We start from the raw sequence: 144179 nt of genomic DNA, 5'->3' as shown, positions 1-144179 counted from the left end.
TGTATCAATTAAAACTTCTGACTAGGCCAGGCGCGGTGATTCACACCTGTAATCCCAGCAATTTGGGAGGCTGAGGTGGGCGGATCATGAGGTCAGGAGTTCAAGACCAGACAGGCCAACATGGTGAAACCCCATCTCTACTAAAAATACAAAAATTAGCCAGGCATGGTGGTGTGCACCTGTAATCCCAGCTACTCGGGAGGCTGAGGCAGGAGAATCGCTTGAACCCGGGAGGCAGTAGTTGCAGTGAGCCGAGATCATGCCGTTGCACTCCAGCCCGGGCAATAGAGTGAGACTGTGTCAAAACAAAAACAAAAACAAAAACAAAAACAAAAACAAAACTTCTTGTTTCTTTGTTAATTAAGAACTAGAATACAATTTTTGACATATGTACATTTTATATATTCATGAGTCATGCTTTTACCCATTTGGAAGTTATACTTTGAGATAAGTGTGTTAAAAAACACTGTTGGGAGAGTGAACTATTCTTTATGGAACTAGAATGGTGGCTACATGTCCACCATTTGCCCAAACTCATAGAACGTACAACACCAAGAGTCAACCCTAATGTGAACTATGGAGTCTGGGAGATATAATGTTTCAGTGTTGATTCATGGATATAACAAATGGATCACTCCAGTGGGGGATATTGATAATGGGAAAGCTAAGCATGCTTAGGTACCAAGGTTGTGTGGAAAATCCTGTGCCTTCTGCTTGATTTTACTGTAAACCTAAAATTGCTCTGGAAAAATAATTAATTAAAAGCAAAATAAAACATAATACCTTAAGGTGTGCTTTAATTTTTTTCCATTGTTTATTTCCTTAGAGGTCTCATTCCATTGTGTTATATATAATATATGTTCAATACATACTTGATGAATAGCCTATCGAATTTTGGTTAATAATGAATCCAAATAAACATTTGTTTTTGAGTAATCAGAATATAACCTATGTCTTTAGTGAAAACTAATGTTTTGGTTAGGTTTTTTTCATTAAGTAATTAATGATATTTGGCTCACCACATAAGTTGATTAAAATGTGTAAGTGAAGTGTATGTTTACTTATATCAGATGACAATAAATAATTTGTATTATTAATAAAAAATGTAAAGCACACAAATAAGCCATAACCTCAATTAAAAAGTCAAACAACGCTCTTAAAGCTCCACATTATCAGGTGGCATTACTCAATCAGAGGTATCTTTATAAACTCAAAACCTGTAATTTGGCCTGCAATAGCACTTGAAATGAATTTAATTCCCTGATGTCAACATAAACAATTTCAAAGTGAAGTTTTCTACGTATGTAGAAAGTTATATATGGAAGTTCTTAAGTTACCTGACAGAAACAAACCCATGTTGTAGACAAAAAGTCAGTGGGATTTAAGAAGAAAAAGAAAAAAAAAAAAAAGAGAGAGAGTGACTACATGAGGGATAATGAGTTATCTCAAGCTTTAAAATTAACATATAATCTGCAGCAAATAAATATACTTGTGAAACAGCTTTATCCAAAAGAAAATCCGTCTTGTGTAAATTTTCAGCAGTAACATATGAAAAGGATAATACATCATTCCTGGTAGGCTTTATCTAAAGAACAAAAAGCTGTTTTAACACTCAAAAATCAATCAGTGCAATTCACCAAATTAACAGAATAAAAAAGATAAGCCATATGATTATCCTAATAGATGCATAAAAAGCAATTGACAAAATTCAATACTGATACCTAAGAAGAATTTTGTGTAGAGTAAGATTAGAGGGGAACTTCTTCAATCTGATAAAGGGAACCTATGAAAAACCTGCAGTTAACAGCATACTTAATGACAAAATATCGACCTCTTTCCCAATGAGATCAGAAACAAATCAATGATTACCATTATCACTACTTCTATTCAACATCATACTAGAAGTTCGTTTATGTAAAAGCATCTTAAACTATCTAAAAACAGCTACCAGGCCTAATAAATGGACTAAACAGGGTCACTAGAGATAAAGTTAATATGCAAAAATCAACTGTATTTTTACATACTAGCAGAAAACAGAAAAAAAAGGTAAAATTTTAAAATCTATTTATGATAGCATTAGAAAACAAGTTATTTAGACTTTCTAAATTTATGAGTGTTTCGGAGAATTTTGTCTTAGTGATCTACATGTATGGTGTACTTTGGGCAGTATATTTTATACATGGTCTACTTAAATCTTCAGAACAACAACTAGATGATGTTTTTTCTACAGTACTTGTTAAAACGACACAGCTAGAAAGAGACAGAGATAGGGTTTAACTCTGTGTTGAGAAAGTGACTCTAAGTCCATCCTGTTCCTATTACACAAACCTTGGGAAAAATTACAAAGTATTATATTAGTCCATTAATATTTTAGTGAATTATTTTCCCATAGGTATCAGTAGGCTTAAAGTGGCTTTGGTAAAAGCTACTTTATATCAAAGTACTTTTATTCATTACAAATAAATGTTGTTATAGGCTAAGAGAGACTGATTCAGAAAAAGAGAAAAACAATTTTTTGTAAAAATGAAAATGGTAGCAATTACTATAAAATTGCAGACAAATACTGGGGTAAAAAGATATAGATCTCCAATACACTTCATTTTTAAATTTTTTAAAAATATTAAAAATGCCCAGTCACATGGAATTAAAATGGAATCTTAAAAAAATACATATGTAAAAAACAACTATTGCTCCCTTGGCAGTTTCACCTACTACTTTGGTGAATTTCTGAAAGGACTCACACAACTCAACACAAAGTCATACTCATGGCTGAGATTTATTACAGCAAAAAGTTCAGGGCAAGAACAGCAGGAAAAAGCTACACATAGATAAGTCATATAGTGGCTTTCTTGTCCTCCCTCTGCATGGATTGCACAGACAGATCTTTCTCCTCAGTTGTGAATTGCAGGAAGAAGTGAGAGATGCCCTTGCCCAGTAAAAGCTTTTAAAGGTAGCTGGTCACATAGCTACCACATGACCCGCCATAGTGCAGACCCCAAAACAGGTACATATCATGAATCTTCATATTTACTCTCAATGTGCTGACGTTTACTCTCAATGTGCTTCTTCATCTTGACCCACTGTTTCTACATATATAGAATAATATCACTACACAGTAACTATGTGAACATTCCAGTAGTTTAGTTTCAGGACTTGGCCAAGGATCATCACCATGGCTCCAGTGATAATTAAGAACTGAATGAAATAGATGGCTACATTAATTGTTTCCCTGCTATTGCATAAGATCATTAATAAGAATGTTGGTAGGACTTTTGCCTGGAATTCTGTTAAATGCCTTTCTTGAAAGAGAAGAAAGTTCAGCAAAGGACAGATCAGGCTAACAGACCAGCCTGTTCAAGATTCTAAGTTTATGAAGCAACATTTAATGTGGTTTTACTGATTCAGCAACATGACAAGCAGTAATGAGACTTCTAAGGAAAATAAACGTGTCTCTGCTAGAGGTGAAGATACAGAGAGGAAAGACTGGGTCATGAATAGAGTACAGCAAACAAGGTTGAGTTCCTGGTTTGGTTTGTTTTTCTTCCTAGTTATCAGCTAGCTAGCCAGATAGATTGACAGGTAAATAAACAGACCATGTTGGTGACCTTGTGAACTTATGAAAGTAAATGTGTGTCTTATAAGAACTAAAATAGTTTATCACTATATTTGATGTATTCTTTTATATCTTACACCAGTTCAATATACACAACATATACTTGGTAAATTGATGCATTCTTAAAAATGGATATATTAATATGCATATTTTTTCAAAAATTAGTTTGTTTCTGTATTTATAAAAATGTAAACAGCTCTTAAAATTTTTATTTATTACCAAGAAGGACATTCATTATATGGTCCATACATATGCATTCATTTTGTGCTCTAGGGAATGCTATGATCAAAACACCACCATTTGGGAAAAAGGAAAAAGTTCCACTGCAGATTTTAGTTAATGAGCAACAGCTGCAGACAACAGTCTGCAACTGCATCCAAGCAAAGAGTGAAGTAGCAGAAAGGACTCTGACTACAAGAAAAATTTGCCACTAAAAACAAAGCTAAGATAAAAACATAGAATGTTATATTTAACATAACTAATTACATTCTTAAAGGATGCATGTATACACATGGTATTTACTTAGAAGTATATATGAATTTAGCACTAGAGAAGTATAATCAATCCAAGCTATTTGCTCGAATTAAATTGATTTTATTCATTAGTGATGGTCTAGTGAGAGATGATATTATTTCATATTAAATGTAGGCACATATATAAGAAAAATAGCTCTTATTTTAAATAGTTAATATACTATACTGAATAAAGATAATATAAAATAAAAAGGAAACAAAATAAAGGTAACCAATAAAATAACTTTTAAAAAGTCCTTTATGAAGAATATAAATATATTGAGATAAGAACTATAAATAACTTGGAATAGATTGATTGGAACCAATCATATCACATAAAGAAAATGGGGCTGGGCGTGGTGGCTTACACTTGTAATCCCAACATTTTGGGAGGCTGAGGAGTGCACATTGCTTCCATCCAGGAGTTTGAAACAAGCCTGGGCCACATAACAAGACCTCCTCTCTATTTTTAAAAATAAGAAATATTTTTTTTAAAAAGACATGAATCAAAAATTAATTAATTTGTGTGATAAGTATTTATTCACTGATTAATATAAGGGCCTATGCTAGATTCTGTGAAGAATGAAAGGATATCATAGTTTCTGTTCTCAGAGAGCTTTCACTACATTATGTGAATAAGAGAGATGTATGTAATTGTAATATATGATACAATATAACAATACAAGAGAGATTAACAAAGTCCCATGAGTTTTTGAAAAGAAAAGGAGTAGTTTTTAGAGATAAGAGGGAAAGTTTTATGAAGGCGATGGCATTAAAGCAGGGTTTTAAAGGGTTAATAAAGCCATTCATTTCACAGATATGTATGGAATGTCAATCTTTCACTGGATGACTAAACTTGATTTTCTGTAGTCTATGCGTTCATGATCTATAAGCAAATGATTAAACAACTTGTTCAAAGCCATCAAACAACTGAATGATAAAAAAAAAAAAAAAGATCTGAGCCTAGGCAGTTTTGCCTCCAGAGTGCCACTTTAATCACCCCCTAATAAAAGCTATAACAGTTGAGAGAGAACAATTTTTTTTTTTTTTTTTTTTTTTTTTGAGACGGAGTCTCACTCTCACCCAGGCTGGAAAGCAGTGGCGCCATCTCGGCTCACAGCAATCTCCGCCTCCCAGGTTCACGCCATTCTCCTGCCTCAGCCTCCCGAGTAGCTGGGACCACAGGCACCCGCCACCACCCCCAGCTATTTTTTTTTTTTTTTTTGTATTTTTAGTAGAGATGGGGTTTCACCGTGTTAGCCAGGATGGTCTCGATCTCCTGACCTCGTGATCCGCCCGCCTCGGCCTCCCAAAGTGCTGGGATTACAGGCGTGAGCCACCGCGCCCAGCCACAGAACATCTATTATTCCTACAGAAAGTAAAAAGAAAAAAAAATTATCGGAGACTATTTTAAATATAATATGAAATAAAAAGTTAATGTATGATTAGAGATAAAATGATAACAAAATCATATCAATAATCTATTAAAATTTAGAAATGGACATCAGGATACACAAAAATGGTATGCAACTTTTGTCTTTCCTTTTCTTTTTTTGCACCAGGGTCAAATCTAGAGGGACAATATATATATTTATGGATTATACTTTTTCATTTAAAATGAAAACGGTTGAGTGGAATGAGAGAAAATATTTATATTTGTTATTTAAATTACCTGTTTTATTAAAAACAAGAATGCCAACGAGAAAATTGGTTCAATACAAATGTTAATATTCAAGGGCATTTCGAAAATAGAAATGAAGAGGCAGCTTTCTGATTTTGAGTGTGGGAATATATTTCTTGACTGCATCATCTTATGGATCTATCTCATGTGGCTTTTGCCATGTTTGCATGAAGACAAGATTGTGGGACCAGAGAGAATTCTGAGGATACACCAATATTGAAAGGTTGAGCAGTTGGTGGGGCTCAGCAACAGATTATGAAAACTGACAGACCAGAGGTACCAACAACTCCAGGATAATATTTACAAAAAGGAAAGTGAAGGGTGAAAAAGACTGCACACAAGTTTAGTAAGTAGGGAACAGAAACATATTTGACTTCTAGTTTAGGTCGTTATTGATACCTTTGGTGAAAGCACATTTGGTGAAGAGTAAAGTTGAATGCATTTTTGAAAATTATCTATTACTGCACAGCAAACTACCCTAAAACTTAGTAGTCATTTTATTTTTCCTGTTATCTTATGGGTCAGGAGTTCAAAAAGGGCTCAACTGTGTGATTGTCTCTGATCCATCCAAAGGGACATCCGCAGGGTCAGGAGGATCCATTTCTAAGAGGACTTCTTCACTTCTTCACTCATATGTCTGGTGCTTTGGTTATCCTTGCTCTCGCTTTCTCTCTCTCTCTCTCGCTTTCTCTCTCTCTCTCTCTTCCCCCACCCCAAGCCCCCACCACATAGCTCTGCATCTTCTAGCACCTTTTCACAACATGACAATCCCAGAGTAATTACATTTCTATGCTTCTTACACAGAGGCTGGGTACAAAAAGGCAGAAAGCAGATGTTGCTGGGCCAATTACATCCTATGTGTGAAACTGGCACAGAATCATTTTTGTCATATTCTATTTGTCAAAGCTGTTAAAAACTGTCTATGTTCTAGGATGTCATAAAATAGACTGCACTGCTGGGTGGAGGAGGTTGCAAGAACACGTTGCAGAAAAGCATATAGGATGTTGAGGCCATCTTTGGGAAATACAATCGGTCACAGTAGGATTAAAGAAATTCTAAGGGGAGAGAAGGCTATTAAGAATGGTAAGGAGAGTTCAGTATGTTTAATAAACATTGAGTTGTTAGTAGTTGCAACAGAGGATATTGGTAAGGGAGTAGTAGGGAATTAGATAGAGCTGATATCTTAATCCTAGAGCTTTGAAGACCACCTGTGAAGATAGGTTTAATTAAAAAGACCAGTCAATTTCAGTAGTGGAATGACATGATCAGAAATTATCTTATCATTGTTGATATTTTTTCTAATGTTTAGACTATTCACTTGAGTTAATGAAAGCAGTATGAAGAGACTAGTAGGTGGAGGCTAATAGGAGGATATTGTGGTAATTCACATGAAGGGGTAGTTTGAAATGGCATTGAAGCAATAGGAATAGACAAGAGCAAACATTCAAAGAATGCTTCAGACGTAGAGAACAGAAGTGCCATCAACATTGTAAGAAAGGGCCATAAAAAATTCAAAGAAATCTTTCTGGCTGTAGGCAGGGCTTGAAGAGATTATTATGTCTTTTCCTTAATTGTCTCCTGGAAAGATATTTTAGAAGTTTTTCAAAAGGTTTCATTTGGGTTTACGTAATCCACATTATAATTGTTGAATGCCTGCATTTCCAAGAGGCTTCAGAAGAAGGTCACAATTGCAGATGTGAGATCATATTGTTCTGGAGAAAGATCTATGTGTACTCAAGGCAGAGAAGGCCAGGTCTCCCTGTAGGATTTTCTTCAGATCTACTGATTGACTCTGGTGAGGATGAAAGGGAAGTTGTATGCATAATATAAATATTTAAGTACAGTATTTATGTAACTATGTGTTATTTATTATTTTATTTCCTCCACTAGTTGGTTTTCAAGTATATGTCTTATATTTTTCTATATTTCAATTTATGTCAACCTTGCTGGTCTTAACAACAAAATCCCAGTCTTATATAAAATTTATAATATATTTTTACTAGTGGTTAGCAGGGTGCTTGGCACATAGTAAATACCCAATACTTTTTGTTAAATAAGTAAGCGAATAAGTGACTGTTCAAGTAATTTTAAGTCCTCAGTATCTTCTAAGAAAGTTCCGCTTCAATCTCTGTGTTAATATGAACACCAATTATACAGACCTATTTGGATCCCTTATCTAATAATGCAGGAAATGGTATCAAGAGAAGTATATATGGAAGGATCATTATAATCATAACATCAACTTTCTGGTCCCCAGAATATTCTACTTACCTTTATCACCTCCTATGGCTAGATAAAGAAAAAAACAAAACAAAACCCCAAACAACAGAAATCTCTAACTGCTACTTTAAAATTGGCACTCCTCTTAGGGTAATAAATTTCCAATTTGTTCCTTTGGTACTGTTTACATTTATAACATCCTATGTATTAAAATTTTTTTTTGTTTGTTTCAAACTTATATTAGTTGTTTCAGGAGTGAGGGATGAGTGGTGATGATGGAGAGTCCTTTTGAGATTATCATGATGTAGCCTTATTTCAATTCTGTTCCCTTTATTTTAAAGCTTTTCAAAAGTAAAGATGCTAAAAGGGATACAGCCCTTTTATGAAGTATGGCAGCAGTTTCTCCAAAATCTGGCATCAAATAGAATGCTACTTCATTTCCTTTCAATGACCCAGGCATATTTTTCTAGCTTCTGTCCAGCAACCCCAAAATGTATAGAGGTCCTTGCAAAAGTCTTTAGTCCATGAAAATTCTACTGTAGTCTTTACATTAAACAGTGGGAGTTGTAGGATGTAGAAATTAACTTTGTTTTCTCCCACTGGTCATTGAAACCCACTCTATAGGGATAGGTCAGGTCTCATAGTTTCTCTGGGATCTTTTGAATATAAAAGTCCTCTAGTCACATTTCTTCATTCTGGTTTTTGAAATATCCATTCTTGGGTAATAGTAACCATGAGTTCTGTGGAAACCCGATTGATATTGCCTTTGGAAAACTATGACAATAAGTGAAATCGGACATTTTATCTTGCTTCTGATTTCCAAGCTGTCCTTGGCCATTCTTGGGCATAGGCCAACCTGACTTAGTGAAAGATTTAGATTATAGTTTAAGTTGAAAGCAAAAATGGTAATAGTCTCCTCCTAAAACTAACTCCCTCCTTGCTCAGGGACTGAAAATCACCTTTGTAAGATTAAGAAAAGACCAGAAGAATAAGATCATGGAAGGGACCCAAACTCTGCTAAAATGTTTCTGTAGTTTCTATAATCCTTTACTGCTCAGGAGTCATGTCGCCAAAGGTCACAAGATTTGTGACTTCCTTAATTGCTTCTATTGATAACAACCTTATTATAACACCTAAGATTTTTTAAAAAATATTTTTCAGACTGACCCAACTCAGGCCCATGACTCATGACTGAATTGGTCCTGTGGCCTTACGCAGAGGCTGACTCAGCACATAAGGATTGTTTTCCACGCCCCTATGATTTCATCTCCAACAAATCAGCAGCATTCATTGCCTAGCCTTCTACCCACAAAATTGTTCATAAAAACCCTGAGCTCAAAGCCTTTGAGAAGACTGATTTGAGTAAAATGCCTGATTCTCCCGTGTGGCCAGTCTCGTATCAATTAAACTCTCTACTACAATGCCGTGGTGTCAGTGCATTTTGTCTGTGAAGTGGGCAGAAAGAACCTGTTGGCAATTACATTATCAGTAGCCATCTCTCATCTGTCCTTCCAATAGGCAATACTTCAACCCTGGTAAGTCAATTAGGGTTTCTCATTCATTTGCAGAGCTCCTGGTGGCCTGAGCTGAGAGTCTTTCTGTGGCTCCTTTAACTCAGTGGCCCACTTCATTCTCAGAAACATTTTTCCTGAACCTGTGTGTTCCCTGCTTCAATTTGTACTGGCTAATTTCTAGACCCATTAAATAACTGTCAATCTTGACTCCATCATAATTACCATCTAGAAATGTCATTTGGCTCTCAACTTTTGTCGTATCTCCTGCTTCCTAGATTCTGGGAAGTTTATGCTTTGGGTGGCAAATATCCATCTGAGAAAAAAAAATACCTGAAACTTCTTTAAATTTTTTACTCCATAATACTTGCATGCCATGCATATATAAAGACATAATTAATATTCTGTCATACTGGATTGTGAATCAGGCTAGATACAGTGGTTTTCACTGACAGATTTGAAAAAACAGCTGCAATATTTGCTACCTAGCTATTTGATTTTTTAAAAAGTTTGCTGTGAGGTATGTGTGTGTGTGTCTGTGCACATTTGTGTGTTTGTGTGTGTGTTTGAGGTGTGTGTGACTGATTGAATTTTGGAAGTTTTTATGATCTTCCTTTTTCTCTACATAGTACTCTGAATATTTTTTATTACATGCCTTGGCGTAGATAACTTTTTCCTTACTGTGCTAGACACTTAGTGGCTTTTTCATTTGGAAACTCATATTCTGGAAAATTTTCCTCAGTCTTTAAACATTTATTTTCCTCTCTAATTCCCCCTTTCTTTCTCTTTCTGGATGTGCTCTTGGACAGGTATACAATCCTCAAAATTGATACCTTATTTTCTTATTTATTACCTATTTTGTTTACTTGATACCCTAGCGAGCCTTTCTTCTCAGAGTGCCTGAGACTGGCAATATTAGTATCATCTGCAAACTTGTTGGCAATGTACAGTTTCAGGTCCCACTCCAGAAATGCTGAATCAGAATTTGCCTCTAATCAAATTCTCCAAGTGATTCTATTCACAATGCAATCTGAGAAGCACATCTCTAGAATTACTGTGCACTTGTGCTTCAGTCATTATGTTGAAATTTTAAATTTCTACTGTCGTACTTTTAATGGCCCTATGATCCTTTTTTTGGTCTCTGAATATTACTTTTTATAATAGCATTCTCTTCTTGTTTTATGAATAACATCTTTTATCTCTCTGATGATATAATTACACCATTTGAAGTTTTTTCCCCTACACATGTACATGATCTGTATTTTTCTAAACTGTTTTAGTCTTTTTATTTGTTTTGGTCTTAGTCATTCCTGTTAGAGTTGTTTTTTTAATACCTGATAATTTTGGCTGCTCATTTTAAAGTGAGACACTAGAAAGATGAGTGGTATCTTCATGTATGGTTTGTGTTTGTTGAACTGGAGATAAGGTGAGTACATGACCTTGTCTTATCTATCAATACAGAAAGGTTTCTTTCTCTTATATGAATCATTTTTTACAAAACTTATAAGCCTCAATATTATCAGCATCCTGGTGAATTAGGGGAAGACAGCTGAGAGTTGATAACCATTCAGAATTCAAAATTTACTTAAGCCTGTTTGTATTCAGTAAATCTAAATACCCATATTGTCTGAGTAGTATCCTTAAGCTCAAAGACTATTGCATCAACACATATAAATATTACCTATTAGCATTGGATTGGATACAGAAAATGTGGTACATATTCAAAATGGAATACTACACAGCCATAAAAAAGAATAAACTCATGTCCTTTGCAGCAACAAGGGTGCATCTGGAGGCCATGATTCTAAGTGAATTAATGTGAAAACCAAGTATCACATGTTCTGTCTCATAAGTGGGAGCTAAACATTGAGTACACACGAAAACTAAAAGTGGCAATGGACACTGGGGACAGGAAGAAAGATGTGGGGCATGGACTGAATAACAACCTATTAGATATTATGCTCACTACCTGGGCGATGGGACCATCTTTATCCCAAACCTCAGTAGCACACAATATACACATATAACAAACCTGCACATGTGCCCTTTGAATCTAAAACAAAAATTGAAATTATTATTTTTTCATTTTTATTATGATTATATTTTGCTCTTGTTGCCCAGGCTGAAGTACAATAGCAGGATCTCAACTCACTGCAAATTCCATCTCCCAGGATCAAGGAATTCTCCTTCTTCAGCCTCCCAAGTAGCTGAGATTACAGGTGCCTGCCACCTTGCCCGGCCTTTTTAAAAAAATATATTTTTAGCAGAGACAGCGTTTGACTACGTTAGCCAGGCTGGTCTCGAACTCCTGACCTCAGGTGATCCGCCCACCTCGGCCTCCCAAAGGGCTGGGATTACAGGCGTGAGCCACCACACCAAACCAAACTTTTTTTTTTGAAAAACTGACTCTCCCATCTGTTGGCATAGAGAAACGATAGAAAATGCTGGCTCTGCTGGCTGGTATGTGGGATCCGGCAGGATTTGCCTCATGTAAAAATTTTTCTGGGTTTAGCATCATCTTATATCCTCACCTTGAAATGTATTATCTGCCATCAATTCTAAAATCTTTCTGAAGTTTTCAGAGGACAAAGCTTGCTTCTTATTAGTTTTGCTTCTGAGATACTTAATGTCCAGCTTTCTTTGTTTTTTTGAGATGGAGTCTTGCTCTGTCGCCCAGGCTGGAGTGCAGTGGCTGAATCTCAGCTCACTGCAAGCTCCGCCTCCCGGGTTCACGCCATTCTCCTGCCTCAGCCTCCCGAGTAGCGGTGCTACTACTGTAAGGCGCCCGCCACAGCGCCCGGCTAATTTTTTGTATTTTTAGTAGAGACGGGGTTTCACCGTGTTAGCCAGGATGGTCTCGATCTCCTGACCCCGTGATCTGCCCGCCTCGGCCTCCCAAAGTGCTGGGATTACAGGCGTGAGCCACCGCGCCCGGCCACGTTCAGCCTTCCTAAATCTAATAAAGCAGTTTCTATCCATATCTCAGCTTTCCAAATTCAAAACTTTTCTTGATGTGTCTTGTATCTGGTATCTTTTCTCTTCCCATTTTTGACCTTGGGAATTTATATTTTCCTCTCCATCTACTGTCATTTTAGTGGAGTGTGTGATGAAATAAGATTTTTAAAATTGTGTGTTCTTTTTACCAGGATGTCTATGTTATCTCACTTTATCTTTACAGCAATCCCTCAATGAGTTAAGAAGAGAGTTTCAGAAAGATAACATGCCTGGCCAATGTATTAACAAGAAATAAAAATAAAAATAAAAATAAAAACCTACTAAAGAATGTGTACTTCTAACAATATTTTCTGACATTGAGTTCCCTGGTGTTTCTACTATTATGTATTGTAAGGCTGAGTCACCAAGCTATAGCCTATATTCCAAAAATGTCACACTGGGTGTTTTCTTCAATAAAGTTTTTGTTGAAACACAGTCATGCTTATTTGTGTACTATTAGCGACTGTTTCCACACTGTGATGGCAAAAGTTGGTAAATTTTTTTTTTTTAACAGTCTTGCTCTGTCACGCAGGCTAGAGTGCAGTGTGATCTCGGCTTACTGCAGCCTTCACCTCTCAGGCTCAAGTGATTCTCCTGCCTCAGCCTCATGAGTAGCTGCGATTGCAGGTGTGTGCCACCACCTCAACTAATTTTTGTAATTTTAGTAGAGATGGGGTTTCATCATGTTGGCCACGCTGGTCTCGAACTCCTGGCCTCAAGTGACCCACCCACCTTGTCCTCCCAAAGTGCTGTGATTATAGACATGAGCCACCGCACCTGGCCAAATGACCATTTTTCAAAGAGACTACATACAATGCCTAAAGTATTTTCTCACCTGTTCAGAAAAAGTTTGCCAGTCTCTACTTTAAATACTTTCATGGTGGCTACTTCGAATCACCCAATTCTACTAACCCTGTCCTCATCTTTGCACATAGTTCCACCTCTGGAACATGTAAATCTCTTTATCTTACTGTACTGTACCTTTGTTTATGGTGAGTGTGTGTGATTTAACCAGGTTTTAAAAGAATTGTGTAAGTCCTATCATCTCTGACTTTTTATATTCCCCAACTTACTCAGAGGCAATTTTTTTCACTTTGTAATTCATTTTGGTTCATAAAAATATTTATAACTATCTAGGCACCTGGTAGATTTTGGGGAAAGAATATTTGGACCCTGTCTTTATTTACTTAGTCTAAAATTGTGAGTACAATTGGTGACTTTAGAATTTCACTGCAAGGTATATGAACACATCTGGATTTGGTCAGAGAGCACCACATGTCTTTGTTATATAGAAGCATCTGCTATGTCTTTTTATCTTATTAGATCCTAATGTTGGTAACACTGATCTGGTTAAACGTGGAAATTTCAACATATTCTTAGGTTCTATCTCATTAATCTGACAACTCATGTATGTGGATGTTTTCCTATTGCCACCAAACAAGTAAATCTGGACGAGTAATCTGTTGTCACAAATAGGCAATTCTCCAGGATGAATATAGCTACTTTAATATTTTTATTACGTTTTAAATTCATGTCTCCATAATATTTTAAATTTAAGACATGGCTATGATACGGAATTTTTATGTGTATAGGCCAAACCACAAAAATCATAATATTCAGCATGATGGAATTTATTTACTGTTTGCCATCAAAGACATATTCTTTGGAGATAAACTAGCACATGATAAAACTTCACATTCTAAGCTAAAAAATAAAAAGTGAAAATAAGCCAGCAATTTAAGAATACAAGTGAAAAGAATTACCAAAATCATTGAAATAATTCTGTTTGGTAGAACGTTACCAGAAAGATATTTAAGCAGATTTGGAAGGAATAGGCAGATGGTACTATATATGGCATTACATAATTCAAAGATAGGATGATAGAGTCCAAAAATGCCTGAACCTGACATCAAAGAACCTGAATTTCATTCTCTTCTCTGCGTTAATTGCTCTGTGACATTTGCTGTATTCTAGGCATCAACTTCATCATGAAAAGCTAGAACACAAAAATACAGAAACTAGTGGTTGAATGTGGTTTTTTTTATAGCTCATTCAAATTTTAATACTCCACAATACAACTAGAATTTACTGATAGTTATCTTACATACAATGTATTAATAATTTTGCAAGTTTAGTGCACAAAGAAAACTCTTACTTCATAATCTAGTTTAAATATGAGTGAGAAAATTTTTTTTTAGTCTAAAAATATCTGATCAGATTTTGCCTTGTTCTGAACACCCTGAACATTAGTAAATCTACCAGGATATTTTGCCTATGATTATGCTCCACTGAAATAAAATTGTATCTTCTAAAACCTCTCCTGAAAATTCAGATATGCCAGACATTATGCATATTCTGCTGATCTTTGCATACCCGCACCCTGTAGAGTAACAAGCCTAAGCAGCATTTAAATACTTAACACTTTTATACTAAGTCTAAGAAGAAATATTGAAATACAACTTTAAAAAATGAAGCTCACCAAAACATACCAGGACCACCATGTGAATTATTAGCACTTTGTTAAGATAATTGTACATATTGTAATAAAGGTTCTGCAATAACTGCCTATTACAAAGAAAACTAAATTTGGGAAATAGATAACATTTGGCAAGGGGATGATAGATTAAAAAACAATTACTAACTCACAAAAAGGAGGTAAGATGTTTATGACATCTTCAAGAGAATATCCTAGTATTTTCTCTTTTACTTACACACTGCTTAAAGGGAACTAGAGAAAAGTAACTCTGATGGCAGGCTAATGTAACACAGCCCTAGAAATATTTTCAGTTTCATCACGTCTCAAAGGGAATTTTCAGCAGAGCACAATCCTTACATTTAAACTCCCAAGAAGAATAAAGAACATTTCCTAGGTGAAGTGAAATTAATGAGTCAGAAAACCCAGGAAGCAGCTACGACAAGTTCCCTTTCGAACACAGACCTAAGGGAATGGCTCTGTGATTCTGAGATGCCAAGTAAATATAGTAAACTGAATATATTGAACCTAACTAGTAAACCAAACCTCCTTGTCTGAGACAATGGAGTTCCGATGGGCAGCATATTATTAAATGTCACACGTGTGTAGTAAAGTACATTGAAAATCAGTTTAAATTGTTATGGAAAGATATTTTTACAAAATTTTGGAGTTATACATTGTTCTTCTCAGATACTTAATTCATCCTAAATACCTGATTCTCAGCATTAAGCATTGATTTCCAAAAAAAAAAAAAAAATACAAATGGGTTGACTATTTTTGTGGGTTTAATTGTGTCCACCAAATGGTATGTTGAAGTTGTAAATGTGACCCCCACACCTATACATTTGGCTATATTTAAAAATAGGATCTTTAGAGGTGTGATTATGTTAAGATGAAGTCATAATCAATTAGGGTGGTTCCTAACGCAATGATTGTTGCCCTCAGAAAAAGAGAAAACAGATAGACACGGACTCACAGGTAGGATGCTGTGTAAAGACAGAGGAAGAGATGGGAGTTACATGCAAGCTAAGAAATGGCAAGGATTGCCAGCCACTACCAGAAGCTAGGAAGAGGCAAAGAAAGATTTTACCCAGACTCTCCCAGGAAACATAGTCTTCCTGACACCTTGATATCAGACTTCTGGCCTCCAAACTGTGAGAGTATAAATTTCTATTGTTTTAAGCCCCCTACTTGATAGTATTTTGTTATGGTGGCCCTAGGAACCTAATATACATATGAAGATGCAGTTAGGAAAATTCACATTATCAAACCTGTTTTCCACATAACAATATGTTTGATTAATAATGACTACCTTTACTGCAAAGAAAATAAGGTGACGTATTTGAGGAGATCAAATCTTGAGAGTGAGTTCTTCAATCTCATTTTTTTTTTCCTACAACATAAACAGTTGGTTTCTATAGAGAATATGTAAAACTAAACTGCAAATAATCAGCTGGTGTTTTTTTTTTTTCTTTTTTTTGGTCTAATAGGCAAGCAGATTGATTGGTCTTATTTTAAGTCCAGGCCTTCTTGCCTGGAATATGCCTGGGTTTCATAGGTGAATCTATTTAGGAATTTCTTTCACATTGTTTTTGTCTGCCTTCTGGAAGACATGAGTATAAAATATTTCTGATTTCATGTGGGTACTAAAATTCATTATACGAAGAACCATAAGGAAATTTGGGGTTGGGAAAAGTTTTGCTGGCAGCAAGTTTAATACAAGTATTATGTTAGTCACACTTGATTGCCTGTATATATAGCTAGATGCATTTAAATATCGATGTTCTGCAAATTTGAGATACTGAAATCCTGCTGGAAATCATTACCAAAACTAGGATGAGTGATACAGGCAGTATATAGTGAATGCATAAGAATAAATATGAATAAAATAGTAGAGCTGCTTGGTAGTCAAGCATCTGGAGCTCTGTTATTTGTGGTGCCTTTAAACAACTGGGATTTTAAGACTGAAATTGGAATGAGGTTACTGGTTTTTAAAGCTTTGATATTTCCAGGCTATTGTGAAAGCTCCTGAACCTTCGAATGACACAATGCAAAGAACAATTGCCTAGATAATTTTACTTAGCAAAGTAAACCCCACATAATTTACTGCATGGAGGGTGGGAGAGAATTAACATTTGCTAAATAATTATGGTCAATATAATTGACTGATTAGTCACCAAATATAAGGACTACAATTTTCATGACACACATATTTTCTCCTCTAATTTAATCTCTGTAAGAACATAATGAGATATTTATTCAAACCCCTTACAGATGAAGAAGTGAGGCTGAAGACTGTCCCCAGTGCCTAAGATATAGTAGGGGTACAAGGAATGTTTCTGAAAGGAGGAAATGCTGAAAAGAAGGAAGTAAATAAAGGAAAGAGGAAAAAAGAAAGGAGAAAGGAAAGAAAAGAAGATAGGGAAAGAGGAAGCAAGGTAGGTTTACTGTTAGTAATTCTCAATATAGTATTTCTACACATTAAAGTTACAAGATTTACAGTTAGGCAACTTCCCAAATTCTTATTCTTTTCACTCGAACACATTTGTTCCTTTGGTACTGTTTACATTTATAACATCCTACCAGTCTCTATCCTTCTTATATGCTGAGAAAGAGATCCTCTCCTTTTTTTAGGTATCAGATAAATACTAAGATAATGAATGTTGGCATCTGCCTTTGGCTATTTATATTTTATTCCCCAATTCTGCAGCTATTTTTATATCCAAAAATGTAGCACGGAAATAGAAGGAAAATTGCTGAAGGAACTCAATAATATAAATGACAGAACTAACACAAAGGATAGTAGGTAAACAGAATTAATCTGTTACAAGCTTTACATGAGGTAATACAATGTCACATCTCAGTAGAGCATGAAAAATTAAGGAAGTATATTTTAATCCTTAGAGAAACTATTTTAAAAGATAATGCAAAGAGGTATATTTGAAAAAATAATAGAGAAATTAAAATAAAATAATACAAAAACATTCAGTTAATGAAAAGACACAGAAAGAAAGCCAAATCCAAGATTATATGGGATCAGTTTAAAAAATTAAGGATCATACTGGTATTTTAAATTATGCTTATTTACATTATATTAAATGTAAATTGATTTAGCACCCAAATTAAAAAAAGACTTATTCCAGCCTGGGTGACAGAGTGAGCTACTGTCTCAAAAAAAAAATTAACATATTTTCTATAAGATGAATTTTAAACATAAATACAATTTCAGTTTAAAGTAAAAATAAGGAAAGAGATATACTAAGGAAATATTAAGAATGAAAATGTTGACATACCTATGTAAACATTAGACAATATAAACATTATAAAATTTAAAAAAGAAATTCAAAATAGAAAATTTATCATTCCTCTTCTAGAGGAAGAAAACAGATTACCAATATCAGGAATGAAGGAGGATATATAACTGCAGTTCCTATTGTCTTAGAATAAAGAATGGCTTAAGTAGTTTTATGTCAATGAATTTGACCACTAAAATTATATAAACAAATTATTTTTAAAACCAACTTAAAAAGATATTATAGTTGGCATAGGCTTATGTATACAAAACACACACACACACACACACACACACACACACACACACACACAAATATTGAATTATCAAAAACCTTCCCCAAAAGAAAATGCTAAGCTCAGGTGGTTTTACTAGTGAATTCTAACATTAAAAAAAAGAAAAAAAAAAAAAACTAGACATAATATCCAATCATGTATTTTTTTTGGAATATACAGATATAGGGGAGGCAAATAATTTTCCTTATACTCAGTTCTTAGCTGAAGCAGACCCCTCTAACAAAAGAAAGATTAATAAGAGAAAAACAAATATGAGTGTAACACATATATCTCATGTATACATGGAAGACAGCCAGAGAATGAGTAATTTTGAAAGAGATGACTTTGAATTAATGCTTATATAGCATCTTCAATAAAGAACAGTGCATTTTTTGAGAAATGACAAGGAGAAGGAAAAGGACTTTGGATCTCTAAGGCATGGCAAATTGTGGGAAGGCAAATAAATAGTAGATAAAGTAGTATTAGTAAAGTTCGTCATGTAGATTCCTCTGGCGTCACCTCCAGGGTGATAAGCTTCTAAAGTTGTCTTCAGGTTCAATTTTTGTTCTTAGGAGAGAAGGCTGGAGGGACACCTTTGTCTTTGTAAATTTGTGTTCTGCTTTTAGTCAGTTAGGGGAGACCAGAGAGCTTTGCTTGTAATCTGCTTCTTCTCAATTGCCTTCAGCTTAAAATAACCCTCATACCAAGATGGCACAATGTGAGGTGGCATATTCTGGTCTGCACAGGAAAAAGGAATACATCCTAACTTGTCTTTTATGACTGGCATAAGCTGGAACAAGCATAAACTTGATAAGACATTACAAGAAATTAAAAATTTAGACAAAATTCTCTAACAGATCTAAACATTCTTAAGAAATATTAATAACTACATGCAATAAATGCAATAGTATACCAAGGGTAGCTCAGCATTAGAAGGTAGAGTTTGCAACAATTCTAAAACAATGCAAAATTTGTTTAACACTGAAAACCATTCGAAGTAAATCAGACATTTATATAATAAAAGTGAAGAACACATGATCAACTCAAAAGAGGCAAAAAAAAAAATGAATTTGACAAAATCCAGTACTCAAGATTAAAAAAGAAAAAATAAAGATGAAAGAGGAAAAGGCCTAAGAAACTACGTAGAGCGAAGGAAGTTTGAAGTTCAATAAAGGGAATTAAAGAAGTATACCTAACAGAAGTAACTATTAGTGAAATACTGAACACACCCCACTAATGTCTGGAATAAAGTTAAGATGTTTGCACTCAATAATTCTGTTCAGCATTGAACTTGGTCATTCTATCTAGTGTAACTGAGCAAGAAAAAGAAATTAAAGGCTGAAAGTTTATTTAAGAAGAAATAAAATTTTGCTATTTACAAATGACAGGATTGATCATACAATAAATCCTAAGGAATATATAAAACAACTACTTGGGTCAATAAATTAATTTAGTATATCACAGGAAAAATCAATTTTATTTCTCATTACTAGGAGCAAATAAATAAAAAGTAAAATTAATGTTATTCATTATAGCTTCAAAAACAATCTAAAATTAATGAGATGTTCAAAATCTCCACACTGTGTAAATCATCAAAATAAAATAAAAAAGAAATAAATTAATGGAGAGATACTATATTTTTTGATCAGAATATTAAATATTGTTAAAACATCAATTTTCCCAAATCAACCTATATATTCAAGATAATCTCAATCACAATCATAGCAAGATTTTGTAACAAAATTAAAAGGTTGATTTAAATATTTGTGTGAAAGCGCAAAAAATTTAGAGTAGATAAAAAACCTGGAACAAATTAATAAAAATGGAGCACTTATAATGTATGACTTTGCTTCATAATTAGAGAAGCAATGATAAAGAAAATGTTACATTGGCTTTAAGAGAGTAAAATTGATGAATTAAACAAAACTATGATTCTGAAATACACCAACATATATGTGGATATTTGATTGTTAGCAAAGGCATTCAGTCCACTGAATTATGAAAGAAAATTACTTTTAATAAATAGTGCTGGAACATCTGAATAACCATATGTAAAAAAGAAAAGGAAAGAAAACCTTGACCCTATCACGTACCACACACAAAATTAGTTGGAGATAAAAGTCAAAACAATAGAGATTCTAAGAGACAACACAGGAGAATATTTTTGCTACCTTGTTAATAAGACACAGAAACCAATAACTAAAAAGCTGATAAAATTGACTTTGTCAAAATGAAAAACTTCTCATCTAAAGATATTAATAACAGACAAGGCAAAGATTTGGAGAGAATATTGTTCAGTCATATCTCATGAGAAACTTGAATCTAGAATATAAACTATTCCTACAATTTGGAAAAAAATAAGAAAAAGACAAAAGACTTGAACAAATACTGCATAAAGAAAGATATAAAAAATGGTCACTAACAAATAAAGAAGTTCTCAATATTATTAGTTTTCAGGGAAATTTAAATTAAAATTACATGGCGCCACTGCACATACACTAGAAAGATTAAAATCAGGATTTCCATGATTACTGGTGATAGTATAAAATAATACAACCACTATGGGAAATGGTAGCTTCTTATAAAGTTAAATATTTATCTGATTATGACCCAATAATTACATTCATAGATACTTACACAGGAAAATACAAATTTGTTCACAAAAAACTTATATAAGGCCAGATGTGGGGGCTTACACCTGTAATCCCAGCAATTTGGGGCTGAGGTGGGAGGATCACTTGAGTCTAGGATTCAAGACCAGCCTGGGCATTATAGACAGACTCTGTCTCTCAAAAAAAGAAAAAAAAAAAAAAGCTGGGGATGGTAATACATGCATGTGGTCCCAGCTACCCTACTTGGGAAGCTGAGGTGGGAGGATTGCTTGAGACTAGGAGGCTCAGGCTGCAGCGAACCATGATTGTGCCACTGCACTCCAGCCTGGGCTACAGAGTAGAATCCTGTCTTAAAAAAAAAAAAAAAAAAAAAAAAAAAAAACTTATATAAAATTCATGGCAGCTTAATTCACATTAAGCAGCAAATATAAATGCCTATAAACAGTAGATAGAATAAACAAAAAAATAGTATATTCATCCTATGAAACACTATTCAGGAATAAAAAGAACAATGTACAATAAAACAGGAAAAAACTGCTAAAACACCCTAGTTCTAGAGAAGACATTAAAGCAAAAAAAGGAAGCAAGTATAGAAAAAGGTGGTTCTCTTCCCAAAGTGGAAAGCAAATTCATCAATGACATGAAGAATGCTTCCAGATGATAGGGAATAGGAGGCTATTCAAGATCTCTGGCAGTGGAGGAAGTCTCTTTAAGAAAATAGTTTAAACAATTTGTTAAATTTTTTGTCTTATTTCATTTCTGTAACAGTAGATATCTGGCTGTCCTTTTTATAATGCAGAGTGAGAACTTTCCCTACAGTGTTTGATCAATGTTGTCCAGGTTCCATTGCCAAGAATGTGTTGTCCAAAATGCCTGTTTAGTTTTTAAAAATGGAACTCCACCCTTTGCTTGGTTTTATGTATGTATGGAATGTTATGATGAAATATAGTAGTAACAGTGGTCAGACATGGAAATGGTGGGGAGACAAAAATATACAGGTGAAATAAAACTTAGTATTTTAATACAGTAAAAAAAAAATAATGTACTCATATGTACAATTACATCAGTGAACCTCACAGTCAATATGTTGAATGAAAGAAAATAGTCATAAAAGAACACGTTATTTGATCTCATTTATATAATATTCTAATATAGGCAAAACTAATCTATGATGGGAAATCAGAAGAGTAATTACTTTTAGGAGGAAATGAGTCACAAAATTTATAAGGCATCTTTCTGAGTGATAGAACTATTCTGTATTTTGGCAGGGATGTGGGCTACAGAGGTGCAATTTACCTCTGAATTCTAAAATTCTAACTCAAAAATTTACTGAATTATAAATTTAAGATTTGTGCATTTCACTGTATGTCAACTTTATCTCATAAAATAAGTTGTATATAAATATTGATTTTTGTTAGCAAGTTTGTTTTTCACAGCGATATGGGTTAGAAAAGCTAACCTTCATCCCTGATGGTAAATGGACAAATGCATTGAGAATAATGGAAGCCAATTTCCTCATTGTTGAGGAGGGAGAAATATAGAAATAGCAATGACTACAATGTACACACTCCTATTGAATCAAAATTAGAACTATCACTATATATCATTATGAAATTATGGATATATAGGAAGGTATAGAAATAACTCTGGATATATACTTACATGTATGTGTATATGTATACATGTTAGTTCTCTCATGTCAGAAGGCTCAGAAGCACACCCACAGTAATGAGCATACTTCGGAATCAGATATTGTTTCATACACACCATTCAACATGAAATAGAACCAAAGCTCCTTGAAGGAGTGCCTGATTCCAGGGCTGGGGAAGGAAAAGTTTTAGATGAGCCTGGATCATCTTATACAAGAAAGTAAGGCAGTAAGATAGTGCACAAAGAATCCAGGGTCATTTCAAAAAGACACTGAAACCGTCGTGAAAGGACTTCCAATGAACAGATCTGGGATAATTTAGGCAATAAAATAAGTAACGAGAGTAATAAATTATAAACTGTTGAGTAAAACAAAAATCAAGACCATACTGATATAAAAATTAATTAATTTATAGAGGGGAAGGGAAAGCTCTTCCTTATAATAGGATGTCACCTAACACATACAGAAAGAACAGTGGAATTTGAAATATGTCAATTGATGCTGAAACTTGTACCAGGAAATTTGATGAGAATCAGAAATCAAAGCATTCTCCCACATTTTTGTTAGTGTGGTAACATCACTATAACTAAAATGGCCAAAGCTAGCATTACCAATATTGGGATGAACTGACACCATGCTCCTGATATGAGTTTTCCTCATAATGTAATTATGATAAGCAACTCCAAGCTAAGGAATATTCTTCCAAAAAGAAAACAAAAGACATTCTTCTAAAAGTTCAGATCAAGGAACAAAAACAAGCTCAAGAATTTCTCCAGATGTAAAAGCACTAAAGACAATGAAATCCTCAGAGTGATCATGGATTGGATCCCAGTAACAAATTCCTGTTACTTTTCCTTTTGAATCTTTTACTCTATATTTTTATTTTCTATTGATACTTTTTGTTTACAGCTATATTTTAGATGACTCCTAGACTTTAAAAAAAATGGCCAATATTGAATATATTGTTCTTTGAATGGCCTTTTTTTTGGTACCTCCTCTGTTTAGCACTGTAACCTCCTCACTCCCAAATAAGTAGTTTTTCAGCCACTGTGTTTGCTAGGTGCCAGCATGATTTCCTGTTTTAACTGATTTAATAGTCACCATACATTGTATAGAAAAAAAAGTCAAGCTATAAACACATTATCGTGATAACCAACAAAATTTGCATATGGAATGTTGTTTAGATAATATATCTATGTTAAGTTTCCTAATTTTGATAACTGTTCTTTAGTTTTATAAGGGTGTCTCACCTTAGGAAACAGATGCAAAAGTATTTGTATCTAAATGTAAGGGTCGTTATGTCTCCAACTTCCTCTTACTCTGAAATTGTTTTTAAAATTCTTATATATACATATTTTGTGTGAAATAAAAGAGAAAAAGAGAAGGAAAACAAATGACGAAATGTAAATCGTTAGTGAATCTAGGCAGGTGTATAGGAATTTCTTGTTTCATGCCTATAACTTCTCCATAATTTTGAAACATCAAATTAGAAAGAAACAAAGAAAGAAAGAAAAAACATAGAAGACTCCCACAAAAGTCTTCTGGTAAGTTTAAGGCTACAACTGGCTGAGGGATGGGGCTGGATCCTCAGGAGAATGGATTTTTATAGAAGAGCTATTTTTTCGTAGAGCAGTTACTTCTGTGCGATCCAGTCAAGGCAGTTTTAAGGAAGCTTATAATGAGAATCCCAAAGCTACCCGGAATTACATTCCTGATAACTACAAATTGACTTTCACTGCAAATAGAGGAAGCTTTCATTCAAAGGGCTGCTCCAAAGCAACTCTTCACACCCAGCTGACGATCCCACAGTCTACCTTCCTAAAATAATTAGACTATTTGCAAGCTTAACTCTGTTATTTGCCCCAAATTATCCATATGTCTATATTATATTCAAAACACTCTGAACCATCAGCTATCCTAAATTTTTTCCTGTTTCAGAAAAAAAGCTGTTTATTTTTCCAAATTCAACTTCCATCTTTCCAAGAACAATTCTTTTCCTGGGCCATCGATCTCATACTGCCAGGCCTCCTCAATAAAGATTGCACTGTTTCATCACCCACAAATTCCTGTTACTCTTCCTTTTGAATCTTTACTCTACGTTTTATTTTCTATTGAGACTTTTTCTATGTATTTACAATTATATTTTAGATGACTTCTATACTTTAAAAAATAGCCAATAAAAAAAGTTTGCTTGAATATATTGTTTCTTTAAATGGCCCCCTTTTTTTTGTACCTCCTCTTTTCAGAATTGTAACCTCCTCACTCCCAAATAAGTAGTTTACAAGTTATTAGGTTTGCTAGGTACCAGCATCACTTCCTGTTTTAATTGATTTCATTGTCACCATTCGTCTTATAGTTTGATGCTGCCAATTAACCTCATTTTAGAGAGGAGAAATTTAAAGAAATTTAAAGGCATTAATTAGTCCAAAGTCATGTGGTTAATTAGTGGAGGAAGTGAGTTTTGAACCAGGGTGTTTGACTCCAGAACATACTGTCTTACTCAGTATGTTCTGTTCTGCAACACTGAATTATTTTATCTGCATTCAAACTGATTTCTTTCCTCGGTGCCAACTTGAGAAAAACTCTCTTGAAGTTGACCTTGGCTTTTCTCAATGTCTTTAGGGCTTGCCATTGTTAAGAAACAGCGTAGCATTGTAGTTTCAAAGCTTAGCCACTAGAGCAGGGAAAAAAAAAAAAAAAAAAGTTTGAATCATAATTGTCCTACTTCCTAGCTGTGTGATTTTATTATTGACCATTCTAAGCCAGGTCTTTTGACTGTATTAAACGGAAGTCAGAGTAAAATCTACTTCATATAGTTTCCTTTAAGAATTAAATTAAATGCGGTCATGCATTAGAGAGCATTTATCACAGTGCTTAACACTGTTAAGTTGGCCACGCCTACGTTTCAATAAATGGTAGCAATGATTCATTAGGAGACTTCCCTTGCTTTCCATACACTAGCTTGGCTCATTTACTTCTTCACTATTTCTTTATGACTCCCATGCCCTTTCTACTCATTTGATCTTCAAAATCATCTTTGGCTCTCTCTCTATATTTTCCTACATTTATTTGTCTAGAAATACCGCTGCGATTATCACGTTATTGTAGGTGACTCTGAATCAGTTTCTTGGTCTCTGAATCCTCTCTAATCTTCAGAATTAATTAACCATTTCCACTAATTCAAATGTTCAAATGTTGCTAGTTAAAAAACAAAACAAAACAAAAACAAACAAACAAAAAAACTTGGCAGCCTCCAAAATGACACACAAATTATCCGATAAATTGTTCTGGTACTCCCCATACCCATCTACCTCTTGGTTCTTTGCCCATCTTCTTACACATCGTTCTGAATTGTCCTTTCATCTACATCCCCATTAAAAAGATCAATGAAAGTATGACCAGTGAAGCATGATGCTAACTTCGGCAGTAGACTGGGCATGTCAAAATTATAGGCAGTAATCAATCTCAGGCACATGTGCGTTAGGAATGTAAGAGGTACAGGGTTTCAGGAAGGCCATTGTAAATATGGAGAATGATTAATTTCCTTTGGGCACATACCCAGTAATGGACTGCTGGGGAAAACAGTAGTTCTGTTTTAAGTTCTTTGAGAAATCTCCAAACAGCTTTCCGTAGTGGCTAGACTAATTTAGTTTCCCATCAACAATGTGTAAGTGTTCCCTTTTCCTCACAAGCTCACCAGCATCTTTTACTGTTTGACCTAATTTTTTTTTTATTTTTATTTTTTTTGAGATGAAGTCTTCCTCACTCTGTTGCCCAGACTGGAGTGCAGTGGCACAATCTCAGCTCACTGCAAGCTCCGCTTTCCGGGTTCAAGTGTTTCTCCTGCCTCAGCCTCCCGAGTAGCTGGGATTACAGTTGTGCACCACCATGCCTGGCTAACATTGGTATTTTTAGTAGCAACCAGCTTTCACTATGTTGGCCAGGCTGGTCTTGAACTCCTGACATCAAGTGATCCACGTGCCTCCCCCTCCCAAAGTGTTGGGTTTACAGGTGTGAGCCACCATGCCCAGTCCATTTGACTTTTTCATAATAGCCATTCTGTCTGGTGTGAGATGGTATCTCATTGTGGTTTTGATTTGCGTTTCTCTGACGATTAGTGATGACTATTTTTTCTTTTGTTTGTTGGCTGCTTGTATGTTTTCTTTTGAGAAGTATCTGTTCATGTCCTTTGCCCATTTTTTAAGGGGCTTATTTGTTTTCTGATTGTTGATTTAAGTTCCTTATAGATTCTGTATATTAAACCTTCGTCAGATGTAGTTTGCTAATATTTTCTTCCATTCTGTAGGCTGTTTGTATAGTCTGTTGATAGTTTCTTATGCTGTGCAGAAGCCATTCACCAAAAAGACACATGCACTTGTATGTTCATCACTGTGTGATTCACAATAGCAAAGACATGGAATCAACTTAGGTGACCATCAGTGGTGGATTGGATAAGAAAATGTGATACATACACATCATGAAATACTATATAGCCATAAAAAAGAACAAAATCTTTTGTAGACATGCTTCTTTGCAGCAACATGGATGTAGCTGGAGGCCATAATTCTGAGTGAATTAACACAAAACCAGAAAACCAAATACTGCATGTTGTCACTTATAAGTGGGAGGTAAACACTGAGCACACATGCACATAAACATGGGAACAATAGCCACTGTGGACTACTGGGGTGGGGGATGGAGAAGGGAGTCCTGTGTTGTAAAACTACCTATTGGGTACTATGCTCACTACCTGGGTGATGACATCCAAACCCCAAACCTCAGCATCATGCAATATACTCATGTAACAAACCAGCACATGTAAGCCATATCTAAAATAAAGTTTGAAAATTAAAAATAAAAAATATAAATTTTAAAAATATGGAAAAGGTATGTACATTATGGTAACAGAGATGCAGGGTGAACATGTGAAGAAGGCAGAGTCAAATGGGCTCGCATAAAGATAGCATCCAAGAGCTCAAACATAACTTGGGAAGAAACGAAATATTTTCTGTAGATCATCAGATAACAATTTGTTCTAATGCTTTTTTATTTTAATTTTTTTTGAGACCTTGTATTCTCTAATCTCTCCTCAATTGACTATATGTCAGATCTTAATCGATTTAGTTTCCTAGAGGGTTGATAATTTTGTCCTGGTAGGTCACTATAGATCTGGGGAAGTACTATATTCTTTCTTCATTCTCACTCTGAGCAGTTTTTCTACCCTGGTTTAGACTTTTTTGTTCTATTTAAGAATGTCGGTGTCTCTAGTAAGGAAGACCCTTTGTTCCTTATTCTGTGGGGCAAAGATCTTTGTATTATTCTGAAGTTTCACATCAAATAAAAAATATAAACATGATCAAATGTCATATACTATGAAATAATACAGAATTAAAGTGAAACTTCCTGCACTCCTCCGAAAACCTATTTTATCTAAAAATACGAGTTGGTCATACTTGAGATTCTGCTTGTTTTTGTTAAACCTATTTTTAATTCAAATATTTTTAAAAATTAAAAGTTCTGGTTTGTGTAACATTGACACATGACCATAAAATGAAAAGGTCAATACCTTTTGAATCACAAAACATTTTTATCTTCAAAATTTGGTAAACATAATTTCAGGTATGATTCGGTATATTACATATAGACATATATATAAAAATATATAATTCTATATACATATATATGGATGAACGGATGGATAAATATGTTTGTAATTGTATCTTCGCATGCGTGTACTTAAACATTACATTTAATTTTAATTGAATTTTAAAAGAAGACAATCTGATAAAAAAGAAAAAGATTTATTAAACTTAAGATATAGGCTTTTCTACCGTAAGTGATATGTATTCATTAAGTATCTTAAGAGTTAAATATGTACACAGACCTATCTGAAAAATCAACTAGAGAATTTTTTTTTTATTGTATGTTTCAAATTAAGATATCATGAAATAAATCCCTGCTATGGAAAATGATATAATAGTAACATACTTTCACTTCACACATACTAATGTTTAGTTGTATTATTAATTCTACCTTGACAAATTTTGAAACAGTATTTTTTACAACACCATAATTTTTATAATTGTTCACTTATAGATCTATATTTTAAAGGTTTCAGCATTTATGGCTATAATAATTTCTATATTATAGCATATTTTGTTTAACTGAATGCCATTAAAATTGATTTTGTCTTTATTTGGTCATTTTTCCGCAAATGAAAGCTCCTAAAACCCGTTATTTTTTTCTCTGCAAACCAAGAATGGTTTTCTCCTGACTCTACACTTGAAATTAATACAAAATTATATATATGTTAGATAATTATATATCTGTATCATATATCCTGTACATATACATGACACAGTTTTTGTATTTCAGAAATCTGTAGAAATTTTCTTCTGGCATTAAGTCTTACTGTGTAGGTATCAGGAGCCTTCTGATTGTTCTTTCTTGTATATTATTCAGTTTTTTTCATCTACATGACTATATACCTCTCTATTTCTAAGATTAAGAAATATTATCAATGTATTACCTTTGCTTATTCTTAAGGATCATGAGGTATGTTTTCAATTAGAAGATATAATATTTACTTCAGAAAATGTATTTGTTATATAATTAAACATATTTGTCATCATCTCTATGTAAACTAGCCATGAAGTTTTATTAACCTTATCTCTTTGAGCAAATTCTCACTTCTCCCATGCTACTCCCAGGCTACCACTTGTGATTTATTTAACTTCGCAAATACAATCATATATACTATCAGGTGAATGGTACCTCTTAGTTGTGCAGCATCGTGGGTTTGATGTACCTATGCCCATAGAAATAGTCATCCTGATAAATATTTGCAGGAACAAACTTTCAGTTCTCTGACACTTACTTTTCCTGAAGGTGATTTATTCATGGAGGTCAAAAGTATATGTTTCTTTCTAGTGCTTTGACTATAATTTTTTTAATCTCTGAAGATGTATATATATTTTTTTCTTTAGCCACTGCTTTGGCTAATTACATGGATTGATTTTTGAATTTGGGAACAACTTTGCATTCCCACATTAAACTGCCCTTGTTTACCCTGTATTTTCAATTATATATGTTGGATTCTATTTGCTAACATTTTGTTGAGGAATTTTGAGAATACTTCATGAAAGAAAACTATTTTTCTACAGTTTTCTTTTTCAGTTATGTATTTATCCAGTTTTGTCTTATAAAACAAGTTGAAAATGTCTAATGTCTCATTTTTCTTAAGACTTTATATATGATTGGTCTTAATTTTTCTATAACTGTATGAAAGATATCACAGTGAAGACACCAGTCCTGAAGTTTCTTTCTTGGAATATTTTTTAGCAGCGAACTTAATTTATTTGATAGATAAAAGACTCTTCTTTTAACTGATAAAAGTATCCACTTTTTCTTGAGCAGAATTTGGCCTTTGCTTTCCAAGTAATTTATGCATTTTATCAAATTTGTCAAATTTTCTGGAATGCAATTCTTTACGATTTTCACTTACATAATTTTTAAAATTTTTTCAATTTTAATTTTTGTGGGTTACACAGTAAGTGCATACATTTATGGAGTACATATGGTGTTTTGATACAGGCATGCAGTGTGAAATAAGCACATTATGGAGAATGGGGTATCCATCCCCTCAAGCATTTATCCATTGAGTTACAAACAATCCACTTACACTCTTGCTTAGCATAATTTTAATGTCAGTAGTGATATTTTATTCTCATTCCTAATAATGTTTGTTTTGCCTTCTCTTTTTTCAGTTTGACTGCAAATGTAAAAGGGTCACTGCTCCTGGCAGAACCTACTTTTTGTTTTATTGATTTGCTCTATTGTTTGTTATTTTCTATTTCATTGATTCTTGCATTTAAGTGTATTTTTTTTCTTATTTGCTTTGCATTTAGGTTTCACTTCTTTTCTAATTTCTCAGTGTGAAAAATTAGATCACTGAGATCTTTCTTGTTTTCTGATATAGAGTTTAATGGTATATTTCCTTCTTGGCACTGTTTTCAGTATGTGCTGTAATTTTTTACATATTTCATTTTTAATATAATTGAATCTAAAATATTTTCTATTTCACTTTTGATTTTCTCTATGACTCACAGGCTATGTAAAAATGTTGTTTAATTTTCAAATATTTGAGGGTTATCAATATATGCTTTTATTACTTCCTATCTTAATTCCATTTTGCTCACAAAAGTACTTTATATGATTTTGATTTCTTATACTTTGTGAAGATTTACTTGACGGACAAGGATATGGCCCGTCTAAACGAATATTCCATTTGTGCTTGGAAAGAATATATTTTCTGCTGTTTGGGGGTGAAATATTCTATCAACGTCAATTAGGTCAAAGCATTTCATAGTATTGTTCAGTCTTCTATATTCTCAGTGATTTTTCTCTTTATCTGTTTTATTAACTGTTGAAAAATTAATGTTGAAATATACAACAGTAATTGAGGGCTTGTAGATTTTTTCTGTCAGTTCTAATAGTTTTGCTGCATGCACTTTGATGTGTGATTGTTACATGCACAGACGTTTATGGTTGTTATATAATACTTAGTAAATTACTTTCTTTATTATTATGCACTACAACTTTGCTCCTTGGTAGAATTCCTTCTTTCAAAGTCTACTTGGTTCAATATTAATATTTTGCAAGGTATATCTTTCCTAATTATTTTACTTTTCACCTGTCTTTGTATTTAAAATGTTTAAAGCACATTTCTTATCATTAGCATACAATTGTTTCTTTATTTTAAAAATATCTTTTGATGATACTGAATACCATTTACATTTGATATAATAATTGATGTAATTTTTATTAAAATGTACTATATTCCTAGTTGTTTGATATTTGTTCCTTTTTCCCTTTGCTCTTTTTTCTTCAATTTTTTTATGATTTGTGATTAATATAAATTTATTAGTGATTCCATTTTATGTCCACTCTTAGCTTATCTGTTGTATCACATTTTCCCTTTTTTTAAAAAATTTTAGTGATTGCTCTGTGCTATCCAATAAACGTATGTAACTTGCCACAGGTTCATTCTGTCTGAAGAAATACCTTGAACATTTCTTATAGTGTAATACATCTTCTCAGCACTTGTTTGTCTGAATAAATTTTAATTTCCACTTTAATGTTTCAAAGATATCTTCTTCACTGGTATACAATTCTGCGTTAACAGGTTTTGCTTATGTGTTTGCTTTTTCCTTTCAACAGTTTAAAGGTGTCACTCCACTGTCTTCTGTCTTGCATAGTTTCTGACAAATTGTCTGTTATAATTTTGATTTGAGTTCATCTGTTTGGTAATGTCTATTGTCTGGCTTCCTTCTCAGCATTGTTTTATAGATCCATACACTGTGGCCAATTTTTATAAGCTTTTCTCTTTGTATTTCAATTTGGTTAATTAAAAATATTTATTCAAGCTTACTAATTTCTTGTTTCTGTTGAATCTACTCATGAGCCTAAGGGTTTTTGCATCTGTGATTCTTTTTTTATTTATTATATTACAATTTGATTCAGTCTAATTGTTTCTATTATTATACAGAAATTTTCAATCTATACATATAGGCTGTCCATCGTTTAACTAAATCCTTTAAAAATATTAACTATAGGAATTATAAAACTTCTCTTTCAATGTAGCCACCATAATATACTCCCTGAGTTTTCTGAATTCTTTGTCTATAGAAAATGATTATTTTACCTTCCTTTATTTGAATTTTATAATTTTTGAAATCAAATACCTTATATAATGTGTAGAAGAACGTAGACTGAAGCAAACAGTATTAACACCTGCAAATACTATTCTATATGCAGTCTGTAAGAGTGTTAAGTCAATCTTGTCAGGATTTGAGCTGAGTTTGGGTTTGTGATTGCTTGTGGTTACCTTCAGTGCAATCAATGTAGGCTTCAAATTTCACTAAAGATTTTCTTGCACCGGGAGCTGGGGAGCTGACAGGTTTGGTTTTTTGTTTGTGGTCCACCTTCAGCTTTTAGCTAGCCCTGAACATCTGTGCCACAAAAGATTCTCTCTTGAAGCTCTGTTCCTTCAAGAGCAATAGATCCATTTACTACATAGTAAGAGTTTAGAAGGTTAGTGGTGAGAGGCTGAAGAGTTCTGTGCGTTATTGTCCAACCACAATCTCAAATGAGCTCCATGTGTCTTGGTCTTAGGAGTAGGGATTTTTAGAATTCTTGCTGCTTTTCCCCAAGGCAGGCTAATCTTGTTTTGTATGTGTGGTGGAACTTCTCTGAAAGAGTTTTCTATTTCTCCCCAATAGGAGAGCTTGAATTGTCTTTCTGGTTGTCTTTCTAGATTCTTTACCCTACCTTTTCCTCAGCAGCAATAACTATTTTTCCCCTGTATATGACATGATTTTATGCCCCTCCCTTAGTTCCATATGAGAGAATACAATGTGCAAGGGGTAGAGTTTCATGCTTTTCCTGAAATACAGACTGGTCCCTCCTGTATCTATCAGGGTTCAAACAGAGAAATAGAACCACGAATACATAAATCCAGATTCATTACAGGAATGTGACCTTAATCCATTGTGGGAGATTTTGTCTTTGCATCAAATGCTGGAGCTGGAAATCTATAGGCCAAGCAGTTGGGAAGGGAAGAGGGATGAAAAGTACAGAGATCAAGAACATGTTGGAATCCCAACCACAGGCCAGAGTCTCAATAGGATAAAATAAAACCCTGTCCGTTTTTGTTGCTCTTGAACTTGATGATTTGAGTGTCCTACAGAAGCTGGGCCATTCTTCCCAAAGCTAATTACACATCTGGCCCAGGGTCAGAGAAGCTGAAGGATCCAGGGAAAAATAAGGAAACTTCCTACTGCAAAGGTAAATTAGCCTAATAATAATGTGGGTGAGCTGCAAAACCACTGCTGACTTTCTTCCTCTCTCTTAATCTCTTAATAATGCCTCCTGCCACCCTCTTTAACTGGAAACAGTAACAGTAATTCAAGGAAATGTAATTTACCCTGGCCGAGGTGATACAATATAAAGCCTCCACATCCTCCTCTATTTCTGCACTTCTCGATCTCCCACCCTACCTTTAGTCTTATTATATGTACTCAGTGTCATTTCTCAGGGTCATAAAGAGTCTGGAAGTAAGTATAAATGGCACTTGTGTCAGGAGATCCCAGGACTTCTATACTGCCATGGTAGCTCACACTGGCTTTGTGATTCTGTAGCTCATATAGGTTTCTCTCTTTATGAGGTTGAGAGTGGTACTGTTTCAAAATTTATACACACTAGGCAGAAGCAGAACATCCAGTCTCCAGATATTGTCTCACTAGTTCCCAAATTCAACTGTTTTGGATATGGTGTGAAATTATTTAAAATATATTTTCTTCTCCTTTTTGTAGGGGCTTCCTGGAGTATCTTTCCTATTGGATACAAGTTTGGGTTTGAAACATTTATCAAAGTGGTATAAGATGTAACCCTGCCTATTTTTAAATAAAGAAAGTATCTTGTCATATATAAGAGGGTGCAATAAAGACTTTAATTAACGACAGTTCAACAATTCCTATAAGGAAAAAAATGGATGGTAGTTTAAGTTGAATACAAATTCAACCGATGTGACTGTGAAAATAAACCAATGTGTGTTCCAGTCACCTTAACAGAAGAATGTTGTCAGGAATAGATATTGACAATTGGGAATGAGTTAAAGAACAGGTGAACAAAAGGCCTAAAAACAATGCCTTAGGAAAAATAATTACGGTAATTAAGAATATGATCCTTTGAGAAAAAGAGGCTTGGGAGAATCTCAAATATATGAAGCTTGTCATAAGGAAGACAATCTGTTCCATCTAACTCCATGGGAGAGAAAAATGACTAAAGAATAGTATTTACAATGAGGTGAGTGTTGATTCAGTATCAGAACTAAAAATATCAATTAAAGTAGGCTAACTTGTGAAATAGTGCAATACCGCTGGAAATGTTCTGGCAAAATTTGAATGCTGTCTGCTTCAGTTATTCAGCCTGGAGTAGGATAGCAGCTTAATAGATATTTATGTGAGAATGGCCTGGAACATGTTTTAGAAATACACAAACCTGAATACCTAATAAGAGATACTGATTTAAATAAGTCTAGGGAGGTTACCAAAAACTGTATCTTAAATTTTGTAAAGAGATTCTGAGAGCCTTTCCATGCAACTCTCTGGAATATGCAGCTAGGAGAAATAGGTAAGACATGGGTTAGTGGTTCTAAAATCTGCCTTCACAATAGGATAAATCAGAAAGTTAATCAAATATACTGTTAGTGCTTTATATCCTAGAGATTCTGATTCAATAGAGGTAGAATTGGGCTTGGGCATCAATATATTATTATTATTATTATTATTATTATTATTATTGAGATGGAGTTCTGCTCTTGTTGCCCAGGCTGGAGTGCAATGGCACGATCTCAGATCACTGCAACCTTTGCCTCCCTGATTCAAGCAATTCTCCTGCCTCAGCCTCCAGTGTAGCTAGGATTACAGGCACCTGCCATCACACTCGGCTAAATTTTTTGTATTTTTAGTAGAGACGGGGTTTCACCATGTTGGCCAGGCGGTCCCAAACTCCCGACCTCAGGTAATCCACCTGTCTCAGCCTCCCAAAGTGCTAGGATTACAGGCATGAGCCACCGTGCCCGGTGGGCATCAGTATTTTTAAAAATCTTTTTAGATGAATCTAAAATACTGTCAAGGTCAAGAATCAGCAGACCAAATAATCTCCAGGATCAAATAAAACTCTCTACTTCTGGGATCTTTTAAGTAGACTGAATTTTTGTTTTTAAAATCCAAAGATACAATATAACTCCATTCTGTTCACATTCTTCTTCTGAGGTTTGTAAGCATAAAGGTAAATCAATAAAACCATCTTGCTTTGATCCATTTTCTGCAATTGTCCTTTTCCAAAACTGCTCTTCCATTTACTTAGCTGAGTAACAATTACTGCCCCAATTCATCCAATTCTGTAATTCTTAATGGCTGCTTTAATCCTAACTTTCCTTTATCCCTGTGATCTTCAGTCATGTGGTTTCTTGTTCTATATATTCTTTTGAAGCATACTCTTTATCTGGTTGAATGTACCAGTAGTAACAGCATTCTGTGTGGCTGAGTCATTAACCACTAAGCATTTCCTAACTTTCATTTATGTATCAGTTATAAATCCTTTTATCTTGAGCAAACAGAGATACTTCTAGAAGATACACTTCATGATAAAGACATATTTCTCATCTATAATAAAGACTCACAAGTGGATTTATAATTTTTACCCAAATTCTGAACATTTCAACTGTCACAAATCGCTAATGATCTACCATCCCACTTATTCTCTGTAGTTACCTCCTGCTACTTTTCCCATCATTTACTCTACTCCAGGTGCATGGGCATTCTTGCAGTTCCTCTTGCTTACCCAGAACACTGTTCCTCTCTAAAGTCTTTGCTCATGTGGTTCTTTCTGCCTGATTCATATTTATTAAAGAATTACAAAACACTCTTTAATGCTTTTCTCTCTAACTATATGTGACCCAGTTAGTGATTCCTTCCCTGAGCAACCTATGTAAAACATAATTCTCTTCTCGCTATCCCTCTTACTCTCTGTATTTTCCTTCACAGCACTCATGACGTATACTGTGACTTTAATTAATTAATTAATTTCTCTCTATCATCCTCTAACTAGTAGATAAGCTCCAACGAAGGCCGGATTCAGTAGGTTTTGATTGCTGGTTAATCCCCAATGTTCATATCAGTGCCTTACACACGGTAAATGCTCAGTAAATATTTGTGGCATGAATGAATAAGTGAGAGAATGAATAATGAAAAAATTTCAGTCTGGGAGTTTATGATTTGCCAGTCCATCAAGGACTAGTATTTGAGCTAGGTCTGGAGTGTTCAGGACTCCTCTTTTTCTCTGTACCAATGTCACAATGAGAGAAGAGTCAGTATGAGGAGCAGTAAAGGGATATGAAAGTTAGAGTGGAGCTTTAGATTTTTCAATATTTTAGTAATGGTTGTGAAGCTGTGTACTGGTTAATTTAACTCATAATAGAATACACAAGAGAGTCATGGTGGAAAAATATGGAAGCATGCAAAACTACAAGTAATAGGAGATGTAATTTTCAGACTACGCACCACAAAGGCGCATGCTGTGTGGTGCTAGACTTTCAAGGTAGAATATTATCTTGGTTATCACAAAGTATTTCCCTAAAGCAATAAACATAGTAATTCAATTATCTGTTCCGTTTAATTACTGGGTAATATGCTTAATTGATATACTATAATTCCAGTCCTGTTAATGTAACAAATCTCTGGTGTAAAATAATTTTAACAATCAACATAAAAATAGTGAGCACATTAGTGTAATTTTATATTCTGCATAAACCTTTCAGTTTAGCTAAACCTATAATTAAAGCTTATATTACAAATATGAATGGTTTGTATACATAAGTGGTTTGCATTAAAACAGCTACACTTACAAATACATTGTAAAGATATATTTATCCGGTAAATGAACTTGACTTCAACTTTCTCTGGAGAACACAATTCAAATAAAAATGTTTGAGCCAGTGTGTCTCTATCTGTTTATGGATTTTTTTAAACATTGCTACTGTACATGTAACGTATTTGCCAATGCTAGTTAACCCTTGTTAGTTTCTAGCATCTCTCCTAACTCTTTTCCATAACCCTTTGTTAAAAGCATTGGCCTTAGTGAAATGCTTTGCCATTCTCTATATGATAAAGTAATACATCAACTCTTATAAAGTAATATATCAACTCATAAAACAAGAATTTCTTGTTTTGACTCATTACCAAATTTTGTTTCAATTAGACATATAAAAATTTTATATACATAAAGACAATTGACATGGCCAAATAAATATATAATCAACTATTCCTGAGTATATCTAAGCCAAGCATACTTGAAATGCAATGCAGTGGTGTAGATAAAAAAAGTAGAACTATGTTGGACCTTACTTTGTGAACTAAATTTAAAATCATTTTTGTATTAAATAAGTCAAGCACATTAATATTTATTTATTTATTTATTTTTGAGGCAGAGTCTCGTTCTGTCGCCCAGGCTGGAGGGCAGTGGCGCCATCTCTGCTCACTGCAAGCTCCGCCTCCCAGGTTCACGCCATTCTCTCGCCTCAGCCTCCTGAGTAGCTGGGACTACAGGCGCCCACCACCACGCCTGGCTAATTTTTTGTATTTTTAATAGTGATGGAGTTTCACCATGTTATCCAGGATGGTCTCGATCTCCTGACCTCGTGATCCGCCCACCTCGGCCTCCCAAATTGCTGGGATTACAAGCATGAGCCATCGCGCCCGGCCACATTAATATTTATTAATATGTTATATGCTTGGTCTCAATTCTGTCATATTTTAAAATCAGCATTATTATATTTAAAAAAAGAAAAGAAAGAGGAAGAAGAAGAGGAGGACATTGAAAATGTGAATTCCAATTATACATTGGAGCAAAGGTGAGAAAGTGATGAATTATAATACAATATCCAGTGCAAAGAGACACAGATAAATACATATATTGATAAAGGGGCGGAAATGAGTCAGTTGCAGGACATGGAAACTAAAAAACCTGTTTTAAGTCCTACCGCAACTTTAATTTTTCTAAACCTCAGTCTATTCATCTGTAAAATGGTATTAACAGTATTTGTGCTACATGCATTACTAGGCTATTTTTAGAGTTCAGTAGGAATTGAATAATGAAAGGCTTTATGGTTATAAATCATGAGAAGGCTACTGAATTGGCTGTTTGATATTCTCTCCCTCGGAATTCATCTCAACTTAACCAGTCCTTCGACAGGCACAGGGAATCAAATTTTACAAAAGATGGACTGTGTCATGGCAACGTATATGGCTTGAATCATGATCTTGTCTTCCCTCAAGATGCATGACTGTTCCCTGCATTCACATTTCAAACTGCAGCCCGTTTCAAGCCTTCTATGTCTCTACAGTATACATCAGATAGTTTTCTTCCAATCATTTTCTAAGCCTATTTTCAGAGTCTTCAAGAAGATACCTAATGTCCTACAAATTGCATGCATTAGTTTAAGTTAATACAGCTTATTTTTGAGAAAAGTTGTAGGTCTACAGAAAAATGGAGCAGAAAGCACAAAGTTTTTATAATCTCCCACCCCACAACATACACAGTTTCCCCTATTATTAATATATTGCATTAGTGTGGTGCATTTGTTATAAGTGATTAAGCAATATTGATACATTTCATTAAATAAGTTCTATAGTGTGCATTAGAAGTCACTAGTGATGTACATTCTATGGGTTTTGACAAATGTATAATGACATGTATCCACCCTTATAATACCACAGAGAATAATTTCACTATCCCCCTAATCTTCTGTGTTCCACTTATTTATTTCTGCCTTCCTCTCTCCCCGTACCCCCACACACTTGGCAATCACTTATTTTATTTTTTTTACTGTCTCTATACAGTTTTCTCTTTCCCAGAATATCACATAGCTACAATCATATAGTATGTAGAGCTTTCACTTTACCTTCTTTCACTTAGTAATAGACACTTAGGTTTTCTCTATGTCCTTTTATGGCTTGATAACTCCTTTCTCTTTAATGCTAAATAACAGTCCATTGCTTGCATACATAACAGGTTATTTATTCATTCACTTATTGAAAGACATCTTAGTTGCTTCCATTTTTTGGGCAATTATAAATACAGCTGCTATAAATGTTTATATGCAGGTCATTGTGTGGGCATAAATTTGAAGTCATTTGGGTAAATATCACAGAGTGAATTGCTGGATCATGTGGTAAAACCGTTTAGCTTTGTAAGAAACTTCCAAACTGTTTTCCAAAGCAGCTGTACTATTCTGCAATCACCAGCAACGAGTGGAAGTTCTTTTCGCTCTACATTCTTGTCAGCATTTGGTGTTGTCAGTGTTCTGAATTTAAGTCATTCTAATAGGTGTGTAGAGGTGCCTCGTTTTTGAATTTTCAGTTTCCTAATGGAATATAATGCGGAACATCTGTTTATCCTTGTTTTGCTTGCCATCTACTTATCTTCTTTGATGAGATGTCTCTTCAGATCTTTTGCCTATTTATTTATTGGGTTGTTTGTTTACTATTGTTGAATTTTAAGAGTTCTTTGTACATTTTGGATAATAGTCCTTTTTCAGGTATGTGTTTTGCAAATATTTTATCTCATTCTGTGCCTTCTTTTTGTAAAGCTCTTAATTCACTGACTTTTTACTCAGAAAAAGCACTAGCCTTTAAGTGAAATATCAAAAGTGAAAAATATATTGACTGTGTCAGGCATTGTGCAAAAAACATAATGCTGAATAAGACAATCCTTTTATTCAACAAGCTCAGTAAACAAAGAAAGAGATAGAAAAAAAATCCCAAAATGTGATTACTGCATAATGTGCATTACAACAAGGATGATAAACAGGGTATATTCAAGGTGAACATAACAGCTCATGGAGAATCAGGCAAGGATTCCTGGAGGAGGTGCCTTCAGATCTGAAATTTGAAATATGTTTAATAATAGGTAAGGAGTAGACTTTGCAGAAAATGCATGTGTTATGAGGCAAAACATTAAAAAGAGAAACAACATGGGTTGGAAAGGGTGCCACTTGCCTTTTGGTATTTGAGTCAGGGAATGGTGAGCAATGAGATTGGAGGGCTGAGATGGAAATGGATTGTGGTGAACCTCATATTCCCAATTAGAGAGACTGAACTTTATCCAAGAGGTGTCTGGGAGTATTTAGAGAAAATGAAACCCTAAGTAAAATTGGGAGTTCTCCTATCAAGAAAGAAAGGCAGAGAGAATAAAGCATAGATGACCCCTTCCTCTGTTTATGTTGCTATACAAGAAAGCCTAAATCTGGGTAATTTATAAAGAAAAGAGCTTTATTTGGCTCATGATTCTGCTGACTATACAGGAACCACGGCACCAGCACCTGCTTCTGATGAGGGTCTCGGACTGCTTCCGTTCATGGCACAAGGTGAATGACAGCCAGTGTGTAAAGATCACATGGCAAGAGAGAGGAAAAGTGGGAATCCACCGCCATGACCCAAACACCTTTCACCAGGACCCACCTCCAACTTTGGGGAACAAATTTTATGTGAGATTTGGCAGAGACAAATGTCCACACCATACCAGATAACTGGTAACATCTGCCACTATGCTTCTGTTAAGGAAAAAGGCAAGATAAAAAAAAAAAATAGTTTGTGTCTTAAGGGATATGAGTAAGTTCACCAGCAAAGCATGGATGCTTAATCTGGTAAACAATAATAAAAGGAAAGGAAAAGTAAGCATTCATATGCAACTGAAAACTTGTGGAAAAGGCAACAAGTTTAGTTCAGAAAAAGGATGGCTTTTCCTCTCTAGCTTTCTGAAAAAAGCCTACTGGCTAATTAGCACAAACATGCATTGATTTTAATATCCAGCTCTGTCCATGATTTGACTATATAATGATCATAGTAGAAATTCTTCTTTCCTTACCATTTTATATTATTTTACAAACCTCAAAGTTAATGCCAGAAAATATTTCTTCAGGGCTCCACAATGGTTAAAATGGAAGAGAGAAATTTGCATTTAAAAATTTCAAGACACTTCTGCCAAAGCTCACCTTCACCGAGTAGCTCATTTACCTCAAGAGTATTTATTTAAAGAAAATTGTGCTTGAGAGCATCAGAATTATAATGTGGTCTCATTAAAAACCTCAGCATAGCTAAACTCCCACTGAGGATAGAGGAAACTGGAAGAGGCAATGCTTTTATTCTAACCACAAGAAAACAACAAAATCACAAGTTTTCTTGAACCCATCAGAAAATTGGCGTTACATGACAATCAAACAGACTAAAAACTGATGAAAGATAGGAGTTCCCTGAATGAGACAGGACATGAGCCCAGGATTACTTGGCAGAACACTAGAGGAAGACATGCCAGTTGGGCAACAAACCAGTAAGGATTCAGCTCCATGTTCCCCAGATTTCTAAAGGGCAAGAAGAGGCTCATTAAGAGCATGATGCCACATCATCATGTGGCTCTCTGGGAGTCACAGACACAGGGGAACTTAACTCACATTCACAAGCTCTTCTTCATGAACCTCCACTGGGTGCTTGCCAAAACTACTGGGACCAGGCGAAGAGGCTCTGGTGGTACATGCCCAGCAAGACAGTTTCTTATAAAGTTAAACATATACCTGAACTACAATTGAGCAATCTAACTTCTCTAAGTATTTACCCACGAGAGAGAAACCCTTTTATTTATACACGGTCTTATATGTGAATCTTTATAGTGGTGTGAGTCATAACTACCCAAAACCAGAAACACTGTAAATATCCTAAATAGTAAATGGACAAACAAACTGATGCATCCGTACAATGGGATGCTAGTCAGCAACAAAAAGAACTAAACTTTTGTTGTACTCTGCAGCATGGATGAATCTCACATTCATTATACTAAGGACAAGAAGGCAGAATGGAAAGGTTACATACTAAAATAATTTCATTTATATTACATACTGGAAAGACAAAAGTATAGAAATGGAAAAATAAATCAGTGCCTTCCATATACTGGGGTGGGGTTATGATCTGGTTGCAAGGGAGCATGAATGAAGTTTTGGGGTGATGAAATTAAACTATTCTATATTTTGGTTGTGCTGGTGGCTACACAGCTTTTGCCAAAATCAAGAACTGTGCCCCCAGATGAGTGAATTTTACTGTATGTAAGTTATGCAAAAATAGAAATAAAATAATATAATAAAGACTCATCTTCTTTGAAAACAAATTGCAACTGTACCTAGTTTGATAAGTGAAAGGAGAAGTATGCAAAGTAATTTTAGTTTTAGAGGTCAACCAAGCTCCAAATTTACAGTTCTAATCATCATTCTTCTCTTTTCTTTAAAACTGAGCCATAAGTGGCTAAGCAGTCTATTTGGAAAGCCCAATTCAAAATAGCAAGTTGAACTGGTTGGGAGTGCAATTTGGGCCTATATGTTTAAATTTGCAGCAATACTCTAGAAATACTATGAAAAAATACAAAATACTGTGAACAAAATATTACATATTACTTTTAATTAAAGGAATCAGAATTCTATATTGTTTTTAATTAGCTTTTTATTTTCAGGACAAATAAAGACCTGCAATAAATGCTGCTCCCATGTAATTAAAAAAAAAATGTTGTTGTTGTAAGATCACATACGATTCAAGCCAGATAGGTTATATTTGTGTGTGTGCACGTGTGTGTTTGTGATTTACATTTTCATAAACCGTTAACTGTGACAATACTTCTACTACAAGTTAAATTTGCCAGCAAATGCAAAACTAGGCAGTGCTCTTAGTCACCTCAAAAATAGACACATATGCCATCTCCAGTTTTCTCTTCATTATTATTTGCATGAAGGCAATGCAACTGGGCCTGTTGTTTTGAGTGACAAAAAAAATAAAGATTTAAATTATGTAGTTTTTGTTCAAACACTGCAGAAAATAATAAATATCTTTGTTCCTAGTCTGGCACAAGGAAACGCTATTGACCACCTGAAATCACAGATGTCATACGGGGCCCAATTGCTTTCTCCACAGTGCATGGACTACTTGGCAGACTCTTTCAGGAGCAGCTGGTGAAACTAGTAGCTCTTGAACTGCCTTGAGGGCTGTCATATGCCTTGGTGGTTGTTGAATTAATGATCCTCTCAGCTCTCCTGACCCCAAATTCTTTCCTGAGTTTATCAAGCTAAATAAATAAATAAATGAATTAACATAAAATAAATGTGAAATCATTTTACAATTTCAGTGGTCTCATGAACTTAAATGGCAATCATTTCCAGAGTCAATAGTTCATTATTGAATAAAATAAAGCAAGTAACTGAAAGTGAACAGTTAACTTGCTATTTAATTTAATCTGGAAAATTTCTTAGGTGCTCATTTATGAAGCATGCATTATATGCCAGATATTTTAGTGGGCACTGAGTATACATCAATGAACAAGGTACAGATCTTGCACTCAAGAACTCAAAGTCTGATATGCAAGACAGATGTGTATCAAGATTGGCATATTGCCATCCAGTGGTTTTAGAGGTGCATGAACAAGAAATTATGAAATACAAGAAAGAAGCAATTTAGTCTGCTTCAAGGCATTGACTAAAGTTTAAAGTTTCACAGAGGTTGAATACCATTGATCTAAGTTTTAAAGAATACATATAAATTTGCTACATGGAGACAAATAAAAAAGACATTTCAAGACAAAGAAATACTCTAGCACGTATGAAAATAAGCATATGGGAAAGGACATTGTGTTCAAGGAAAATGGTGTGATATTAGGAATGGCAAAGAAGAATGAATTGTAGAAGGTCACAGGATATAAGAACAAAGAGTTAGACATGGATTAAACTGAGACACGTTGTGTATGCTTATTCTAAACATTACTTTTTTTCTTTTTTGCAAGACATAGAGAATCCTAAATGGAGAAACTGAAGTAAAGATAAATCTCTTAAGACAGAAGGATACAAGACAGTAGAGCTACACCTCACATGTACTGAAAATCCCACAGGAATCTGGGTGTTCTATTCTTTTCTCAGTGACCACAGTTTCTCATCTCTGTTTCTCTCTGGGATTATTCCATTATTCTCTTCTAATAGACCCAGTTCCTTTACGTCCTCATTATTTCTTGACATGATCTTAAAATAAGAAACTCAATTCTGAAATCTAAATGAACCTTTATCTCCAGTCTAGCCAGCTGGGTGATTTTTCCTTTCACTCCACTATTTGTTCCTATAGGATGCAATATATACAGTTTATTTGTCATTTCCCATTGATTTGAAATCCTTGAGGTAGTCTTTCAGCTCATAGATTTCTTTTTCTTTTCTTTGGCTGTTTCTGTCTCCATTCTCTCTCCTGAACACCCATTAGACACTGCTAGAAACGCTGAATCAATTATCTGTACATATTAGCTTTTTTTTTTTTTTTTTTTTACATCATATATCTTTGTCATTTGAATTTTATTTTGAGATAATTGCTTAGGTCAGTTTCCTATTGCCTCATTTTATATTTTTGCTGTGACCATCCTGTTAAACATATCTATTGAGGTGAGACATGTCTCCTTTTTTAAAAAATGAGCAGTAGTCAGGTTAGATTATGTTATTCTGTAGTAATAAATTAATCCTAGAATGCATAATTTATTGTTGACTCAATAATTTGATACCAATCAGGAAAACTTCCTCTACTTTTTGGGCTATGAAATGAAAAGCTGTAGACTTCAAGGTCAAAATGGAGCAGAGAAGAGGCTGAATGAAAGCATCAGCTATTATTAAAGGCCAGGTGTACATTACTTTCACTCACATCCCATTGTCTATAACTCACACACTCAACCTAACTGCCAGGAAATTTAGAGAATGAATTCAGAAAAAGGAAAAAGAAAAAAATATTTGATTTTTTACAAAACACATAGTTTTATCTCTGTCAAAATTTTAATCTCCAAGATGTCTATATATGATGTCATTGGGAAAATTGCTTAGATATTACTTACATTTATCTAACATTCTGTTTTCTTGTATTGAATATATTTTCTTGTATTGAATATTATAGTATCTGCTATAGCAATTGGTCCCAAGACCATAATTGATATTCACAGTCTCCCTTTTCTAGTGCCTATTCTAGATTACCTTCATCCTCAGCCAACAATTCTGCCAATCTAAGGGCCGTATTTCACCTTTGGTGGGATAACTCAGATCCTCACCCTGCTCATCATGATCTTTCCAATCATGCTTGCCACAATTATTTATCTGTATTTATCATGATGCATGAGAGAAAGAAGAGGAATCTCAGTAAACCTCTGAGTTTCAGATACATTCCTACCTACCCCCACAATAATATAGGAGCAATCCTATGGCCTCCATATAATGAGTCAATTACTTCTGCTAGAATAAAAATGTTTCTCTTTGCCTGCATAAGAGTAGCATAAGAGTGCACAAAATGGCCTATAGTAAATAGACCTGTAGGCTTAATGGAGCCATTTTCTGTCCACTGGTAGAGTCACCCTTTCCCTAAAACTAGGAGTCTATTCATGCAGAGCCAGATCTTCAGACGAAAGAAACTAAATATTACCCAAGTGGGTCAATGGCCATGAGACTGTTCTACTCCTACCTTCTTCTCTGAGAGACATCTATTCTATCCATTGAGGATTCAGCACCATCTAATAGCTGTTGGCCTAAAATATATGCTGTATCTTATAGAAAATTACTCTAGTTCCACAAGGATTCGCCCCCAAAGCTTAATTCAGATATATATATATATATATATATATATATATATATATATTTTTTTTTTTTTTTTTTTTTTTTGAGATAATTCTTGCTCTGTTGCCCAGGCTGTAGTGAGATCTTGGTTCACTGCAACCTCTGCCTCCCAGGTTCAAGCAATTCTTCTGCCTTAGCCTCCCGAGTAGCTGGGATTACAGGTGAATGCCACCATGTTCGGCTAATTTTTGTTGTTTTTTTTTTTTTAGTAGAGACAGGGTTTCACCATGTTAGCCAGGCTGGTCTCAAACTCCTGATCTTGTGATCCACCCATCTCAGCCTCCCAAAGTGCTGGGATTATAGGTGTGAGCCACCGTGCCCAGTCAATTCAGATGAATCTTTTATAAGATTGTTCTAACATACTAACAGAAAACAGTTTCTAGACAATACAGTATAACATAGAATCAGTGGTCTCATGGCCCTATATTATTATACTTTGCTCAAATAGGCCCATTAGCCCAAGGTCATATTATAAAAATCCCATGATCAGTGTGTGAACCTGGGATAGTGAAGCTGGCTAATACAGAGAAGACAAATGCATACCAATAAGGCACACTAATCTCAGTAAAGACAAAGCACTTCCTACTTTTAAGTGAAGACATCTGATATAATCAACTTGCCACTGAGAGCTGGTTACCGTCCTCAAGGAACTATGCCATATTGAGGGCCCCGTGTCGGTCTCCAGTGCTGACAGGACATGTATTCGTCATTAACAACAGCTATCCCAATCTTGGTAAGGGGAAGCCCATGATGTTGTGCCTATGCCCAGTCTTGATCCCTGCCACCATAACTAGCCCATTCATTGAACTATTTTGGAGGTAGTGAAGTAGTCAAGGAAAAACGCTGCCTCCCTCACTCTCACTGGAAAATTCATTATATCCATTTGGTTCTTTGGTGCTTCCTCTACAGTATTTGCTTTCTTTCAAGTGTTACATTTGCTATCTTGTGTTGTATAACAGATTATTCTCAAAACTTAGCTGCTTAAAACACCATTTGTTGTTTTAAAGTTTATGTGGGGCAAGTAAGCTGCCATGTTGAGAGTTTTCCTACTGAGAGGCCCATGTGGCAAGGAACTGATGTCCCCGGCCAACAGCCAGCAAGCATCCGAGGCCTGCCAGCAGCCACATGGCCACTCCTTCCTGCAGACCTAGACATTTTAGTGGGATGTGGATGTCCAAGGTTTTAAAGAATATCTTATGTTCCTATCTCATATTTAATAATATAAGAATATTAAGAACATAAGAATACCACTCTTATGTTCCTATCTCATATTTTAGTGTCTCACTCTTTATCACATCTTTACATTTAATATAAGACTTTTTGGGGCTATGAATTCAACTCTATGTCTATCATATCGGATTCCAGTCTAATTTTTAGCTCAATCTCCTAGCTACCTGCAGGAGACAATTATTCTGTTGTATTTAATTCCATAAATATCTGTTGTTTCCACATCTTACACTAAGTTGCTCATTATCTGACCCAAGCCTATCCTTTTTCCTATTAATGCTTTATTGCCAGTTAATCCACAAACCACACAGTCTTTAAATACCGTGGTTCTCATCTCTCTTAAATGCTTGATAGTTTTCATAAGCCAACTGGAGTGGGCAGAATAATATTCCTCCAAAGATGTCCACATATTAACCCCTACAACCTACAAATTTGTTAGTTCACATGGCAAAAGGGAATGTGTGTGTGTGTGTGTGTGTGTGTAAGTGGTAAGGTTATTTTGGATTATTGGGTTGAACCCAATCTAATCACATAGGTCCTTAAAAGCAGATAGCCCTTCCCAGTTGTGGTTAGACAGAAATGTGACTACGGGAGAATGGTCTGAGACAGACAACATTATTTGTTTTGAAGATAGAAGAAAGCCACCAGCCAAGAAATAGAGGTGGCCTTTAAAAGATGAAAATGCCAAGAAAATAAATGATCTCCAAGAGCTTTTAGAGGGAACACAGACTTCTCAACACCTGATATGAGTCTAATGAGACCTGTGCTGAATTTCTAACCTATTGAACTCTAAGATAATAAATTTGTGTTGTTTCAAGCCACTAAATTTGTGGTAACGTAAGGCAGAAAGAGAAAACCAATAACTCTGCTGCCATTTCACACTGATTTGGCCCCAGTTTTCCTCAGGTGAGAGCATTAGTAATTCTCTAACCACTTCAGTAGAATCAGTGGTGATACATGCTTAGAAACTGGTTCATTGTTAGTATCTCACCCTGAGGATCTATCTGACTACTTCTAGTGTATAACTATCAATATTTCTGGTTTCCTAGAAGCAGATCTTTAAAAAATAATTAGAGTGCAAAAATGTATTTGGGAAGTGATTCCAAGAAACATTATTGAAGAGAAGATAAGTAATATAATGAACGGAAGAAAGCCAATAAAAAGTGTTTACAGCTGTGGGCACCTGAAGCTTAACCCAATGGAAGAATTCAGGAAAGCAGGTGAATTCTACATACTTGAGAATTATCCCATCCAGGGGACAAGGGAAATGGAGCGAGGATTCAGATATTCTCATTATCTATTGTTTGAGGGATGGATGATCCCAAGGGCCATTCCTTCACCAGTGCTTCTGGCCTATCCCCTGAGAAGGCATAACAGACTCTGGTGGTCACAGAGTACCCTGTCACAAAGAATCAGAGGTGCTGGCAGTTGGAAATTGGGTCAGAGTGCAGGGAAATGGTAAGTGCCGAGGAGATGGATGGATCACTTAGAGTATCTGTTGTGATCATCAATTCATATTTATTCTACTACAAGATATCTATCACACCTGCTATGTAATACCCATGCCCTTTGCTACTGTCCTATTTAGTATGCTTGTCACATCTCATCTGGGCTCCTCTAATGAATTAGTAATTATTTACCCTGATTCTACTGTCTTTCTTCTCCCCTACTTCACTGCAGTTTTCATAACACAAATCTAATTATGCTGTTTTTATTTTCACAATTTTTAAATTTACCCTCAATTTCTATTATTCCATCCAAGGATTTTTAATCTGGCTTGAAAACTCTCAGGATGTTACACCACTTTTTTCTCTATTTTTGTATCAGGTACATCTATATATGTATACATTATGTCAAACATTAGATGTACATTATGGCATCAAACTTATTTTTCTGGTCCTACTTTCTATCCCTGAGCGATTCTCCTTTTCCCCAACATACAACAGGCTTTCCACTCTCCCATCTCTTTGCTCCTACTGTTTTTTTATGACCCAATTTGTCTTATACCTCAAGGCCCAGCTCACCTGTCATCTCCTGTGTAATAATTTTCTAATTTCCTAGATAGAATGAATTATTCCTATGCCAGTTCTTCCACAGTATTGCTTATTCTTCTATGTGTCTGACTTATATTAAGCTCTTGTCTCTCATCTCTCCCAATAAATTTTGGGGTTTTTTTGGTCATGCTTCCAACTAAATGCTTTATACATAGTAGACATCTAGCAAACAGGTCTTTGATAGCAATCAATGAGAATCAAATTAACTGGTGTACAGAAAGGGGTGAGATGTGGTGTTAGGGTTTATGATTGTCATTTCATAAGAATAATATCCAATCAACCACTCTCAGGATTAAATATATTTATCTTTAGTAATTTTTTGAAACATGCTACCAAAGACAATAAATTAAAATAAATAAATATTAGGACGATAAATTTTCTCATAACCCAATTCTTATTTTCTTCTTTCATTTTATTTCAGGCACTGCATAGGAGTTTGATTTACCTTATTCTTAAAGTCCTTCAAGAAAGAGAATTTTTTGAGTGTGATACAAATGGAAGCCAATTATCCTATTGCAAAAAAAAAAAAAAAGTTACTGAATTGCTTCTAAAGTATTGGCTGGCATCCAACCTTGGTGACTGGCTTGGCTCAAATATTGCATAGTCCATAATCTGCCTTACATTTTGAAATAGCATTAGAAAACAAGATGGAACAAAAACCTAAAAGGGGATAGCAACAAGCAACAAAAATAATTTAATGGATAGAATTAAGCCCATGTGAGAAAAGGTTAATGGAGTAAGAGTTGTTTATTAAAAGAAAAAAAATAAGGGAAGCTCTAGAGTGACTAATTAACTATCTACAATATATTAAAGCATATCCATTAAGTGAGAATGCTGACCAGTTGAGCTCCATCTGAATAACACAAAATGAGAAGTAAATTTCTCTGATAATGTTTTTAGTTATAAGTTGAATATGATTGATTGCTAGAATGATTCATTTTTCAGATAAACTAGAAATGCACATTTAGGCATGTGATGCCTAGAGAACTTTCAGTATTGCTTTTCAATGAATATATTAGACATTTACCTGCCTAGAGATTTAAGAATGGACCCAATGTCCTTCAAATTTTAAATTTTATTTTTATAAAAGTTAATTTGGATCTGATATCAGATCTCCAAGGTCATAGTGGGATAAGGCATTGAGCTACTAATAATTTCATAAATGATTTGGTATGAACAATGATAGTAAAAACATCAGGACACATTGGCCAACACTTGAATTTTAGATCGTCTCTTCATGGAACTTCTAAGCAGAGTTTAAGGTATTTTGAGGCTGTTTACATTAGAACATCATAAATGCAAACAGTTGGTTTATTTTATTTAGTAATCTGTAAATTTTATGTGCATAGATATTAAGTAGTTCAGATGTAATTGTGAAGATAATACCCCACTGAAAGATAAGAAGTAGCTACAGCAGGATGCCTGCTGGATGGTAAGTATGTAGGAAACTGCCAAGAAGAGTAAATCATCTCCAATTTATTTTGAACTGTGATTATTTAGAGAGTAGAGGAAGGCAGGAAATAAAATACCTCCCAGTAAGAAGCAAGCTATGAGAATACTAGCAGAGTGATTACATCAGCAAAATTTGGCAAACAATCTTTTAAAAAATAATTTATTTGAAAAAAATTCTTCAAGCAACAGGGACAATGAGTATCATGGGGGCATTAGAAACTGCAGAGTAACTGTAGGATAATGTGATATTGTAGGTTATTGTAATTTGCACATTGCATAGCAATGTGTATATGAGTGGGTGTGCATTTATTTTTATGTGACAAAAGGAAAGGGAGATTTATATCTACCCTATGTTTATTATACAAACTACTTTCTATTTTACACGTTGAATGAATCTTTTACCCATGCTGATTTTGTAATAGCATGCATAAGTCATTTGGAAATTTTGGTAACTGAATTAAGATCTTCCTAAAGCTTGATATATTCTTTTATATAACACACAAAAAAACCCCACATTTCTTAATATTACTACAAATACCAACAGAAACACCAAGTCCTGGAAAGTTCTCAAATTCATGGTGGCAATAAAATTTTTCCAAAATTTTACTTTTGTTTGAAAGCTTAAATTGTATTCCATTATTACACTATCAGTTTTCTGAAGTGACAGATTTGCTTTATATTTTCTTAAAGAAAATATTGGGAAAACATCCAAGCTTCAATATCCATAGTTTGTGAGTCTGTTGAAACTTTAAGTGAAATAGAATAAAAGGACTAGTTCAGGTAGCAACTGAAACATTCACACAATGGCTTTATGTAGAGACAAATACACTTTGGTGTGCAGCAGAAGCGCTTTCTGCAAATTTCCCATTTTGTTACAGAATATTAAAATGGCATGTACTCAAGGGTCAAGATTTAATATTAATCAATTTCATTGCTTTATCAAGGACACTCATAAGTAAAAAATGCATTCGTGTGTGTGTGTGTGTGTGTTACATGACAGTGAAGAATGCAGTGACCACAAATAGAATTTGTTGCCACTATCTTGATTTGTGGTAAGTCCCCAGCAGTTTTACTCGCTATAGTTTTTGCACTGTCAGTGAACGTTGACAGCACAGTAAAAAAAAAAAAAAAAAAAAAAAAAGAGACGATGTCTCAATGATATTATGACTGTGACCTTGTGGAGTCCCTGAATGACTGCCAAATTCTAGGGCTCCTCTGCAGTAAAGGGAGATTGTATCTTCAGTTTTGACCCATTAGGAAGTGTTGCTGGTTCAACATGTTTGTCCATGTGTTAAAAGCCACCTGGAGAAGCAGTCAGCACTAACATAAATACTAAACAATATCACACTGAGATGTATCTTACTCTATTCTTTCAGTGTCTTTGGTTAGTAAAACGTACTCTTTCTCTGTTTATACTTAGCCTCTCTAGATTGAATACTTAATCTGTTCATTCTGCACCTCAGATCTCAGCTTTTTTTCTTGGTTACCCTTCTTAACTTTCTCTTTTTGCCTGGCAGTCACATGAACAATCTTTTAGGTAAATTTCCAGTTCGTCCTTAAACTGAGATTTCTCTCAGCAGTGAATATTTCTCACGAGCTATCCCGTATTGAAGAAAGACCTAGATTTGTGAACAGAAGACAGAATTAATTAAATGTCCACAGTTTACTAGTAGTAATTTTCCTTCAGGAGAAAACATAACATTATCCAGTACTTTAAGATACATAGTTTTTGTCAATTATTAGTTCACCTAACAAATATTTTCAGAGATTAATGTCTTGTTGAAATTCAAATATATTACCTAGGTAGCATTTCCCAATCCCTGAGTACAAGAATCATATCAATAATTTAAAAAACAAACATATATATAAACCTATGATACGTGTTCGCCATCACTGATTCTCTTTTGTTTGTTTTTTTTTTTTTTTTTTGAGACGGAGTCTCCCTCTGTCGCCCAGGCTGGAGTGCAGTGGTGAGATCTTGGCTCACTGCAAGCTCCGCCTCCCGGGTTCACGTCATTCTCCTGCCTCAGCATCCCGAGTAGCTGGGACTGCAGGCGCCCGCCACCACGCCTGGCTAATTTTTTTTTTATTTTTAGTAGAGACGGGGTTTCACTGTGTTAGCCAGGATGGTCTCGATCTCCTGATCTCGTGATCCGCCTGACTCGGTCTCCCAAAGTGCTAGGATTTGCGCCTGGCCCACACTGATTCTCTTTCTAAGGAAGAAGACCACTGTTTTTCAAGGCCCATTTTCTCTCATGTACATAATAACTCTATTTTACTCTTTTAAAAGCCAGGAAAACAGTTTCTTAGTTCTAAAATTCTAATATTTTTCTTATATTCTATAATTTTGAAACATTAATTCACTGAGGTTATCTCTGAATTTTCTCCATATGATACAAATTTATTCTTTGGCCTAGGATACTGGATTTATGTTATCCATCCATGATTTTTCCTATAATAAAATCCTATTTCTGTTTAACTATTTCTTGTTATTTTATCATTATTTGTGGTGTAAAAGCCTACACAAAGAATGCCACTTGGTTAGTCTCATCTTTTTAAACTGGGGAGAACATAAAGAAGATTTTAAATAAAGTATTAGAATTTGTTCAGACTCTTTGACTAGTCTCCAACACTAAGAATTATGTTTGATGATCTTTGTATCTTTGGCAATGCGAACAGTGCTAGACAAGTAACTATTAATTTTTTAAAAAATATTGTTAGCCTGAACTATAACTTTAGGTAAAATAGAAGCAGTATTTTATTTCTCATCATCATGTGTGCACATTGGTCATCTGCCTCAAATATCGGGGTCATGCCTTCACCGAAACTCACTTTGCACATAATAAATTTTATAAATGCCTTTTTGAAATTTTTGTATTTTGTCAAGGCTTATCTCACTCTCAGTGTTAGAATTCCTAACATATTTTACAAATATTAGCCAGTATCTGGTATTTACCTGTGTTTCTTTCTCCTTTTTCTCCTTTGTCTTTGTTTTGTTTTGTTTTTTGTTTTCTGAGACAGAGTTTTGCTCTGTCGCCGAGGCTGGAGTGCAGTGGCGCGATTTCGGCTCCCTGCAACCTCCACCTCCTGGGTTCAAGCAGTTCTCCTGCCTCAGCCTCCAGAGAAGCTGGGACTACAGGCACCTGCCACCACGCCAAGCTAATTTTTGTATTTTTAGTAGAGACAGGGTTTCACCATGTTAGCCAGGATGGTCTCAATCTCCTGACCTCGTGATCCGCCTGCCTCAGCCTCCCAAAGTGCTGGGATTACAGGCGTGAGCCACCGCACCGGCCTCTCCCTTGTCATTTGTATGTGCCTCATCAGGGGAAGAAGAATAAAAGAGACAGGGAAGGCAGATCTTGACCTTCCTTTGATGGCTAATGCATTTGATAATTTGATCTTAGCAATTTTATTTATATAAAAGAAAATATGATGGCATCATATATGCTTAACACAGATAATCTCTTTAAATATCTTAGTCAAATATGGAGAAATTATTTAAAAAATATGATCACCCAACTAGTTCTGAACATTGGTTATGGTTTTATTCTAGTCATAGACTTCCCTTACTCTGGATGCTTGTGTGAAAGTAGGGAAATTCTGTGGCTGAATTTTCAACATTATTCCATTGCCTGTGGAATTAAGAAAGACTTTCTACTTGATTTATAATCTGTTCTTAAAATACTCATCAAACATTGTGTCCCACCAGAATCACTCTGGGAAAGCTGGTAGAAATCGGGCTCCTACTATGTTCTCATCCTCCAGCATGATTGAGCCCTTCATAGTATTTATTCCACTTGCCCTAAATTGGTAGACTGTGACAAAAGGCTCATGAAATATTGACTGATCTGTACACATCCCTAGGGTGTTGAGTCGACTATCAGCTCCACAAAAGACATAATGAGTAGCCTGCCGCTGTTTCCTTCCCTTATTTCATAACCTTAAGGTTTAGATTTTAACATTTTTATTTGAATAATCACAATTTGGATCTTTTTTAAAGAAATTATTTGCAGGAAACTGAAATGCAGGCTAAAATTTCTCAAACCATGGTCCTTGAATTATCTGCACCAAAATCACATGAAATACTTTTTAAAATACAGATTCCCAAAGCCACTCAACTTCATGAAATCAGTGTCTCTGAGGGTATCTCTGAAGAATGTGAACCTTTCAAAAGAAACTGACTGTCATGTTCCAACCTGAGCTGGGGTTGGAGGGAAGCTGGTAGACAGGTGGCAGGTAACTGAAAGAACACTCGAGGGACCATAGGCAGTTGGGACATGACTATTCTCTCCCCACTCTCTCCTACAGAGTCAGCCGTGCAATTATATTTTTCACAGACAACAGTGGCTCAAAGCCGGATATGAACTCACACAAACAGGTTACATTAACATGGCTACATAAATGTGATTAGTGCACAGAATTGTGAACCTGTGTTCCAAACCCTCTGTGTCATACTGTACCGGATGTCTACCTCTGCCTACTCCTGACTGAAGTACAGTCATTTTGCTTACACCGACGTGATTATTTTTCCAACCAAATGTTTGAAGGCTTCTGCTCTGGCTTGTGTTCCTGAGGCTGAGGATTTTGTGCTTTGTAGGCAGAGGGAAATCAGACTTCCCTTTTACAGGAGAAATCAAGAGTAAATCTTTATAGAAAATCTATTAAGGGATGTTTTGTATGTGTTTTGAAAGTAAAAATAGCAATCTTAGGCAATATCCTCCATTTAGATTATCTTGACATATGGAAAAGGGAGAAGAAATAGAATTGATCTACCTTGTTCATTCGAATTGCATTTTGTCACTGAGGTTGCTTTTTTTTGGTTAAGTTAATGTGCACCCCTGAATCCACTCGTCCAGGGAAAGATAGGAAAGAGGAGACTGAGATGAGTAAAATAAAAAGCAGAGAGGCTGTATCTGAGAGGTTTGTCCCACTTAAGAGTAAAGTACTGGGTTAACAGGCTCAGAAAAGAGCAGAAATACTCATTGCTCAAAAGAAATATTAATAATATGATAAATAAAGTCAAATAAAATAAAACACTTTCATATCAACACAAGAGCAATCTTGCCTGATGCCCTTATATTTATCAGAAGTCATAATGCAATTGTGTCAGAAAGGTAATGAATTCTCTCAGTAATGCTAAATGTAGAAAATACAAAGGAAAAGGAAAATTATGTTATAAATTATATAGAACATTCTAATGTGCCAAACAGCAGGCAATTTTAGGCAGATTAATAATTTTGAACTGATATTAAAGTAACAGACAAGAAGGTATGTCTTTACATAAAAAGAATGGGGTAATTTTATAAAAGCAATAGCATTTACTGCAATGTATTTCCCAGAGCTCATTCTATTAAAACATAGATTCATATTGTTACCAAAATTACTATACACAATAAACATTACAGATTAGCTCACATGATAGGAGATTTGGTTTTCTTTTCTTCTGTTAGCTCCTGAGGCTGGAAAACCATGATTCCCCTCACTCCAAGCTGAACTTCCTGTTTTCACATTTGCACACATTTTCAGTAGTAGCACTAATAGTGAACACATTACTATTTCCTATGCTAAATGCTTGTAATGCTAAGAATCTTTTCCTTCCTAAAAGTTATTCTCAGGAAAGTGATGATACAACATATTCAGTTTCAGTATGACTTCAGGTCAATATGTATTTCTCTAAACTGAAACTACTCATTTTAGAGTTGAACTTACATTATAAATAAGTCTTCAGGTCAGGTGCAGTGTCTCGCACCTGTAATCACAGCACTTTGGGAGCCTGAGGTGGGAGGATTGCTCGAGATTAGGAATTTGAGACCAGCCTCGACAACACAATGTGATTCTATCTCTACACAAACATTTTTTACAATTAGCTAGGTGTGGTGGTGCACACCTGTAGTCCCAGCTACTCCACAGAGGCTGAGGTGGGAGGATCACTTGAGCCCGGGAGTTCCAAGCTACAGTAAGCTATGAATGCATCACTGCACTCCAGCCTGGATGACAAAGGGAGATCCTATCTCAACAAAAATAAAATTAAATAAATAAATAAATAAATAAATAAATAAATAAATGTCTTCATATTTGTCATATGCCAATAACGTAATTTCAGAGACTCTGGGACAAATGGATAAAATGTTATAAAATATTAACCAAGGTGAATTTCAAACTTTAAAACTATTAACTTTAGGGATTTGAAAGGATTTCTGCATTGCAACAGGAAATTGTGGACCTTATTTTGCATAAATACTCAAGAGGTTGAGGCGGGAAGATCGCTTGTATCCAGGAGTTCGAGGCTGCTGTGAGTTATGATCATGCCACTGCACTCCAGCCTCAACAACAGAGCCAGATTCTCTCCTTAAAACAAAAATAAAATAAATTAAAACAAATAAGATGAATATTTACAATCTTAAAATGAAAGTTTCGAATACTTAAATTCTAGTGGCACCAGTTAAATTGAAGAATGAATGAGTCTATTCATTCTGCAAATGTTACTATGTTAACGTCTATTATAAGACATGTTTTACTCACTATTGTATATCCAGGTAACTGGTACTGTTTCCAGTACTTAATGGATGTTCAAATATTCCTTAAGTATTGCATAAAAACATACCTATTTATTATATTTTAGTTTAACATACATTACTGTATTTGTTAGTCAAAAACTTTGTAAGATGCAATGAAGCCCACTGCTTATGATATAATATTGATTTTCAAAAATAGCTATATATTTAACTTTATTGTATGTGAATTTTCTATTGGATTTGGCTTAATTTGAAGAGACCCATTAGTTTAATGAGATTTAAAAAAATTTTTAGTTGCAGTGACTGACAGATTACCTGCTCTAAAGATAAGACCTTGGCCTAAATGAAGAAACTTGAGCATGCAGAGGCAAGGTAATTTGTGCTAGGTCATGCAGCAGCTGATGATGGAGTAAGAATTGGATCTAGGTAGTCAGAATTCTATGCCTGCCCAACCTTTAGATCCCATGAGAAGAAAACCAAAAGAATACAGCTGCATGCAATTTAGAGAAGAAAGAATTTCCACAAAGGAAAGAGAATGGGAATTATAGTTTCAACATAGGAAATTCAACAGAGTATCCGAGGACAGTGAGGGCTAAGAAAAGTCCTCACAGATATTGGATATGAACTCACTTTTCAAGCAGTTAAAGTGAGAGTGAAAGGAAAAGGAAGACCATGAGAAGAATTTTTTTTTTTTCCCGTTCTTTGACAATAAAAGAAAGGAAAGAGAATGGCTACTTAACTAGGTCACAAGTAGACCATTTTAAGAGGAGAAACTTGTATGTGCAGGGAAGGTAAAACTTCTAGTAGTGAGGGAGAGATTAACTGACACAAGACAGAAAAACAAAATGATCCAAGAGAAAGGAAAGCATCAATGAAAAGTTCTCAGAGGAAGGAACGAAGGCACAGGTGGAGTAGGTGGTTTTGGAATAGAACATTTGTGTGAATCTGCCATTTAATCATTAGAATAGAACTGATGCCTGCAGCCTTTGAAAACCTAGATATTTTAAAATACAACAGTCTGTGTTTATATTTCTTGTCGGTTTCAGAACATCTTGATATAGCTCCTACTTATATTTCCAAGGGTAAGATTCTGTTTTTAAGCATTTCGTCTACGACATTTGACAGTACCTATAAACTTTATTTATGTAGAGTGGAGTTAGAAAAGAATCATAAATATCAATGTGAATAAAGTATTGATTTGATGGAGTGGTAGAGTCATGAAAAATCAACCTATTTAAATGTAACCCTAAACATTTATCTCAGAGAATAAAAGAGGTACTGAAATATTTTTTAGCTTCATGTCTTTTTGATGGTTTTTACGGGGGCAAGAATACTCAGATTGTTATCAACACAGAAAATTGGATGACTCAGTTTTCCCAAAATGTATTACTAAGATCCACGCAGCACATAGTGAGTGTATATGTTTAACCTTTACAAAGGAAGCTTGAGGAAAAGGCATTTTTTTAATACTTCAGTTAAAAATCATTGAAAATGTGCCTTTTCCAAAAAAAAAAAAAAAATTGATGCAAGTAATATTGCTGAACTAAAGAGTGACAACATACAGATTTATAACAGAGTGAGTTCTCTGTGTTTTGTACAATTTATTGAATTTGTTAATACGTAAGATTAAGAGTAAATACAAGGAAATTAAGTGAACTTAAATTAATATTTGTCTTTGTATCATAAATGCCCTAAGAGATTTAGAAGTATTGGGAAAGAAGAACATTATACAATATTTATATGCTGTTATAAATTAGAAGAGAATGTTGTATTTGCTCTGCTTTATGAATAAATAGTTGTATTTTATAATGGACAGAAATTTTCTAACAAAGAGACTCAAACTAGAAGGGAACTGGATTTTTCAGACTGTGGCTCTGAAATGGTATTATAAAGAAGAAAGTGATATAAAGTCTTTCAGTTGGAAAAGGACATTAGAAACCACCTTGTCTAACTTTCCACTAATGGAGAATTTTCTCCACAGTTGTCCATTGCAATGTATATTAAGCATCTACTCTGCAACAGCCACCAGGTTTGTAAAGATAAGCTATGCTTCCTAAATAAGAAAAAAGATATAATATATAAGTAGTAAAAAGCAGATAAATAAATGATTTGTAGGTAATTAATTTAAAAGTAAGATTTTTTTTTTTTTTTTAGTAACATAGGAAGAACAACATAGAGAAGAGTGTAAATAATTGATATGTTATCGGGCCAATGAAAGCTTCAAGGGAAAGTAACACTAGGTGAGTATAGAAGCATTTTATGAGTTTACATAGAAGACAGCAAAAAGCAGGGGTCAGCAAATATTGCAGGCATGACATAGAATGCTATGTTCCTGGAAAGAGCTTTAGAGCTTCTGAATGGTAACACCCTTGTATGTACATACAACAATAGAGACAAGAGAAAAGTTGATGGGAAATTAGACTGGAAAGGTGGAGAAAGGCCAGATCAACTGAGTTCTTATTTATTGCATCAAAATATTCCAACCTCAACCTGAAAGCATCGAGAGGGAGAGGAGAGGATTAAGTGGTGAGTAATATGATCAGATTTGTTTTTAGTGAAGTAGGTAGAGAGAGGACAGGTTAAGGGCAGGGTGGTTACAGGGGAAGTCATTATAATAGTCCAGAACAGAAGAGAAGGGTAGAGTTAAGAGACATGCATGAGGTAAGATTCCCAAGATGTGGCCTTTGATCAAATATGGGGGTTAAAGGATGAGCTGAAGATAATACTTAGATGGGTGACACAGGATAATTTAATTGATACTAATATTTATGTTATGCTTTACCCCTGGATGGAATAAATGCTTTTAGCCATTGGTGCTTAGGGTTCTGAAAAAGACTATGAGCTGCCACTAATGAGTATAAACCCTTCTGTGACAGTTTTAAGACACTCAGATGTCACTTACTTTGTGGTGATAATGTCCCAGGTGCCTGTGATTAGTGAGCATTGTCTTCTTCATAGCCCTTTAGCTGCCACATAAATCAGCAGTGTATGTGCTTCAGTGAGCACTTGTAAATAACTTACAAATTAATTGCTCCTAGTTGTTCAGATAACTCTGCAGAAGGATGAATTAAATTAAAGTTGCTCTGTGCCTTATTTGAAAGAATGGAGGGAAACTGAATTTTCTATTAACTTATGCAAAGCAGGACATGTATGTAACATTTACAGTTATCATCATCATCATAATTAAGAAAAAATCCCTTTGATGTTTTGGCATACAGCATTTGACAAAGTTAACTCTCCTATATCAAAACTATACCCTTGGATCATTTTACAAATGAAGATATTATATAGAATGAGGGGTAGCTTTGTTGATATTCCTTTCATTGAGGGATCAGCACAGTTTAATTTACAGTTAGCCTATCCATGCTTATACCATCCTTAGGAAGAGTTTTGAAGAAAATGATTATTTGGTTCTAATGTTAAATTCTTTGTGTAACTGTCCTAGGATCCGTTGGTACTCATGGCTTGGGCCAGGAATTTAAGTTCCTAAGAAAAAAAGGAAATGATCCAAGAAGCTTTGAAATTTTATCAATACATTTTCTGCATTTGAAAGTTCAAACTCAGTTTTATTAATGAAAAGTTGTCTCATCTTAATTTCTATTAATGTATTTGCATTTCTGATTTTCTAATGGCCTCTGATGCTTATCTGTATTGTATCCTGAAAAATGTGGAACTCATTCTTCTAATGTATAAGTTGATAAGGTTTGTCATTGACAATCTAATTCCTGGAAAATTAAGGATTTTATATAAAAGCAAAAAATCATGAAATAACCTGGATAGTCTATCAACAGTTTCCCAAATTTAATGAGGTATAATTTACATAAAATCAAACCTTTCCATTTTAAGTATACAGTTGATGAGTTGTGACAATTTTATAATGTTGTACAGGCACTACCATAATTGATATGTGGAACATTTATCTCATTATAAAAATGTCCCTCCTGTCCATTTGCCATCACTTCACTAAACTCTTGGCCTTAGGCAAACACTGATTTGCATTTCGTTATAATAGTTTGACTTTTCCAGATTTTTATACATACAGTATGTAGTATTTTGTATTTGTCTTCTCAAACTTAGCATTATATATTCAAGATTTATCCTCATGGTTGTATTATCTATTGCCGCATAGTGTTACATATTATGGATACACTATAATTTGTTTACTCATTCACTAGTTGATTGATATTTAGATTTTTTTAAATAATTGGACTATTATGAATAGTGTTGCTATGGTTTAACAGGGGACGAGACTGTGAAAACAAGGGGTTGGAGTGATGTTGGAGAGTCTGTGAGCCACAGAATGCAGGTAGCTTTTAAAAGCTGAAAAAGACAAGGAAATGAATTTTACCCTGAAGCCCCTGGAAGGAATGCAGCCCAGCAAACACTGACCTGCACAGTGAGAGAGGGTAAATTTGTGTTGACTTAAACCACTAGGTTGTGGTAACTTGTTACAATGGAGATAGAAGCCAATACAGATTTCGATTTGTTCACATATGGTATAGAAAGGTGTTTCCATTTTTCTTGGATAAATATGTAAGAGTGGGATTGCTGAGTCCAATGGTAAGTACAAAGGTATCCTTTTGAATAACCAGATCACCTTAAAACCTACCTTGTGCCAAGGAAAGGAAAATTTTATGGTCAACCTCCAAGACTGTTGTCGTATGTGATTTGCCACTGAAATGTATTAGTACTGTATGAATTCATTAATTTTTGTGGCTAAAACTATAATCACGAGAGTCAAACAGAAGTAAGTTTTAACACTTATGTAACCTCAGAAAGTTACATATCTTCTTTGTTATTCAGTTTCCATGTATGTATGATAGGAGTATTAACATAAGTGAGAAGACACATATGAATCAAATAGTAGAATATGGCATAAAGTTTATATTAAATATCGTGATTGCCAATATTTGACAATTCCCACAAGGACACTCCATAACATAATATATATGTGTACATCTCTTTTAGTGTGTAAAATAGCCAACTAAAATCACAACAGACGAGATTGTGAATAAAGTTAGTCATAAAAAAAATTGCAAGTTGAGATTCATATATGGTATGTCCAGCTCAGGTAAAATCATTCATAATATAACTTTTAAAATATATATTTTGAAGTTTTATTGGTCAGTATATAAAGAAGATAAGAACACATTATCAATAAAGTAAACTACCATAATTCAAGGGCCTCTGAATTTAACCACTAATTTGCAGTTAAAAAAAATACAGAGGAATGAGATATTTTTCTATATCTATCCATCACAAGACCCAAAACTACTTCATAGATGGTGTTGTATACTTTCATAATGTCCGGCTTTTCTTGATGTCATTATTTTGATGATTATTGTCTAAATCTACTAATTCCTTAGAGGTTAAAATATAGTCATGTCCTAATTCTATCATTCTGCTCTCTGTTAGTACTATGAATATTAACATAAAAGATAAGGTTGGGCGTGGTGGCTCACACCTGTAATCCCAGCACTTTGGGAGGCCGAGGCGGGTGGATCATCAGGTCAGGAGATCAAGACCATCCTGGCTAACATGGTGAAACCCCGTCTCTATTAAAAGTACAAAAAATTAGCTGGCTGTGGTGGCGGGTGCCTCTAGTCCCAGCGTCTCCAGAGGCTGAGGCAGGAGAATGGCGTGAACCCGGGAGGCAGAGCTTGCAGTGAGCCGAGACTGAGCCACTGCACTCCAGCCTGGGCGACAGAGCAACACTCCGTCTCAAAAAAACAAACAAAAAAAGAGATAAATGTCCCCTATCAGCTACTTGGTTACCCTGAAGTAATTTGTATATAAATGTCATGATAAACATTCCATGGTTTTCCAAATATTCAGGTGAGTTCCTGGCATCTTTTTAAAGTTATGCTCCCACCTCCCCACCCCACTGGATCTTGATGCCTAATGTGAAACCAGTATGCCATTATTTGGGTGGTGCCTGGTATAAATGTATGAAAGAAACTATCTTAAGGAGAAAATAAAACAAAACTTCCATTAAAATTTGTAAGTGGTAAGGTTCATTTTATTAAGCGGTTAGTTAATTTAAGTAGTAATAAATTATAAAATGTTTTATATACTGTGTTTTCTATTTTGGTGGTAAGATAAGTATTTAGAAAGATGACTTAATTATTTAAACAATGTTCTCCATAATAAGTCTGCCTTTTGTTATATAACTATCAATAATTGAAAACAATAAAAACAATAACAACCCCAAACACCCATAAAAATTTCAGCACTTATCTCTAATAAATAAGGATGCTTAATGTGGTATGTACACACAATGGAATATTATTCAGCAATAAAAAATGAAATCCTGTCATTTGCAACAATAGGGATGTAACTGGAGGACATTTTGTTTACTGAAATAAGCCAAGCACAGAAAGACACATACTGCATCTTCTCAATAATGTTCATGAGCTAAAAAAGAAATTGAAATCATGGAGTTAGAGAGTAGAATTATGGCTACCAAAGGCTGGGAAGGAGAGTGGGAATGGGAGATAAAGACAGGATGGTTTATGGGTATAAAAATACGGTTATATAGAAGGAATATGATCTAGTATTTAGTAGCACAATAGACTGCAATAAATCATATTTTATTGTGTATTTCAAAATAACTAGAAGAGTGAAATTAAAATGTTCTTAACACAAGGAAATGATAAATGTTTGAGGTGATGAAATAACCCAATTACTCTGATTTATTACACATTGTGTACTTGCGTCAAAATATGACATGCACCCTGTAAATGTGTATAACTAGTATGTATTTATAATAACTAAAAATAAAAACAAATTACTGTTATGAGATCCACTTTTTAAGATACACTTTATCATAAACAGAGAATAGATTGGGGATTACACAAAGCTGGGGGGATTTTAAAATAATAAAAAATATATAACTGTCATAAGGCCCAACAAAGTTAATAATAATCTCTTAATACCATCTAATATTCAGTCAATGTCAACATTGAAACAGAATAAATTGAGGCTTGAAGGCTCTGTGTGTTTGGGGTTTTGATGTATGGTATTTATTTTATAATAAGTCTTGGCTTAAGTAAAAACATGGGAGACATAGATGAAACAAGATCAACAAATATTGTTATTTGTGATCTATTCTGCAATAGACACATAAGGTTTCCGTGTACTACTGATAATTTTGTGTATGTTTGAAAACTTTCATAGTAAATGTATAAAATGATGATCATGGACTTCTGGTTTCACCTCTGCCATGTAAAGAGCTCGGATGCCATCACTACTCTCCTCACAAGAAGAAAAAAGCAGAGCAAACTGAAAATCAACCACCTTTCTTGCACCCATCAAAGAACTGAGGTTACAAGGTAAACCAGCACCACAAAATCTGAAGAGACAGGGAGAGAATCATAGCTGAGATCTGCTTTATGAAGAAAAAGCCACTGGAACCTTATATTGTTAGTTGTACCTATATGGTGACTGTGATGCTTCACTGAAGGCTGAGTGTGGACTGGCTGAGAGTGAGAACTCCTAAGGGCTGAGTCCTAGGACAACCACACATTCATGGGTTTTATCTCTAGGAATCCCACTAATTCAGGGAAAATTATATTTCTAGCAAGAAATATAATTACATTTCTAGCAAGAGGAGGAGAAAGCTAACCATTTTGAAATACTCCCAGAACATTTTCCATTTTAAGAAATATCTTCCCTGCAAGGAAAAAGACCACCAAATCCTTATACAACTTGGGAAAAAGAAATCATCCAACTCCAGTCTCATCTAGGCTTCTTGTCTCACCGAAGGGGAGGGAAAATTGATAAGAAACATTTGTGAAAGTCACATCCTCAGAACCCAGGCCCACTCAAAACAACTGACATTGATTATAACATTATAGAATACTTCCTTTGTCCCATATCTCATCAACACATCAACAAAACTTCAGTATAACAATAATAGGTTATAGCTGAAAGAACTGCAAGACACAGAGTCTATTTAAGAAGAAGCTCTTTGTTCCCTTTTGCCAAAGATGATGGGACAGACAAAAACGCGGACACTAAAAAAACCTAAGCCACTGACACTAACAGCTAGAGCAAACATTAAACACAGTTCAACTCCTAGCAGGATTAGCAAAAGAACTTACACTAAAGACTTGCTTACCAGCTGGGCGTGGTGGCTCACACCCGTGATGCCAGCACTTTGGGAGGTCAAGGCAGGTGTATCACCTGAGGTCAGGAGTTCGAGACCAGCCTGGCCAACATGGTGAAACCTTGTCTCTACTAAAAATACAAAAATTAGCCAGACATGGTGGCTGGCGCCTGTAATCCCAGCTACTCGGAGGATGAGGCAGGAGAATCGCTTGAACCCGGGAGGCAGAGTTTGCAGTGAGCTGAGATCATGCCACTGCACTCCAACCTGGGCGACAGAGAGAGACTCCATCTAAAAAAAAAAAAAAAAAAAAAAAAAAAAAAACAATAAAAAAAAGACTCATTTACCACAGTTCCTGACTCATTATGTCTGGCTGTTGTCAACAAAAAAAATTACAAGGCAGGCAAAAAAGGCAAGAAAGAACAAAATTTGAATACTTCGACCCAACACAAAATAAAGCGCTTATTTTGAATTAAACTTTTTAACAAATTTCTAACAAAAGATATGATTAATAAATATTTGCAACATTCTAAGTATAATGTATATTCTTGTTTCGTTTAATCACAAAGCATTTCTAGGACTTTTTTGCTGACATCTATAAGAACATGCAAAAGTACATTTTGTAGTTAAATGGCCACAATTCAAAAAACCATTCATTTTTATAAAATTGCAGTAATTACGCCTAAGACCATATCAATTAAATTGATTCTTTAATACTCTTAGGAAAAAATCTGAACCTATCATTCAAAAGAAATTTTTTCTGTAAATAAAAACAAAGAAAGACCAAAGGCCATGGCTATATTGTTCATTCAGTGGCAAAACTCTTACTGACTGTTTTGAGGAAATAACATCTGACAAGGTTAATACAAGCAATTCATTCCAAAGGTGAATGTTATCTCAGTAACTGTAGAAACGTCCCAAAGAAAAAACAAAGAAAAATAAGAGCCACTATGGATAAATGAACAACCTTAACTACCACGAATAAAAAGCAGTCGCAGAATATATATTTGATAATGTGAATTTGCTAGTTTCCTACACTTGTATTTTTCGAAGTTTTTCTCAATGTTTCACATTTTTTTTCTGACACTGAAAACATAAATGTATTCTATCATCAGGATGTCAAGATTTTCATTCATGTATTCATTGTTTATTTATTCAACATCAACCATGTACTTGGTAGAAAGCTCTGGATTTATTATGCTTTTCCTCATTCCAACCAAGAACTTAAAGAGGAAGTACAAGGACTGATGGAGCTCATCATCAGACTCTAAAGAATAGCAGAACAATGACAACGATGCTGAATTTGTAACAATTATACAATATTCCCCAAACTTAATAGAGAACAAATGAATAAACCCAAAGTAATCAGTAAACTGGCAGAATAATCAACAATTTGTTTTCAAAATTTTTGCCAACCAGAGCCACCTGCATCCAGCCTGTGCTCTTCAATGACAGGCAGAATTTCACACATTGGAATATTTATCTGATCATAAGGTCAGAATACTTCCAATTTTTGCTAGATAAAACTACTCAACTTTCTGCAACTTGCATACAATTTTCTCTTCATTGCTGATGTTTTATATTGAAAAAATGACAAATATAATCCACTTTATCGTTGGCAAAAAAAGGAAGGTGAGAAATTCAATAATGAGTTGCTGCTTTGCTCCCTCAGCCCAACTAGCAAATCTGCATTATCAAAGTCATCAATCAGCATTTCCTGTTTTTTTGCTGAGCATCAGAGTGTTCTCAGTAACATATTTCAAGCAGAAAACTCAGCTACAATATACAGATTAATTATTGATAAATTTACAGTCACAAAATTTTACTCTGTCAAAATTTAATGTAGATACCTGCTTGCTGTGTTTAAGACTCCCTCGGTCTATTGTATAAAACAGACCCCCTCTCCATGCTAAAGTCTTATCTTAAACCCCTATCTAGAACTACTCTGGAAATGATATATTTCTGTTTTGCAAAATATTTTATTTACTTATGAGTCATCCTATCTTCTCCGTACCACCTTAAATCCAACTAGTTTCCAAGAGCTATTGAACTTGTTGATTCTTTTATAATATTTGTCATGTCTCTGCTTTGCTGTAGGCCCACATTGTTTCTCACATGGATTATGGCAATAACAATGGATTTGTCTTTTTTATTCCAGCAGTGACCCCACATGTCCATCATATAATTGTTATGTGTTAAAGTGACCTTTCTAAACAATGTTATTGTCATGCGATTTCCTTGCTTAAAAGCCTTCAATAGTTCCTGCTGACTTCAGAAAAAATATCTGAACAAGTTATCTAAACTAAGATAATTTGGAATGTTAGACTTTTGATGACATCATCCCCTGTCATACCTTCACACAAATCCCTAGTTTTGGCCATTGTTCTTAGCCTTCAAAATGTCATTTGTTGTGCTATTGCTCATAATATTCTTCCATCTGCACATATTCAACTTTTCAAAAATGTTACTTTTTTTGAATCAGTTTCATTAAGGCCCTTGTTTTGGAAGCTTATCATCCCTTCCCTGAACTATCCCAGGTAAATATGTTTACCTATGTATTTCTAGTAGCCCAAACATATCTCTACCTTCACTTTTACACATTATACTTTGTCAGTTCTGTTAGTGGATTTTACACTAGATTGAGTTTCTTATGGATGGGGAATTTTGCCTTACTTCTCTCTATATATTTGTATTGAATACTCTGAAATGTAGTAGAAACTCACTGGTCAGGTGTGGTGGCTCATGCCTGTAATCCTAGTGCTTTGGGAGGCCAAGGCTAAAGGACTGCATGAGCTCGGGTGTTTGAGGCTGCAGTGAGGTGTGATCATGCCATTGCACTTCAGTCTGGGTAATAGAATGAGACCTTGTCTGAAACAAAAGTGAAAAAAAAAAAAAAAGACAGGAAGAAGGAAAATAAAGAAATTCACTAAATGTTTGTTAAATAAATAAATAAATAAATAAATACCTTATAATAATGATAACTGTTTCCATAGAGGCCTCCTTTTTAATTCTGTCCTTCACTCTGATTTCATATTAATTTTAGAAAGTAAATCTTTGATCACTTTATCCCCATTTTAAAAAATCTTTAAACATTCTCCATTACCAATGGAATAAACTCCAAATATCTCTCAGATAGGTTCATTGTTTACCTTATTTCAAAAGCTCCTTTTAGATACCGTGTATCCTAGCCAAGTAGAAATAATTACTCCTTGCTCCTTACACACTCCATGTCTATCTTTGCCTCCACACCTTTGATTAGGCCTCCTTGTACCTTTAATTTTTTCAATATTTAAAAGCACAGTTCTTTACTTAGAAAAGAACATGGACAACCTTATAATACAGAATTCTATTTCACTCTGCACTCTAATACTAGAGTAATGTTCTTATTTCTTCTATTGGATTAATTACAAGCAGGGACTATAGGTTATTATTTTTCTTTCCCATAGTATCATGAATATCACAACTGATCAATAAGGCTTTGTTCCGTGAAAAGTGAATGAATGAATGAATGAATGAATGGAGAATAAATGAATGGTGTGTGTGTGTGTGTGTGTGTGTGTGTGTGTGTATGTGTGTGTGTGTATACTAAGTTGATTACTGTGACTGAAACATGGAGATTGTGTCCTGCATTTCCTGAGCCCATTTTTTATGAAGGATTTCAGTTAAGTTGATCACATAAAGAAGATGATTGTATAATAATTAACTGGCAGTTAAGCTATTTTTAATGAGTAAAAGTAATTACTCCAAATCTTTTAAAAATAATGAGAAAGCAAAAGCTGTAGCAATGCAGAACAAAGTTGAAAGAATTACAGATAGTGCATTTATCATTAAGTTCAGCATATGTGTGCTTTGTTCAAAATGCTCATTTCAAACCTCTAGAACTTATGCAAAACTAGAAGGAAGAAGGAGGAAAAAGGAATAAAGAGGAAAGGACATTTTGAATAACTTTCTGACAAGAAGAGAGAAACTGACTTAAATCAAAGCAGACCCATCTCTCAGGGGCATGAAAACTTAACCCAACAGTAGTTCTAATTAGACTATTTTTAGAGCATGTTAACACCTCGTTAAACTGAGTAGACTCTGACCTTAACATGTGAGGCATTTTAAAAATTACCTTGAGAACAGCAGAAAGTTTCCTTCTCTAACTTAAGTGTTTCTCTGAATTTTGTGAAATATCAGATGCCACTATTTCATTTCAAATTCAGTGTTCACAAAATATATCCACCAATATGTTTGGCCATGTCAGAAATGCATCCAGGTGATCAGAGGAAAGATGGATGGGTGACTGCATTCCTGTGAACTATTATTACGAGTAATTATAAAGCCATCCTATATAGTAGAATCATTACTGAAGGAACATTTAAAACGCAGACATGACAAATAAGTCTTTTCTGGAGGTCAATTTAGTACTGCCTAATAAAAAGTAATTCCACTTCTGGGCATTAAAGGTAAATAAAATATATAAAGATTCCCTTAGGGGGATGATCACTGCAACACTGCTTATTATTTCCTAATAAAGGAAAAAAATTGTAATCAAGCCAAATGTTCAACAATAATAATGCTGCATTAAATACTAGGCAGCCATTAAGATAGTGAGTCAACTTATAATACTCAGTTGTGTAGCTGTTCACCAATGCAAAATATAAATACCCTAACAGTACATAAGGTATGATTACGAATTTGACAGTGTAGCAGTTGAGAATAGGGACCAGGCCTTGATGTCCACACATAAGGCCCTATGTCCTGGATTCATTTCTTATCAGTATGTCATCAAGGTGGGTTGTTTAGTCTTTATGGGTCTAAGTTTCCTCAGACGCAAAATGGTTTGCCTTACAAAATGGCTTTAGTTGCCTAATATATTATGAAATATTTTTACTTCAGTGTTAGATACAACCAAGAAAAAAATCTATCACTTCTCCAACATACATACATCTGTAGGTCTACTCCATTTAGTTTCTGGTTTATAATAGCCACTAAGACATGAAGTAATGATGTGGAGCACACAGTTTATATGCTCACTAAATTTTGTTACTCTGAGCATGTATTTGGGGACTAGAATGAAAGCAAAAGTATTTTCAGTTATATTATTATCCAAGATTATGCAAATGTTAGTGATATTTAAGAAGAAGCAATCTTTCATTTAAGAAGAAGCAATCTTTCATGTTCTGAGAAAGATACAATTCATTATTAAATTTCAACTGCATTAAGTCTTATATTAATAGCAATAAATTGCCTTTTCACCATGTTTATATTTCTCCTACAAAATAAGAAAAATGTCTTACAAAGGACAGGGTCTTATGCATAGAATCTGTGTCATTGCCTAACTGCATAATTATTTCAAATATGTCAGATATTTTGTTTATTTTCAAAGGCACTCTGATTCAAAAATAATACTTAATTTTCTCTTTGCCTTCTAAACCTGTGTTTTTTGGAACAGCTGCAATTATTAGGAATGTGCTGTTATGCTAACCCTAAAAACCTACCTTCTCCACTTTCCCATTCCTTTTTTGCCTTCTGTATGGCTGCCCTAACAGTTACCACAGATTTAGGAGCTTAAAACAATACCAATGTATTGACTTATAATTTTGGAGGTCAAAGGCCAAAATGGGTCTCACTGGGCTAAACCAAGGTTGTCAACAGGGCTGCATTTCTTCTGGAGCCTCTAAGAGAAAGTTTATTTCCTTTTATTTAACAGCTTCTAGAGGCCACCTGCATTCCTTGCCTCATGACCTCTTCCTCCACCTTCAAAGCCAGTAGGATAACACCTTCAAATATTCCTCCTCCCTCTCTTTCTCTTCCCCCCGCCCCCCATTTCTGTGTGTGTGTGTTTCCATCATCACATTCCATGCTCTGCCTCCTGTCTCACTCTTTTCCTTACAAGGGCCCTTGTAACTCTACTGGGTCTTTGTAATTATATTAGGTCTTCTGGATAATCCAGGATGTCTCCATGTCTCAAGTTCTTTAACCTTTTGTCATGTAAGAGAATATATCCATCGGTTCCACAGATAAGGACATTGACACCTTGGGGACTCATGATTCTGAGTACTATGCCTTCTCTAACAACTCATTACCACCAGAGTAGTTTTGTTTTCTGATCATTGCATTTACTTTTTTAGTTATTCTCCATAAATTTCAGGATAAATTTTGATGTCCTACCATGCAAGGCCCTTCTCCATCCATAGATCTCCATTTCCCTCTTTAACTTGCACTGATCCTCTACCATACCTTTTATCCCAGCCATATGGATATTGTTCTGTACCCTCCTCTCTGCATATGGCCTCCTCCCTTGGTCTAGATAAGAGGGAAGATGGGAATAAGTAAAGCAGTGACATGATAAACAGAGTAAAGAGGACACCTGAGCAACGTATTTAGGAAGTAGAATTAACTTTGCTTAGTGATTACTGAATATGTAAAGTTTGAGCTGAGGGGTATAAAAGGGAAAACTAGGAAAACAAAATTATGAATAAACAATGATTTGGGATAGAGGAAGATTACGGATTCAGGTTTGGACTTAGAGATGAATATATTAAATGTCAGAATAAGAAAATTATTAACTTTTATGGATCTTCATGCAAAATTGGAGATTATTTTAATGTCTGTGACTTAGTGTGTATTTTAATTATTTATATCTGACAATATAAGGAACTATTGCTGTCAAAAAATACTCCTCCAAAAGGGCCCACGGGTGTTCCTTTTTGACTCTTTTCACAATCTTGCAACACCCTCAAAAATTATACATGATAAAATAATTTTTGATTTGCAGACTAGTGCCAAGCATCTTGTCAGCAGTAAAAGACAGTTGGCTCACAATCTTTAGATGCTGTTCAGTGCTTTTGATTTAATTCCAAGGCAGGCTATGAATAGCTAACTTGGTGAGATTTGTCTTTAGTTTGCTTTCAAAGCCTTATTTGATGCTGATTCATAAATTATACTTGCTGCATTACAGAATCTCATTATCCTTCATTAGAAAAAGCATACTAAAGAGAAGTTAGTATTACATGTCAGGCACTGCCTGTGGGATGAAAGAGCCAATGAAGGAAATGGCATTGCAGTTTCCTGGCACAAAGAGGCAAGAAAATGCAGGCTCTAATCCTCTCATCTTTGATATGTAGCATAACATAAGTCTAATAATACAAGACCAAACTTAGGCTAATATCTGATTAATAGATAAAAACAATGAGTAAATGCTTAAGTGAGGAGATGGTTATTATATTCTACCCTCCCACAAAGTATTGTGGCTATCCCAGTGCCTGGCACATAATAAGTGATTGATCAGTAGACTTTGATTAAACGTAGATGGCAACTTCAATTTTTCCATGAGTGAAATGAATTGTATTTGTTAATCAGAAATTTCAAAATCTTCATAAAGGGGTATTATTATAAATATTCTTTACATAGCAATTATAAGGTTTACAATGTTTTTTTACTATTTCCCTACACACATATACAGAGCATAATAAACCAAAGAATCAACACCAGTATGTAATGTTTTCCCTTATTTTGTTATTTGTTATAATGTTGCAAGGTACTTTAAATTGTCAAAGTATTATAGAAAGTACTGTCCCTTTCCTCAAAGAGCTTACAGTGTACTGAGGATGATAGAGCAAATATAATGGGACAAATCAGAATACTCTTAATAGTCAAGTCACTCATTTCAGATACATTAACACCATTATTAAGATGTGCATGCTAAATATCTAAGAACTGAATAATAACATAAATCAAAATTTTTACTCAAAAATTTTAAAACAACTTCTGAAAATAAAGAGTATTATTTATTGTATTAGTCAGGGTTTTCCAGAGGAACAGAACCAATAGGATATATACAGAGAGTTTTATAAGAGGGGATTTACTATGGAAATCGGCCATGAGATTATGGAGACTGGGAAGTCCCATGCAAGCTGAATAACCTGAAAGCCAGTGGAGTAATTCAGTCTGAATCAAAGGCCTGAGAACCAGAGGAGCCAATGGTGGAAGTCTCAGAGTTCTAAGGCACAAGAACCTGGAACCCTGATGTCTAAGAGCAGGAAAAGATGGATGTCCCACCTCCAGAAGAGAAAGTGAATTCACCCTTACTCCACCTTTTTCTTCCATCTGATTCTTCAGTAGATTATATTATTCCACCACCCCCCACCCACATTAGTGAAGGCATATTTCTTTAGAGTCTACTGATTCTGTATATGCTAGTTTCTGATTCTGTAAATGCTAGTCTCTTTCAGAAACATCCTCACAGACTCACTCAGAAATAATGTTTTAGCAGTTATATGAGTGTCCCTTAACTCAGTCAAGTTGACACATAAAATTTAGCAGTAGAGTCATTTAGATTTTTGAGAAGCCTGTTTTGAAGAGGTTTAGAAACATATAGAAGTCAATGATTCAGAAAACACAGGGCATTTAATTACAGCTGGACAGAACTTTGTGACATAAGGCCCTCTTGGTATTGCCACTATTATTATTAGCTTAACTGCTAAGTCAAAACACTATATAAAATCAGATGTACAGAAAGAATGAGGAAGATAGGATAAAAGGCCACATGTAAGAGGGCTGGAGAGATTTTCACATAAAAGTCAGATCTTTATGGCATTTTAAATTGTTGGGTCATGGGGTAAGGCGGTGGGGAGAAGGGGGAGTTAACCCACAGTCATTGAGTTGTATAAAGGAGTAGGGCTGTGTGTGTGTGTGTGTGTGTGTGTGTGTGTGTGTACATACATATATATTCTTTTCTAGGGCATTTTCTAAATGAGTAGAAATTTCTGATTGGATTGTCAGAACATCATTTTTCTGACTAAATGAAAAGAAAATTCATTCAAATTCAAGTAAAGGAGCAAGTACTAATTTTATTGTTCCATACCTGGTCTACTTTGAAGATGAAAGAATTTGAAACAATGTAACCAATTCAGAGGAATGAATGCATTCATAGTTGGCCTAATCAGATTTCCACAGGGAGTCATAATAAATGAAACAGACTCAGGATCAATGTGCTGAAAAGGTGATCATGATAGACCTATGTGGTTCACTTATGAAATAGAACTGGAGAAAGAGAGAAAGCAGAGCTGAATTTCATTCTTCTCCAGTGTGGTAACTATTAAAACGGAGTCAGAAAAGAAAGAAGAAAAGATCCACAAACATGCAGCCTCTAAAACAGTATTATGATTTTTCTGAAGAAATACTTAATAAATGAATGTTATTTTAATAAGGACAAATAAAAAGATCATTGAAGAAGAAAAGAACAGGATGCGTGGGATTTTTCAAGGATCCTCTTATAAAAGACCTTTTTATAAGATAATGAAGGAAGAAAATTTAAATGACAGCAACAGTTAAAAGTTAAGTCACTTTTTTATCTTTTCAACCTGATTTTTCACTCTTATGCTTCATTTTTTCCTGACGGCTTATGGAGGAAACAATCTTTAGTTCTTTCATTTACTCATAGAGAGCTGAAAATGAATGAGCTTTTTGGCAAGTATTAGTAAATCCCCGGAAATTGCCATATTCAATGAAAACTGAAAGACTCACTAAACTCACTGCAAATAAAGGAAACGCTCCAATAGCTTAATTTTACTCTAATTAAATATTTATGTGAAAGAGTATGATGTATCTCAATAAAGAAAATGCATCCTATTTAAAATAGTTGCAAAACATATTGTCACCTTGATTTCTAGCAAGGAGAGATTGCATACAGCATTGCATTCATATTGAAATACAAAACACTGTCCTTTGTCCTGATTTAACCTGTCTCCTTTATTCATCTAGATTCTTATTTTATCACACAAATTTATTCGGTCTAATTTTTTTCTGTGTCAAATTGAACTACTTAAAAATTTCAAGTTTAGTGTCTAAAACAAACATTTAACTACTGTAAGCCCCTCATTATGCATGTTGTTTTATAATATTGCTCTACTTGCCATCCACTTGATCACCCGTGGTCGATTTTAACAAAAGCAAAATGCTTAGATCAGCTGAAACCTGACTTGCTGCTGCTGAATCCTAATTTATTTTTAGAGTTTCCAAGAAACTAAATTGTTCAACCATGTTCACCTCTGCATATAAGATGTACTGTCAACCCAGGAACTGCCTACATAAAAATTTTCAAGATCACAAATACATTTCAAGGAGAGCACCCTGGGTGGCCCTTGCTTTTAAGTCTGGCTTTAAATATGCATTAAGACTGAAAAATGGTTACAAAGTAAGAATTCTTTGAGGTCACGATTTGGAATGCCTCCGAAGAAAATGTAAATGTCATCATTAGTAGCTGCATTTCTGGGTGGGGAGGTGGGTGAATGGAAAGAAAAACCCCCAACAGCTTCATTATAGGCTTTGCAGAAACTGACACTTCATTCACTTAAAGAAGTGGAAATATTTTAATATACTATTCCAAATGGATAGAAATAGCTTAGACATTGCAGTGGTAATTGGAGCCAAGCTGCCTCGTGCTGCATATTGAAACCTTCCTAATTCTACCTCACTTCCATGGACAAATGAATGTTCACTGCTTGTTTTGCCTCAGGGTCATCAGTTGCTAAGGGAAATATCCTCCACATTTTCCCGTAAATGGGAATGATTCCTGTCTGATTCCATGACACTTTATTACATTTTGTATGAAATTGACAGCCTTGCCTGTTGCACATTTCCAAATGGGAGGTGATTACTGAAAGATTTTCCCCACTAATTGGTTTTGGTTTAAGATTCCCCACATTCACATGTTTACTACTGTTATACATATCTCAAGTATAAAATAACTAAAATTTTAACATTATTTTGTTAATACTTTTATTTTTCCATTCCTTTATGTGAAATAGTAAAGTAATTTAACAGAAGATTAGTATAAGTCATGTTACTGAGCCCTGGAAGAAAATCATATTAGGTTATTTTCTCATCCATAAACAAAACGGGGGTCATGCAGAGGTCTATGATTATAATATTGCCAGGTGAACTCTTAGTGGCTAAGATTTCCCACATAGAATGTACTAGAATAAAACTTATTTATTTATTTTTGCTAAATGGTGGAGATAAATTGCTTTTAATGTTCCATGTAGGTAGATTATATCTGAGATCTTCAAATGAAAAGTTTCTATCCAATATAAGCCATTCCCCCCAGTATTCAATAAATAATTATGCTGAACTATCTGGCAGACAAAAGTGATTTTAGAGCTGCTATAAGTGTAATGTAATTTTCATTCTGAGCATGAAAATGTGGCCTCCAGAATTCGTAGTTAGAAAAAATACTGTAGGTATTGGATCATGTGTCAAAATGGTTCGCAATATTGTATAGTTTCAAGTTTTCAAGAAGTTAACTTTTATATTAAACTCAATAATGCCTATGTCTTTATACATAAGGCAATCTGTGTATACTGAAGTTGCATATTCAAAAAGTTTACTGAAGGGAAATGTATTTTAGCAATTTAAGTTATTATATTCTTGGATTAAATGCTTTACAGCAATTGTAAGGTAGGCCTTTGCCTATTTTATTCTGTTTTAGATACTTCATTTTTAGAAGGAATCTGGAAATTAGTAAGCATTCCGTGGAAGTTCATTCAATGAGGAAGATTATATCTTTATAAAACCAACATTGTTCACATTTCATTATGAGTAAAAATTTAAATGGATCCCTTAAAGTCAAAAACTATTATTAATAAGTAGATAAAATTGCAATATCCAGTTAAGGAAAATAACACAAACAATTTGAGAATAACATTTTTAAATACACAATAAAATTAAACTTTATTGGCAAACAATCTTAAATAGAGTAAAAGTTGGGATCCAGTTCCTCTGAGCTATGAATATTACTTGTAAATTTCACCACTAAGCACTGAAGAAATATGAAAGGAAAGTGCATATATGAGCTGGGAGTAGTTAATGGCCAAATATGTTTTAGAAATCATATACAATTTATCTCTCTCTCAAGTAGTCTTGCAGCAAAAGTATATATTTAACTTTTTAACCCCCTGTACTCCAAACTTATTTGACTGTGGAATCTTTTATTCCAAGGACATCTATTAATACCTAGAAGAATAGCACTCTAAAGAAAACAATTTTAGGAAATTCAATACCATTGCATAATTGCAACTATTTCTCAAAATAACTTATAGATGCAGCTTAATGCAGCTCTACTCATGATCTAAAGAATTTTTGGTGGTAGAATGGGGTGTTATTTCAATCTCAATTCATCTATTTCCACGTTGCCTAGAGTGAACATAAAGAATTTTATCAGGGAAAAAAATATTTTAAATTCTAGTCAAGATCTGTAACTTCATGATTGGAGGCGACGTCTCTGGTCCCAACACCAAATGACTATGAAATGAAATTACTGTGAAAATGTGTCTTATGAAGTACAATAATAAGAAAATTAAAAGTATATAGCCTCATTCAAAAAGAAAAAAATTATCTGTACGGAGTAGAACTGAGAGGAGAACCAGGGTAAAATTTATGGCCTCCAGGAGGAATTGGCCTGGGATTGGTTTCAGGACCAAGTCAAGGATTAAAATCATTACATGTTAAGAGGGAAACAGAGCAGATGGAGTTGGGCTCCTTCAAAAATGACAATCTCTTGGAATTAGGGGAAAGCACACTAAAGCACACATGAAAAACTGCTTCACACTCATTTATTTGGCAAAAAGCAGAAAACAAACAAAAACATCAAATCAGGCAATTTGAGCTACTAGTAAAGAGAACTTTTCTATGCTGCTGGTGATGGTTTTGATAGCTAATGTTTATTGTACACTTAATGTGTTGCAGACACTCTTCTAACTGCTGTATATAAATAAACTATTTACTCTCTACTGCAATCCAGTAAAGTGGATAATATTGTTGTGTTTATTTGATGAATTAGAAAACTAGGTAAACGAGAAATATTTTGCCAAGGTCATACAGCTGCTTGCCAGGGAATCTGACTCCAGAATCTATGTCCAGAAACAACCTACTGTAAGCCCTGAGAACATAAAATGGTACTGTTACTTTGGAGAGCAGAATGGAAAACTACAGTAAAAGGGAAGAGGTATACACCTGAAAACCATACATTTCCACTTCTGGATATCATTCCTATTCTACATAGAGTCAGATAGGTGAATACAAAAAGAACCCTTGCAACATAATTGATATTAATAGTAGACACATATAGTATTTATTTTGCCTAAGAACAATTGTTATATTTATTGGCCATACTATTCTCTACAAAAGTCCCTATGAAGGAGTTTCTATTAATATCTCCACTTTAAAAATGAAGAGGCACAAAGATTGATGTTTATAATAGCAAGATAGTTGAATCTACCTCAATGCTCATTAAAAAGAAAGCAGAGTTTTAAAGCCTAATACATATAAGGAAAGCTTTAATCAGCCATACAATGAATAGTCTATACCTAAATGTAAAAAATCTAAAAACATAAACTTTCTAAAGCTTATTGATTCTAACATATTTTTAAAGCATGAAAACATAAGAGAAATATTTTTCATGTACTTAGAAGATTCCCTTTAAGTTGAGAGGGAAAAAAATGGAGTGGAAATTGTTCACTAATGACTGCCAGTATCTATATTGATTCAAGTTTTAAACAATATAAGCTCTGAAGTTAATATGGACAAATATTAAATTTTTTTAAAGCTGAGGTGTGAGTATACTAGTTTGTTATATCATTTTCTATATTTTACATATGATTATTATATTTTATACTAAAATGTGTGACAGCAAATTGAAATTGTTTTTATCATGTATTAATCAACTTGACATTAACTTTATTAACCTCATTAAAAACTGACTCGCACAATTAAGACAAGTTATCATGAAAAAATAGCTAATAATATTTACCATTTATTGGAAATTTATTTTCTGAAGCCCTATAAGTTTTTATATTACTTCTTCATTTAATTATTTTTAAAATTGTTTTAAATAGATATAACTGTTGCTGAAATTGCTTGCTAAAGACAAAACTATTAACGTATTGAGCTGGGACTATTACAAAAGTTAGTCTGTTACCCACTTCCATGGAGCCGTACTACATCTATCAGGATATAGTTACCAGTACTAACTACAGAGCTCCCAGAGTAATTAAAAGGAGATGTGTCTGGCCTCAGTAACCTTGTTGTCTGGACATAAGCCTGATGCAACTAACTGAATCATCTGGACATGGGTTCAATGCCAAAAACGCTTTAATCAGCATAGTCCCCACGATTATTGTATCTTCACCTTTCTTCGTGTGATCTGGATTATGCCTAGAGGTTTAGAGTTGGCAGAAAGATGCTGTGCACTGGAAATAGAAAAAGTTCAGGATAGTTAATGAGAAGAAAGGAGTTCATATGAGTCAGTTTCAGCAGAACAAATTTCTGAAACAGTCCTTAAAAGTATGTAGAATTGTTCTAAAAAATGACATCACCTATGCATAATTTGTTACTTTTAATTATATTAAAGTTTATTTCAGCTTAGTTTTTTTATTCTGAATAGAATTACTCCTAATTTAATAAACACAAAATTTTAATATTTTTCTTATAATTCATTTTTACCAATATGAAGCTACAACTTTTAAAACTGTTGCTAATCAATGATGTTTTACATATTATGTTCGTAACTCTGATGACATTGAGAATGAAAAATCTAGTCCTACAATTCAACATCCAGTGTTCCATAAAACACAAGGAATGTGATAGGACTTTCGCAGTGGCTTCATATGGCCAATCTACCTATTGACTTCAACAAACTGAGACCTTTAATTCTTACCTTCCTCTATGTTGAACATTTTCAAAAAATTATAAAGCCACCATTGTGATTAAATTGAACTTTGTGTCATGTTTAGTTTATTTAACTCATCTGTCATCAGTTTTCTCATAGACAAAATATAGTGTAGAATATCTCCAAAGCTAATTTAATATGCAAAATTGCACCTTTGTTTTTTATTATATGTGATAATATAATATATATTTTCAATCCTTACATATACAACCTTTCCATAAATTTTTTCTTATAATTTTCACCCCAAGCCAATATCCTGATAATTATATTACTGTCCTGTGTTCCAGTGGCCTATTGATATGTAACAAAAGGAGTTTACAAGGAAAAAGAAACTTATATTTTGCATGTCCAGATTAGTCAAATGAAGAATCGAAGAACATCTTTAAAAAAAAGAAAAAGATGTGAAAGTTGTAGAAATTATCAAGGCAGGTTAGAAAATGGAAAGGCTGGAGCGACTAGAGATAAACGTTGCTCATTTCATAAGTTTGCCTACATGCCTACATATCACTTATGGAAATTGAGCTCCTATAAATGAATCTACAGTTATTTCTGAATTAACATATTAGAACCCAACACTAATTTCACTTTGAATCAGCTATACCTTAGAGTCGAAAGCTGCTAGATCTAAAATTCTTTCAAATCCTAAGAGAAATACATCATTAAAAGGCTGTGAAAAAGAGATCAGCTTAGCTGTCATTTCCTGTGGCTCATTTCCATATACCTTTTGGAAAACAGCTCATTTCCATATACCTTTTCAGGCCCTGTAGATATTTTAGATACTAAATTTTAATGCATGCGAAATCACTGCACCCTGCAATAAAATTTTCTCATTTTACATCGACAAAGACTTAAAAAAAAAAAAAAAAAGAGCATCAAACTGGCATTTTTCCCCCAGGAAAATATTTAAATTCAGTTTTCAATTAGGCAGATAATTATACATTTGAATGAGAGAACTCTTTATCAGTAAACTTCTTTTAGACTGAGGCTGGATGGGCTCTGTGTATATCTATCTCACTACATCTCATTTTGTCTCTCTGGCACTGATGATAATGTAGTAAAGAACATGAACTGTTTTCCTTCAGCTCAAATAATGAGTCACTGGGTCTGCCAGATGAATACCAATAGCATTATTCATTATCTTGTGACAGTTACCTTTTTTGAAATATCTCATGGCTTTGTTGGTCTATATCTAGTAATTCTTCAAGGGTAATTTCCCAACCTTCAAGAAAGAGTGCATAGAGCAACACTGATTCTGGAAAAATAGGACAGATCTTATTTGCATAATCTATCAATGATTTTCTGAGTACCTACTGGTTACTCAGATTTTTCCTAAGGGATATGTAAATTATATTTATCATACTCAAGAGTAGCCCTTTCTCTTTTGATTTAGTGAGGGGAAGCAGACTCTGCCTCCCACAGGAAAGAGGCTGGAAGAAGTAGCTTCTTTTAAAGAGCACTGCCATTTTCTCCCGTATGGGTTCTCTCATTTTATCAAGTAGATTTGGTGAAGCAGTGGTGGAGTATACATTCTATGATGGTACCTTTCAATTATCCCTATGGAAGATGGCCAGTCCAAAAGTTGAATCTCTGAATTTAAAATATGAGGTACTTAGAAATTTCTATTTTTAGCTTTGGGTCTTAGCATCAATTGTAAAACAACAGAAAAATCTCACTCAAGACACAATATCTATTTACATGAGAATAAGTAAAGATATAGGTATGGAGAAGGAAGGAAGATAAATCAAAAGAATTGGTATGTGATAGTTCCTGTGTGTGTGGGAAATAAAGTTACACGGGGGATGAAGATAGCTGGTTTGACCTCCAAAATAATTGTTTGTATAACTATTGGGAAATGGAAAATGAGTGACATGAAACACACTTTAAAGACTTGAGTTGAGAACTTATACTCTTATGTGAATCAAATCAGTATATTTATATAATTTTCTTAAAGAGCATTTGTTTATTATCCAGGCTTGATTCTGAATTGAAGAACTGAAGAAAAGCTATGGCTGAAGTCCATGGGGACCAAGGGAATTGAAGAAACTTGGAGAGTATGTTTTAAATAATTGACCTCTTAGTTAATCTCCTTGAAGCAGGGTATTAGAAAACCAAATCTTGAAAACTAGTTGTTTTGAGAAACTGAATAGATCTCACAGGCAAGGAAAGATTTGTGTGTTAATCCAATGTCATTCAAATTGAAAGAGAAGAGCCACAGTTGTGAGATAAGTATATGCAGAATTATGAAAAGGAAGTCAAAACCAAGACAAATAAGCTAGCAAATGATAGGGACTCAATGTAGGATAGTTAGCTTTAATTTCAGAAGCTACACGATGGTTTCATGCACTATGTTCAGAAATAGGGAAAGATTTAAAAAAACTGGCTAAAAAAATGGTGTATTGTTCACTACTAAAAATGCCGCCTTTGAGTCATCATAGATCTCCAGGTAGATATGTTCAGTGGATATAGGAGTTGTAAGGTTAGGGAAAGATCAGGGTAAAATTTGGTAATCTAAGTATTATAAACCAAATGTCTGTGTCCACCCAAAATTCACTTGTTGAAATCCTAATTCCCATAGTGGGGGTATGGGGAAATAATTCGGTAATGAGGGTGGAGCCTTCATGAATGAAATTAGTGCCCTTATAAAGGAGACCCTAAGAACTCTTTTACTCTTTTTCTACCATGTGAGGATAAAACTAGAAGTTGGCGGTCTACAACCCAGAAGAGGGTCCTCATCAGAACCTTACCATGCTGGCACCCTGATTTCAGACTTCCAGTCTCCAGAATTAGGAGAATAAATATCTGTTGTGTCTAAGCCACCCAAACTAAGGTATTGTTTTAGCAGCCCAAACTAACCAAGACACTATGCATGTAGACAATTGTTAAACACTTGAGAACAGAGAGATTTCTCAAAGAGAACAAAGAAATAAGATGATCAGTGGGTGAAAGGTGGAATGACAACTTGTAAAGAGGCATAAAGGGGTGGAGGAGGAATAGGAGACCTGATGGAGACTTGAAAAGGAAGAGTTAAAGAGAAAAGAGAAGAATTAAGAGAATGAAGGTACAGATTGGTAATCACATCTAGAGCCATTTTTGAGAATAATTGTATGAGTAGTTTGATTCTAATAAAATATTTAGCTTAATGTCTCAAGTAAAACTTTCACTTTTTCAAATTAATTTTTTCTTATATAAATCTGACAAATAATCATAATTAATGATCAAATATTTAAAATTTTAAAGAATAAGTATGAACTATACTAGTTTTATGAATATAGAATGATCTTATTCAAAGTATTTTAAAAATTAATCATTTTGAATCTAAAATTAGAGATCTAGAGAAAGAGTGAGATAAACATAAAACAGAGAAATTATTCATAGTATAAACTTAATTTTTATGATTACTATTGTGGGAACTAATTCCTTTTTCCAAATGAATGTTCGCCTCCAGGCAAGGTCAATAATTTGGAAAGGCAAAAGTTCTTTTGTGAGTCCATTTATAACTCACATAAAACACATTCTTCTAAAGGTTATATTTTATCTCATTGACCTACTATCACTTTATAATATATTAAAATATTCTGATCCTGCCTTTCCTGGTATCACTGTGCTCACTGTATCCTGGTTCTGCACTTCACACTGATTCCCATGTGATTCCCATCCCTCTGCGACCTGGTGACTTCCTGTATTGGAGTGAATACAAAAGCAAAGCATTTTTGGTCTCTCTGCAGTTGTTCAGGTTCAGACTTGAAAGTGTTCTCTTCATGAGCTATGTTTCTATCATTCTAGCTATTTGTTTGGATTTTCTTCTGGCCACGCAGATGTCTGTGATAGCAGTACTTACCAATATTAACTTTCCTTCAGCATGTCCTCTGCCCAAATCCCTGCCACAGTTGTGTGAAATTGGTTTGTCCCTCTCCTCTGAGATAGCAGAATTGGGGTTATTTAGACTGTTCTGACTCTTGGAATAGGGAGGAGTAAAGGGATTTACTTTAAGATTAAGTATGGCCTTTAAAAAAATCTTTCTTCAAAGCATTAAGAAAATCCTCTCTGGCTATATTTTGTATTGAGCTAAAAATTGCCTTAGTAATAAAATCAACTCACTTAATTCTTAAGATCTCCATAAAGTAGTGCTTTCACTCTTATTATTCCCATTTAAGACACAGGGACTGAGGCACAAAGACACCCAAGGTCATAGAGTTAGTGAGAAGGAGTCAGGGCACACGACCTGTTTGTTTCTCAGTATGTATGCTTTCTCCTGTACAGCAAGTCTCAACAAGGATTGGAGAGTGGAAAGACTGACGTGATGCGCAGAGCTTTATGCCAACTTACTTGTGCCTGCATATACTACATAATGTGCTCACCAAGTTTCTGACAACCTAGTAGAAAGCTAACTCCCTCCCAGATCTCTGAGTTCACTGGGCAGACAGAGAGGAATGGCCTGTCTTCCTACCTTCTTTCAGATGGTCAACATTTCCTGATGCATTTCTTAGAGTAAAGCATAGTGGGCCACCAATGATTTTTTCTACCACAAGTGCATTATCTTTAGAATAACTAAAAATTTATTTTAAAATATGACAATCTTTTGACCTTTAGTCTTGATCCTTTATATTGCAACTATTCTATTTTTCTAAGTCATTTTAGATATTTTAGTGCAAGATTGAAACACGGCTGCTTCAAGGTCTCCCAGAGAGGTTTCCTTTTAGCTGGGAATCTGCCATTAAATGCTCTTGGTGATATGAGTGACAGCATCAGAGCTGTGTCTTTGAGAGACTTATCTGGCAGCAGTTTGTAAGATGCATTGCAATGGGGTAACATGGATTTTATAAGTAGTATGTTCGTGTATGCATGAAAAACACTGACATCGAATTTCTTCCTTCTGAGCTAATACTGGTTATAGGGACTTCTTGGAGTTTGCTCCAGTCGCTCCAAATAATATAGGGTTGTATGAGAAAAATCTGGCTGGCTAAATGTTGACTTATTTAACTAACATTAAGCAATCAGGAAGCTCACCAATAATGCCATGTTGCATTTTTTTAAATGTTTGATAATTTTAGCATTACCTTTTTTCTAGGCATAAAATCACTTTGGGATAACATTGCTCATAAGATTAATCTAGTCTTAAACCTTGATATCCCTTTAGATCCATGCATTTGCACTCTGACAGAGAGGTGAAATAAAAGATGTTATAAAGACTAATAAAAGACTATGATAACCAAAGACACTTTTTGGTAAAAGGAGACTGTCCTAGGTAGACATCAGAGCTGTAAATCAATAGTTAAATAAGATATAACATATTGTTTCTATATGATTACTAGTAATAATTTTTTTAGTTATATAAACAAATTTAATAATACTAGGGCAACCTGGTAGTTTTTGGAACTGACAATATTAAGTCTTTCACGTTTTAAAATTCATTTAATATGTCTCTCATAACTATAAAGTTGTAAAATTTCTCTTTAAATCGTGGGTCTCTGAAAATAATAGAGATATTTAACAAACATGCTTCTTTATGAATTATTTTGAAAATAACTTTTTATGATTGCAGTAGAAAAAAGCCTTTGTAAACTCTTTTTTCCCTCTTTTTCATAGGCTGCTGCCAAGGGGAAATGAATGGTGTCTTTGAGATATTCACAAACATCCGGTGCGGATGGGGAAGCTCACTTTTGAGAGCCAGCGTTTATTCTATTTTCTGTATTTGATCCATTCTCAACAAAGGCCGTTCCCAACCCTATCTTTCACAGTATCTTTCTGCTGCACCAGATGTTGGAATAAATCTGTATTTCTTTATCAAATGCGCATTCTCCCTGTGTTGCTCTCACTTGTTCTCTTATTCTAGGACCTGGGGATATTGAGACCTGAAATGTGCCCTGAAACCTCAGTCACTCCTCCCAGATCCAGTACAAGGGGAGGTCCTGGGACATATAAGCAGGTCAGCTATAAAGTATTTGTATGACATGTGCTTCCTATGAAAGCCTTGTGTACTAGTATGTATGCAGTCTCCCCAAGGGTGACCCCATTGGGTGAAACCAAGAGTGAGCTTCAGGAATATCCTCCTAAGTGGAAATTTTCTCCTCCTTCAGGAAAAAAAAAATCTCTTACTGGAGGAAGTGTAAACATATTGTGTAACACCACTTCCCCCTCCAGTCATTCTTTTGCACACATAGAACGAAGAAGAGTGAACCTTTCTGCTTCTTCCCTCCCTACACTTCATGAATGTGATATGTAGCCTATAGGAGTTTTCTACGCTATTTTAATGGCCCCAATATAATTTTCCAGAAATACAGACATACAAATATTATTATAGTAATACTTTTCTTGCAACTTCTAATTAGTAGTAGCAATAACATATTCAGAATAAACCATGCCCATCAAGTTTCCGTAATGTCAGCCATTCTATTTATCTCAAGGCCTGCCTGCAGCCCCTCATAAGAGAAATAACGATGTTTCTCATGCTTGCTCTGCAGTTCCAGTGACATTCTCCTCTTACTCTTAGCCAGCAAACTCTTAAGATTTAGGTGAATTCCTTTTCAGTTCTTCCTTCCCCAGTAGGCTACTGGCCTAGTTCTTCATTGAGTTCTACCTCCTTTTCTCAAGTGGAAGCTCTCTCTTTAGTTAGTTCCATCCTGCGCCAAAGAACCTAGTTCTTACCTTGTTATTACACTCTGTAAAATTTTCAGTTCTCTGAGGAATACCCTTTCCAATATTTTTCAGCCTTTAGCCAGTTTTCAATGTCATAAAACATTACGTGAGCTGGCAGCTATGGTATGAATGGAGATTTCACAAGATTGGCTCATGTATGATGGTCTAACTGGGGGTTTAGACAGTGAACACAACTAGAAGATAATGAGGACATGAGAAAATAACATGGGCCAAGATTTGTCTTTTGGTCACATTTTTCTAATATGGGAAGGGGGCAGGGAAGTAAGGGCTGGTAGAGAAGTGTGGGGTCTTTGGTGAGCACTCTACCTTTGAGTCTATGCCCATGGAGTTAAGTGAGGACAGACATTTCGGTTTTCATGCCCAAAAGGTTGCCTTTTGGCCTACCACACCCCCCATCCTGTGCCCATTTAAAGCTGAGACTTTAAGCAGGCACAGACAGAAGCAGCTGAGCAACAAGAGGCGCAGAGGAACAGAGCAGTGGAAAGTGCTGAAGAGTGTGGCAGGGCGGCAGGGCAGAGAAAAAGAAAGGAGGTATATACCCAGTAATGGGATTGCTGGGTCAAATGGTATTTCTGGTTCTAGATCTTTGAGGAATTGCCACACTGTCTTCCACAATGGTTGAACTAATTTACACTCCCACCAACAGTGTAAAAGCATTCCTATTTCTCCAATTCCTCTCCAGCACCTGTTGTTTCCTGACTTTTTAATGATCGCCTTTCCAACTGGTGTGAGATGGTATCTCATTGTGGTTTTGATTTGCATTTCTCTAATGACCAGTGATGATGAGCTTTTTTCATATATTTGTTGGATGCATAAATGTCCTCTTTTGAGAAGTGTCTGTTCATATCCTTCACTCACTTTTTGATGGGGTTGTTGGTTTTTTTCTAGTAAATTTAAGTTCCTTATAGATTCTGGATATTAGCCCTTCGTCAGACGGATGGATTGCAAAAATTTTCTATCATTCTGTAGGTTGCCTGTTCACTCTGATGATAGTTTCTTTTGCTGTGCAGAAGCTCTTTAGTTTAATTAGATCCCATTTGTCAATTTTGGCTTTTGTTGCCATTGTTTTTGGTGTTTTAGTCATGAAGTCTTTGCCCATGCACATGTCCTGAATGGTACTCCCTAGGTTTTATTCTACAGTTTTTATGGTTTTAGGTCTTAGGTTTAAGTCTTTAATCCATCTTGAATTAATTTTTGTATAAGGTATGAGGAAGGGGTCCAGTTTCAGTTTTCTGCATATGGCTAGCCATTTTGATTATAACTCATTCTACTGTGAAGACACATGCACATATATGTTTATTGCCGGACTATTCACAATAGCAAAGACTTGAAACCAACCCAAATGCCCATCAATGATAGACTGGATAAAGAAAATGTGGCACATATACACCATGGAATACTATGCAGCCATAAAAATGGATGAGTTCATGTCCTTTGCAGGGACATGGATGAAACTGGAAACCATCATTCTCAGCAAACTAACACAGGAATAGAAAACCAAACACCACATGTTCTCACTCATAAATGGGAGTTGAACAAGGAGAACACATGGACACAGGGAGGGTAATATCACACACCAGGGCCTGTTGCAGGGTGGGGAGCTAGAGGAGGGATAGCATTAGGAGACATACCTAATCTAGATGATGGGTTGATGGGTGCAGCAAACCACCATGGCACGTGTATACCTATGTAACAAACCTTCACGTTCTACAAACATATCCCAGAATGTAAAGTATAATTAAAACACACACACACACACACACACACACACACACACACACACACACACACGAAAGAAAGAGAGAAGAGGAAGGACTTCTGGACGCTGAGGAGAGTTCAGCTAGGGGCAGTCAGAGAAGACTTCAGTAGCTGGGCAGCCCTACTTCAGGGGAAGATCACCTTCCCACTCTATCCTCATCTTCCAGTTCCCCATTCATCTCACTGAGAGCCACCTCCACCACTCAATAAACCTTGCACTCATCCTTCCAGCCCACATGTGCTCTGATTCTTCCGGTACACTGGGCAAGAACCCAGGTTGTCACACTGGCCCCTTTTCTTCAGATAAGGCAGAGGGTCTAATTGAGCTGATTAACACAAGCCATCTGCAGACAGCAAAACTGAAAGAGCACACTGTAACACATGTCCACTTGAACTTTAAGAGTTGTGAACACTCACCTCTATAAGCTGCTATAGGGCCAGAGCCCCAAAACGCTCCTCACAACCTATGCACCTGCCTGTCTGCATGCTCACCCTACGGGTTTGAGCATCTGGACATGGAAGAAGCCAGTCACACCCAAGTCACATGCCCTGCCAGGGGGATAAGGTTACTTCTCTAATTTCAATTTACTTTCCTCAAAATTTAGTCTATGCTACGCGTCCACCCTGTATTTGTCTTCCTTCTCAACACTTAATTTCTTTTTCCCTGCCCCTTTGACTCCAATACTAATTTGCAGTGCACTTCAACCTGGGGCAATGACACAAGATTTTACATTTGGAGTAAGATACTAATAGAGCAGCAGTGAAGATGCGGCAGAAGCCAAGGAGACTTACCTTCATGTTAGGGACACCATATGTGGAGTCATTGCATCCAGATAAGTAAATCCACCCATTCCACATGAGTAGAATCACTATCTTAGAAGAGTGGCTAGTCTGGCTTCCTGCCACCCTCCTCTAATATCTACTTTTTCTTCTATCAAAACAACTAGAAATGCAATGATATAGAAGTTTCCAAATCTACTATAGGAACAACCTCCTTACCAGTTCCTAATGCTTTGGCTCTCCCTTTCATTTCCATTGTGCTAAACTAGAATCATGTTAAACAAACAAAAAAGCTTCTTTATCAGAGTGCAAAGATAAAAAAACAACCTAATAAGTGCAAATAATTTTTTTACCATGTTTTTCAGAAAGAAATGCCCAGACATTAAAAAGTTTGAATCTTACAAAATTAGTTGTGAATCAGGTACTAATTAATATATGATTAGACATTTTGAGATCCAAAATCAAATGAGAGCTTGGTTTTCTTACCCTGAGACAGAAGAAATCACTGAAAGGCAAATCTAGAGAAAAGTCTTTGAGCAAGAACAAATGCCTGTGAGTGAGAGCTCACTGGGAGGATCGCCTAAAAGCACAAGGAATACCTTATGGGAGTTTCTAAAGGGCCAGATATTGGTATAGCTGCTTCACAAAGCTGTCATTTAAACCCAGTTTGGATATGGCCTGACTGCAGATATTGTACAAATGCAATCATGTAAAAAACTCACAGAACCTTCGGTTTTCTTCTCAAACAGCCATTTCTGAAATAAATCCCAAGAAGTCAACTCCAACATGGTTCCTAGGGAAGAAACAAAGCAGCTTCAGTTTTCACACTTTGTTTTCAGTTTCCAGGTGCTTATTCTAACCTGTTGAGGAGGTTCATTTTCATTAAACACTATGTATTATAGATATATGTATACAAATATAACACACATACTCTATATACCCATAGTGTGTATATATGTGTGTATATATATTATATATGTGTATATATAATATATATATATATTTTTTTCTTTCTCAGATACTTTTTTTTCCTATATAAAATTGTTGAGATTTTACTGGATGAACGGGTAAAGAAAGAAAAATGTTAAATTTTATATTTCATTTTTAACCAAGTATTTGTTGAGCATTATACCCAGTTGTGACATATCCTAGATAAAATGAAGAAACCATGTCATCTAATAGCTCAAAGCTAAGTAGGGAAGACAGAAACACAAACATAATTACAACAGACTCTGAAAAGTGTACAAATTAGTATATGCATGAAGTATACTTGTGACCAATATAAGGGGTTTCGGCTAAGTATTCACAGACGGAATACTTGGCCAACTCTTAAAGAATGAGTAGAAGTTCTTTACATATAACTTAAACATAAAACTACCTCAACCTTAAGTACTACAGAATGCATAAATGAGTGCTCTAACAGGGAACAGACTCAAAAAACTTGATATGACCTTGTTTATAAGACTAGATCACCTTACTGATAAACTTAATAGCTCCTTACATATATTCCTTTTTTTCTGACCCTGCATTAGAAATACTGAAATGCATTCTCTCTCTTTGTTCAGCCTCCTTGAACTTATCCACTCTATATATGTATTGAATCAAGAAAACAGTTGGGAATTTCCCTAGAGTTGCTTTCTTTTCAGCATTTATTATTTTCCTTCCTTCAAATAATATCCCATCTGCTTTTGGAAAACTACTAGTTTTGCATTATTGGTTATGCAATTTTGATGATACTGCCTAGGGTTTATTCGCACAGCTCACACTCTTGGCCACAGTGATTGGGGTCAAAGAAAGGTTCCAACAGATTGATTATTTATTGGATGAGTTCACTAATTAATGGATGTATGCAGGCTTAAGCCAATAGGTACATTATATTTTCCTGGCCATCAGGATTGCTACAGGTATTGGCCAATAATTTAGTCCAGTCCTAAAAGTGTGATCCTCAGAACAACTGTTAGACCTGTGAGACAACAGCTTCTCTGAAGTGGGTAGTAGAAGAATGTAAAGGTTGCTGCTTGCTGCTGCTCTTGTACATCCATTGAGAGGCACTATTCAAAGGGTTGAACTAGCCCGGAGAGCAAGGGACAGCATAAAGAGAAATTCTAATCATTAGAATTGGAGTCTCTAATTAAACTGAACTGCTTGTTTACATTATAGCCAATAATACCTCAGTTTTATTAATCCAGTTTAAGTTGAATTGTCAATCACTTAGAGCAGAAAGAGCCCTGACTGATAGATACCATCATCTTTCTGGTCAACTTGTTGCAATTCTTCATTTGCATAAGTTGGTAAACTTTTCACTTCTTAACAGTTGGGATCTCACCAGTCTACAGAGAGGCAGTCTATTTTTATCTATTTTCCACTTGCTTCACAAAATCAGGATGATCCAGGAACTGCCATCTCTGTAACTGACAGCATTTAAGTGTAATACTTTATGATACCTTTTGTCACCTTGTTTCTTTCCTTTATGTTATCTCTTTACTTTTCTGGTTCAGAAAGTCAATTTCCATTTTCACGGGTCTTCCAATGGCCTTCTTTTCCTAAAGCACCTTATTTTTATACAGATATTTTAGCTTTTAAGAAATTGATGTATACAGTTAACATACAGAGCACATTCTTATATTCCATGCTGTTAGGTAGCTACTAAACCGATTTATAGCCTGTCAGAGCAACTATCTCTGAAACCACTTTACCAAAGTTTAAAATTATCTGAAAATAGTAAATTAAAAATAATTACCTGGAAAGAAGTATTCTAACTTACCAATGATCAGATTCACAGGATTGCCACAAATTGGGTATGAATATCTAAAAATAGAAAATGTAATAAACTATACATAATATTATGTATAAAACCATATTACACATATGATAACTTCCAAATTTTTTTTTTTTCTGAATCACAAAGTGCTTCAAGGTCATCAACAAAGATTAATTACCACGTTTCTGTGAATTTGTACATGGGCTTCTTGTTTCTTAGAGATTTCTGGTTGACTGCTTGATTGGTAAGTTTTATCTTACTTAAATTGACTATGGTGCCATCAGTTTTCTTTTCCTCACTTAAGTTCTACACATACATATGCATAAAATGTTGGTTATTAGTTATTCCCCTTGCTTTTCCTGCATCATTTATTTTCTTCAATAAGTGGCTTCAGGGAAAAAATAAAACACTGGCTAAGGATTAAAAACAGTTACTTGTTCTCATCCAAGTTACAAATTAGTGTTTATAATTAAACTCCAACCTTAACAATTTCTTTGTTTTGAATCCATCCTGTTGAGTGGTTACAGAATTGTCTAAGTATATTTCTTCTAACCTAATGCTAATAATGTACTGGCTTCTACACCTTTATAATTGTTCATTAGCTTCAAGCAGTATGTTTTGACTTTTATGTCCTTGAAACTATGAAATTATGTTTCTACAATTCAGTTTTTCTAATGTTTCTACTTTACATATAATGTATTATGAATCTGAGATCTGAGGCATTTTTAGAAATTCTGAACTGGAGATATCAGTGTAGTCAGAATAGTGTCAAATGTGTAACCCAAACAACATAATTGGTACTTTGAGGTTGAGGTTGATGTGACATTCTCTTGAACATATTTTAATACTTATGCATATTTAAATTAAAATTTTAACCTCCTGACATTCAAACCAACAAGCCAATCACTATCCAACTAGAGAGACATGTCTTACAAATAAGATGACGCCACAAAAATCATTTGTCTTGAGTCTATGTTCATAGAACAAGAGATTTGAAAAAAGACTAGTTGTTTACTAATATTTTGACAGTGAATTTTTATATTAGAATAGCTTTTCCAATGGATTATACACCCAGAAATCATATCAAATATGTTTGTCTTTATATTGAAAGGCTGCTATCTAAAAATGATGGTATGGCATGTGTTCAAGCATGACATTCATTTCATTTTACAATTTTATCTTTTTATATAGCAGGTAGCTTTCTGGCTAGCCCACACAATATAATGTTTTGTTTCCAGGAAGACTGGATGAGGTAGGCATCTGTATTAGACATACACTATACCTCCCTATCAGAATCTACCTGTCCAGAAGTAGTATTATTTATTGTACCCCTTTTTGATCCTTGTTACCAGCGTCAAAGTAGCAAGGCTTCTGGAAAGAAGCTTAGCTTTGATCATGGCCAGAGCCAGGTTGGCAGGTGAGATGTTAAAGTTTGTTTTGCCCCAACATGATGTTGTCATGACCCATTTTGGTGCCATACAGCTGAAGGTATGTTTTGGTTGAGGATCCTAACTTCCAGTGAATTCACGCACAGCTGGATCTTCTTGGGAAAAAGGATCATCTTTCAACCCTTCAACAGTATTTTCTACTTACAATTTCATTTAACATTTATCAGAGTGCCAGCTTTGTAGTAAAATGCTGAAGTGAAAATTCTTATGTTTAATAGCAGGCAAAAGTGAAAATTATTGTATCTGATTGAATCTGTGTTTGCAGTGAACAGTTGAAATTTAAATTGGGAAGGTGCCAGAGGCCTATTGGCTACCTTCCATAATTGTCAAGTTCCATGGAATGGAGGAAGTTATTTTATTCCAAGTAACAAGAATAAATTTGCATCCTGAGATCCAGTGCTGCTACTTAAAACCAAAATACACCAACATTTTATGGCACAGAAATACAGAAGATCCTTCTTGCCAATTGCCTCTATGTTTATTTACTTCAAGTCCCAGAAGAACAACCCAGATCAGTTTTGCCACTGACATTATAAATAGCATAGCAAATTCATAACGAGTCTTTTCTTCAAAGAACGGAAATGAATCTGAAGTCTGATTAAACTCACAGTGTCCTTGTGAGGGAGATGGGAAGAGACAGAGTATTTTGTCTAATTTCAAGTTCAAGAAAGCAAGGAACACAAAAGTTAAGTGGCTGGTGTCCATTTATTCAAGTAAATTTATTCAGAAGTTGAGCCAGAAATAAAGATCAAGTCTCCTGGCCCATGCACTAGGCCCCATGCTGCCTCACAGCTTTCAAAACCATCATTTTCTTGGGAAATGCTAAAAAGCTTTCCCCTACCATACATACTAGATTCAGACACACTGCCATCTACTGACCCACCAAAGGATGTGCCAGCATAAGACATCCTGACCTTCAAGGGAGGGAGGAACACCTTGAGAGGAGTTGAGATCCTGCTTTCTCTTCAGAATGCCATCTCCAGGATGCCAATGGGTTGTGTCTACAGTACTATGTAGGAAAGTGCTGCAAGAGGTAAGTGAACTTAGAACATTTCCTCCCCGATCAAGGGATTAGTATTTTGGCACTATTAATATTTATATAATGATGTCACAATGCACTATGTTGTCTATATGTGGGACATCCTTGAAATAACCCCTTTCTCTCAGTACTCTTATTTTGACATATTCGTCTAGGGATTTGAATCGTCTAAGATAGTTTTTCTTTTTCACATAAAACAGTGTGAAGAATGCCATATGATTTTTGTGTTCTCTATTTTGTCTTTCACTGGTGTCCTATAAGATGTGCTAGTTATCCTACATGATGCCAAGAAAGGCATAATAGAAACCAAGCTAAATAGCCCCAGTCCTGTGCTTGTAGAAAAATATCATAAAATGTCCTAAAAGAGCTCTAACAATAGGAGAACTAGGCTCCTAAGTATATATTTTCAGCAAGATTCTTTTTTGTTCAGAGCCAAGGTATTTTTTTTCCCAGAAAAAATATCAGTGTCTTTCTTGCCACATCAACTCTTTAGAGCTTGCCTGCATTCTTCCTAGAATAAGAGTAACATTTTCCAGACTTGATCAAGTGATGATGAATACAATTACTGTTTTTGTTCCATTTTTACAGCCAAAAATTAAAGTTATGATGTTTGTCTATTGCTTGTGATTGTACTTAGTTCATTGCCTCTAAGACAGAAGTTAAATTTAAGTATGTGGACCATATATTTCTTTTTTGATGAGCATAAATGGATAAAATTAGTATTTTAATATATAATCAGTGTCTATAAAACAATCCACATAGTAGCAGAGAAGCATTTGTGCCACGCTGGTTACTTGTCTTCATTTGCTTTAAGATCTCAAGAAAAGTTTATCTCCCAGGATGGTGGTTTATAGGCACTGTGATTGAGGACTATACATAGAAAACTTATTGTGAATATAGAACTTATTTCTATTCTTTCAGGATATGAAATTTTATGTACATGAAAATTTAATTGTTTTTATAAAAGAATTGGTTTGGTGTTACAGTTAGTCAAGCAGAACTTATCCTTTGAAGTTTACAGCTTGAAACTCAATTTGAAGAAGACCATTGATTTAATTTGGAATAAATGTCTGTATGTGTCCATCCAAATCTTTACAGAAATACCTTATTTTGAAGTCTTCTTAGGCAGAAATAAGAAACTGTTGTTTCCAAATTTTTTAAATGTCAAGAGGGTCTCTAAAATTATGACAGAGGTGAGGGATACAAAGAGAGATACATTAAGAATGGAAACATCTGGGAGTTTTACTGACTCAGTGAAACTAGGGCATTGTGAAAACTTTATCGAAAAAATCTACAGAGAGAAAAGTCCAGTTCATAAATCTGGCCCTCACATATTCAGTCCTTAGTAAAGGCTTATTAGATGTTGCAAGATGAGAGTGAGGTCCAGGAATGGTTAAATGGAAAATGAGAAGATAAAAGGTTATGAGGAGAGAGAGAAGGAATAATAGGAGGGTGCCAAGGCATTTGAACATCTTTGGTATGAGCTTGAACAAGGTGCTAGACATTTGGAAAGCTTATCTGAGTTAAACTGAATTACCAAACTTATTGAGAAGCAGTAACAAGAACAAAATGTTCTTTAGCTTTGTTCCATTTAAAGCAGATGCACGTATATCAATCTTTTACAACATGATTATTTATATTTGATTCTTCTCGTAAAATCATCACAAGACATCAAATTGTCAGGATAAATAGATTTTTTAAATGTTCGCAAAAACTGTTTTCCTGACACTGGAATGGTGAATTAATTCAAGTGTTATCCATATGTTTCTTCTGTTATTCTTTCTTTTAATTTTTTCTGTCCTTATATATTATATAATAACATTATAATATAAAAGATATAACATATATTATAAATAAATAATATAAGAATAATTTCACACAGAATTAAAGGTATTTGTACAAATTAGTATGTTTTGTTTTAGATGAAAGATTAAATAATTGGTTAAATCTCCTAGACCTAGGTGAGCCAGAAGAAACACAGGCAGAGTCTCGCATTCTTATAGAGTTGAGGAGACAGCTGAGAGTTCCCAGACAAAAGCAGCTAGGGTTCACAGAGCATGAGAGAGGTGACAGCTGCACAGGGAGAAAACTCTGGCAATATCTATCGGGTCTTTCTCAAGTGTTTCAGGAGAGAACTGATCTGCACATGTGTGGGTGAAGTCTACTCAAAACTGAAGAATGAACCTCTGGAAGGACCAAAGGGAACAATTCTTAGAGCTCAGGTTAAGCCAAGAATATTTTATTTTTCTTCACCATCCAGAAGGGTCAATTCATCAAGAGGATATAATATTGCCAAGTATTTATGCAAGTAGTAACAGAGCTTCAAACTACATGAAACAAAAATAGATAAAGCTGCAAGGAGAAAGAGACATATTCAAAAAACAGTTGAAGGTTTCAATATCCCGCTCTCAATAACTGATAGAAAAAGTTACGCTAATTCTATACAAACTCTTCCAAAAATTGAAAAGTATGGAATACTTTCCTAATCAGTTAATGATGCTAGCATTACTCTGACACCAAAACAAACAAACAAAAAAAGCATTATAAGAAAAGAAAACCGGCTGGACACAGTGGCTCACGCCTGTAATCCCAGCACTTTGGGAGGCCGAGGCGGGCGGATCACAAGGTCAGGAGATCAAGAAGATCTTGGCCAACATGGTGAAATCTCATCTCCACTAAAAATACAAAAAGTAGCCAGGCGTGGTGGCACGCGCTTTTAATCCCAGCTACTCCAGAGGCTGAGACGGAAGAATCACTTGAACCCAGGAGGCGGAGGTTGCAGTGAGCCGAGATCGCACCATTGCACTCCAGCCTGGGCGACAAGAGTGAAACTTCGTCTCAAAAATAAATAAAATAAAATAAAATAAAATCAGAGATTGATATTTTGCATGAACATAAGATATAATAATTCCTAACTAAATGTAATAAAACACAGAATCCAAAAATATGTAAAAAGCATAACACATCATTACCAAATATGTATTAACCCAGAAAATGCAAAAGTGGTTTCACATTTGAAATTTATCAATATAATTTACCATGTTAACAGATTAAAAAGAAAAAACATACAGTAATCTAAGCAGATGCAGGAAAAAACTAAGACAATCAGATTGAACATCTATTTCTGAAAAAACTCTCGGCACATGAGAAAAAGACAGGAACTTGATAAAGAAAATCTACAAAAACCTACATATAATATCATATTTGTGTTAAGGATTAAATGCTTTTCTCCTAAGATAAGGAACAAGTAAATTTCATTCCCTTTTTTCAACATTGTACAGGAGGATCTAGTTAGTGCACTAAGGCAAGAAAAATAAATAAAATACATTCAGATTGGAAAACAAGTAATTTATTATTATTATTATAATTTACGTTCTGGGATAGATGTACAGAACGTGAAGGTTTGTTACACAGGTATACCATGCTATGGTGGTTTGCTGCACCCATCAACAGTCATCTACATTAGGTATTTCTCCTAATGCTATCCTTCCCCTAGCCCCCCACCCACAGACAGGCCCTGGTGTATGATGTTCCCCTCCCTGTGTCCATGTGTTCTCATTGTTCAACTCTCACTTATGGGTGAGAACATGTGGTGTTTGGTTTTCTGTTCCTGTGATAGTTTGCTGAAAATGACGGTTTCCAGCTTCATCCATGTCCCTGCAGAGGACATGGACTCATCCTATTTTATGGCTGTGTAGTATTCCATGGTATCTATGTGCCACATTTTCTTTATCCAGTCTATCATTGATAGGCATTTGGGTTGGTTGCGAGTCTTTGCTATAGTGAAGAGTCCGGCAATAAACATATGTGTGCATTTGTCTTTATAGTAGAATGATTTATAATCCTTTGGGTATATCCCAGTAATGGGATTGCGGGGTCAAATGATATTTCTGGTTCTAGATCCTTGAGGAATTGCCACACTGTCTTCCACAATGGTTGAACTAATTTACACTCACACCAACAGTGTAAAAGTGTTCCTATTTCTCCACATCCTCTCCAGCACCTGTTGTTTCCTGACTTTTTAATGATCACCATTCTAACTGGCGTGAGATGGTATCTCATTGTGGTTTTGATTTATTTTTTTTTTGTTAAGACAAAGTCTAACTCTGTCACCCAGGCTGGAGTGCAGTGGTGCGATCTGGGCTCACTGCAACCCCCGCCTCCGAGTTCAAGCAATTCTCCTGCCTCAGCATCCTGAGTAGCTGGGATTACAGGCATGTACTATCACATGCTGCAAATTTTTGTATTTTTAGTAGAGATGGGGTTTCACCATGTTTAACAGGCTGGTCTTGAACTCTTGACTTCCAATGATCTGCCCACCTCGAGCTCCCAAAGTGTTGGGATTACAGGCTTGAGTCACTGCACCCAGCCGGGAAACAATCAAACATTTTATTTCCAGATATGATCATCTACGTAGAAAATCAACTGACATCTACAAAAAAACTATTAGAAATAATAAGTGAGCTTTGCAAGTTTGCAAGGTGCAAACTTTATATACAATAAATAAATTCTATTTCTATATACTAACAATAAACAATGTGAATAGTATTTGTAATAATATACATAAAAATGCCTACTGATAAATGTAATGAAAAATGTAAACAATATAAAGCATTAATGAGAGAAATTAAAAGAGATAAAAATAAATAGGGAAGCAGTCCGTATTTATAGATGAGAAGACTCAATATTGTTAAAATAGCAATTCACAAATTGATCCATATTCAATCTGATTTCAGTCAAATCCCAGCAGTTTGTTTTATAGAGGTTGGCAATGTAATTCTAATATTCATATGGAAATTCAGAGAACTTGGAATAGCTCAAATAACTTTGAAAAAGAACACAGTTGAATGACTTACACAAGCTGACTTCAATGCATACTATAAAAGCTGCATTAATCAAGAAAGTATGATATTGGCATCAAGATAGACAAATAGATAAATGGAACAGATTGAAGAATCCAGAAATTGATTTTCAACAGAAGTACAAAGACAATTCAGTGAAGATAGAATAGTCTTTTATAAAAATGATGCTGGATCAATTGAATATTCACATGCAAAAAAATAAAAGAACTTTATACCTTGCATCATGTACAAAAAACTTAAAACTATTAAAATTCCTAGAAGATAACAGTTATCTTGAATTAGGCAAAGATTTCTTATATAAAGTCACTAAAGCCACACATATATATGAGAAAAAGATTAATAAATTATATGTCATCAAAATTAAGTATGTTTGTTGATCAAAAGACACTGCTAAGAGAATGAAAAGGAAAGTCACAGACCAGAAGGAAATATTTGCAATTCACATCGTTAGTAAATGATTTGTATGTTGAATATATAAAGAACTTTCAAAATAAGAAACAAATAAAAAACGTATTAAATTAAGGGCAAAATTTTGAACTGACTCTTTAAAAATGATATGAATGCCAACTAAACACATACAAGTATGCTGAAATTATTAATCATTAGGGAAACTGAAACTAAATTTAGAATGAGATATCTCTACACATCTAGTAGAATGTTTACAATAAAACAAAACTGACCCCACCAAGTGTTGTGAAAGATATGAAGCCATTTATTTCATTCATAGGTATTTATAGAAGATAAGCAAAAACATGTCCATAGACAAGGTTGTTCATAGCAACATTATATGTAATCCACAATACCTGGAAACAACCCAAATTTCCATCAATAGATGAATGTGTAAACAAATTTCAGCATAATGAATTACTGCTCAGAAAGAAAAATGAATGAACTAATGATATGCAAAAGGACTTATAATGAGATTCAGGAAACACTGTCTCAAATACGGCACCTTGACATATTGAAGAAAAGCACAGAAGCAGACATGTGACTCTGAACTTACCCAACCCTCACCTTCTTCTCTTAAACAGGTCATGAGACCTTCATGTGAGAGCTGCTCTCCCTGTACCTTGAGGAAAGAAACCTCTTTCTCTCTGAAGATGAACAGTCACAGAGAAGTATCTGAATAAACACATCTTACTAAGTTTCCCCCAGTTTATTATTATTAGATCACACCCCCTTTGTCCAGTATATCCACTTTTCATCAAACCTAGTATAAAATACAGTTGACCCTTGAACAACATGGGGGTGCTACGAGCACTAACTCGCTACACAATAGGAAAACAGCATATAACCTTTGACTCCCCCCAACTTAACTACTAATAGCCTACTGTTGACCAGAAGAAGCCTCGTCGATAATACAGATAGTTGATGAACATGTATTTTGTGTGTTAATGTATAATACAATGTATTATTACAATCCAGTAAGCTAGAAAACACAAAATATTAAGAAAATCATAAGAAAATACATTTATAGTACTGTATTTGCTTATGCTGTGAGTTTACCTCATGTGTTTACAAGATGAATCGTCTGTCTGAAATGATGAATAAAGGCAGCTGCAGACCTCTATCTAGAGCACATGTCAAGCAATTCAACTTTTGCTTAAAATTCTATGACTTTTCTCTACTTCTTAGGGGCACCTCCAGCAGCACTAGTAGCGCTAGTGGCACTTTGCGTGGTTCCGTTATTAAAGATTCAAGGTATTGCACTAAACAAGATGAAAAATACACGAGAACTGCAAAACATCACTTTGTACTGCAATATGCAATTTACTGGAGAGATCAACTGCTCACTGGAAGATGATTCACCTCACCTAGCATTTTAAGCAGATACATGCAACACTTATTAATAAGAGGAGTTGACTGCAAAAATATTGCAGTAGTACAATATGTACTACACATAATTTATGCAGTTATAATTTAATATCACATTTTTATGTTTGTTTACATTTCTCTCTACTACATACAGCTGTGCTACATATGGTCTGTAAGTGTGAGCATAAGTTTTGGTAAGTTTTACTTTTTGCAATAGATTTGTGTACATTTTGTGAGAATTGATGAAATATACTAGTATCTACGTATGATTTTTTTCATTTTTGACATAGCTTTTCTTTTGTTTTGACATTTCTAGACTATGCAGTTCATCTGGGAGTTTTCCAAATTCTTGCAAATCTCTAAAAAGTTTTTTAATACGTTGGTTGAAAAAATTTCCATGTCTAAGTGGATCTGCACAATTCAAACTTGTTCAAGAGTCAATTTCATACCCAAGTTTAACTGTTTATTTTGGTTTTCATATCCTTATGAGGATTCCTGTGTTATGTAAAATATATTACATGGTTGTAGGTATGTGCTCTACCCTGAGAAGAACATAGGCCATTTGTTTCCACCCACGAGTCTTAGTTTTTAGATATGCATATGCCAACCTGAGAGGTACTGAACTAATGTAGCCATGCTTTGTGTGTTCTAGCCCTGTTTGAAAGTTCTTTTTTGTCTAAGGAAAGGAAAACGATTCTCAGAGAACTCATCTAGAATAACATCCCTGTACTTTCTTATGAGAAAGAGAAAGTTGCTTGTTGAAGCCTTTGGAAACAGAAGTTTTAAGGTGCTAAGAAAGAAAAGTAGATCACTATTTTTTCTCTCACAAAGCTGTGTCTAATTTCCACACAATATGAAAGTCGTATCTCTTATGTCACTACTAATCTACATGCCATGTTCTACCTTGTGTTTTTATTACATTTTTTTATTTTTTTATTTCAATAGGTTTTTGAGGAACAGGTGGTGTTTGGTTACATGAATAAGTACTTTAGCCATGATTTCTGAGATTTTGGTGCACCCATCACCCGAATGGTGTACACTGTACTCAGTGTATAGTCTTATTCCTGGCCACGCCCCACCCTTTCACCTGAGTCCCCAAAGCCCAATGTATCATTCTTATGCCTTTGCTTCCTCATAGCTTAGCTCCCACATATGAGTGAGAACATTTGATGTTTGGTTTTCCATTCCTGAGTTACTTCACTTAGAATAATAGCCTACAATTCCATCCAGGTTGCTGTGAGTGCCATTATTTTGTTCCTTTTTATGGTTCAGAGTATCCCATGGTATATATATACACACATACATACATACAACATTTTATTTATCCACTCTTTGATGGGCATTTGGACTGGTTCCCTGTTTTTGCAATTGCAAATTGTGCTGCTATAAACGTGCATGTGTAAGTATCTTTTTTTGTGTAAAATTACCTCTTTTTTTCTGAGTAGATACCTAGTCGTGTGATTGCTGGATCAATGGTAGATCTATTTTTAGTTCTTTAAGGAATCTCCACACTGTTTTCCATAGTAGTTGTACTAGTTTACACTTCCATCAACTGTGTAAAAGTCATCCCTCCTCACTGCATCCATGACAACATTGATTATTTTTGATTTTTTTATTATGGTCATTCTTGCCGAAGTGAGGTGGTATCGCATTGTGGTTTTGAATTTGCATTTCCTGATACTGATGTTGAGCATTTTTCCATATGCATTTTGATAGGATTGTTTGTTTTCTTCTCGCCTATTTGTCTGAGTTCTTTGTAGATTCTGGACATTAGTTGTTATACTGTTTCCATGTGTTTGGACAAATGTATAATAATATGCATCCATCATTATAGCATCATAGAGAGAATTTTCACCACCCTAAAAAAATCCTGTCTGCTTTGATTATTCATCCCTTCCTTCTTCCTCACCCCTGGAAAACACTAATCATTTTACCGTCTCCATAGTTTTGCCTTTTCTAGAATGTTATATAGTTGGAATCATACAATATGTAACCTTTTAAGCTTAGCTTTTTTCACTTAGTAATATTCATTTGATTTTTCTCCATGCCTTTTTATGGATTGATAGCTCATTCCTTTTCAGCACTGACTATTCCATTGTCTAGATGTAACACGGTTTATTAACCTACTGATGTCTTGATTGATTCCAGTTTCAGGAAATTATGGATAAAACTGCCATACGAATCTATGTGCAGGTTTTTCAATGGATGTATGTTTTCATTTTCTTCAGGTAAATACCAAGGAACACAAGTGCTGGTTCACATGGTAACAATATGTTTAGATTTGTAAGAGACTGTCAAACTGTCTCCCAAAGAGGCAGTACCATTTTGCATTCCCACCAGCAATGAATGAAGAGTTCCTGTTTCTCTGATCTGTGGGGATGCTCCTTGACTTACGATAGGGCTATGTCTGGACAAACCTATGGTAAGTTGAAAATATAAGTCGAATGTGTGTTTTTGACTGAGAGTACTTTCAACTTACCATGGATTTGTCCAGACATGATCCCATCATAAATTGAGGAACGTACTGAATGTGTATCACTTTCACAACATCATAAAGTGAAAAAAAAATAAATCTTAAGTCGAAACATTGTAAGTAGGAAACCATCTGTATTTGGTATTCACAGTGTTCCAAATTTTGGCCACTTTAACAGGTAAGTAATGGTATCTCCCTAGCATTTTAATTTGCATTTCCCTGATGACGTATGATGTGGATGTGAAGTATCTTTTCTTTTTTTTTTTTTTTTTTTTTTTTTTGATATAGGGTCTCACCCGGTCACCCAGGCTGGAGTGCACTGGTAACTCACTGCAGCCTCTAACTCCTGGTTTCAAGTCATCCTCCTACCTCAACCTTTCAAGCAGCTGGAACTACAAGCACATGCCACTTGATGTCTGGCTTATCTATTTATTTATTGGTAGAGACAGGGTCTTGCTTTGTTGCCCAGTCTAGTCTTGAACTCCTGGCCTTCAGTAGTCCACCCACCCCAGCTTCCCAAAATGCTGTGATTATAGGTATAAGCCACATGCCAGGACTCCTGGAGTATCTTTTCATGTGCTTATTTGCCATTTGTGTATCTTCTTTGGTGAAGTATCTGTTAATATCGTTTTTAAGAGTTATTTGTATATTTTGGATAAAAATCTTATCAGATATGTCTTTTGCAACTATTCTGCCCCAGTCTTGTTTTTTTATTCTCTTAACGGTGTCTTTCACAGACCAGAAAATTTTAGTTATAATAAAGTTCAGCTTATTAATACTTTCTTTCAATTATCATGGCTTTGGTGTTATATCTAAAGAAAATTATAGCCAAACCCAAGGTAATCTAGATTTTCTTTCTGTTATCTTCTAGTGGTTTTATAGCTTTATGTTTTACCTTTAGGTTTGTGTCCATTTTCAGTTAGTTTTTGTGAAGAGTGTGAGGTCTAAGTCCAGATTCATTTTTTGCATGTGAATGTCCAGTTGTTCCAGTGCCACTTGTTGAAAAGACTATGTTTTCTCCTTTGTATTGACTTTGCTCTTTTGTCAAAGATCAGTTGACTATACTTATGTGGGTCTATTTATGGGTTCTCTGTTGTATTCCATTTATCTATTTGTCTATCCCTTCATCAGTACCACACAGTCTTGATTAATATAGCTTTATAGTAAGCCCTGAAGTTGGGTAGTATCAGTCCTCCAACTTTGTTCTTCTTCAATATTGTGCTGGCTATTGTGAGTCTTTTGCTTTATACAAATTTTAGAATAAGTTTGTTGATATCAACAGAACAACTATCTAAGATTTTAATTGGGCGTGCATTCAATCAATAAATCAAATTGAGAACTGACATCTTGATAATATTGTCTTGCTATTCATGAATATGGAGAATCTCTCCATTTGTTTCATTATACTGTTTTCTATACCTAAACACAGTTTTTCTGATGTAGATATAGTACATATTTTGTCAGATTTATGCATAAGTATCTCCTTTTGTGGGTGCTATTCATGAATATGGAATATCTCTCCATTTGTTTTGTTATACTGTTTGCTATACCTCAGCACAGTTTTTCTGATACAGATATCGTACATATTTTGTCAGATTTATGCATAAGTATTTCCTTTTGTGGGTGCCAGTGGAAATGGCATTGTGTTTTTAATTTCAAATTCTACTTGTTCATTGCTGGCATAAAGGAATGTGAATTGGCTTTTTGTGTATTAATCTTGTATCTTATATCTTACAACCTTGCTATCATTTCTTATTAGTTTTAGAAGGTGTTTCTTCTTGTCGAGTCTTTCAGGAATTGACTTTCAAGAATTTCAAGATATTCTACATAAACAATCATATCGAATCATATCATCTGTGAACAAAAACAGTTTTATTTATTCCTTACCAATCAGTATAGCATTTTTTTCTTTTTTTGTTGTTGTTGTTGCTGTGTGTATTTTTTTTTTAAGACGGGGTCTTGCTTGGTCACTCAGGTGGTAGTGATGTGATTGCAGCTCACTGCAGCCTTGACCTCCCGGGCTCGAGTGATCCTCTTGCCTCAGCTTCCCAAGGAGCTGGAACTACAGGCACATACCACCATGCCTGGCAAGTTTTTGTGCTTTTTTGTAGAGATGGGATTTCATCACGTTGCTCAGGCTAGTCTCAAACTCCTGGACTCAAGCAATCTGCCTGCCTCAGCCTCTCAAAGTGCTGGGATTACAGGAATGAGCTATCGTGCCCTGCACCCCTCTACCCCCTCCCATCGCCTTTTTTTTTTTTTTTTTTTTGGTCTTATTGCATTAGCTACAACTTCCAATATGATTTTGAAAAGTAATCATGACAGGAGATATCCTGCCTTGTTCCTCATCTTGTGGAAAATCTAGCTTTGCACTATTAAGTATGTTAGCTATAGATTTTTTTTGCAGCTATTCTTATCAATTTGAGGAAGTTTCTCTCTAAGTTTACTGAGGTTTTTTTTTTTATCATGAATGAGTATTGAATTTCATCAAATGCTTTTTCAGCATATATTAATATGATCATGAGATTTAAATTCTTTATCTTATTGTAATGGATAACATTAATTGATTTTTGACTGTTGAACCAGCCTTGCACACTTGGGGTAAATTCCTCTGGTCATGTATATTATCCTTTTTGTACTTAAAAAAATTCAATTTGCTAACATTTTTTTGAGTATTTTTGCATCTATGTTTATGAGCGATATTGACCTGTAGTTTCCTTGTCTTGTAATGTCACTGTCTAATTTAGGTTTTAGGGTGATGCTGTCCTCATAGAATGAAAGTCGAAAGTATTCCTTATGCTTTTATCTTCTCAAAAAGTTTGTAGAGAATTGGTATTGTTTCTTCCTTCAGTGTTTGGTAGAATTCGCCAATGAATATATATGGGCTGGTATCTTGGAAGGTTATTAATTGTTGATTCAATTTCTTTAATGAACATAGGCCCATTCAGATAGTCTGTTTCTTCTTGCATGTGTGGTTGACAGATTCTTTCACTAGTGTGTTGACTATTTGGCATAGTCAGTGGGTATAGGTTACAGTTGTTTTCATATATTTATTTTTCTTTTTTAAAGAAATATCCACTTGACATTATCTCTGTCCTTTCTATCAATCTGATTTATAAAGATAACAGCCATTTACTTACCTGCATAGGGTACTAAAAGCCTGGTAGAGAGTGTTTCTGGGAGTTCATAAAAGAAAGAAAATAGTAGACTAAGCATCAAAGACATTTAGTGATTTTGATTGTACAAGAAATCTAAAAGGTGGGATTTCAGAGCTAGTGCAGTGGCTCATTGATGAGATGACTGACCTTAATTATTTCTGCTTTTTTTCCTTTCATTCTTGCCTGTAAATTTCTGTTTAGTTTACCTGTTTTGTTTTCTCTATTGCATTCCACTGCATTTGGTTTTCTAAACTCTCCTGGCAGTAAAATCTGCTGCCTTCTGTTAGAATGGGAAGGGGCAGTGAGCCAGAAGTTTTGAAGGTACAGCTATTTCATAGACGCATTTGAAACTCTTCCTCCTGGTTTGTTGTTGTTGTTGGTGGTGGTGGTGGTGGTGATATTGGTGGTGCTGGTTTGTTGTTTGTTTGTTTATGGTTCTACACTTCTTTCCCATATTCAGTGCATAGAAAATCATGTACTTGAGCCTCCAATTAATGAGACTCATTGGGAATCTGTGGACCCAGTTAACTTGATTCTTGTGGTTTTCTCCCACAAGCACTTAGCAAAGGTGTGAAAGCTGAAACCCAAATCATTCTTACTATTGATGTACATTTAAAGTTGTGATTTCTGGATTCAACTGCCATGTTTTCCCTTGTTGTTCTTACCCTTGTGAGTTTTAAAATCAATTTTATAATATTTTAATTGGACTAAAGGATAAAGATTGAGATAATGCATGTGTTCAACTTATCATATTCATGCAAAACATATTTTTTCTTATTTCAAAAATTTAACTTTGTCCTACTCTTTTAAAAAAAGCTATATCTAAGCTCACGAAACAGAAGTTACATACAGTTAAGTAACAGATAGTTAAGTCTCTCACATTTAATCAACAGAATCACATGGTGTTTGTTAAACATCCAGATTCCCAATTCCTCTATACATTCTAATTTAGAAGTCCTGGGTATGGTTAGGTATTTTTTTCTTTTAATTGAATCTTATGTTCAGACAAATTTGTTAAGCATGACTATATCAGTGTCTTCCAATTCTACTGATAATACAAATTACCTAGGATGCTTGTTAAAAGATCCCTGGGTCTCATCTCAAATTCACTGAATCAGAATCTCTAGGGGAGGATCCTGAAAATATGTTTGTTCTAATAAGCCCTGAAGGTGACTATTATCAGGAAGGAATTTTAAGAAATGGTATTCTAGATAAGTAGTAAGGTCAAGAACGAAAAACAAGTTTTAATATGTCTGACCATTTTAATTGGCAGTGACTCTGGAAGGTTGTGCTGAGAACTCTGAAGCCTTGCTGTGACTTTTTGTGAAGAGTTTTGTTGTCAACTCGCAGGTGCTCATATAAGAAAATAATTTATTTTTAAATATAATTATTCTACAAATGCCTATTATTTGCTGTGTGCCAAGCACTGTAGGTGCTAAGGATAGTCATGATGCTCACGAAAACTAATAATTGCTATACTGCAATTTAGAGTCTAATATAGAAGACAGGCATTCATCAAGCAATCACACCATTATGTAATTATAAAATATGATAATTGCTAAGAAGGAAAATTATAGGATATGTTATTAGCATATGATAGGAAGATCTGATTTAGTTTAGAGATTTAATGACTTTTTTCTAAAGAAGATGGGCAATATATGTGAAACGTTTTATAAATGTGGTAAGTGGATGTAAAAATTTTTCATTAATGAAAGTAAATTTGAATAAAAAAAAAATTGCAGGTACCATGACATTTATCCTATGCTTCTCTCTACTGGCCACATATTCTTTAATACGTAAGAACACATTAAGTGATAAGGATTGCATTAAAGACAGAATCAGGTGCCTTACTCACTTTCAGAATTGTGGCAATCCCCATTTATACTCATATTTAACTTGATGTAAAGACGGTAGAATGTTCTACTTATGACACTGCTGTGCAGACTCAATCTTGCATCACTATGGAAACATGACACCACTGTGAAATAATCACATTATAATGAGGAAGAGAACTGCATGGTGTGGGTTAAATAGTAAACAAGTACAAAACTTCAACAGTGAGAGTCTTAGCAGCAGTGGTTCACTGGGGAGAAAAGGGGTGGTTTACTCACATTGTTGTCCAACTGAAGGAACCATTTGAAAATAAATGAAGTCTACTGAAGTACTCACAAGTTCTGGTTCTTTTTTTAAAAAAAGCCGTAATACCTGAGAGTTTAGTGAATTCTGAAAAGTCAATGAATCCAACATTTGTGAACTTGTTTTTATATATTTTAACATAAAGTGTCATGAATTCTAGCTGTCTGGGTGGCTTCCTAGAAAATCTATTTGAGGGCTTCCTAGAAAATCTATTTGAGGATGAGTCATAGGAGGTTTTGAAGGCAAGATCATGTAGTTCCTCATTGCTTGTAAAGATTTTATTTTTTATTTTTTAAAGACAAACCTTGAGACCAGTCACAGTGACTCAAACCTGTAATCCTAGCACTTCGGGGAGGCCAAAGCGGGAGGATTAATTGAGCTCAGGAGTTCAACACCAGCCTGGGGAACATAGTGAGACTTCGTCTCTACAAAAAATAAAAATTATCCACATATGGCGACATACACAAGCGGTCTCAGCTACTAGGGAGACCAAGGTGGGAGGATTGCTTGAGCTCTGGGGTTCAAGGCTGCAGTGAGCCAATATTGCACCACTGAACTCAATGCTAGGTCATAGAGCGAGGCCCTATCTCAAAAAAAAAAAAAAAAAAAAAAAAAAAAAAGACAAACTTTGAGAAATCAAACAATTGGAAATTATTAGATTAGGTCACCTCTAAAATAGTCTCTAGCTCTCATAATCGCAGAGTTTCCCTAGGAATTGTTAAAAGAGAAAATTACAATAAATGTAGATTAAATTTCAAGTTGGATTTTATTGCAATTCTAGAATTGGCAAACTTTCATTGTATAAAGCAGAATGAATGTTCTGATGAGTTAAGCAAAAGAGGTTGGCTTTATGGGCAGGATAGAACCAAAGAAAGAAAACATAGAAAACAAAACAAAACAAAAAGATTGGTCATTTCAAAACTACTTTATAGAATTAAAACAGAGAAGTCTTAGGCTGGGCATGGTGGCTCATGTCTGTAATCCTAGTAATTTTGGAGGCCGAGGCGGGTGGATCACCTGAGGTCGGGAGTTCGAGACCAGCCTGACTAACAGGGTGAAACCCTGTCTTTCCTAAAAATACAAAAAATTAGCTCGGTGTGGTGGTGCGTGTCTGTAATCCCGGCTACTCAGGAGGCTGAGGCAGGAGCATTGCTTGAACCCAGGAGATGGAGGTTGTGGCGAACTGAGATGGCGCCATTGTACCCCAGCCTGGGCAACAACAGCAAAACTCTGTCTCAAAAAAAAAAAACCCAAAAAAACACACACACACAAAACAAAAACAAAACAAAAAAAATAAACCAGAGAAGTCTTCCTTATCAACCTTCTCCAGTTTCCCAGTTTGCTAGTATCTTGTTTGTTTTTATGTTTTTGCTTTTTTTCTTTTTTTTTTCTGAAAACTGGCTCTTTCGAAAGTTTAGTTTGACCATGTGGCCCTTAGCACAGATGACTCCTTCATGGTTTACTGGAGCCTCATGTAGGAGGCTAGTCCAAAACAATGGCCCCCAATAAACTTTGCTTAACAAAGTGAATCTGGATTTTTTTTTTTCCTGAGATGAATTCTCACTCTGTCACCCAGGCTGGAGTGCAGCGGCACAATCTTGGCTCACTGCAATCTCTGCCTTCCGGGTTCTAGAGATTCTCCTACCTCAGCCTCCTGAGTAGCTGGGATTACAGGTGTGAGTGACCACACTTGGCTAATTTTTTTTATTTTTAGTAGAGATAGGGTTTCACCATGTTGACTGGACTGGTCTCGAACTCCTGAGCTTAAGTGATCTGTCCACCTCGGCCTCCAAAGTGTGAATCTAGAATTTTAACACAGTGATTTGACCACAGTTTCAAGTAGAAGAGACAGAGAGAGGGAATTGATTTCTTAGTGAATCAGAACAGTCTTAGAATTTTCTTCAATGAAATTGTGGGGAGAGGACAGTTACCATATCTCAAAGCATGATCACTACTGCCTAGAGAATGCTAGAAGGTAATAGAAGCTAGCAGAGGTAAATTCTGAGGTTTTCAGTTTGAGATGAAAATTGTCTGATTACTTACTCATAGGTATATTGATTAATTTACAAGTACTTTAATAAAATGTACTTTGATATTTAAATTAATTTTTGAGCAAGTCTAATATTATTATAACTAAAATATCCCTTTGGGTTAACTTATAAATAAAAATATTTCAAGGAATATTATGGTCTTTAAATATTCATTAACAAGAAACTATTTTTCAGTGCTCAAATTGTATTATTTTTATAATTTTAATTGAAATTATTTTTCTTCCCCAGATCAAAATATGTTATTGTATAAATTTTCAGTACACTTTGAGAATGAAATTATTTTCATTGCTCTCCAAAATTTACCCACAAAAGTATATTAAAAGAATGAACTCGCTTTCCCTGAAATCTCTAAAGATTGCGTATTTATAACAAAGCTCTTTAAATGAGCATCTGATCTGATTTTCAGGAACAAAAGAAAAACATTTCAGAACTAAAAGAGAAAATGTCCCAAAGAACCATTTATAATGTCCAACTTTACACAAAATCTGGCTGAATTAAGGAGACCTACTTGAACTAGGCTACTTCCTGGATTTTCCCTCTGTGATCAGCCTTTAGAGCATTGTGGCTATCAGTATTACATTAAATCAAACCCTATGGGGACCCTTTCTGGCAACAGCAGTTAGACTAGGATTGTGCAGTAAAATTTAAAATGCCTGAGAGCTTTGGATGCTACCTGACTCTGGATTTGTTTATAATTCCAGAGCATCTCTAGACCAACTATACTAGACTATGACATGACAGGGTCACATAAGAATAATATTAAAATTATTCATTTCTAACATATGACTATTTGAGAAATTTATAAATCAATCTCAATATTGTGACAGTTTACGGCTTTAGACAAATTTACCTGTCCTGAAAAATTCCACTGCATTGCAGAGGGGCAGGTGGTCACTTTTCCAATCTCCAGGCTTAGAAATTAGACTGGGGCTGTATCCATGTTCTATGAGTGCTGATTTGGCAACAGCTTATAGGCAGCTGTCATCTGCACAGAACAGAAGAACTCAACATTTCTTTTTATTATTGATCACCATTGTCTGGCAGCTAACTCGCTAGTATCTGCATATGAATAATCAACTGCAGTATTACTTTATTTTCTGCTCTGAGAAAATTGTCCTTGACATTGTTTACTGGCATTCATTATGCCCTTGGGAATAATAACTAATTTTAATGTTAGCCTAGGTTAAAAATTAATTATGAAAGCAAATAATGTCTGCAAAAGTCAAGCCAATCCTATATTCCTAAAACAAATATTACTCTGATATCTTGCTCAACAATGCTTCTTGGCAGCATTCAGCTAACAGATTTAACTAGCCCTTGTTAATTCTTATTTTTAATGTAGACCAGGTACTTTTACAAATATTGATCCACCCATACATGTATTGAACACCTTAGTGGCCCCATATGACCCAGCTCTCATCTAGGGGACCATGGTTATTATTCTTTGGGTCTCCAGGAATGAATGTCAATTAAGACCTGTGTCCAGTAGTCCTAAAAATATTTGAATAATGCCTTTTTCCAAGTTTATTGTTTAACTCGAATAACTAGCTATGGATCCCTTCAGGGAAGGAATGAGAGAGTCACTATGGAATAGACTTGCTGTGTTATTGCAGCTTCCTTTCTCTTGGGAGGATCTAATTTTCTTTTTGGTCAAATGATTTGAAAACAGGAAACAGACTCAGGTTAGAGAATTGATGAAGGTATTTTTTTTTATTGAGGTGACTACCCTCAACCTCCTGTCATTCATCCTTGATTTCTTTTGCTGGTACAAGCTGAGTAATATCCTTGTTGCCCACCTATCTGTCTTGTTATTGGGATGCCATGTTCCATAACTATATAAATATCTACTAATTCATAATCCTCTGTTGTTCAGATCTCTTGACTTCAACTATAACTTGCTGTATAATAAGATAATTGTAGCCTATTATATTTAGTAGTTAATTCTACCACCTATCGTCTATTTTTTTTTTTTTTTGACGTGTAGGTAGCTCCTATTAACCCTACTGCTATCAGAAAGGCACATTTTAGTTTATCCAACTAACAGCCATAGTTCACAGAGTAAAGACAATGCTAAAAGTTTTAGTGTTGCTGGTGCCTATCTCACCAGGTTATTCCTCATAGCCCTGATAAATAATACACCCTCTGGGCCTTTCCATGAAGCATACTCATCTGATAGACCTGCTCACTACACATGCTATATCTACTTCCTGCATGTCCACTTCCAAGAGCATTTTTATTCCTTTCCCTTTTCTACTTCTCCAGTTTTTGGCCCTTTAACTTCATTCAGCATAGTCCACTGCTTTTTACATGCCTTTAGTCGACATTTTACTAGTAAATTTGCCCCATATCCTGGGATCATTGCCTGGATGTTAAATTCTACATCATAGGAGAGTATTTACAAGTCAATAAACTCTTACCTATCCTATTTTATACTGTTTCTCCTTGATTAAGCACCCTCAGAATCCAGCCCCATTGATGCTCCCCCGGGACTTGCTGGTATATGATGTCTATTTTATGTGGCTCCTTTTGACTATAAAACCAGCTAAGTTATGCTACAACTTAACATAGTTATAGCAGCAGTGGGCATGATGGCAGGTGAGAGCAGATCCTGAGGGGCACACATGATGCCTTACAGGAAAGAGCCTCTGAATTATTAACCAACACAAGAAGTGAGTATTAGAGCATTCTAGCTCTTAAAGGGAATGTCATTTGTATAGACTCAGTAGGGCTTTGAGACGTCAGAAAGATTCATGGCATACACCCAGGCCTCTCCATCTAATATGCCAGCATTCTAGGATTTTCCTACTGGAGCCCTTACCTGAACATGAGAGAAGAGTCTTGATGAGCATTTAATTGTCTTTGAAGTTGATCTCTCTATATATTAAGTCTACAGCTTTGTCCTTGGGTTTCTCTACCTGTCACTGAAGAAGAAGCTTTCACACCTGACTTTAAATTGTCCAGTACTCTCCTCAGCTCCTCATAACTTTTCTGTGGAACATCAATGGCATTTAACTATAGCCAAGCAAGCATGTCATCTATATAGCATTTCTTCCATTCATCTCAAACACCTAATACACAGGATTAATCAGCATATTCCCTTACATTAATACACCCTCTTAATTCACTACCAGTGATAGGGTTAATGACTGGACCACCATCTCATGCCAGGCCCATTTGTACTCCACCTCTCTTCAGTGCTGGGATCCTTACTACCAGACAGTTGGAGAATGATTCAAATTCAAAACCCAGCTTCAAAAACAATCCACCTTCTTACCTGCTTGCTTGAACCATTCCCAGTTCCAATTTGGATTATAGTTTATTAGAAATCCACAGTATGATGCTTGCCTGCCAAGACCTTTGCTAATATGGCAGGCAGCACTGTAGCAATAATTTCCCAAGAGTTAACCCATATCAGCTTGAAATTTGACAGATTTTATATGTCTGCTTCTATCAGATATGAGATTCCCTTGGAAAGCCATGCTCTAAAGCAAACAGCTCTCTATACCGCTGAGGCTGACTTTGAAGGAGCTGACAGCTGGATGCTTTCTACTCACCACACTTCTGACAGCTGAAAAGAAAAACCTTTGAAGGGAATTCACACTTTTCATATGAAAATAAACATTTTCATATCTACCACGTTAGTCTTTGCCAAAACAATAACTTTTGGCTTTATTCATTTTTCCCATTGTCCATTTGTTGTCTATTTTGCTGACTTCTGCTCTAAATTATTCTTTATTGGTTTGTTTACATTTAATTTGCTGGATTTGCTAGCTTCATAAGATGAATACCTAGGTTACTAATTTAAAAATGTTTCCTTTTGTCAATTAGAATCATTTAAGCCTATACATTTCTCACTAAGCACAGATTTAACTGTATCCCATAGGTATATAATTTAGTATCTTTGACTCATTTGTTTATTTTGAAGCTTATTGTTTAATTTATAAATATTTGAACCTTTTCAAATATTATTTTTGTGTTGCTTTCTTGCAAAATTGGACAAAGAAAACACTCTTAATAGTTTCAATCCTATGACATATGACGAGTTTTTTTTCTGGCCCAGGATACAGTCTGTTGTGGAAACAGTTTCATGTACACTTAAAAATATATTCTTCAATTTTTTGATACAGTCTTCTACCACTATGTCAGCTTTTGTGAGGGTTGTTATTCTTTCTTATCCTTAATCACTTATTTTACGCCTGTTCTAATATTTACTTACATTCTAATATGATTCAACCTTTTTTAAAGCTTTATTTTATTTTAATTTCTATTTTATGTACTTTGAGTACATGTTATTAGCAGCATACAAATCTAGAATTATTATAAATTTTAGTGAATTGAAAATTTTTGGTGAATTGAATATTTTGGTGAAATATCAATCTTTTTACTAGTCCTTGCCTTTAAGTTCAAGTTTTATGATATTAACATAGCTACACTAGATTTCTTTAATGATTTTATTACATGTCATCTATCAAGATGAGTTTTTTCAAGTTGAAAAACTTTGTCTTTAACTAGAGTTTTCTGTTTGTATACATATAATACAATTACTGATTTGTTCAGTTTCAAATCTATTATCCTACTACTGTTTCCTCTTTATCCCATCTATTCACTGTCACTTTTTTACTCATTCTTGTATTGTTTAAGATTTTAACATGATTTAATTTATTTTATTCTATGATCTTATAATTGATTTTTTATAGCTTTTTTGATTTCTCAGACTTTACCTTAAATCAATACTTATACGGCTACCTGGACAATGCAAGGACCTTACAACTTCAGCTCCATTTACTGAATTTTGTGCTATCGTTTTTGTGTACATGATTTCTATACATATTTTCAATTCCACAACACATTGTTGAAGCAGGGAATATTCTTATCTTTTTACCTGCTTGATAATATCTTTTCATGTCTTTTAATGAGGTCTTCCCTGGATGAATCTCTCTGATTTTTGTTTATTTATAAATGCCTTTTTTTTTTTATTTTTGAAGAAAATTTCATCATGAATAAAATTCTAAAACGAATTTCTTTATTGTGATTTTCATTTTTGTTGTTGTTGTTTTTTGAGATGGAGTCTCGCACTGTCGCCCAGGCTGGAGTGCAGTGGCGCGATCTCGGCTCACTGCAACCTCCGCCTCCCGGGTTCACGCCATTCTCCTGCCTCAGCCTGCTGAGTAGCTGGGATTACAGGCGCTTGCCACCGCACCCAGTTCATCTTTTGTATTTTTAGTAGAGAAGGGGTTCACTATGTTGGCCAGGCTGGTCTCAAACTCCTGAGCTCATAATCCGCCCGCCTCCGCCTCCCAAAGTGCTGGGATTACAGGCATGAGCCATCAAGCCCAGCGTGGCATTTTCAACTTTTTTTAATATTGTAGTTTCCACTGTTTCTGAGAGAAAGTTCGTTGGCTGTCTATCTCACCTTTGAAGGAAACATGCGTTTTATACAGTTGCTTTCCAAATTTTCCCTTGTTTTCAACTTTTTAACTACACCAATAATATGTGTGTGTGTTCTTATATTTCTATTGGGGTATTTTGAAAGCCGTTTGAAGGAGAGGCTTTCTGGGTTTTTAAAAATTATTTTTAATTTTTTAAAGCTGTCTCAAAATGATTGCCCTTCATTCTCCTTTAATATTACTGTTTTTCTTTTTCGTCTTTCCTCTTGAGTTCTAATCACACAAAGTTAAGAACTTTTCATCATGTTATATTTGACATCTCATGATATTTTCTGTATTTTAAAATTTTCTGTATTCTTTGTGTTTCAACCTTGGTATTTCTTGCTGAACTGCCTTTTAGCTTACAAACGTTTGGTTCTATGATATCTATATCACTACTAAAACTTATATTACTTTCTTTTTTTTTTTTTTTTTTTTTTTTTTTGAGACGGAGTCTCACGCTGTTGCCCAGGCTGGAGTGCAGTGGCGCGATCTCGGCTCACTGCAAGCTCCGCCTCCTGGGTTCACGCCATTCTCCTTCCTCAGCCTCCTGAGTAGCTGGGACTACAGGCGCCCGCCACCGCGCCCGGCTAATTTTTTGTATTTTTAGTAGAGACGGGGTTTCACTGTGGTCTCGATCTCCTGACCTTGTGATCCGCCCGCCTCGGCCTCCCAAAGTGCTGGGATTACAGGCTTGAGCCACCGCGCCCGGCCATATTACTTTCTTAATACATATTTTTCTTCTAACATTTGCATTTATTTTATAGATTGTGGTTCTCTGGTAAAATTATTCGTCTTTTTCTCTACTTTGTAAACGCATTAATTATACTGATATTCAAGTTTTACGTCTGACAATGAAATCTCCTCTGGGTGTTTTACTGTTGCCTTTCCTTTATCTTTTTTTTTTTTCTTCTTCTTTTTCGGAGTTATTTTGTCCTATTTTCTGCCAAGACTGATTATTTTCTAAGCTGGACTTTGTAAATTAAATATATGTATGTATATATATATATTTTTTTGAAGTTCAAATCTGTGTTTTCTTTTATTTATTTATTTATTTATTTATTATTATTATACTTTAAGTTCTAGGGTACATGTGCATAACATGCAGGTTTGTTACATATGTATACTTGTGCCATGTTGCTGTGCTGCACCCATCAACTCGTCAGCACCCATCAACTCGTCATTTACATCAGGTATAACTCCCAATGCAATCCCTCCCCCCTCCCCATGATAGGCCCCTGTGTGTGATGTTCCCCTTCCCAAGTCCAAGTGATCTCATTGTTCAGTTCCCACCTATGAGTGAGAACATGCGGTGTTTGGTTTTCTGTTCTTGTGATAGTTTGCTAAGAATGATGGTTTCCAGCTGCATCCATGTCCCTACAAAGGACACAAACTCATCCTTTTTGATGGCTGCATAGTATTCCATGGTGTATATGTGCCACATTTTCTTAATCCAGTCTGTCACTGATGGACATTTGGGTTGATTCCAAGTCTTTGCTATTGTGAATAGTGCCGCAATAAACATACGTGTGCATGTGTCTTTATAGCAGCATGATTTATAATCCTTTGGGTACATACCCAGTAATTGGATGGCTGGGTCATATGGTACATCTAGTTCTAGATCCTTGAGGAATCGCCATACTGTTTTCCATAATGGTTGAACGAGTTTACAATCCCACCAACAGTGTAAAAGTGTTCCTATTTCTCCACATCCTCTCCAGCACCTGTTGTTTCCTGACTTTTTAATGATCGCCATTCTAACTGGTGTGAGATGGTATTTCATTGTGGTTTTGATTTGCATTTCTCTGATGGCCAGTGATGATGAGCATTTTTTCATGTGTCTGTTGGCTGTATGAATGTCTTCTTTTGAGAAATGTCTGTTCATATCCTTTGCCCACTTTTTGATGGGGTGGTTTGTTTTTTTCTTGTAAATTTGTTTGAGTTCTTTGTAGGTTCTGGATATTAGCCCTTTGTCAGATGAGTAGATTGCAAAAATTTTCTCCCATTCTGTAGGTTGCCTGTTCACTCTGATGGTAGTTTCTTTTGCTGTGCAGAAGCTCTTTAGTTTAATGAGATCCCATTTGTCAATTTTGGCTTTTCACAAACAAATGGAAGAACATACCATGCTCATGGATAGGAAGAATCAATATCGTGAAAATGGCCATACTGCCCAAGGTTATTTATAGATTCAATGCCATCCCCATCAAGCTACCAATGAGTTTCTTCACAGAATTGGAAAAAAAACTGCTTTAAAGTTCATATGGAACCAAAAAAGAGCCCGCATCTCCAAGACAATCCTAAGTCAAAAGAACAAAGCTGGAGGCATCACGCTACCTGACTTCAAACTATACTACAAGGCTACAGTAACCAAAACAGCATGGTACTGGTACCAAAACAGAGATATAGACCAATGCAACAGAACAGAGTCCTCAGAAATAATACCACACATCTACAGCCATCTGATCTTTGACAAACCTGAGAGAAACAAGAAATGGGGAAAGGATTCCCTACTTAATAAATGGTGCTGGGAAAATTAGCTAGCCATAAGTAGAAAGCTGAAACTGGATCCTTTCCTTACTCCTTATACGAAAATTAATTCAAGATGGATTAGAGACTTAAATGTTAGACCTAATACCATAAAAACCCTAGAGGAAAACCTAGGTAGTACCATTCAGGACATAGGCATGGGCAAAGACTTCATGTCTAAAACACCAAAAGCAACGGCTGTATATATAATTTATATATTAATATATTGCTTTTATATGTATTTATATATATATATATTTATATATATTTATATATATATTTTATATATATATTTATATATATATATATTTTATATATATATGCAAGTGAGATTATCTTCTTCCAAAGAGAACTTAATTTAATTCCAATAAGCTGCTAGAGTCTGGCCAGATCATCCTCATACAGTCTATTGTGCAGTTCAGGTTTAGTGATTCCTGCTCTAATTCTACTTTGCCTTTACTTTTAAACGTCACCCTCATTTTTTATGATATTGCTCTTATTGTTACGAGTAGCTCTTTAAGATCCTCAACTGAGGGGTTTTTTTTTTTTTTGAGCCCCTTCTTTTTTTGTGGGATGGGGCCTCTAAAATTGCTTTCCCAGCACTGTGAACTAGACGTATCCTTTGTCTGTACTTCACAGTGCCTCACACCAAGTGTGTGCATCTCACAAGTTGGCAAATGCTCCAGAAAAAACTGCATGCAATATTTGATGCTACTCCTCTGAATGTCCTCTCTCCCGTACCTTTTTCCCTTAAATCGTGGTTGCCCCCAGTTCCTGAAATCTGATTTTGTTCTCTCTATCCAATGATACTGTAACAACTCAAGGCTATTACTTTCTCTTCAGGCTCTATCATTACCACTGAGAAACTATAAATAAATAGGGAGAAAATATACAGGCAAATTTGGGGTTCAGCTCAATGCAATTTCCTCTTCTATAGGTCTAGTCCCCACAATTCTCGGCTGTCATAATTGTTTTCTGTGGGATCCAGATAGCCGCTTTGCTTTGTTTCTACTTTCTGTCCAGGTTTTACACTTACTTTCTCCAAGAGGATTTCTTTGATACATCTACTCCCTCATAGACAGAAACAAAACTTCCAACTTGGATTTTAAAGACATAAACTGTAATAGCATTTGCTTTCAATTGAATATCTTACTACTCTTGATCTATTTGCTAATTGTATGTCTTGTTATCAAAATGCCAAAATGCAGAGATATTGTGAGAAATATTAAAACTGCTCACATTTTGTCCTCTTGTTCTAATGACATACCAGAGCAATTTTTTCATATTGGATGACCTCTGAAGAGAGTGGCTGAGCTATTATTGCCCAATGCAGAAAGGTTAAAAGGAAAAGCCACAAGCAAAACTGTAGTAACTGGAGGAAAATTGCTAGCATAATTCCTGGTTTGACTGTGATATGAAAAGGGGAGCCTTTATATCTGCCTATGCAGGCATCAGATCCGTTCTAGAGCCCATTCCCACAGCATGACATTTAGCATAAACTATTTTTAATGACTTGAAATAAAAGATGAATGCAATTATTGGTTCAGAAAGTTTAGCAACCGTAGATGTTATTTTACTTTTTTTCATAGTTCCCACAGACCCACTGCCTTATAAGTTAATATACTATTCTTTACTGCAAGAGGAATAGAAGATTTTTTTTTTCAATGTTTAATTTCTTAATGATGGATTTGCATCATCTTTGTTGCCCCATGAAAGTTTTGGGAGCATCTGGTATGTATCCCCATCAGAATTGAATGACCCTAGGCAGAGATCAGCAAATTTATCTAAGCCTGTGAAAAACAGAAATGGTTTATATTTTGGAGTGTAATAAGGATGGATCAGTAGACCATGTATTGCCCAAGAATAGGGTTGAAAGGGCCAAATCAAATAAGGAGAGGGTGCAAGTTAGAGAACACTCTCCAGATAATACGAAACTACAGAAACAGAATTGCCCTGAAAAGAAGTAAAGCCAGAACCAGGAAGAAATCATTATTGCATTAAAAAAAAGAAAAAGAAGAAAACAGGAGCATGAGAAACAATGCTAAAACCTTGGAGAGTTAAGCAGTGTCGGTGAGGAAGAATCCAAAGACTGTACAAAAGCCTTCAGCTGCATTCATAAACAATCCATATTTATGGAGGCATGGCTCCTCCACAGTGCTCTGTGAGGGCCATAGAGGCAGGAATAAATGTGTAAGGGGCCAGGCTGAATGTCAGTGCTCACCCTGGCATTGTTACCAGAGGAAGACATCCGAGTTACCCTGAGTTACCTGTGGTGTATCTATAGCAAATTCAGTCCTTGCCTCCCCAGAAGAAAGAATTCGACTGAACGGCATAAAGCAGAATAAGAGACCAATGCAAGTTTCAGAGCAGCAGTGGAAGTTTATTTAAAAAGCTTTAGAAAAGGAAAGAAAGGAAAATTTACTTGGAAGAGACCAAGCAGGAGCCTGAAGGTCCAAGGGAGAAAAGAGAGCAAAAAGAAAAGGCCTTAACCTTGATCCTGGGGCTTTATGAGCTCCCCTCTTTCCCATGATTCTTCCCACAGGCTGTGCTACCGCATGCGCAGAGCCCACCTTACCCTTGGGAAGTGAGCACGCCCGGTGTGTTTAGGAAGTTGTACACATGCCCATCTGAGGCTTTTTTCCTTTTCCTGTTGGAGTGTACCCGGAAGACTGTACTTCGCCATTTTTGTCTCTTAATGTGCACGCCCAGGAAGTTGCTTTCTCCCTGAGGTCTGCATTTAGTTAACACTTTAATGTCAACAGATGTGGAACATCAGGAAATCGCCTCTCCCTGGAGCTGGCTGCCAATTTATCACTTTTAGAGGGGCAATGCAGTAATTGCCGAATCATTCCCAGACATTTCTAGTGGGTGGGGGACAGCCCTCTCCTGCCCTGCTCATGCCTAACTACCTGTAATAGCATCACGGAAGACCTATCTTATACCCTAACATCATGGAAGTCTATCTGACCTGGATGTTTGTATGCTGCTTACACACATCTATGACATGTTTAGCGGATGTTAGCCTTGTGTACTGGCACATTTCTCCTATAGAAAAACTAGACTTCCTAGACTACCTACTATGTATCCCTTTCCTAATTTTCTCTCTCTCCTCATATAGCCTTCCTACTTTCCTCCTCAACTGCTCTCTTTCCTTCTTCCTCCTCCCTCTATCTTTTTCTTTCTTTTTATCTTTCTTTTGCATCCTCCATATGCCCACTTCTCAAAATCACTAGTTTATTTAAGGAAGGGGAAAGAGCCAAGAGTCAAACTAGGAATCGTGTCAGAAAAGTGGGATGGAAGGAAAATTCAAGATCATCTATTTCAATATCCTACCATACATAGGGACCCTCTCTGAAACTAAAACATTTTCACATAGTTTTTATTGGAACATCTAGACATGAGAACCTCACTACTTCAGAGTCCGCTTGTTCTATTCATGGTGGGTTACAGTTGGTAGAAAAATTTCTTCTTGTGAGCTGAAATCTGTCACTCTCTAAATTTAGGCTAGTTAGCCCTATTGACTCAAGCTTATTTCTAATATATATTTTATGGTATAGTATGGAAAGTTTGTCTTCCTCGAATTAGTTTTACTTGTCTATCAGTCACAGGTTTCCAAACCAGCATTTTCTTTAACATTCTTACTGGAACCATTAGTTATTGCCCTTGAAAAACCAATGGCAATTTTGGTGCTGGAAGATTGAGTGGACTTAAACCTATTAAAATAAACTGAAATCTGTACCTACCAGAAAGTTTGATTAACACTTAGGCAGAGCCATTTCAGATAACAAAAGATAATATACATTAATTAGTAATATATCCCAGGTACCTGTCTGATTTTGGGCTCCCTTTTGTAATTGATTCTGGGCTTGCCCCTAGTGCTTTGCTGTTTTACAGAGTTTTTAGAGGAGCACCACATTGATTCTTTTTTCCAACCTGAAAAGCTATGAAACATTCAATCGATGAAATTGAAAAGATAAAGAGAACCCTTGAAAACGGTAATTGCTTATCAAATATAAAGATGTCATTGTTGCCATAATAGTTTCCAAACTCAAGAATCAGAGAGAAGATAGACTTTAATTTCCTTGGGGCTTTCACTACCCATTAATGGAAGGTCAAATCTGTAATAGGTAGTGCCTCTGACTCATAGTCATAAGACTTCAGTTTAAATATAGGTTTTGCCATTGCATTAATCTATAATTTTGGACCAGCAACTTGACTCTTAAAACTCAATTTTCTTATCTAAAAAATAGTACTAATAACAAATAAGTAATATATGTAGAATATATATATATATATAAGTAAAGGATTATATTAACTTTAGATAATATTTTTCTCCACTGTAAGCTTTTGAGGATAGAACTTTATATTACTTTTCTTTGTATCTCAGAAGACAACAGTCCTAAAACATAGAAGTAATTATTATTAAAATATTTATTGCAAGTAATTATAAGTACTTAGCAAGTACTCACTAAAAGCTCATTAAAAAATGATAACTGCAATATTTTCTTTCACTCTTTATTTTGTGGGTAAGCAAGTTTCAGTAGAAGATAACATAAATTATTTTGGGTCAAGTATTAGCACAAGGCTTGGAGAATTTTGTGTTAACAAGATTATAAATCACCTTACATGAGGCAATGTCAGATATTTAAAAATATATTATCGTAAATGGATATTTCTTCAGGTACAGTGGATTTTCCCTGAGTTTCCACAATATTAAGGAAAATAGAAGATATTCAACCAGTATTTGTTGAATAAATGAATATATTCCTAGGATCGTCAAACCAAAAAAACATCAAATATCTCCTGTAATTTTAACAAAGTTACATTTTAAAGTTTATTGTTAGTCTCTGGATTTCAAGAAAAAAACAATTAGAGTGGATGTCTCATATAGCTGAACAATATGTTCTGTGGATCATCAGATTTCTGAGATGTTGAAATCGGATACAGGTCATTGACATGGCAACCACAAGACACTCAAATAACAGAAAAAAAAAAAAAAAAAAAAACAAAGGGTTTAGTCATCATTAACAAAATAAACATATCTAATACAAATGTAATGTCAACCTGCATCTCTCTAAAATGAATTGCTGTGCATATAAATGTAGAACCTGTCTCTTTAAACCTTTACCTTGGAGCTACTTGAGATGTAAAAAGTTATTCAGTAAACAGAAGCACTTTCAGAATAGCTGTTTTCAGCCTGATAAAATATGACCATTCATCAATGAAATGTCTTCCTTTGTAAGTCACCAATTCCTAGAGTCATTGCCTATTCTGTTTTACAGTAAGACACGGAAATATGTTCACAGAAGGCTATTGTTACTGCAGCCTCCTGCAGATGTCTGTAATTAAGGTTAAATGGGTGACCCATGCTTACTTGGAAGTAGAAAATAATTTAAGAAGGAGGTAGCATTTGAATTGAGACTTGAAGGAAGGATCAAATGTAGACACCCAGAATAGAGACAAGGCATTTAGGCAGTGGGAAAAGCATCAATAAAAACTTGGAAAAGAAAAATTCATTATGAGTAGAAAACAGGGAATATGAAATAGAAACTTATGGGAAATTAGATAAGAAGATAGGTTGGGGTAAAGACCATGAATATCCAGTCAAGAAACATAAATACAGAGTTACTTGGGCAGTGAAGTGTCACTGAAGTACAACATTTAAAATGTCCAAAGTAGAATTTAAAATTTCTACAACATGATTACAAGAGTTTTCCTAGTGCTGAATATGGTCATTTTCTAAGCCAGATGTTTGTTTTTTAAAATTAATATTCTGTTTTTAAAAATTCAGATAACCAGTATGACTATTAACAGCATTTTATCTCTGTAATTTTAAATATGTGGATAAATGTTCATGTATATGTAGAATATTTCAGATAAAAAGGGCATAAAGTCAGATACCTGCCTATGATTATTATTAGGAAGCACTTGACTAGTTATACAATGTGTCACATTCATTGAGCTTTCAGAGTTTTAGAGATGATCACACATCCAAGCCATTTGTCTTGTTTTAAGTAATATTTTGCTTATGATCTAACACACAATTGACACTTATATAACATGCAATTCAACAAGCATCCTTTTTTAGTATCCAAATTTAATTTGAAGATGTCATTTGTCTCTGAAGATTCTTTGGAAACACAATGTCTATTCATTCTCATTAGTATGTTGTTACATATAATTTGAGCTCTCCTTTATAGCATATAATTTCGTTCTTTTCTTATGAATCTTTCTTCCTTTAAGTATACAAAATTGTTTTGTTTTCCATATTATCCATCTCACAGAAAAGTGACTGAAATCACTTCTTGTCAACTCACATATGCAATTCACTCAGTGACAGTCAAACTATTCTTGAGCGCAGACATAGCCAGTGTCAGCATTTTTCCCAACTTGAATATTTTTGTTTCAAGGTACGTATTCTGTCTCTTCGTCCTAAATTGGGATAACTGTTATGACAGCATTTTCCACTATACTAATTAGAACAGTCCAATGGTGATACACGGTGAGAGTTAAATTTACTAGTGACACAAAACAGCACTCAGTCCCCTGAAGCACCAGTTTCTCTTTTCTGAACATTTATCTCCTGGAAAGCATTTATTTTGTGTATTACCTTAGAATTAGAATTTGGGTTTTTATTGTAAGCTATTTTCATTGCTTGATTGTGCAATGTCCAATTAAGAATGGAGGAAAGCCTTCTAAAAGTATGCAGACGGTATGTGCTTTCTGAAACAAAACTGAAGAAAATGCTGTTGTTGCCACGCTGCTATCATAATATGCCACCTGTCAGGAGCATAATGATGGTCGTTACTGGCAGAGTTGGGACAGAGTGGGAAAGTAGAACAGAAGAAACGCAGATCAGACTGTCATGAAAACAGTCCTAACCTCAAATCTGTTTGCTCAGGATGTTTGTGTACTTGGGCTATTCCTTAATTCAGTTTTTAATCTCTAAAATTAGATTTATAAAATGTGGCCCCCCAACTTGACAGAATTCTATCAGATCAAACTGCTTAAAACTTGTAAAATGCAATTCAACTGCATAGCATTGTTGTTCCATATTCCTGTATGTACTCTTAAAATGACTGAGAAAGAGGCTGAAATTGGCATCCACACATAAGAAGGCAATTTAAGAAAAGGCTGCAAGTAAATAGTAATAAGCTGTCTAATTTCATCTCAGAGACTTCGATTAAATTGGATTCTTGGCTTATAATACAACAAACATGCTTCCATCTTGCCCTTATCATTCTTCAAATACCTAGAAAGCAACATTTTTTATATTTTGCAATCAAACTTAAATCCACATTACCTAGTGGCATAGTGTAATGAAAATGACCATGAATTTTATGTAAGTTTTATCATAGGTATAAAATATAGGGGTTTGGCTCAATAAATCATTTTTATAAGCATCATAACTAATAGTGAGATGTTAGAGTGTACTAGAAAGATCACTTATCTTGGGGTCAGAGATTATGGACTAGCTTTTTCATTGCAGAGTAATGTAATGAACCATTATGTGTTACTTAAAATTCTTCGGTTCTTATTGTTCTTATCTATAAAATGAAGATAGGCCAGGTGTGGTGGATCATGCCTATAATCCCAGCACTTTGGGAGGCTGAGGTGGATGGATCACATGAGGCCAAGAGTTTGAGATCAGATTGGCCAACATGGTAAAACTCCATCTCTACTAAAAAAAATCCAAAAAATTAGCCAGGCATGGTGGTACGTTACGTGGGAGGCTGAGGCATGAGAATCGCTTGAACCTAGGAAATTATATATGTTTTAGATAGATAGATAGATAGATAGATAGATAGATAGATAGATAGATGGATAGATACATAGATAGGTTTTATATGCATAAATATATTTTATATATATATTATTTATATATAAAACAAAATGAAGATAAAAACTAATACATAGTAAGAGTGTATTAAATATGCAAAGTGATAAACTGTGTAGGTATTTTCAATTTGTAATAATGCATGAAAATATCAAATTATAGCAGTGGTAGTGTGTATAATAGAAAAGGAAGGAAAGGTAATAATTATTAAGACTTCAGGGTATCACTAGCTGCACCCATTGTGGAAGGGAATGTAACTAAACTTCTTCCAATGACACCTGAAAACAAAAGCCTTTCATTCATTTATAGACCTTATAAGAAAGAATGAAAAACCTAATGGAAGGAAAACTGTCTTAGTCTGTTTATACTGCTATAACAAACTACTACAAGGGTAGCTTGTAAACAACAGAAATTTATTTCTCACTTTTCTGGAGTCTAAAAAGTCTAAGATGAAGGCATTGGCAGATTCAGTGTCTGGTAAGTGCCCATTTCCTGGTTCACAGATAGCCATCTTCTCTCTGTAACCTCACATGGCAGAGGGAGCTAGGAATACTCTGACACCTCTTTTATAACGGCACTAATCCCACTCATGAGGGCTCCATCCTCGTAACCTAATCACCTCCCAAAGGCCACACCTCTAAAGACCCTCACATTTGGGATAAGGTTTTAATATACAAATTTGGGTGGACACAAGCATTCAGGCACTAGCAAAGGTCAAAGTGAGAACACTAATTATCCATATTGGCCAGATGTTGAAGTTACCTGGAACTCTTTTGTTCTCACTCTCTAATGCTGGATTGAAAAGATTTCACCAATTCTTTTGTATAACATTAAAACAAATTTAGTACAAATAGCTTTTATCTTATAAAAAATTAACAGAGACACAGAAAGTTACCCAGAATTAATATTCAATATAACGTAATATATTTTGATATACCAGTCTAGGTTAAAATATAAATATATAATAACACTAAAACTGAATTAAATCAATCTGAAAGAATCTTATCTCCAAAGAAACTATTCAAAAGAAATAAATACAAAAACTGAAATTGGGCTACTTAGTAATAAGGAATGAGAGTATCTAAATATATTAGGCAAAAATGAATTGACATAAAACATCTATTGGCAATTCAACTTGTAGAAAATTGGCATATGGTCTTACATAGGTATTTAATTACATTCTATATTTAGCACTTTGATGTACATTTTTATTTCTTTATGCTGTATTTGTATTTGATATTGATATGTATATTATTTTACTTCTTCTTAACAAAATTTGATGAGCATTAAAGACATCCCTTTATAGTAATACAGGCTTCAAAGACAAACATCTGTTTGGATTTATTTTAAATTGCTTGATATACATTTACCAAAGAGCAAACATCCACATATTTTAAAATGTCCAGATATACTAGATGGCAAATGTCTGGGTGATTAATAGGTGGTGGTTACTATGATTAACATTAATTCGTATACCTAAATGTCCTGAAGCCAAGCTCTTTAGTATCCTTGAAATAACTGAAAGGGGGACAGAATAAAAAATGTAGACAGCTGAATCATTTTCCTTTTCTGAATGGTTAATGTATTCCTATGATTAAACAGACCAATTAACACATCCTTGAATAATTTCTATCATGGATAAATATCACAGAAAGTATATATTTAGCCAAATATACATCCATTTAACAAACTTCTGTTGGAGAAAACATAAAATTCTTACAAACTTCAACAACAACGAAGATTTGAGTAAATCTGTATTAGTGAAGGCTCAGAAAATCAGAAATTATTTGTGAATTACATGGAAAACATACATTGGTTTACTAATTGGTCATCAAAAACAACTGCAGTGGTGATAAGAAAACTTCCCTGATTAAAATTACAGAAAAATCCCCTGGTTAAAATTACTGATTTGGGGATCAACACATTTCTTGACTGATAGTTTCTTTGGATTGGTATGTATACAATACCAGAGTAATTTTTTGAAAATGAACACATTGCAAACATTTGCTTACGTGGTGATCATAAAGTTAAAGATTGTGACATACTACTACTCATTTAATATTTTTAGACTGATAATTGTATTCACCCAAATCTAAAATCATATAGATTAAAAATTGAAAAGAAAGGCTAATAACAGGAGTAGAATAAAAAGAAAGTATAATATCTCAGTTGTGTTGCTGACTTCAGTTTTTTCATTTTTTTTAAGATGTTACCAATTATGGTATAGATATTTGTAGATATTCATTTTCGCTGAATCAATCCATATCGCTCAATAAGCTAAATATGACTCAAAAAATTCTATGTGAATTATCTTTGCCATCTCACCACTAATGGGCCCCAAGGCATTGTCAGTATTCTAATTGTTGCTAGTTTACCTTTCTCTGCAACAAAGGAAATGAAGAAGGAAGTTCTGTAGAACTATGCAAAATCATATGGCAACTTCATTGTATTATCATCCCATCAGCTATTGATTAATAAAGGTCAGTGTGTGGGGTGAAATAATTTAAACAATCAGCTGGAGCTTTTGGTTGCAAGCAATAGAAAATATAGATGATTTAAGCAGTCAACAGGAAGGTAAGAGAATTATATGCAGAAAATAGTAAGAAAACGGAAACTAAAATCACAGCACAGATTCAGCCCACTGAGACCATCACTGCTGCCATGGTTGAATTGTACAAGCCAGAGACTGCAGTGCCATGGCTGCAAGCTGTGAATCCCGGGTGTGTTCTCTGCCACTGCTTTGAAAGACATTCCTGCCTTTGAGACATATACACCTAGTTAAAATGCAGGGTAAGCCTACTGGATTGGTGAAGCCATTTGCCCAATCCATTTCTTTATTTCTTTTTTGGGTGGAAGAGGAGGGAGTTATGAACAATGCAGATTTATTTCCCACAGCTCTGGAGGCTAGGAAGTCCAAGATCAAGGCAGTAACAGATTGGGTATGTGGTGAGAAACTACCTCCTGGTTCATAGATAGCTGTCTTCTCTCTATGTTCTCAGAGGGAAGAACGGGTGAGGGAGCTCTCTGGGGTCTCTTTCATAAAGACACTAATCCCATTCAGAAGCACTTCACCCTCATGATTGATCACTTCCTAAAGGCCCCACCTTCAAATACCATCACCTTGGGGAATAGGTTTCAACCCATGAATTTGGGGGGACACAAATATTCAGTCCATAGCAGTGAGTGAAGCCTACTTTTTTGATATTTGAAATTTTTATTGCTTTACTGAACATCTCAAGTGAAAAAAGTGAAGGATTTAATAATGATAATAGACTCAAAATAATATCTGGAACCTAATGTGTTCTTATTTTTCAATGGACTCTAATATTTTACTTTCTTCTTTTTGTTAACTTTTATTTTAGGTTTGGGAGTACACGTGCAGACTTGTTACATAGGTAAACTTGTGTCACAGGGGTTTGTTGTATAGATTATTTCATCACCCAAGTATTAAGCCTCATACCCAATGGACACTTTTTATGCTCTTCTCCCTCCTCCCAACCTCTACCCTCAAGTAGACCCCAGTGTGTATTGTTCCCTTCTTTGTGTTCAGGAGTTCTTATCACTTAGCTTCCACCTATAACTGAGAATATGTGGTATTTGGTTTTCTGTTCCTGTGTTAGTTCGTCAAGGATAATGGCCTCCGGCTCCATCCATATTCCCGCAAAAGACATGATCTCATTCTTTTTTATGACTGCATAGTGTTCCACAGTGTATATGTACCACATTTTCTTTATTGAATCTGTCACTGATGAGTATTTAGGTGGATTTAATGCCTTTTATATTGTGACTAGTTCTGCAATGAACATTTGTGTGTATTTGTCTTTATGGTAGAATGATTTATATTCCTCTGGGTATATACTCACTAATGGGGTTGGTGGATTGAATGCTAGCTCTGCTTTTAGTTTTTTGAGGAATCACCATACTGCTTTCAACAATGGTTGAACTAATTTACATTCCCACCAACATTCCTTTTTCTTGGCATCAGTTATTTTTTGACTTTTTATATAGCCATTCTGACTTGTGTGAGATGATACCTCTTTATGGTTTGATTTGTGTTTCCCTAATGATCAGTGATATTGAGCTCTTTTTTATATGCTTGTTGGCTCCATGTATGTCATCTTTTGAAAGTGTCTTTTCATGGCCTTTGCACACTTTTTAATGAGGTTGTTTGTTTTTTCCCTTGTAAATGTGTTTAAGTTTCATATAGATGCTGGATATTAGAACTCTGTCAGATACATAGTTTGCAAATATGTTCTCTCAGGTTGTAGTTTGTCTGTTTACTCTGTTGAGAGTTTCTTTTGTTGTGCAGAAGCTCTTTAGTTTAATTATATCCCATTTGTCAATATTTGCTTTTGTTGCAATTGTCTTTGGTATCTATGTCATGAAATCTCTTCTCGTTTCTATATCCAGGATGGCAGTGCCTAGGTTGTCTTCCAGGGTTTTTATACTTTGGGGTTTTACATTCAAGTATTTAATCCATCTTGAATTGATTTTTGTATATGGTGTAAGGAAGTGGTCCAACTTCAATCCTCTGCATATGGCCAGGCAGTTATCCCCTCACCATTTATTGAATAGGTAGTCTTTTTCCCACTGCTTGTTTTTGTCAGCTTAGTTGAAGATCAGATGGTCATAGGTGTGTGGCCTTATTTCTGGGCTCTCTATTATGTTCCATTGGTCTATATGTCTGTTTTTGTACCAGTGTCATGCTGTTTGGGTTACTGTAGCTGTATAGTATAGTTTCAGTTTGGGTAACGTGATGCCTCCAGTTTTTTTTTTTTTTATTTTGCTTAAGATTGTGCCCAATCCATTTCTTCAGGGTTGATTCAGAAAAGGAGTATCTAGTTTTTCAGTGTCCATGGTGAGAGGCAGCCTCTGCCTAGCATTATGACTCACATAAAATGTGGGGCATGTTCCAATATGAGAAGGATATTCATTTGTTGGTCAGATAAACAGACAAAAGACAAATACTCACTAAACTGCATTTAGATAAAATTGGGAAGACAGAATAGATGGCAGTGGTTAATAACATAGATTTTGGCATTGGATTGATCTAAGTGTGAATTTTGGATCTCCTACTTTCTAAATATATAACCTCCAACATATTTCCTATCCTCTCTGAGCATCTGCTAGTTAAAATTTTCATAAGAGTAAAACTGTGTCTGCCTTATTCACTATGGTATTTCAAGCAGCTAGAACAATGTCTGTCAAGGAGCAAAAGCTCTAAAATAGTTATTGAATGAATGACAAGGCCAAATCCCACTATTACACATGATGACAGCAGCATGTAGCATGCCTCCTAAACACTTAAATATTTTATTTGTTTTTATGATTATCCAACTGAAGTATTTCCCCACTGCTAGACTAAGCACCATGGAGTCAGGGATGCTGAGGTTTTTAAACTATTTTTTTCTGTGACTGTTTAATTATTTGAGAAGATCTGCACATTTAGATTATTTAGTCATTGTTGAGAAATGAGAATGGTAACACACAAATATAAAAGATTTTTCTTTATGTATTTATTATTAAAAATATCTCCAATAACATATAATAAATATTTTAAATTTATGTTTATAAAACTATTAGGAATCCACCTATTTTTAAGTAAATCAGTGGCCATTTTTGAAATTTTTTCTCAGTAATTCTACTTAATAACATCATCTTTCTAACTGAAGAGAGTGCATGTAATTAAAAACAACGTGGAGCTAATCACTTCTGAGACTGTCTTCCCTAGGCCTGTCAGGTTTGTCCCACACTTCCTGTTTAGGCAGGTCTCATTGTGTCAACCTTTTGTGTAGCTATCCATTCTGATAGACCATCAAATATGTGGCCCCCCACTAGATAAATGTGTCTATACAGATGTTACTCCAGTGTCTCCTGGCACACAATTTATTTCCTAAGAGTAGATGAGGAACTCTTACAAGGAGGTATTATTATTACTATTATTAGGGCTAACATTTATCGAACTCTTGTTAAATGTCAGGCTCTATGCTAAGTGATTCATGTACAATTACTCTTATAATCTACTCTAAACCTGATTAAATAGGGTCTATTATAATCCCCACATTACAGGTAAAAAATGGATCTTAGATAGGTCACATAGCTGGTAAGTCATAGAGCTGGGATTCAAATTGACCCCAGAACTCTCCATGTAACTTCTTCCCATGTTTTCAGATTCTGACTACTAGTTTCTCTCTCCTCTGTTTTGGCAAAGGCTTTTTTTTAATCTTTGCATTTGTATTTTAACTTTTTTTTCCCTTATAAAGACAGCCCATTTTGCCTAAACAAGAACCATGATTATGTAAAGGTAAGTACTGAATAATAAATTTTATGTTGTATTATTAAATGTGCTTTCAGTCCAGAGTCATGACCTTATGACTCATGCAGCCAGACACAACGATACGATAAAGATTTGGCCTGTTAGGGTGATATATTTGTGACATCTCCGTCACCCTAGAAATAAGTTGAGATTAGAAAGCACAGAAAATAGCAAAAAGTAGTTAACCCTTGAACATAAATGTTTGGATTTTATTTCCTCTTCTCAAAAATGATATGAAGGCAAAATAATTTTCCATGTAGAGAAAAATAGCAGGACAGTGATGAAACATACTCTGACCTATTTATTTTTCAGTTTTTCCAAATAAATCCTAAACACCTCTAAAACACACGTATACTAGTGGTGTTAGTCAACTTATACCACTGTCTGTGAATATGATGCAGCAAGTTCAACGAAAGTTGTATACATCATGGAAAAGTTTGAATTGCATGAAGAAAAGAAGCTGACAGAAGGAAGGTGGAAAATATTTTCAATACTTAGCAATTTGGAAATGCACATTATTATTAACTACAGTTAACTCATTGCTCAGTAGATCTCACAGAAACTTTGTACCCTTTGACCATCATCTTTCCGTTTCCCCCATCCCCAGCCTCTGTTAACCACCATTCTGCTTTCTGTTTCCATGAATTCCATTGTTTGAGATTCCACATATGAGTGTTTGGCTTATTTCACTTAGCATGGTCCACCATGTTATTGCAAAGAACATAATTTTCTTCTTTTTTTTTCAGGCTAAATAGTGTATCTCTAATACTATTGTGTATAGACTATAATTTATTTATCTATTCCTCCGTCGATGGACACTAGGGTAGAGTTCATATATTGGTCATTGGGATTAGTGCCTCAACGAACATAAAAGTGCAGATATCTCTTTGACATATTAAAGAGAATTGCTGTATGATCCAGCAATCCCACTTCTGGGTATATACCCGAGAGAGTATTTCATCATTTCAATCTTATATGCATTTAATGAGAATGTTAGTTATCATCAGGATCTCCTATTACCAAATCGTAGTTTACAACAGAGGTCAGCAAATCTTTTCTACAAAGGATGAGCTAGTAAATATTTTAGGCTTTTCAGGCTAATTGGTTTCTGTAAAAACTGTTCAATTTTTCCATTAACAGCATTAAAACATCCATAAATAATACACAAAAAAATGCGCATGGTTGTATTCCAATGAAACACTAAAAAGAAAAAAACAAAAAACAAATAGCCTATAGGCCATAGTTTGCCAATCCCTGGTCTAGAAGAGAGATACTCAGAAACACAAATCCTTCAGGTAAAAATAATTGAGACTGCTTAATGTCAGAGCCTTACAAGATCATACTGGGTAGCTTATGAAAACTGTTGCTAAGAAAGTATGTGCTAACATTCTTCATATTATTTATGGGTACAAATACTGAGGGGAAAACCAAATGCATTGTATAGCTTACAATGAGATCTAGTTAAAAAGAGAAATATTTAACAAAGTCAAGATGATCTCATAATACAGCTGGTAATCCTAAGTGATTATTACAGATTCTGTGACAGCATGAGCGGGAGAACATTATGAGTAAATAAATCCACCAAGAATTATATAAATCAGATCTGAGACTATTTCACAATCTCAGATGTCTGATCATGGGCAATTTCTAAGCTCTTCATTGAGGTCCTTATAGACATATTTCCCAGGTCTGCCCTTGCTACTCATTACTTCAACATTTGCAGAAGATTTTAAAAGTCGTGTGCAGTTATGCACGCATACCTAGGCATATACACATATATGGGCAAAGAAAAAAAACATGTATTATTTGAAGAATTAGCATCTCTATGACAAAGGAATCACAGAGGATACAGATCTGAGGTTCAATGACTGGAGAGAAAGAGGCTGTCCATCAAAGCATTATCCTTATTGATACTCTGGTCACAGAGACTTTTGAAAGGTTTGTAGTTACTCTTTGACCGGACTTTATCTGCTGAATGATCTCAGTTACTCTGAAGACAAAGGAAAATAGGACTAATAATCATTCTTTCTCTGGGCACAGGAAAGCTTATAATCTCTACCCAGTCATCCAGAGGTTAAAATTGGGAAGATTTTATAATTAATTTTTAAAAAATTGTTGCCAAATCTGCTTTTCCTCATGTTTTCCGTGCATTGTGAACTATGCTGTCGTCCATGCGATCACACGTTAGAAATGAGAGTTGTTTCTTTCTCTTATCCTCCTCCTCTTCATTTTCAAGCCCTGATAATCTTGTAGATTCTATCTTCAAACCACTCCTCTGTACAACCATTGCTAAAGACTTTCTTATCATCATCATTGCATTTTTTTTATTTTTTATTTTTTATTTTTTTTGAGACAGACTCTTACTCTGTCACTCAGGCTGGAGTGCAGTGGCATGATCACAGCTCACAGAAGCCTTGATTTCCTGGACTCAAGTGATCCTCTCACCTCAGCCTCCTGAGTAGCTGGGACCACAAGTGCATGCCACCATGTTAGGCTAATTTTTGTATTTTTTGAAGAGACAAGGTTTCACCACATTGCCCAGGCTAGCCTCAAAGTCCTGGGCTCAAGTCATCCACCCACCTGGGCCTTTCAAAGTGCTAGAATTACAGGCATGAGCCACCCCACCCGGACATTATTACATCTAATCTACACTTGCAGAATAGTATCCTAAGACACCTCTTTTTTTTTTTTTTTTTTTGAGATGGAGTCTCATTCTGTCACTCAGGCTGGAGTGCAGTGGCACGATCTCTGCTCACTGCAAGCTCCGCCTCCTAGGTTCACACCATTCTCCTGCCTCAGCCTCTGGAGTAAGTGGGACTACAGGCGCCTGCCACCACGCCTCGCTAATTTTTTTGCATTTTTAATAGAGACGGGGTTTCACCATGTTAGCCAGGATGGTCTCAATCTCCTGACCTCATGATCTGCCCGCCTCGGCCTCCCAACGTGCTGGGATTACAGGCGTGAGCCACCATGCCCGGCGACACCTATTTCTTATCTTTAAAAATCTCGATTTCATCCTTTACATTGCTGCCAGAACTGTCTTTTTAAAAGGTAAAGCTGATTATGTTCCCACTTTAAAAGTTCCAATAAATAAACCATGCATGTTGGATAAATTCCAAGCCCTAGGCATAGCATACTAAGTTTTCGTAGTCTATACTTGGTCCAAAAGGCAATAAATGTACCAGCCCTCTTTCCTATGGAAATCAGCCCTACCTCCCTGGCTACAAATTGGTCTAACACAAAACTCATCATACCTATTCATGTTCATGGGTCCAAGGACTTGGTGTACGACTCAACATGGATCTATCAGAGTCCTCTCCTGAAAGTTTCAAAATCTAGTTGGGAACAGAGTATTCCTTTCATCTTTGTTCATATAATTAAGGACCTTGGTTCCAAAACTGAAGTCTATTTTAAAAAAATCTCACATTCCTTTTGTACAATATTAGAAAAAAGAGTAGAGTAAGATACTCTACAGATAAGAGTAAAAATGAGAAGTGGACACCATCCTGCTGTGTCGGAATTAGTGGGTTCTTGGTCTCACTGACTTAAAGAACGCAGCTGTGGACCCTCCCCGTGAGTGTTACAGTTCTTAAGGATAGTGTGTCCGGCATCTTTTCCTTCAGATGTTCAGATGCGTCTGGAGCTTCTTCCTTCTGGTGGGTTCGTGGTCTCGCTGACAGGAGTGAAGCCGCAGACATTCGCGGTGTTACAGCTCTTAAAGACCCCGCGTCTGGAGTTGTTTGTTCTTCCCCATGGGTTCGTGGTCTCGCTGGCTTCAGGAGTGAAGCTGCAGACCTTTGCAGTGACTGTTACAGCTCATAAAGGCGGCATGGACCCAAAAAGCGAGCAGCAGCAAGAGTTATTGTAAAGAGCAAAAGACCAAAGCTTCCACAGCCTGCAAGGGGACCTGAACAGGTTGCCCTTGGCTGCTTCTGGCAGCCCGCTTTTATTGCCTTATCTGGACCCACCCACATCCTGCTAATTGGTCCATTTTACATGGGGCTGATTGATCCACTTTACAGAAAGCTGATTGGTCCATTTTGACAGGGTGCTGATTGATGTGTTTACAATCCCTGAGCTAGACACAGAGTGCTGATTGGTGCATTTACAATCCTCCAGCTAGACATAAAAGTTCTCCAAGTCCCCACTAGATTAGCTAGACACAGGGTGCTGATTGGTGTATTTACAAACCTTAAGCTAGACATAAAGGTTCTCCAAGTCCCCACCAGATTAGCTAGATACAGAATGCTAATTGGTGCATCCATGAACCCCTGTTAGACACAGAGTGCTAAATGGTGCATATACAATCTTCCAGTGAGAAAAGTTCTCCAAGTCCCCACAGCACTCAGGAGCCCAGCTGGCTTCCTCTAGTGGATCCCGCCCCAGGGCTGAGGGTGGAGCTGCCCGCCAGTCCGGCGCCACGTGCCTGCACTCCTCAGCCCTTGGGTGGTGGATGGGACCAGGCACTGTGGAGCAGGGGCAGTGCCCATTGGGGAGGCTGGGGCTGTGCGGGAACCCATGGCAGGGCAGTAGTGGGGAGGTGGGGAGGTGGGGGTGGGGAGGCGGGGGTGGGGGTGGGTGGGGGTGGAGGTGGGGGGGGTGGGTGGAGGTGGAGGTGGGGGGGTGGGTGGAGGTGGGGGGGTGGGTGGAGGTGGGGGGGTGGGTGGAGGCGGGGGTGGGGATGGGGGTGGAGGGGTGGGGGTGGGGGTGAGGCCGGGGCAGGGGAGCGGGGGGCAGGGGTGGCCAGGGCGGGGCTGCAGAGGCGGGGGAGGCAGGGCCGGGGGAGGTTGGGCGGGGAGGCGGGGAAGGGGAGGCGGGGAAGGGGAGGCGGGGAAGGGGAGGCGGGGAAGGGGAGGCGGGGGTAGGGGCTCGGGCATGGGGGGCTCAGGCATGGGGAGCTGCAGGTCCCCATCCCTGCCCGGCCAGGAGGAGGCTGAGGCCCTGTGAGAATTGGAGCCTGGCGTGGGCAGGCTGCAGTGCTGGGGACCCAGGCACCCTTTGCAGCTGCTGGTCCCCGTGCTAAGCCCCTCACTGCCCTGGGTCTGTGGTGCTGGCCTGAGGCTCTGAGTGCGGGCCGTGGAGCCCTCGCCCACCCGGAACTCACTGCTGGCCCGGGAGCACTGTGCGCAGCCCGGGTTCCCGCCTGCGCCTCTCCCTCCACACCTCCTGGCAAGCGGAGGGAGCCAGCTCTGGCCTCAGCAAGCCCAGAGAGAGGCTCCTACAGTGCAGTGACGGGCTGAAGGGCTCCTCAAGTGTGGCCAGAGCGGATGCCGAGGCTGAGGAGACGCTGAGAGCGAGTGAAGGCCGCCAGCACGTTGTCACCTCTCACTGCCATTTAAGTCCCTGGCCACAGCTGTCCCTATGCCAGCTTCCATTTACTCTAACCCACTCTGGTTTCCCATCTTGTAATACGATCCAGTGAATTTCCTGTTTTATCTGAGACTACTATATTAGGGTATTGCCACTGTCACTAAAAAAAGTCAACTAATGCAAATTTACATTTCACTCTCTCCCTTTAGTTGCCACCTCTCTGCTTCATATCTGCAGCTGCAACTCAACCCTTGAACTCATCTTTAAAACTACCCAGAGGTCAGAGGCAAAGGTTCCACCTACTCTTTTTTCTTCTTTAATTTTATTCTTATCTTACCTAATGTTGACTTCTTTATTTTTCGAATCCCAACAGACAAAGACTGTCAACAGCTTTAGAGCTTTACAACAGGATCTTCCAAGTGCCCTGAGAACTCATGATGGAGCCAATAGAAATAAATCATATAAAACAAAGCCAGCCCCTGGTGGGAGGGATGCTTATAAAACAACATAAACAAGAAGATTCTGAAAAAAAATTGTATGGAAGGAAGAAGAGATGAGATAATGGAAATGAACTCAAAATAGCCCCAGTTAAAATACTTACAGTAAAATATCATTAGTACTACTTGATGTTGGTGAAAGGCTCTAGACCCAAGTCAGAAGGCCTGAGTGTTTGCTGTAATTTCTTGAACAAATTATGTAATTTTGTTGAGATTCAGTTTTCTTTTCTATCATTGGGTAACAATAACTTCTCTGGGATGTCAGAGTTATGATGTGAAGTTAAAATAACTAATAAATGGGTAAGCCCTGAAAATTTCATAGAAGTTTGTGAATGAGAGCATCTTGTAAATACAGTACCTGAAACCATAAGAATTAAGTCTCAGCTTGAGGAATATCGGATACTAGGGCAGGCTAATGGGACAAAGGTCTCATTGATCTGCCACCTTCAGTCACACTGAAATGGGGCTATATTTTTTATTTACTTACCTACCAGTACTGCCACCAGTCAAAATAGTACTACTTTCCAAGTTATTTAACTCTTTTAGGATAACAGAAAAAAGATCCTTTCTAGTTTTCAAGGCATAGATTCAATGAGTAATACAGATTTCTATCACTTGGTGAACACGTAGCAATTTCCCTGATACCACTAAAAATTAAATTTAAAAATGCTATTTGATACCTCCTTTAAAAACTTGTTTGTTTGTTTGTTTGCTGAAATGGCAGGGATTCAAGTCAAGGTAATTAGATTTACGGAACAACATAGCAAGAGCTCCCAATTTCAGTATTGTGACAGGTCCATTGATAAAACCTGCTCAGGCAGAGACCAAGTTAGAAAGAAGGATTAGGTTATTATTCTAGTTCTCCTGAGATAAAGGAAATATCCTTAAAAACGTGAATCCATCCATCCTCTTTTAAGAGGTCATTAGTTTCTTTCCTTATTAAAATGAGCACAAACTGAACATGCATAGATTGATTCTCTCCATTCAGTTTCAGTTTGAAACTTAGCCTGCTACACATTGTAACAGAATTTTCTACACATTTTAACAGACACACATTTTCTACACATTTTTGACAGACACATTTTAACAGACATTCTCAATGTGTCTCTCTGACTTTATGACATCAGAGGAAGCAGTCTTCAACCTGCTAAAAATGTAAAGAAAATGTAATGTCTACTTACAAACATAACAAGAATATCAATGACAACTATTTTACCAATAAATTTAAAGATCTGGATACTTCACATAATAGCCAGTAGCTCTTTGATATAGATATAAAGCTATATAATCCATAATTTCTTTATTTTATGTTTTCCTGAAGTAGTTATTGAGCACCTATTGTGTGTAAAGAGCTGGAATGGACATAAGAATACAGAATGGCAATACGTTCAAAGAATGCCAAGTACCGGAAGAGGAAAGATGCTGAGTTCTTGCCTAGATTTGACTTTAACTGGTTTTATGACCTTGGTTAAGTCACTTCTCCCATGTAAATCATTGAACACTTTTTTATTGAGGGCTTCCCATAGGTAGAAACAAAATTGAATGAGGAACAAATAAACCTGGCCCCAGCCTTTGTGGAACTGACATGGTAGTGGGTAAGACAAATATTAAATAATTAAACACATAAACAAATGTAAGTAAAAATTATGTAAAGTGTAACCAAAAGTAAATAATGTTAAAGAATTTTGAAACCTTGAGCTTCTGATTTAAATGGCCAGTCATGGAATACTTATCTGAGGAAGCAAAATTTAGACTGATACTTGAAGGAAGAAAGATTGCTGGGCGTAACAAAAGTGGAAGTGTAACAGATGTGAGGAAGTTCAGGCCAGTCTAGTTGAAACGCAGAGACCAAACGGAAGAAGGCAAAGGATGAGACTTACTAACCAGACACTGCCCAAATCCTGCAAGGACTTACAGACATGGTAAGAGGTTTTGAATATATCCTAAGTCAAATGAAAAATAACCAACAGGTATTAGCTGCATGACATGATCAGATCTGCATTTTTAAAGATTACTCAGGTTGTGGTGTAAATAGTGGATTGAGAGTAAGATGCAGCCGTTGGAAGTGGCAGACTAGTTACACACACTGAAATGTAATAATGCTGCAAAAAAACATAATATTGAATGAAAAAGGAAAAGACAGAATGTGTTCCAAAGCACAATGTCTTTATATAATGATAGCTTGATGAAAACACATACAAATAAAAGACTATATATTAAACCTCTTAAAATGGTTGCTCTTGAAAGGCTAAGTAGGGATGGCGATGGGGGTAAAAAAAAAAAATAGTAACTCAATAAAACAAGAGAGGGCTTATAAATGGACCAGGAACAATAGTAGGCTATACACTAATGAGCGTGATAAATTCTTAAGGGCCCTAGGATTTTTAAAATGGCAAAAGAGCATTGGCTTCAACTTAATGTCACCAGGTGCTTAGCCTGTAAAAAGAGAGTCAGGCTATTTTTTGAAGTTTTGAAGCCAGACATTGGCTTCTGCTCTCTAGCTATGAAATTCCTAGATTGCATCTGCTTCAAATAGAAGGCTGTTTCATCTACACTGAAAATCTGTTCTTTAGTGTAGTCATCTTCATCAATTATCTTAGATAAATCTGGATAATTTGCTGCAGCTTCTACATCAGCACTGGCCACTTTACCTTGTACTTTTAGGTTATGGAAATGGCTTTTTTTCCTAAAACCTCATGAACCAACCTCAGCTAGTTTCACACATTTCTTCTGCAGTTTTCCCACCTCTCTTAGCCTTCATGGAATTGAAGAGAGTTAGGGCCTTGCTCTGGATTAGGTTTTGGTTTAAGGGAATGTGCTGGCTGCTTTAATCTTCTTTCCAAACCACTAAAACTCTTTCCGTATCAACAACAACCTGTTTCCCCTTTTTAATCATCATGTGTTCACTGGAGTAGACTTTTAATTTCATTCAAGAGCTTTTTCTTTGCATTTACAACTTGACTGGCACAAAATCCTAGCTTTCAGGCTGTCTCAAGTTTCAACATAACTTCCTTACTAAGCTTAGTCATTTCCAGCTTTTGATTTAAAGTGAGAGACATGCAACTCTTCATTTCACTTGAACACTTAGTGGACATTATAGGGTTATTACTTGGTCTAATTTCAATATTGTTGTGTCTTGGGCAATAGGAGGGCCTAAGAAGAGGGAGTAGAATGTGGAAACAGCCAGTCAGTGGAGAAGTCAGAACAGATACAACATTTATCAATTAAGCTTGTTATATTATGTGAGCACAATCTGTGATGCCCCAAAACAATCATAGTAGTAACATCAAATATCACTGATTGCAATTCATCATAACAGATACAATAATAATTTAAAAGTTTGAAATATTGTGAAATTGACCAAAATGTAACACAGACATATGAAGTAAGCAAGTGCTGTTGGAAAAATGGCACCAATAGTGTTGTCTGATGTAGCATTTATAAATCTTAGATTTGTAAATCACAAAATATTTGTGAAGGACAATAAAGCAAAACAATAAAAATGAGCTGTGCTTGTATTTTAAAAGAACAAACTGAATTGGAGAGGGTAGTTGAGGAATTGGAAGCAGAGAGAGCAGGTACAAGATTCACGTAGTAGTTCAAGAAAATTAAAGCAAGTAGAAAAACTAACAGAAGTCCAGGATAAAAGATTTTGAGGACTTAACTACATATTTCCAGAAGGAATGGAAAAAGGTCAGAAGTGAGAATGTGGAAATATCCTCAGCCGACTTGACTATAAATAGAAAGTGTTGGCAAAGAAAAAAAAAAAGGACGAAGCCAAAGAACTCATGGAATGATGAATAATTAAATTGAGGTCTCCTTATCAAAAACAAAAATGAAGACATGTAGATAGAAATTCAATTTATATGTCTTTATTCTGTAAAGCTGGGAGAATACCCAGAAGGTATTTAGAAAGTATGTAATAAAAATTTAAGATTGGAGTTAATGAACCAGAGATAGGCAGGAGAGACATAATAGGTAATAATACAGGTTAGCTGGTAAGATCTTTGGAGCACAGCAAACTTGGATTTGAGTTAGTAATAATAATTATGCATTGCACATTATAGCCTTTATAATTTTTTATCGGTTCTTCCACTTAATAGGCATCTTTTAACATCTATTAAGTGTAGGAAAATACTAGAAGCTGAAGATACAGTAGTAAGTAATAAATAAAGTTTATTTAAGTAAGTGTAAAGTTAATAAAACACAGTCCCTAATCTCGTTACTCTTATACTGAGAGATTTTCACATTCAAAATTTACTGACCTCCTATTGGGTGCAGAGGACTTGGATGGGTAAATGCATACAATATGTCTCTAGCTGTGTTGTTGGAATAAGTAGAATGTTGGGGACATCCAAAGAAAGGAGACCACATGGAGGAGGTGATATTGGATCTTGAGGGATGATTAAGAGTCATCAAACAAAGTACATTTATATATGTATTATAATATCATCTCCTGTAATCCCGCTCACACCCTCTGAGGACCAAGTAAGTACATTAAAGATGTATTTCCCATAGAATATTCTGAGCAAGATGAGAGAAAGGATAGTATGATAGCCCTATCAGTTCTTGTATTCCTCTCCCTAATTTCACTGTTTTGTTGAAAGTGTTTGTTTTTTTAAAAAATAGTTTTTATTTTGTATTTAGCTCTAGGCAAAAGAACAGTACTATTCCTTGAAAACATTTATTCTTTAGGGGTATGAAGTGGTATGTTTGCCCAACAAAATACACAATTTCTAAAACATTATGACTAATTCAAGTAAATGTATTCCCTGAAGAAAAATCTCCACTTCACTTTGTCTACATAGAGGTAGATTTAATAAACAAATTAAAACAAAAGTCTTCTGTCAGTATATTCCTCAGCACTATTATAAAGGGTGGCAAAAATTCCTTTCTTTGGCAAAAGAGACTTTTTCCTCTTTTCCCTCAAGACACTAATGAACATAAATGTGCAAGTAAAATATTTTCACTTAGATTGACAGTGTTTGACACTAACATACTCTAGAGCATTTTTTTTCTCAACTTAAAATTAACTGCCAATTTTTTAAATGTTAAGTATTATTCCCCAAATTAAGTAAGAATAATTTATTTTGCATAGCAAGCATTGTGCCTCCTAAGAAAATAGGCATTTTATTTTCTGTTTAAT

The sequence above is a fragment of the Macaca nemestrina genome, chromosome 12, assembly GCF_043159975.1.
Source record: "Macaca nemestrina isolate mMacNem1 chromosome 12, mMacNem.hap1, whole genome shotgun sequence".
In the NCBI taxonomy this organism is placed as follows: Eukaryota; Metazoa; Chordata; class Mammalia; order Primates; family Cercopithecidae; genus Macaca; species Macaca nemestrina.
Note: the sequence above shows the minus strand (reverse complement) of the source record.